Source organism: Triticum urartu, chromosome 2 (assembly GCF_003073215.2).
Source record: "Triticum urartu cultivar G1812 chromosome 2, Tu2.1, whole genome shotgun sequence".
NCBI classification, from domain to species: domain Eukaryota; kingdom Viridiplantae; phylum Streptophyta; class Magnoliopsida; order Poales; family Poaceae; genus Triticum; species Triticum urartu.
The window spans coordinates 20823931-20968109 of NC_053023.1; the positions used below are offsets into that span (position 1 = coordinate 20823931).

General features: G+C 45.9%; 4 protein-coding genes, 1 non-coding gene and 1 pseudogene across 5 annotated transcripts; 3 read left to right on the top strand and 3 right to left on the bottom strand.

The window, feature by feature from the left end:
- Positions 1–12216: 12216 nt before the first annotated feature.
- LOC125540738 lies at positions 12217–13611 on the bottom strand. Its single transcript, XM_048704312.1, has 3 exons — positions 13195–13611; positions 12887–13082; positions 12217–12504 (listed from the first exon to the last, which is right to left on the bottom strand). Exons 1-3 carry the CDS (start codon positions 13563–13565, stop codon positions 12499–12501), a joined length of 573 nt encoding a protein of 190 aa, XP_048560269.1. The 5' UTR covers positions 13566–13611; the 3' UTR covers positions 12217–12498.
- Positions 13612–56411: 42800 nt separating this feature from the next.
- Positions 56412–59474, top strand: LOC125534785. The gene is made up of 3 exons (XM_048697891.1): positions 56412–56457; positions 56656–56991; positions 58928–59474. The coding sequence occupies exons 1-3, from the start codon at positions 56412–56414 to the stop codon at positions 58993–58995; spliced, it is 450 nt and encodes a 149-aa protein (XP_048553848.1). The 3' UTR covers positions 58996–59474.
- A 7963-nt stretch (positions 59475–67437) lies between these two features.
- On the top strand, positions 67438–69381 carry LOC125534786 (annotated as a pseudogene).
- Positions 69382–93297: 23916 nt separating this feature from the next.
- On the bottom strand, positions 93298–95355 carry LOC125535256. The gene has a single exon (XM_048698307.1). It carries the CDS (start codon positions 95196–95198, stop codon positions 93429–93431), a length of 1770 nt encoding a protein of 589 aa, XP_048554264.1. The 5' UTR covers positions 95199–95355; the 3' UTR covers positions 93298–93428.
- A 4985-nt stretch (positions 95356–100340) lies between these two features.
- On the bottom strand, positions 100341–100414 carry TRNAT-AGU. Its single transcript has one exon. It is a non-coding gene; the product is annotated as a tRNA-Thr (tRNA).
- Positions 100415–106403: 5989 nt separating this feature from the next.
- LOC125540739 (cytosolic sulfotransferase 5-like) lies at positions 106404–107656 on the top strand. Its single transcript, XM_048704313.1, has one exon. The coding sequence runs from the start codon at positions 106468–106470 to the stop codon at positions 107503–107505; it is 1038 nt and encodes a 345-aa protein (XP_048560270.1). The 5' UTR covers positions 106404–106467; the 3' UTR covers positions 107506–107656.
- Positions 107657–144179: the final 36523 nt, after the last annotated feature.

A 144179-nucleotide genomic window follows, 5' to 3' on the forward strand; every position in this document is an offset into this window, starting at 1 on the left:
TGCCTCCACATTCCGACTGATTTGAGTGAGTAAACACTTCTGAATCATTCTCATGAACGTGGCTCCGGCGTTCTTGAGGCCGAACGGCATGGTGACATAACAGAAGCATCCGAATGGGGTGATGAAAGCTGTTTTGATTTCGTCGGGTCCATACAGACGGATCTGATGGTACCCGGAATAAGCATCTAGAAAAGACAATCTCTCGCACCCCGCAGTCGAGTCGACTATTTGGTCGATGCGAGGGAGAGGAAAATGGTCTTTCGGGCAGGCCCGATTGATATGTTTGAAATCTATGCACATGCGAAGTGACTTGTCTTTCTTGGGGACCATGACTACATTGGCGAGCCACTCGGAGTGGTAAATCTCTCGGATAAACTCCGCTGCTAAGAGCCGAGCCACCTCCTCGCCAATGGCTTGCTTCTTCTGGACGGCGGACCGTCGAAGGTGTTCCTTCACAGGCTTGAATTTTGAGTCGACCCGCAGACGGTGCTCAGCCAGCCCCCTGGGAACTCCAGGCATGTCAGAGGGTTTCCATGCGAAGATGTCCCAGTTCTCACGGAGGAGCTGGATGAGCGCTTCTTCCTATTTGGATTCAAGCGTCGTTGAGATATGAGTCGGGGCAGCATCGAGGTCGGTCGGGTGAATGTGGACTGTCTTTGTTTCACCAGTCGACTGAAAAGCTGACTCTGAAGCGGGCTTCTTGGCCCGTAGCAATTCACTCGGATCGGCAGTCTTTTGGTACTCTTGCAGTTCGACCACTGCCATCTGAGCATCTGCAATCTTTGAGCCTTTCTGAAAGCATTCTTCTGCCTTCTTCCGATTGCCTGTAACAGTGATTACCCCTTTAGGGCCCGGCATCTTCAGTTTGAGGTAAACGTAACATGGTCGAGCCATGAAACACGCGTAAGCTGGCCTGCCCAAAATGGCATGATAAGCACTTTGGAAGTCCTCGAATGTCAACTTTTCCTTGCGGTAATTCTTTGAATCACCGAAAACCACATCAAGAGCGATCTGGCCGAGTGATTGGGCTTTCTTCCCAGGAATGACTCCGTGGAAACTCATACTACTGGTGCTGAGCCTGGACATCGGAATGCCCTTTCCTTTCAATGTTTCAGCATACAGTATGTTCAGGCCACTGCCGCCATCCATCAGGATTTTAGTCAGTCGAGTGCCTTCAACAATTGGGTCGACCACCAAAGCTTGCCTCCCAGGGGTGGCAATGTGCGTTGGGTGATCAGACTGGTCGAATGTGATGGCAGTCTGAGACCACTTCAGGTAACTGGGGTGTGGCCGGGGCAACCATGTTCACCTCTCGGTTAATGACTTTCAGTCGACTTTTGCTCTCGACATCGGCAAAAATCATCAGGGTGGAATTGACTTGGGGGTATCCATCGTCGCTGTCTTCCTTGTCCTCGACCCTGTCCGACTCTTTTTCCTTATCCTTGGACTGCTTTCCTTGTAACTGCTGGATCAGGAGTCGGCACTGTCGAGTGGTATGCTTTGGGTAAATAAAATTACCCTCTTCATCCTTCTTGGTGTGGATGTGACATGGCAGATCCAAAACATCATTTCCGTCTTGATCCTTGACTTTTTTGGGCTTCCAGGTGCCCTTGGGTTTTCCCTTGAAGTTTCCCTGGGCTACGGCCAGGGCCTCCCCAGGAGCGGCTGGCTCGGCCTTCCGCTTCTGCTTCCGACTGGAATTGCCTCCAGTTTCCTGGGCGATTGCTTTCTGCTTGCCACTCCGGAGTCGATCTTCGTCTTCTCCGTTAGCATACTTGGTGGCAATCTCCATCATCCGATTCAGAGACATCTCTCCAGTTCGACCGAACTTCAGATTCAACTCTCTGTATTTAACACCTTCCTTGAAGGCACAAACTGCTTGATGGTCCGGCACGTTCTCAACCGAGTGATGCAGCGTGATCCACCTCTGGATGTATTCCCTCAGAGTTTCATTCGGCTTCTGCACACAAGACCGTAACTCTGTTAGGCCTGCAGGTCGCTTGCATGTGTCCTTCAAAGGTTGTGATAAACACTCGGGAGAGGTCCTCCCAAGTGTAAATGCTGCTGGGTGCCAACTGATTTTAGCCATGCTCTGGCCGAGCCCTCTAACATGAGAGGCAAATGCTTCATGGCCACCTCGTCATTGCCACCGCCAATCTGTACAGCCACCCGGTAATCTTCGAGCCAGGTGTCAGGCTTAGATTCACCGGTGAACTTGCCGATTCCAGTCGCCAACCTGAAATTGGGAGGTATCACTGCGGCTCTGATGGCTCGACTGAAGCACTCTGGCCCTGAAGCGCGTACTCTGTTGCTGGCAGGCGCATCTCTGTTGTGGCCTTCTCGATGAACTCTGTTCCTGTCAACCAAACCTTGAACGAGGATGGATCTAGCATCAAAGCCTGGGTCCCTGGGGTCGACTGGAATCCTCTGCCCAACACTATGAGGGTGTCTGTCATCTTGCCGTCGAGGCGCATATGACCCACTCCTCGGGGGAGGGGTTGGCACTCGACGTCGATCTTCACGGTCGAACCGGCGATCGTACTGCTCATTCCTCCTGTACTGATCATGCTGGTCGCCACGTACCTCACGCCTCGGGGGCGATCTCGGGCTGTGAGCCGACTCGACTGTATCCGTCGCAACGGATCGACTGTGGATCCTGTTCCGCGACTGAGAGACAGCAGAATTCTGGTTTCCCGCCGCCCGGAGCAGTGCTCTGATCTGCAACAAGCCCCTGCCCGCCTCCGACTGGGAGGGCTGAATTGATTCTGCTATACGGGCCGCAGCGGCCAAATTCTGAACTGGGGTTCGGTATACCTGCGTCGGCGGGAAGAGCTGGCGTCGACTAGACTCGGGAACCCGCTGACGCGCTTGCTCGTCGAGTGCTCGCTGAAAATTCTCCAGTCAAGTGCGCTCGGCCAAGTTGGCCAAACGCGCGTCCTCCAAGGCCCGGGCCTCGGGGGTCTCTCCGACGATAGGAGTGCGGAGCGCGTCCATGTTCCGGCGGCGAAGCTCCTCTCGCTGCAATGACGTGAGAGGTTCGGGGAGATACTCGTCGTGGGGATGCGACGGATCGCCCCCACCCACGCCTCCATCAGTGCGAGGGAAACCAGGGGGACTGCATGTTCCATCGACCGCCAGGACCTCAGCCGCTGGATCGCTGCTGTCGCACTCGGATGCGGTCTCCGCGGAGCCAGTCGACAGGTCGAACAGGCCGTGGAGGGATTCGACGGGCTCGATTTCCGCGACTTGTGGGGCTGCCGATTGGCGGGCCACGGCGTGCCTCACCCACCTCTGAAGTCTTGAACGACTGGAGCGCTTGCGCTGGTGGGAGACAGGGCGGGGAGACGATACGGGGGCCGACCCATATTGGGTCGACGGTTGCCGCAAGAGGACGCCACGAACGCATGCGCGGAAATGCGTCACGCCGCGGACGAGGAGCGCGTCGATGTCGAGTGGTGCCTCCTGAAGCCAGGCGGAGTCGTCGATGATGAAGGTGAGCGCACCGAGACGGATCTCGCGGTCCTCCACCAAAACTCCGCAAGAAAACATGATCAAAGGGATCGGGAAAGATCACAACTTCTCCAACTAAGCGCTAAGATTCCAGCCCCACGATGGGCGCCAACTGTCGTGGTTCTAACTCTGACAGTGATGTAGGGGGGTGAGTATGGAGAGGCTAGATCCTAGCTATTGGGAAGTTGTTACACGCGAGGTTTACGAGTTCAGGCCCTTCTCGGAGGAAGTAACGCCCTACGTCTCGGAGCCCGGAGGCGGTCGACTGGATTATGCGTGTATGGATTACAGGGGTGCCAACCCTCCTTACTGAGGTGGGGGTGGCTTATATAGAGTTCGCCGGCTCCCTCTTGCCCCCAGTAATGCAGGGTTTAAGGTACATTTAAGGTCGGGCGTTACAGGTAACGCCCCTAATAAAGAGCTATAATGACCATAAAGACTACTTAACAGCTGACCGTTTGCCTGCGGAGTGACTATAGATCTCCCGGCGGTCGAGTGGTTGGCTTCATGGTCGAGTGATAGCTTCTTGGTCGAGTGTCTTGAACCTGTCGAGTGGGATGCCTTCAAGTCGATTGAAAGGTGATTTTTCTCAGGGGAGTCCTAGAGTAGGACTCTTCGGTCAGGTCCGTGTCCCTACCCTAGGTACATGTCTTCATCAGCCTTCACATAGATGTTTTTGTGATGCAGGACTATGTGGCTGAGATCTGGTCCTTCAAGTACTCGGTCAACCTATCAGTGGTGGCAGCACCTCTATTGTGTGATTCATTAGTTAACTCGCTCAGAATGGCAATGCTTAACGAGCGTGAACTTATGATCCAGCTTGATTGGCATCTGTTGCACTGTGACATTGATGGCAAATTATTAGGAAATGTGGAGGAAGACGGTGACATGTGGGTTACCTCACATTTTCTCCAGGAAAGCATTGTTTCACTTCCATTCTCTAAGATGCAAGAAGATGTCGTAGATAAGGATCCCATTTTCGTCCTAGTGCCATAGGATGTAGAAGATGATCTATATTTTCTGAATGTGGTTTACTGCTGCTTTGTACTATCTTTGATATACTGGTCAGGGCCTTGTCCGGTCAAGTTTGATATTCCACGCCCGAGGGCCTTCTCGTAGCCCGTACAAAATTTTGTGTAACTTCAGTACTTTGTACTCTTATCCCTCTTTCATGAATCCGGGTGGTTGGTTCACATAAACCTCTCCTTCTAACTCTCCGTTCAAAAATGTGGAATTTACATCCGTGTGAGGTATCCTCCATAATCATTGAGCCGCTAGAGCTATGAGCAATCTTACCGATTCAATCCTCGCAATGGGAATCTTTCTCTTGCACGTACTCTTTGACTACTTGCCTCGCTTTCTGCTTCACACAATTCCCTTCAATATGTTTCTTGATCTTAAATTTCCCACTCAAGCTCTATTGATTTATGGTTGTTGGAAATATTGATGACCTCCCATACATTGTTGTCATTGATCGATCCCAACTTCTCCTCCATAGTGTAACACCAACACTCCATCATATTTGCGTCCTCAAATTCCGTCGGTTCCCTAAGATTTGCCAGAGACCATCGCCTCCTCCTTTTCACCTTTATCGGGTCAAGTGTCCGGAGAGTTTTCTCCGGATATTTGTGTAACACCGGTTGTAGCAGTACGGGTGTAGGTGGTGGTGCCCTTTCCCCCATTGCTATCAGAGGAGACATCTCATTTTCTAGTATGCACATTTCTTTTGGCAAAGCAAAAATTCTAGCATGAGCTCTCGAAGCTGGGCTTGCAAGTGTCCCTGACCCATTACTTGGGCAACATAATGTATTTCCTTGGCAGCTCCCAAAGACCACGTGGGGGAATCACCTAGTGTGCCCGGGAGCAACTAACGGAAGATTACTCCTTCGGGAACCCCCGTAAGGGTCACCTGTGGTGGGCTAGCCATCACCATGTGTCGCGCTCGGGGTGATCCCTATGAATTTTGTTTTTCTCATAAGATTTTTCGGCTTTTTAGATAGTTTTTCCCTGGTTTTTTTGGCTTTTCAGTTTTCCACAGGTCTTTTTTAGCTTTTGGACAAAAAATCCACACAAAAAAAATATTTCCCTAAAAAAACTGTGTTTTTTTGCTTCCGCCCATTATTTCCATTGTCTTTCTAGTTGGTGTGTTTACTCTTTTGCAAGTCCTGATCAAGTATTTGTTCAGTGATATATTTGTGTGACCTTAGGAACCTCACTTCTGAAGTTCATGATTATGCTCAATGATTAGCGTTGTCACCACCCACTGTCCAAGCTGAAATTTCCTGGTTACAACCATTTGAGCCTGACACCCTGTTTTAATTGTGTAATTCCTTCTTATGTACATCGTATTCTCAAAGTCAGTAGGTGCATTCTTATAACTTTTTTTTACTTTCTTCTTTAGCTACTGCTGCTGTTGGTTTTGTCCTGTTTCTAGGTTTGGCAAACCTGTTGCATTTCATGGTAAATCTAGTCATTTTGTTATTTTCAACGAATTTCTTTTGCCAGTTATAGTTTGCAGTTTTCTGTATTGATAATCCCGTGATAGCTGCATATTCATTGTAGAATCTGCCTGGATGAACATCAGTTTCAAATGTCATGTCCAGTGCTGGCATATGGTTCCTCTCATCTTCTTGGCTTAATATCAATGCCTTTTTTATGCTCTCATTCTTTAGGAAAAATTCTATATCCTCCGGAGATAACTTATCTTCATCTCTGCTATCTTTGTTCGTATTGTCAGATTTCTTATGATTGTCTGACACATATTTGCTTTCATCCTCTTGCTTAGAGGCTGCCAATTCGACAGTGCGAGCGACTTCGCAATTGTTTATTTTTGTTTCTCCATGTTGTTGTTGCTCAATTTCAATCTCTGATTCATCACTACCACTTGTGTCTTCAGTTTCTGTAGTTTCTACGTAATCGGGCCCTTGCAATACTTGCTCATTGCTTTGGGAAAGTCCTTTTTCATTACTAAACAGATCATTTTCTTTCTCTCTAACTGCACCAAAATTGTTCCAACTTTGCTCTATTTGGTGCAATTCTGAATCAAAATGATCTATACACAACTAATAACAACTTATTGTATTTTGTTCCTAGTAATCCTCTTCTGCATCAGTTTCATTTGGATCTCTCTCACATTCATAAGTACACTCATCTGCTTCATCTTCATCTTCATAGTAACCTTGCAGTTCTGCTAATTCATGTATTGAATATTGCTCCCACTGCACATTATGCTAAAAAGGTTGCTTGTTCATTGTTCTAGCATGACATTTTGATCCTGCAAGTTATTATCTTTAGTTAGTGGTACTATAATGTTTCACAGTTCTAATAACGAACTGGAATCAAGTTGTGAATATAAGTCTTATTGATTGCACATACCTCTGTATTTATGCCTACTTGTAAGAGTGAAGTGAAACTTGTTATACGAATTGCCATGTTGTCACTTTGAAGATGACTCATGACAATCATTTGTTGCATGAGTTCTGTGTAAAACCGTGTGGCTCTGTGTGGTGCTAGCAGCTCATTAATCAGTTGGACACTTTGCTTTCCAAACCGAACTTCAATTAAGTCCTGCAGAATATTCATCATAACAAGTTATCACTACACCTCTTTTATATGTACCTGCAAAATGTGCATATTTTTTTGTTTGTTTAGATGTAGTATGATCTAGTGTTATATCTGCACATCTTTACTTAATTTTTTTTCCTATGTAGTGTTGACCTTCCTGACCCACATAGCTTCGTGCAAGCACTGCATCCTGGTAATACAAATTTCAATCACAGATTAGACTTTTTGGTTGTTCTGTCATCAAAATAATTTCAATAGAATGTAACTAACCTCGGAGGTTGGATTGACTGCATTTTCCCCCCAATGCATATGTTCATTTCCTTCGTCTGAATTTTTCAGCACCTGCAAAAAATGAATCAATGTTTTATATTTTTATGCTTTGAAAATGTTTTGTTAATACTAAAAGATGGGAAACCTGTACTTACCTTGTTGTCTTCTCGTCATTCTTCATTCTCACATTCTCCTTGCTCTTGAACAATGACTGCAATTTTACTTGCCTGAAGATGCAAATTCAGTTGTAATCATGAATCTTTCTAAATTCTAAATTTAGGGAAGTGTTTTCTTTGTTCTACTTTAACTTATTTGTTCATGCCAATGTATTTATTCATAGTTGATGTTACACATAATTTCTGCAAATGTAAATTCTGCTTCTAGGGAGGTGTTATGGTTATCTCGTAGACAAATCTACATGCTCACAGTGTCGCATTTTAGTTGCTCTTGAACAATAACTGCAAGTTTAGTTGCCTGAAGTTGTAAATTTCGTTCTAATCATGAATTTTGTAATTTGTGCTTTTAGGGAGGTGTACTGCCTTAAGTGTGGTTTATTTTTTTTGTTCATTCCATAATTAATGTTAAACATCATTTTTGTGTCTTGTAAAAATATAAATTCTGCTAAAACGGGAGGTGTTCCAGTTATCTTGTAGTTATATATGCAAGTTCCTAGTCTCGTATTTTTGCTGCTCTTGAACAATTAATGCATGTTTTGTTCTCTGAAGACACAAACTTAGTTCTAGTCATAATTTTTTTACAATTTGCATTTAGGGGGTGTTCTGCTTTACTTCTAGTTTAACTTTCTATGTTCATGTCAATCAGTATGTTTATAATTAATGTAAAACATCATTTGTTTGTCCTGTGTAATTATTAATTCTGCCATCCATGGGAGGTGTTCTAGTTATCTTGTAGATATGTCTGCATGCTTGTATGCTTGTATTTCTCGTTGCTCTTGAACAATGACTGCAAGTTTAGTTCTCTCAAGATGCAAATTTAGTTGTAATCATGATTTATTTTAATTCTGCCTTACTTGTAGTTTAACTTCTTCGTTCATGTCAATCTGTCTATTCAGAATTAATGATAAAGATTATTTTGTATTTTCCTATGAAATTATTAATTCTGCTTTTAGGGAGGTGTTGCGTTTATTTTGTAGTAGATTTACAAACATCCCAATTACTGATCTATATGCCTCCAAAATGTCAAGGCAGAAGATATATTTGGAATTTGCTGCTGTAGATAAACTTGCTTATGATTATGAACTATATCTAACATTCAATTATGCATTTAGGTGTTCTGGTTATCTTCTAGCACAATCCTCTTGCAATTTCTGATTTTAGTTTTATTGTCACACCATTTTAACAAATTTGGAGGGTATGAAATGTGAAGACAGAAGTAATGAAGAGGGGGAACAAATCATGGTTTACCTTCGACTGACCAGAGGGATCTTGTCCTGCAGGTTTCTTCTTACTTTTTTTCCCTATTCCTTTCATTAGATCTCTGTTTTTGGTTGGATCTGAAGCTTCATCCATGGTGACGGTGTGCTTCATATTTGGGCAGTCGGAGGGGGGGATCTATGGAGACCTCATAGGACAGGAGAATCTGACCTTTGTTTGTGCATCCATGGCGGCGGGTATGTTGTTTCTGGTTCATGATCGGGAAAGGAGGAGGAAGCAAGAAGACCTAGTGATCTATGCGTGAGGTGGGTACAGTTTTTTGAGTGGGGTGGGTTTTCTTCTTATCGGGTTCTAGCCGTTTAGCTTTGGGCTTCACTAAAGGCAGAAACAAACGGAAAAAGAAGGCTGAATATCTGTTTTCTGTGATGGGCTGATCGACTGACCCCATTTTTGTGTCAGTCAGTTTTCTTTTGTCTGTTTTCATTTTCTTCTTTTTAGGAATCGACTGACCACATTGTAAGATTTAGTCGATTGACCTATAGCCGCTCCCATATTCACAGCTATATAATAATCACGAGTGACAAGATCCATTAGCTTGGCTGTTTGTCTCCAGGCTGCAACACCAGCATACATAAGCTCAGCCTTGACAGAAGAACACACAGGGCGAACGCTGCTAAGCTGTCGGCAATCTTACTTGTTTTCCTGCAGGTGGCGTCCGCCGTCAGCCAGCACCACACTCATGATCCACAGACGTCCGTCGCCTTCTTCTGGCAAGCTCCAGGGGTGATGACGCTGAACGGGTTCGACAGGGGAGAGCAGCGCGGCGGGCCGTCATCATGCGACGGCATCTTCCACAGTGATAGAAGCTGTACGCAGGCGGGTCCCGGTGCCACATCGTGTTCCGTGTCACAAGCACGCAGACCGGGCGCAGTGCGTTCGTCGAGGTCGTGGACGAGTGCCATGACTGCCGTGACAACGAGGTGGGATCGACGGCAAACGTGTGGGAACTCCTTGGGCTCGACACCAAGGCCGGCGTGGTACCAGTTATATTGGGCTGGTAAGAGCCTGAGAGGTCGACTGGTGTACCCGCTTGCCGATGAGATATATTGTTCCTGTGCAGTCTCTCGATGGCGGAGTAGCGGAATAAGTAATAAATTACTTGCATACACGATACACGCATGGTGTGTGAGCAATATATAAGCAGGAGAACCGCTAAATGAAGCAATCTATATTTATCTCTGAGCGTCAATCGGTGCAAGTCGCTTATGCAATGCACATATCCTTTTCTCTCCCGTGGAAAGAGAGGCGACCCCATTCCAACCGCCCCCGTCGGTGAGGCCATCGTCTCCTTCTCTCTCGTTTGTCGATCCGACGGGGGAGGTGGTGGGAATGATGGATCTCCGGTGTGGTGATTTAGTTAGGTCTCTTACGAATAAGGTTTCGCTCCCTAAAGGCCATGTTGTGGTGGTGATGGCAGCACCATGCAGATTAAGGTTTAAGGACCCCGATCTCCTAGTCCACTTGGTGAGCTCTGCTTCTCGTCCATGATGAAGATGAGGGTGGGGGTGAGGGAAGGGTCAGCTGCTAGAGCAGCAGATCTGGTTTTGTCTTTGTGTGTTGTAGGTGGTCTTCAATGGCGTCGTCCAACGAAGTGGATGAGCGCATTTCGTATCTCATTCTTCTAGTTTCTTCTCCGACCATTGATGTTCGGTCAACTTTTAATTGTTTGGAACGTTAGATCTTCCCGGATCCACATTGGTCGTCAAAGCCCTCGTCGGCGCTGTCTTCTTCAGGGCGGAAGCATCTTTTTGAGACTTTTGTCACTGATGTCTTTTGGCTCCGACCGACGACTTCTTGACCGCTATGTCATTGTTTCCTCGGCTCTGATTGTATTTCAGAGGTCTAAAGGCAGCATTGAGTTTTATTCAAGTCATCAAGTGTATACAACGTCGATTTTCAAGGATATTTGTCTAATTTTCGGTATCTTTAAAGATGTTTATGTAAAGGTTGGTTGACTTTAATATGTAGCCTTTGGCTTTTTTCACCACGGAAATAGTTCTAAGAATGTATTTTACCAGAGAGTTGTTTGATGGCATAATCAGAACTTTGACAGATGTTCGGTATATTCCGAAGATGAAGAGAAATCTTATCTCTGTTAGTGCCCTTGATGCAAAGGGGTACAAGTATTCAGGTGGAGATAGTGTTTTGAAGGTAGTCTTCTGCCCGCCGATTAATCTACCGCCTTCACCTCCAAGTCCTCCTCTTTCAACAAAACCACCAAGTCCTACCGACTCAGCCGCTGCTGTGCCATCAAGCACAGGACCCCTAGCCAGAAAAGTACACAGTACAGTTATTTCAATTTTAGTTGCAGGTTCCATAGCCAGTTTCATTTTAACCGCCTCACACATCCTTTTCACCGTACACCGAAGAAGAACATGACCACGCCATGAGATGGAGGAAGAGGAGGCAGAGTTCAGTAAGCTACAAGGAACACCAACGAGGTTCACGTTTCAACAGTTAGAAGTAGCAATTCAGACCAGAGGGAGAGGGGCGCGCGGCCTGCCCTACTTGATGCATCAGGCAGGACCTACTTGATCAAAACCGGAAAACTACAAGAGCAACCTCTCTTCTAGTCCTTTGGATGCTCTGAAAACACAGGAACGACGTGGTGTTCAATGGTATAACGCCATCAGTACCTCTCCTCAAACAGCGGATCATGGATGAAGGGGTGGCCTGGACCAAGGCATGAACCACTGGGTAGGTATAGGAACGACGTTCTAGACTACAGCTAGTGCAAGCTCCAATACATACACTGCACACACACGGATGAACTGGAGTATCTCTCGTATATTCCAACTAGTAGCTGAACTGCACTACTACTTCTACCTTGTACTGAGGCTGAAAAATGCTTGGTTACAACTGCAGGGCTCGAGTCCTTTTTATAGGAGATTACAAACCGACTTGCAAGCTGCTTGACATAAGCACTTACGTCATGTATTAGTGTTACATCACTGCTGGCCTACACTACATGATTACTAGATTACTACCTACAATAGTAAGGCCGGCCTTTATTCTTGCCGACATGCAGCTACCTAAGGGCAATAAACTATGGTGGCATATGAATACAGGTGCCTCATGAGAAAAAGTAGTTTGGGGCATTTATATTGATTTTCTCTCTCCAATGCAAGTTACCGCTAATGGACCTCATCAAGGATTTGAAAATAAAGAGTTTAGTACACATGCACCTGTACTCCTCACTTCAATTTCTTTAGCTTTTTACACCAAACCACACTTTTTCAATAAAGGAGACGCGTGGGATTGCCTAGAATTTAGCTTTTGTAATCTTCTACGAAATCTATAGAAACTATGTGGCAAGTCATGACTTGTGGTCATCGACAATTAAATTGTATTTTGATGAACTTATTCCACGATAACTCGTATATGCATCGAATATGAAAAGGGTAAGAACATAAAAGGACAAATCCTTAATTCTCTTCCATAGAATATATTAAGAATATAAGATTCCAAATTAAAGTATACATTCCAATATTACAGAGATGGTAAATGCCCGATGGATGTATATATAAGATTTTTCATGATATGCCACAAACACATGCATTATCTGAAAGTAAAGACTTCACCGATATTCATATTACGACTAGCTACTAGTACCAGCCATAAAGGAAGCCACATATTTTATTTATGCAAGATTGCTGGCTTGCATTTCCAGTTGATGTGGCACGTGCGTATTCTTCATGTCTTAAACCTATAAAAACAGATAAATAAATCAGTAGCTGACCACATAGTAAGTAATCAAACAAGATAATATGAATTTTACAAGACCAAGATTAAATAACTTATTCTTCATCATAGAAAGAGCATTAATAGTGACTACAAATATCATAATTAGTTTGACTAGATGAATCTTTTGTTTATTTACATTCCCCATTTAAAAATAAATATTAATAACGTTTTCATGTCAAAGAAATAGAATATATTTTCATGCAGACTTTTTTCTTGACAGCAATAGATATGATTGCGTCATAAATAGATGTATGAACGTAATTGCATGAATATGACTACCATACTTCACATAAATTCATATATAAGACAATTATTCTTTAATTCAAAAGAGTAACTATACTTACAGCCGGTGAGGGTGTGTAGAATGCATGGATATCAATCTTTCTGTAGTTCTCAGTGTTTGGGTTGCTCTCTGGCTGAACTTTTGTGAACTTTATGGTACCACGTGCCATCGACAGTTTTCCTGTTCCACCCACAATAGCCCACTCACCATTTGCGCCACTAATTGTCCCCATCACTTGTAATGTAGACCCGCCAAAGCTGTTAATGGTGCAACTATAATTAGAAAAGGTCAACCTTAAAATAATAAAACTTATATTCATATGTTTAATCTGCAAATGGTACATGCATGGTTAAACCTGCATGGATATACCTGGAGTCCTCAAAGACCATGCTGAAAGGAAGAAACCAAGCTTCGCCATTGGCCTGGCTTTGGGTAGCCTGGATATGCATTCCCTTTGCCCGAGCAATGATACTTGCAGTGGAATCAGTGGTGTTATGCATAGTCCAGTCATTAACTGCCATCACACCAAACGAATTAGCAAAGCCGGGGCTGAGAATTACTTCTTGGTTGTGGGCTGCTCCACTGACAACTTGGTGCAGGTACAAAGATAGATTGAGCTCTTCCTCACAACTACTCTTACACTTCCCTACGTAAGGATCTAAGAGAGGAAGGGTGGCGCCCATGGCTATGGCCAAATTTGAGAAGACAAGGAAAACCACGACATGGCTAGCACGGGCCATCACTAGGATTCTCGAACTTGCAGAGAGGATGATGATATGTCTACTAGTTCGGGTATGAGTTTTGGTACTGAGATATGAGTGGAAGAGACAACATATTTATAGAGTTAGTTTTCGACTCTGCCATAAAAAAAATCACTTTCCTTTAAGACAAACCATGCATCTGTCTAGTAGATCACGGGTATACAAGTGCAGTAATGCGTAGGAGGCGAAACGTGGTGTGAAAAGGGAAGACTTTGGACGTCGGTACAGCTATTGAAATGAATAATGGTCCCTCTACTGATACAGTTATTACCGACTTGCAACTGAAATTATCACGAACAGAATAGCCAGCCAGCCTACAGGTTTGAGACCTGGTCATTTTCCAAGTTGTAAAAAGAGGACTCACAAAGTTTACATTATTTCTAGGAAACTTGGTGTGAAAAGGCAAGAACACCACTAGAGCTGCATTGCTACTACTGTGAGTACCGCTCCGCTCCCGTGTCTTCCCCGCAAATATAGTACAGCCGTTGAAATGAATGATGGTCCCTGTACTGAACACACTTGTTACCAACTTGCCACTTCAATGATTTTGAACATAACATCCAGTGTTGACGCCTCTGGAGAAGCCTGTAGTTTTCTCACCTAGTCATTTCCAGAGGTAGACCACCCCGTGTGAAAAAGAAAGACGCGCCCCGGTCGCTCTCGCGGGCGGGCTGGGCGTAACCCTAGCCGCTAACGTCCGCACCCTTCCCTGCCTTCCACTCCCCTCGCCACCGCCGGAGGGCGCCGAAAACCCGATTGGCATCAGCGGCGGCAGGCCCCTTTTCCCTCCTCCCTTGGTGGTAGTGGCGCGAGACGCGACGAGTAGGCGGGGAGCGTGGCGCCCCCGTAGGGTGACATGATGGCGCCTCGAGTGGCTGGGCTCTCGGGGTGGCGGTGCGACGGCGGCTGCGTGGCGGGTTCGTGGGGTGGGCGCGACGGCGTGGTGGGGTGGCTGGCTGGGCCAGGGCCATCAGATCCGGCGGCAGTAGCCGTGGGCTGGGGCGGCGTGGGCTGGGGGCGCTGGCTAGCTTGGCAAGGCCGGCCTCCAGCAAAGTGGGTGTGGGTGGGCTGGCCTTGGCCTCCCCTGTTTGGACGGTGCTGGGGCAATTTGTCAGCCTTCTCGGGCTGCCTTTGGCTCGGTTCCATCCGGATCTGGGCTGGATCCTGGTGGAGTTCATGTACCTCACTGGGATTAGGCTCCGCAGTCGCGCAGTGGTGGCATTCGTCTATGAGGCGGCTGGCGGCTGTTGTGGCTTGGGCGGTGGTGGTTGGCCGTCGACAGCGAGTGAGGTGTGGGTCTGGGGGGCTCCTCCCTTCTCCTAGGTTCGGGTCGGTGGCGCGGGCAGCTCGCACCGCAGAAATGACCAGGACTTGGGGGTCGTGCCCAGGCGGATCAGTTTGACGCCCAGGGCGGGTCGGAGCTCTAGCTCTGGCTAGACGATGGTGGGCATGGTATAATTTTTACTCCCAGTGTAGTCGGTCTCGTTGGTTAAATGTATGGTTAAACTTAGATCTCGGTAAGTGTGGACGCACTACATTATGGAATGGAAGGAGTATGTTCTATAAAAAAATTTGCAACATAACTTGTGTTGCAGAAATTACTGCAACACGATCTTTGTTGCAATGGTAGAAGGTGACATTTGGCTGCTCACTCTACCCGATCCGACGTCTCGCGAGGCGGCAAATCTTTTGCCCAAAACATCTATAGTATCTCTGGGAAATGAGAGTGAAGGGACATAAATAGCGATATCCAGAGCATGTAGTTTCTCAATCTTTTTAGAAACAACCTCTTCGGTATGCTTCCACCTTCTCTCTAAAATTGGTCGTCAATAGGAAATTTAAAGTAGGGTTTAATACGTTCAACAGAAACAACCCGGATGATATCGGAAGCACGTTCTCCAAGTTGTATTGTCTTGGCTTGGGTCGTAATCACTTGACAGGAACCGTCCCTTCCTCAGTATCTAACATATGTTCCCTTACATCACTTGCCCTGAACCCTAATAGATTTAGTGGGTACGTGCCTCCCACATTGGGGAAGCTAGGAGCTCTGTAATCTCTGAACTTGGATGACAATAAGTTTGAAGCGAATGACAACGAGGGGTGGGCATTCATCATTTCTTTGGCAAACTGGAGTAACTGGAACTCAACATCAATCCTTTTGGAGGAAAACTACCAGGTTCAGTTGTGAACCTCTCAACGACTCTCTGGTACTTAAGAGTTAATGGATAATAGGATCTATGGGAGTATCCCTGAGGACATCAGCAATCTGGTTAGTCCAGAAGTACTTGGGATAGCAAATACTTCCATATCCGGAGTGATTGCAGAGAGCGTTGGTAAGCTAGAGAACTTGGTCGCGCTAGGTTTGTACAACAACAGTTTGTCTGGGATCATACCGGCATCACTAGGAAACCTTTCACAGTTAAATAGGCTTTATGCCTATCATGGCAACTTGGAGGAGCCAATTCCGACAAGCCTGGGAGAGTTCAAAGATTGTTTTGTTCTTTATTTGCCAAAGAATTACCATCTTAATGGTTCACTGCCCACAAAGATTTTAAAATTACTCAGCTTTTCTTGGTATTTGGACTTGTCACACAATTCCCTTACTGGTCCCCTACCTAATGAAGTTGGTTGTTTGGCAGATCTTAACCTACTAACTCTATCAGCAAACTGGCTGTCTGTCAAGATACCTGAAAGTATTCAAAATTTCTTGGTGTTGGAATGGCTATATTAGACAGCTATTTGTTGAGAGAAGCATACCTCAGTCACTAAGAAATATAAAGGGGCTCAGAGTATTGAAATATAAATTGTCATTTATACAAATAAACCACTACGAAAGTGAGCTACTGAAATGACAAAAGGAAGTACGTGTGGTTAGGAGAGAACGGTAAAAAAGGAACAAAGGAGTACCATTAATCAAAAAAGAAGATTAATCGAAGGAACAATGCCACATCAAAACTATTCGCAGATCAATACTCGCTCAATTAACCCTTACAAACTTAGCTTTAGTGGGAAGAAGAAATGCAAAGAAATAAAGACGTGTGGCACTTTTTTTTGAAAATGAGGATTATCCCCGGCCTCTGCATCAGAGTAATGCATGCAGCCCCTTTATTAAGCAAAGTATACAAAAGGCCTGTGGTCTAGTACAAGCTCTAGCTGAGCTTAAAAAGTAATCAAAAGGAAAAAAGATACCACAACCGGTCAAAATAGAAAGAGCTGACTAAACACCTAGCCTATTAGTGGACCGTTATCCACACTGGCTGTAGATATCTTGATCTACGGTCTCTCATCAGGTAGTCCCAGTAACCAAAAGCTCACGTGTGAGCATCCAACTTCTTCTGCTTCTTCTTCTTCTTCTTCTTCTTCCACATGTCAGTTGACCGTTATGACAAGTGGGACCCACAAGTAACCGAAGAGGCTCATTAGTTGTCTGTTATGACAAGTGGGGCCCACATGTCAGCATCCACCTTCTTCTTCCTCCTCCTCCTCCTTTCTCTCTATGTGGCATTTCAACAAACACTTACTATGCATAGGTGAACGGCGGCAGCAAGGGCTCTCGGATCGTCCAGGCCATAGAATAGACCTGTCAGGAGCGCGTCCACGCCGGTGCTCGGTGTGTTGCACATGATGTAGCTAGGCGGCAGCTACACGCGACCTCTAGAGCTGGTGTTGATCTGCGACAGCATGATCCTCCCGGCGTTTGGGTACCGCTGGGCATGGGCGTAGCCCATCTTGCCGCCGAGGAGGCCGCCCAAGGATGTCGCGACGCCGAAGACCGTCATGCAAACCGGATGGGTCCCCGTGGCTGAACCTGATGAGCTTCAGCCACATGGATAGGAGTGACATCGCCAACCACAGGAACGAGTCGCCCACGACTGGCGCCACGAAGATCTGGAACTCCGGGATCTGGATCACTGACTTGGCCTCCCTGAGCAGCTCCTTGGCCTCATCCCATGTAGACCGTTTCTCCGCCGTCGGTGCTACGTCCATCTGGAAGTTGGGGTCGATGGCGAAGAACCACGAGGTGCAACGGGAAGCACCAGCCCTCGATACGGAAAATGGTGGTCGACGACAATAGTAGGGTGGAGAAGCCCCCAAAGATGGTGGTCGGCGTGAGCAGCAAGTCGGAGGTCACCGATGCATAGTAAGTGATTGTTGAAATGCAAAATAGAGAGAGGAGAAGGAAGAAGTTGATGCTGACGTGTGGGCCTTACCGTTCAACTTAACGATCAAAATAAATGGCGTTGACTTTCCTGCCACATCAGCCCCGACGGGTGGATCTCACTTGTCATAAATGTTTTAAAATTGTCTAAAAGGTCCTCAATTTTTTTAAGTTTTTAGTAACAAACTAAAGAAATTTTGGTAGTTTTCGGTCACTTTTGAAAGTATTGTAGTTCTGTGTGACGCATACCCCTAATGTGGTAATTTTTTGACAAACAGTCTCTACATTAGAGGTTTAAATTCTTGGTATGCTACATATTCTGTTCATAATACAGTATTAAAAATACATTTATGTTGGAAATGCAACATTGAAATCTCAATCCCTTGCTTTTATTTGTAAAGCCCACAGTGATCAAACCCCAAAGATCGAACCACCTTAAGACACTTCTTTTGGCATAATCGGTCAAAATGAAATGGCTGACATAATGCAATATGCTTTTGCAAACTTCACGAAAAAAATTCTCAATAGAAAATTCAGATTATAAAAGAAATCCAGCGACAAAGACAGGAGAATACACGGATCTATCCATGTACTCTACATAATCATAAATAAGAATGGTTGTGTGCATCACATTGATGAGAGGCCGGGGATTCTAAACTCCTTGAAAGAAATCTATGTTCCATGTACATAGTTCAGGTTGTACTGATTTTTTTGATAGAAAAACATGTGCGGCTGTGGAGCTCGTGGCACGCGAGGCCCCTCATAAACGGAATTCCGAATGCTTCGACGGTTCCGAAAGATGCTCGTATTTGCATTATCTCAGTCCGATTGCCATATTACATTTCTCGGACCTTCTAGTCTTCCACCTCCTGATGTGTTCTGATAGGCCAGGGACGTTATTAAGCTGTGTTGCAACTGTCCAATCTGCAGTTAAACGTCAGGCATGATCTATATTTTTGTGTCTGAAAAACAGTACTCCAACTTTCTGTCGGAACTTGGGTTGATTCGTGTTGCTAACTCATGTGTAACTTCTGATTACGACAGCAGTTCAAGTCTATGTTTGGCAACGGTTTTCTCATCTCGGCTTGGCCACAAACAGGCCACAAGATTCAGGCGTTCAGGCTGATCACAATTCGTAGTTGTTGATTTTTTTTTTATGTAAAGAGGGAAATAAAACGAGATCTGAATATTCATGTTAAAATGCCTATGAAATTGAGAGCATCATGTTAAAACTTTGAAACATGTGCAAATATGAAAAGCCATATAATAAGTAAGATATCAAATTTCTTAGGTATTAAGAAGTGATCTTTGACCTTACAAATATTCACTTATGCAGCTCTGAATATTGAACCTTATAAAGTCTGAGTTTGTATTAGGAGAGTGTTGTATTATTCTTTAAGACCTTTTGTTTTGAGCTCTTGTTCTATCTTACATTTTTAAGAAGTTGGTCCCAATTCTCTCAACATGCAAAGTGTCCACCTCAACGTCCCCACTAAGGCCACACATTTAAGTCTCTCCCACTAAACCATGCAAAGTCTGCCACATAAGCAAACTTATAAATTACAATTATTTTTTCATTAGTCTATGCATGTAACGCTCCCATATTATACATGCATGTTAGTCATCCTTCAAATTTTTGTTCAAAATGATATTTTTAACAGTATTCACAAGTTTTATTCTATTTTTAGAGACTTTCTTTTATTAATTGTCAAGCTTAATTTTTATCGCGCTCCGAGTGTTCACCAATATTCATGCTGCACCGTCACCGCAGAACATGTACTACCGTGTCATCACCGTCCATTAGGGGGGCCACACCCCGGAGATGTGTGCTGCCTCTTTAGACATGCCACCACACCGTACGACATGTATGAGGACCCGGTGCTACGCTTCGGTGGCATTGCTACCTCCAGGGCCGCGGTCCCGCCTAACCCTAGAGCGGTTGACCACGAGATCTAGCCACTTAACTTTCACCGGACGGGCTTTGACCAGTGGACCTCTCCACCCGGTTGTGTTAGGCCAGCCCATAGGAACACTTGGAAGCAACATCTGGGCCAAACTCACAGCAAGATCCCCTCCATGTAGACCCGACGCAGCCGTTTCCCCCCTCCAGGTGCCAGCAGCAGCGCCGTCCGTGAGGGGGGCCATACCACGGAGACATGTGCCGCCTCTTCAGACATGCCACCACACCATACGGTATGTATGAGGGCCCGGTGCGACGCTCTGGTGGCATTGCTACCCCCTAGAGCCCCCGCCCCGCCTAACCCTGTAGCGTTTGACCACGAGATCTAACCCTTTGACTTTGCACGGACGGGCTTTGACCAGTGGACCTCTCCACCCGGTTGTGTTAGGTCAGCCCATACGAATACTTGGGAGCAACGTCCCGGCCAAACCCATAGCAAGATCCCCTCCGTGTAGACCCGACGCGACTGTTTCCCCCATCCAGGTGCCGGCGGCGGCGCCATCCGTGAGGGGGCCACACCCCGGAGACGCGTGCCGGACGTTTGCAACCGCCACAACACTTTCAAACTTGTGAGAGGCCACCTACGCAAGATTTGGCAGCATGCTAGCCCCCGGAGGTCGCCGGCCAAAGTCGTAGACACGCGGAGAGCAATCCGCGTAGAGGGAAGTGTTGAGATACTTCTCCATCACCAAAAATTATGAAAAATTACCATTAGTCCTATAGCACATGTGCCAACGTCGTGTAAAAAACTCATGATTTTATCACGCTCCACTACTAGAAAAAGGGCTATAGATGGAAATGACACTAATGGCGCACCAGACATATGGTGCGCCATTAGTATATACTAATGGCGCACATGCGCCATTAGTGTGGAAGACACTAATGGCGCACCAGGCACACGGTGCGCCACTAGTAACAAAATGTTTTTTTTTTCATTTTTTCAAACATACTAATGGCGCATCCGGGTAGAGTGCGCCATTAGTAGTTAGAACTACTAATGGCGCACCATCCATAGAGTGCGCTACTGCTGTATTTTTTTTACTTTTTTGCAAAACTACTAATGGTGCACCGTTGCATAGTGCGCCATTACTAGTTTAAACTAGTAATGGCGCACTGTGCCACGGTACGCCATTAGTATAAAAATAATAAAAAAATTCTAATAAAAAAATTAAAAAACATTCTAATGGCGCACCGCTCGGGGGTGCGCCATTAGTAATCTCCCCCTAGCTCCAACTCGCCCGACCCCTTCGTCCTTCCCTCTCGCCAGATCCAGTCCACCCCCCCCCCCCCCCCCCCCCCCCCCCCCCCCCCCCCCCAACCCCCCCCCCCCCCCCCCCCCCCCGCGCGCTGCCCCGACCCACCGCCGCCCCTACGTGCGCCGCCGCCCCCACGCCCCCACCACTACAGCTCCGCCATCGCCGACAGCCTCCCCGCGTCGGCCCCTCGCCGTCTTCCTCTTCGACTACGAGGACCCGGACGAGCTCGAAGGCCCTCGAGCCATCCCTCCGACACCACCGCCGCCGCCGACCCCGACCCCTCCGGCGACCGGCCACGCCCGCCCAGGTACCTCTCCTCCTTCCTCCTTCCTCCCTCTCCACCCTTCCTCCCCATTCCATCCCTCCCTAGCTCCCCTCGACCGTGTTTTGTGTCTCAACACTTCAGGTTTGTGCACTAGGTTTAGACAGACAGTAATGCCTAGGTTCAATTAGGTTCAGCAGTGCCATTTGTTCATAGGTTCAATTAGGTTTGTGCACTAGGTTTAGACAGACAGTAATGCCTAGGTTCAATTAGGTTTAGATAGACAGACAGTAATGACTGTGTTCCTAGGTTTAGACATACAATGTCTTTCATGCCATTTGTTCAACATCAGACAACATTTGTCATTTGCCACATGTTCAGTTCAGTAGAGATGCAATGCTAGTAATTCATTCCTTTTCTTCTAAAATTGACATATGGAAGTAATCTGTTAATCTGAATTTTGTTACTAATGATGAAATGCGATTTGTGCACTGTAGTTTGTTAATCTGGACAACTCAGTAGCTAATGCATTCAGTTAACCAAAGTTTAGTTCTTGTGTATTGTAATTTGTTAATCTGTTACTCCATTTGTTACTGAATTTTTCTCTTGGGGTTTAGTAGTGAGATAGAACATGCATGGTCCATCATTCAGTTGGAGTATTGCCTAGGTTCAATTAGGTTCAGTAGTGCTACTAGGTTTAATATCGTTGCTCCTGTGCTATACTTTGACAACCTTGAGTGCATTAGGGAGTGGTAGCCAATTAGGTTCAGCAGTTAATTGATGGTTTGATACATGATACATTTCATGCACAGGGTGCTAGAGCTGCACTTAACTTGCTAAAATCATCCCCTTGTTCTTACTGGTTATAGAAATTCATTGCTTGTCCTATGTTTTCTGTCAGGGTATTGTTCAGGAAGCTTGCTTGAGTTTGTGTCCTTTAATTTGTAAATCTACAGTTTTAGCCACATTTAGGATAAGTTGTTGTATATACTGTCATAAAGTTCAGCAATAACAGGGCATCAACAGTGCTACTCTAGTATCTAGTTGGGGAGGGACAAATGGACAGGGAATTACTTGTGATGCCTCTGAATTACCTGTGATCACATTGAGAAAGACTTGTAAAGATGATGATCATCTTTTACAAAAAACAATTTCTGTAAACACGTCAGTAACTTTGCTAGTTTGCTGGGTTTTGTCTCCGACCATCGTGTCGTGATGAATTTGCAGGTACCCCGAGAGGCCCTTGAGTTTGCTGGAATGTCTATTAACTTCTGTTCCGGCAAATTCGGGTACCCCATATGTCCTATTTTCAGCAAAGGTCATGCTGAAATTTTTCGTGAATTTTAGCATGACTTTGCTAAAATAGGACATATGGGGTACTTGTGACTAATGCATGGGCCGGGGTATCTTAGTACTTAATTAAGTAGGATCAACTGCCCCTTTATTCTTGCTGCATTAAACCATAGGTTTTAGGGTGCCTCGGTGTCGATAAGAACCTAAATGATGAAAGCTTAAGCTTTTAGGGTGCCTCGGCGTCGACAAACCCTAAATGATAAAAGCTTAGCTTTTAGGATGCCTCGGTGTCGACAAACCCTAAATGATGTAGTTTTGAATTATGAACGTAGGATATGTCGTCATCGGACGACGAAAGTCTCCCGGGGGAGTGCGACTGGTGCCACGACGATCGAGGTCTGTGTGACATGCCTCACCTGGACGATGATCGGCGCTTCCGCATTAAGCTCGAGGAGACCTTCGAAGTTGAAACGGTACACAACGACGACAAGTGTTATTTTCATAATTAAGCATGACTTCAACTATTTCAACGTGTAATTTTCATCTTTTACAATTCGAGTATAGCTTATCCCATGCCATGCAAGACGCTATGTCTTGGAGAGGATGGATTTTGAAGACCATGAAATTTCTGAAACAAAAAAAATTCACCTAAGGACTCATCACGATGTGGACTTTGAAGTAAATCTATATAATTCTGAGAGCGTAACCCATTTTGGTTGCAAAAATTGGGAAGCATTTTGCAAGATGTATGGTTTTGATGAGGGTATGCTTATCACCATGGATCTTGGTAATCTTGACATCAACCAAGACAATATGGACATTTGGGTCCTTGTTGATACGCCTCCAGTTCTACCGCTATGTGAGTTTCTCAAACATAGTTAATTATTAACTAATTTATATTGTTTATTTCAAAATAGTTGACAGCTTATTTTTATTGTTCAAAGAATGTGCGGGAGATGGTAGACAAAACCCACTACACCGATGGCTCCGAATTAACAACTTACAAGGAGAAAAATCATCTGGTCGGATTTTGTACTGACATTGAGAATTACAATATCCACAATCAAACTCCTCAACATTATGGTAAATACGTTCCACTAGTGCATGTGTTCAACTACGGTAACTACCATGGAAATACCCTGGTAAGATTTTTACTATTACGACATCTGTGCATCTTTTGCATACTTCTAAAACTAGTACATCATTGCTAACTATGAAATTATTACTATGTTTTTCAACAGATAATCTCAGAGAATTGTGTGCCTCATTTGATGTATAAGAAAGGTAGTCTTAATGTTTTGAACATACAGCCAAGTCATCCTACGAATCTCAACTGTCCATACGAGATTTCTAAAAGAAGTGGAGACATGAAAATCAAAGGATGGAAAAAATGTATGGACAGTCGTAAGGAGGTTCTTGGAAGCAAAAGGAAGCGAAGCGCAAGAATTGGAGACAGGATGTTCTCCATTCTCCATAATGGAGAGTCAGGGTCTATATTATTTTATGCTATTTTAGCTTAAATAGGGTATTTAGGTCCTGCCTAATACTGAGATGATCATGGGCTAAGAACAATTAAGTAGGGTTGGTTCGATGACTATCAAGATGATGATCGTATGACTTGTTATTAATAACGAGTAGAAGTTGTATGATGATGATTAGTAGGACTTGTTAGGATTAGTATTACTTCCGACAAACTCGATACTCGCGGTCTCGAGACATAATGTTTTATCTTTGTTCGGTCTTTTGAATTCGGAGACTAATATGATGAATTATATTCGGAGACTAATCTTCTATTGTATTCGATGAATCTACTGTTGCTGTGTGCTACTGTCTATATTCTGTCAAATAATATATTTTGTAACATGTGCAAAAATCAGAAAAGTAAAAAAAACCTAATATTCATACTAATGACGCATCACTACAGAGTGCGCCATTAGTATGCCAAAGTACTAATGACGCATCACCAAACAGTGCGCCATTAGTATGCCAAGTATACTAATGGCGCATCCATCCGCAGTGCGCCATTAGTGTGCCAAAGCACATGGTTAAATATGGCCCCTGGGAGGCATACTAATGGCGGATGGTGTTATATACTAATGGCGCACTGGGTGGTGCGCCATTTGTATACCAGATACTAATGGCGCACCAGTGGTGCGCCATTAGTAAAAAAATACTAGTGGCGTGATACTAATGGCGCACCAGTGATGCGCCATTAGTAGGCAAAACTGGTGCGCCATTAGTAGGCCTTTTCCTAGTAGTGCTTCGAGTGTTTACTAATATTCACGCTGCACCGTTACCGCGGAACGTCTACTACCGTGTACGTCATCGCCGTCCGTTAGGGGGCCACACCCCGGAGACGTGTGATGCCTCTTCAGACATGCTACCACACCATACGGCATGTATGAGGGTCTGGTGTGACGCTCCGGTGGCATTGCTACGCCCTAGGCCCCGGTCCCGCCTAACCCTGGAGCGGTTGACCACGAGATCTAGCACTTTGACTTTCGTCGGACAGGCTTTGATCAGTGGACCTCTCTACCCGGTTGTGTTACACTGGTAGAAAAAGGGCCTTTGGTCCTGGTTCGTAAGGGCCTTTAGTCCCGGTTCTGGAACCGGGACTAAAGGGTCGGTACTAATGCCCTGACCCTTTAGTCTCGGTTCAATCCAGAACCGGGACTAAAGGCCCTCCACATGGCCGGTCCACCTTTAGTCCCGGTTGGTAACACCAACCGGTACTAAAGGAAATTTTCTGATTTTTTTTTGAATTTTTTTTTGAATTTTTTTATTTTCAAATTTCTGATTTTTTTTAACCTCTAATCTCCAATCACCCCTCATCACTCCTCAATTTAATCTCTAATCACCCCTCATCATTCCAAATCATCTAACTTCCCGAACGGTCACCCATCCTCTCACTACTCCAGCCTGAGCACGCTTAACTTCCGTGTTCTATTCTCCCTCGTTTCCAAGTCTGCACTTGTTGTTTTCCTGACAATAGTAAGATGTCAATCCTATTAACCCTCAGGAATTTAGCTTGAGCATGAAGTCACATATTTCACTGTTTGAGTTTGAAACTATTGTTCTAAAAAACAATAATTTTTTAGTAACACTAATATTTCTTGAATAAGTAGTTTGACCACTGTTTGACCATAGTTTGACCAGATTTGACCAAAATTCAAAAAAGGTGAAATAATTATTTAATAACACTAATATTCTTGAATAATTATTTAGTAACACTAATACTTCTTGAATAAGTAGTTTGACCATAGTTTGACCAGATTTACTGAAAATTTAAAAAAACTGAAATTTGAGCATAACTTTTTTTCCTTTTGGAATTTGAGGATTCTACAAATTTGCAAACAGGCCGTAGATGATTTTTCCTTTTCGAGTAGATGATTTTTCATATAAAAAACTTTTTAATCCGAGTTCGTATGCGAAAGTTATGCCCATTTTACAAATTCCAGAGAGATTTTGTAAATAAAGTCGAAATTCTTATTTGTAAATTTTCCCAACAATTAGACCACATATCACATGGGAAACTTATTTTATTTTATTTTTATTGACATTTCCATCATTTTCTTTTGTTTTTTATAAAACTGAAAAGGCGGTCCACCGGGGGGGAGTTTGAAAATGGGACCTTTAGTACTGGTTCGTGCCATGAACCGGTACTAATGCCTCAAAGCCCATTAGTCCCGGTTGGTGGCACCAACCGGGACTAAAGGTCTAACATTTAGTACCGGTTAGTGCCACCAACCGGGACCAATGGGCATCGCACCCTTTAGTCCCGGTTCGTGGCACGAACCGGGACTAAAGGGCCCAGGTGAACCGGGACTAATGCCTTAGCTGCACGAACCGGAATGAATGCACCCATTGGTCCCGGTTCTGGACTGAACCGGGACTAATGGGCTTACCCAGCCTGGACCAAAGCCCCCTTTTCTACTAGTGTTAAGTCGGCCCATGGGAACACTTGGGAGCAACATCCGGGCCAACCCACAGCAAGATCCCCTCCGTGTAGACCTGACGCAGTTGTTTCCCCCCTCCAGGTGCCGGCGGCAGCGCCGTCTGTGAGGGGGGCACACCCTGGAGACGTGTGCTGCCTCTTTAGACATGCCACCATACCGTACGACATGTATGAGGGCCCGGTGCGACGCTCCGGTGGCACTGCTATCCCCCAGGGGCCCCGCCCCGCCTAACCCTGTAGCGTTTGACCACGAGATCTAGCCCTTTGACTTTGCACGGACGGGCTTTGACCAGTGGACCTCTCCACCCAGTTGTGTTAGGTCAGCCCATACAAAAACTTGGGAGCAACATCCCGGCCAAACCCACAGCCCTCCGTGTAGACCCGACGCGACCGTTTCCCCCCTCCAGGTGCCGGGGGCGGCGCCGTCCGTGAGGGGGACCACACCCCGGAGACGTGTGCTGCCTCTTTAGACATGCCACCACACCACTCGGTTGTGGTAGGTCATCCCATAGAAACACTTGGGAGCAACGTCCCTTCCATATAGACCCGATGCGGCTGTTTCCCCCCTCCAGGTGCCGGCGGCGGCGCCGTCTGCGAGGGGGGCACACCCCGGACGTGAGGGGGGTCACACTTCGGCAGCTGTATGTATGTTTATACTTACACATGCTACATGTAAGTTAATCAAATAATAATACATAAAAACAAAAATTATATATGAAAACAAAAAAAATAACTATGCCGACAGTGCTACGGCCAGGGCTTAGGCGGGCGGCGGGCCGCCGATCGGTGACGTGGCATATATGCTGATGGCTATAGTCGGCATTTACGCTGGTTGGTGCGCCCCGGATCGGTGACGTGGCATGCGTACCTATGCCAACGGCCGCCCGTCTCCACCGTCGGAATAGTTCGGATGCTGTTAGCCACCCGTCACGAGTGGGGTCGCCGGGCCCACAAGTGTGCCGATGGCCCGTGTATGCCGACGGCTGCTATCGGCGTGCTCTTATCTAGGCCGACGGCCTATATCGGGGTAGCCTGGCGGCCTGGATATGCCGACAGCCTAGACCTGGCTGTCGGCATAGCTCTGAATAGGCCGATGGGGGCCGTCGACATTGTTTCGGCCGTCGGGGTAGCCCCCTGTTTCGGTAGTGATTTGCTGCAGTTCCCCTTGCGTTAGAACCACCGCCGTGAGGTTGTTCGCTGCCTATGCCGGTAGGAGGCTTTGGTTTGGGTTTCCCCTTGCTGCCCTTTGATCCACCGCCTGACGAATGTCCGCTTGGTTGCCATCGCCTTTCTCGCTGGAGTCGCGTATGTCGGGGTCGAGGCGCTCCTCAATGGCAAGAAAACGGCTGGCCACCTCCGCTATTGTCATAGATTTGAGATCAACTATTGTTTCAATTGAGATGGCTACCTGGGCATAGGATTGCAGCACCACCCGTAGGAATTTACTCACCGCCTTGATCTCATCGACGTCGTCGCCGAGCTCCTGAAGGTCGCCGATCAGGCCGGTGAGGCGAAGGGCGAAATCCTCCACCATCTCTCCGTCATTGAAGGAGAGCGCCTCGAAGTCTCGGAGTAGTGCCTGAGCCCTCGATTCACACACATGTTCCACGCCCATGCAGAGCGTTCACCGTGTTCCAAGCCTCCCTAGCCGAGGCCTTGCCTGCCAAGGTACGGAGCATCTCCGGCGGTCCACCGCGGAGAATCACGCCCAACGTTGAACGATCATCAGGATGATCGGCGTCGCGTGACTCGACCACCTCACACGGACGTGCAGCCTGCAGGCCGGTGTACTTTCATCAGGATAGACCACTCGACGTAGTTAGCACGAGTCAACATCGGGATTAGGCCTCCGCCGCCGCCCTCTCTGATTACCAGCTCGTGGATGACCAGCTCCCGCCCACTTCGCCACATGGGGTTTTGTCCCTGACGAGCCACCGGCGAGGGCGTGTTCCTCCGACACGAGCCGGGGTCCTGCGGCGTGTGCAAGCCGCCTTGTTCTGACATTCTCTTACTGTAGCTCTGATGCCAATTCGGGAACTGGTTCCACGCTGCATGGCCTTTGTTTAGCTAAGAAAAAACTAGAGGATAACTGACATCTCAACGGGATTATTTGCTAACAAAGCTTCCTTCCAATGATTTAGGATCAGTAGAGGTCCCTTCTGCATCATTTGGATTTGATTTTATCATCTTGATCTTCCTCTTGGGAGGTTGCAGCTTCTGAGGATCAAATTTAGCCTTTCTACCTAGTCTCTATGACAAACACTTGATCTTTTGCCACGTGATTGATCAACTTCCACGTGGATCACTTTTCTCTTGATCATAGGCAACATGCTTTATCCTTTGAAAGAGGTAAAATATGATGTTGAAATTTCCTGGATTTTTATTTTTGTCCAACGTTGGGGTCTGAAGTGCTTCTAAATACATAATTTGGTGTAAACTTGCAGTAGTGAAAAACATAGGTTCGCCACACACATAGCATTTCATATTTTCATGCCGTACATTTGTTTTTTATGTACAGTGTCGTAATCTGGATTTTTGTTTTGCAGAGCACCTTGAAAATGAACATAAGGATAAAGAGAAGCAAAGCACGACCGTGGATATTTATAGTCTCCATACGGTAGGTGATGTGCCTCACATATTAACATGCTTAAACCAACATAGTAGTGGATGATACTTGTAATCAGGTTGGGTGATCGTGATCTACTGTATGGTTTAGAAGACCACTCACTAGTAGAAAATAGGGCTTTGGTTCAGGCTTGGCCAGCCCATTAGTCTCGGTTCATTCACGAACTGGGACCCATGAGGGCATACGTCCCGGTTCGTGTGCCCAGGGGGCCGGCCGGACCTCGTGGGACATTGGTCCAGGTTCGTCTGGACCCTTTTGTCCCGGTTCCGGACACGAACCGAGACCAATGGGCCTCGCTCCTGGCCCACAGCCATTGGTCTCAGTTCGTGGCTGGAACCGGGACCAAAGTGTGGCCTTTAGTTCCGACGTGTCCGGAACCGGGACCAATGATATGGCTATATATACCCCTCGCCCGCGAGCAGAGCACTCCACTGCTATGTTTTTTCTGGCCGGGAGGGCTTTGTGGTGCTCTAGATCACCTCCTATGCGCATGAGGTGTTCGATGAAATGGCCGAGCCACACTACTTAAGCTTTCTCCTATCCAAACTCGACCTCCAAGCTCCATTTTCCTCAAGATTTGTCTAGGTTTAGCGGTCTATCATGTCCCGTCCCCGTCTTCACCGTCATCGATCGCCCGCGCCGATCTCGTCGCCGGCACCACCGTGGTGAGCCTCTTGTTCTTATTTTCTTTCTAAAAGAAAAAAATTCTTACTTGTATGATTAGATAGATACTTGTCTAATTTTTTACTTTTATTATTGCTTGTTATTATATAGTGCGATGGTTTTGGTATCCGCCCCCGTCGGCCCTCGTTCTGTCTATGATTCGGATGTGGTATATATTATCTTTTATAACTATTTGGTTCATTTATTGTTTATGACAATTATGTCGACCAACATGACATAGATTTTATTTATCTAGGAGGTATGTGAACCGGAAATTCCAACCGACCCTATTGTCAAGAGGTTAAATTTAGTTGAAGAAGAAAACAATTACTTGAAGGAAAAAATAAAAAAATGAGAAGGAGAAGATGATATTGGAGTTGAATGTTGCGGATGTCATCGATGATCACAAGATCAAGATGGATGCAATGTGCTTGAAGATTAGAAAGATTAGAAAATATGCCATTCATACCGAGGTTTGGTATCATTATGTTGTTGGATCAATTGTTACCTTGGTTGTGATTATGATCGCATTTGTTGTTGCATTGAAATATTTTACATAGTTTCAATGTATGGTTTAATTAGATGCTCTGAAGAGCTATATGTTGTTCAATGAGAACTATGTATGTACTTTGGTTTTAATGTGATGATGAACTTTTATTAATTTGATCACTTATCTATTCATGATATTCTGTAATTGTTTTTGACACACTTAATTATATATAATGCACGCAGATGAACTTGCAATGGATGTACCGTGATAGACACACCTTCAAGTACATTAAGGGCGTGCATAATTTTCTCGAAGTGGCTGAGGCAAACAAGAAGAATGGTTTTATGTGTTGTCCATGCCCTATATGTGGGAATACGAAGTCTTACTCTGACCGTAAAATCCTTCACACCCACCTGCTTTATAAGGGTTTCATGTCACACTATAATGTTTGCACCAAGCACGAAGAAATAGGGGTTATGATGGAAGACATCGAAGAAGAAGAGGACGATGACAACTATGTGCCCCCTGAATATGGTGATGCTGCAACGGAGGAAGCTGAAGATCAAGATGAACCACACGATGTGCCTGATGATGATCTCTGTCGGGTCATTGTTAATGCAAGGAGACAGTGTGAAAGTGAAAAGGAGAAGCTGAAGTTCGACCGCATGTTAGAGGATCATAAAAAAGGGTTGTACCCCAGTTACGAAGATGGCAACACAAAGCTCGGTACCGTACTGAAGTTGCTGCAATGGAAGGCAGAGAATGTTGTGTCTGATAAAGAATTTGAGAAGCTACTGGAAATATTGAAGAAAAAGCTTCCAAAGGATAATGAATTGCCTGATATAGTACATACGCAGCAAAAAAAGTCGTATGCCCTCTAGGATTGGAGGTGCAGAAGATACATGCATGCCCTAATGACTGCATCCTCTACCGCGGTGCGTTACGAGGATTTGAACGCATGCCCGGTATGCGGTGCATTATGGTATAAAATTAGACGAGATGACCCTGGTGATGTTGACGGCGAGCCCCCCAGGAAAAGGGTTCCTGCCAAGGTGATGTGGTATGCTCCTATAATACCACGGTTGAAATATCTGTTCAGAAACAAAGAGCATGCCAAATTGATGCGATATCATAGAGAGGACCATAAGAAAGACGGGAAGTTGAGAGCACCCGCTGACGGGACGCAGTGGAGAAAAATCGAGAGAAACTATCGGGCTGAGTTTGCAGGTGACCCAATGAACGTATGGTTTGGTTTAAGCGCAAATGACATTAATCCTTTCTGGGAGCAGAGCAGCAATCACAGCACCTGGCCCGTGACTCTATGTATGTATAACCTTCCTCCTTGGATGTGCATGAAGCGAAAGTTCATTATGGTAACAGTTCTCATCCAAGGCCCTAAGCAACCCGGCAACGACATTGATGTGTATCTAAGGCCATTAGTTGAAGAATTTTTACAGCTGTGGAATGGAAACAGTGTACGTATGTGGCATGAGCACAGACAGGAGGAATTTGACCTACATGTGTTGCTGTTTCTAACCATCAATGATTGGCCTGCTCTCAGTAACCTTTCAGGACAGACAAACAAGGGATACCACGCATGCACGCACTGTTTAGCTGACACTGAAAGTATATATACATGGACAAATGCAGAAAGAATATGTACCTAGGGCATCGTCGATTTCTTCTGACCAATCATCAATGTCGAAAGAAAGGCAAGCATTTCAAAGACGAGGCAGATCACCGGAAGAAGCCCGTCATGTGTACCGGTGATCACGTACTTGCTATGGTCAATGATTTACATGTAATCTTTGGAAAGGGTCCCGACGAACTATCTGTTCCGAATGACGCCGAGGGACGCGCACCCATGTGGAAGAAGAAATCTATATTTTGAGACCTAGCCTACTGGAAAGACCTAAAGATCCGCTCTTCAATCGATGTGATGCATGTGATGAAGAACCTTTGCGTGAACCTATTAGGCTTCTTGGGCATATATGAAAAGACAAAAGATACACTGAAGACACGGAAGGACCTGCAACATTTGCACGAAAAAGATGACATGCTTTCAAAGCAGTATGAAGGTCCTGCAAGCTACGCTCTTACCAAAGAACCGAAAGAAATCTTTTTTGAATGTGTTGGAGCCGACTCTCTCAGCCCTCTTCTCTCTTGGTTGTTTCACACAACACACACGAGAACATAAGGAATTTTGGTGTCGTACTGTGTCACACAGCCGACATTTTCTTCTCTCTATATTTCTTCTTGTACCAAAACAAATATGCTTTTACATCCCTTAAATAGTACTCACGCACGCACACCGGGCACTACACTTGCCCACTAACCAGCCCACGCATGCACTAACCCAGGCCACTAACAGCACACGCACACATGCAACTAACAAGAATGGACCTTATCTAACTACGGACCTTTTCTCAAGGTCGCAACGGACTCACCCATCCATCGGCTTCAACTTGTGCAGACCGTTGGCTTCAGACCATCATGCACCACCGTCTCACACGGCAAGCTAGCCAGCTTCACGCGGCAGCTCGGACTTTCTCCATGCATGCTTCTCCTATCTGAAACTACTGACTCGTACGTATCACACGTACCTCCGCACACACACATTTTTCTACCTGCAACTACTACATGCAAGACTGAAATAAACATGAAGATACATGATCAAGATTAAAAAGCTAACAATCTCCTCCCTAATCTTGATCCTTTACTTGTGACACAGCTTCAGAGAAGAGCTGGCTCATCCTCGACACCGAGCAGTGCCTTCTCCTCATTGTCCTTCTTCTTCTCCGGACACTCCCAAGCAAAATGCCCAAAGTCATCACAGTTATAGCACTGTACTTCACTCTTGTCTCTGCGCCCTCCACCACGGCTATGTCGGCGGCCACGGCCACGTCCACAATGGCCGCGTCCTCGCGATGAGTCATGCCCTCTCGCCATGAGGAGCTGCTCTTCTTCACATGCCGTCTCCCGCCCCTTGACGAGCTTCTCGTGCGCCTTCAGTGAACCAATGGCCTCCTCCATGGCCATCTTGTTGGTGTCGCCAAACAATGCAATCGATGACGCAACGTTGATGAACTTGTTGGAGACGGCTCGGAGCAGCTTCTTCACGACGTACTTCTCCTCCATCGCATCACCAAGCTCATGGATGCGCCCCACGAGCGTCGTGAACCTCGCCGCGAAATCATCCACGGACTCCGCATCACCCATCTTGAGGCCATCAAATTCCGAGCGCAAGGATTGAACCCTCGCCTCTCGGACGCGCTCGACGCCCACATGCATGGAGCGTAGCGCCGCCCACACATCGGCTGCGGTCTCCTTCTCCGCAACTCGCAGCAGCGTCGAGTCGTCGATGGACTGGGAGATGATCGTCATGGCCATCTCCTCCTTGCCCTTGTCGACCTCCGATGAGGCCTCGCGATCAACGGCGCCCCACATGCCATTGGCATGCAAGAGGTACTTCATCCTCATCGCCCACGACACGTAGTTCGTCCTACTGAGCAGCGGGAATGGGAGCTTCCCCGCCGCCGTCGCGGCAGCCGCCATCGCCGCCGAGTCGCTCGGCACCAACGCTCCACTCGCTGAAGAGTCACGCGGCACCATCTTCGTCATCACCTAGCACTGATACCAAATGTTGGAGCCGACTCTCTCAGCCCTCTTCTCTCTTGGTTATTTCACACAACACACACAAGAACACAAGGAATTTTGATGCCGTAGTGTGTCACACAGCCGACGTTTTCCTCTCTCTATATTTCTTCTTGTACCAAAACAAATATGCTTTACAGCCCTTAAGTAGTACTCACGCACGCACACCGGGCACTACACTTGCCCACTAACCAGCCCACGCATGCACTAACCCAGGCCACTAACAGCACACGCACACATGCAGCTAACAAGAATTGACCTTATCTAACTACGGACCTTTTCTCAAGGTCGCAACAGACTCACCCATCCATCGGCTTCAACTTGTGCAGGCCGTTGGCTTCAGACCATCATGCACCACCGTCTCACACGGCAAGCTAGCCAGCTTCACGCGGCAGCTCGGACTTTCTCCATGCATGCTTCTCCTATCTGAAACTACTGACTCGTACATATCACACGTACCTCCGCACACACACACATTTTTCTACCTGCAACTACTACATGCAAGACTGAAATAAACATGAAGATACATGATCAAGATTAAAAAGCTAACAGAATGCAGCTGAACCATTGTTGTTGGAGAGGGAGTAGAGCGCGTCATTACTACTGAACCTTAGAAGAACCTCCTTGGCGACTTGATCTTTCACGGAAAAGCCGAAGTGGTCAAGTTCAACAGAATATATATTATTATATGTGAATTTGCGAACTGAGATGAGATTCTGAACAATATCAGGCAATAGCAGAACATTTTTAAGATAGTGTGCGACTACCGCTGGCGAGCACAAAGAGGCGAGCCTCCTTACCAATGACAATGTGCGAGTTTGATGAGCTAAAAGGGGATGAGACGAGGACAAGGTATCTGGGTCCCTGATAACATGGGAGGACGCCCTTGTATCCATGGTCCAGTCCACATTGGGCGGAAGGGACAGCCAGAGCTAGGCGCCGCCTTGTACATACATGGCTGCATTGTCCTATCCATATGGCAGAGTGGTGTAGGGTGCAGGTGGTGGAGGCACGGGGGAGTACATCATGGGGTAGGCTGCTAGGGTGATTTATTATATTGACATTGTAGTAACTGAAAAATGAGCTATTAAAAAATAAAACTACTTATTGATTGTGCCATGGTATCATTACATGACCACATCAATATGGTGTTAATTTTTTAAAGTATTATCCAAATGTTTTCACATATGTAATTTGCAAGGAGAAGATAGACCTGCTATAATAAAAATGTGGGGGATTGAGAAGTAAAGAGAGGGGGGGGGGGGGGGGGGGGAGGGGGTCAACAGAATGAAGGGTGGATGGAGGAAGAAGAGAGAGTGAGAAGGACTGAAGAAGGGGATGTCAACTATTGAGGCGCAAGTGTTACCAGCATTTTGAGACTTCGAGTGTTACTAGTTTTCACCAGGTAAGACCCACACGCCTGCCAGTGCCCAGTCTGTCGTACGTCAAAGTAGTAGCGCTCCGCAAAATAGTACACACTGCTACTTAGGGTAACACTGGCGACGTTCGTTGGTCCGTCACACTTCTACTTATTTGTGGCGCAACGACTAGTTTCATGTACCAGGCTTGCAGCGTTTTTTTCCTCGGGAACGTCGCTGTTGTCTTCACGTCTGCAGCGTCCCACTTTTTCCCATACTCTGCTGGTAGTTAGTGAAATTAGCAGGTGCGTTCTGTTTGAGCTGAACGCTGCTACTAGTAAAATTCTATAAGGAGTTTTCCTACTAGTGGATTGAGAGAGAGGGAGGGAGAGAGAGGAGGCACTAGTGCAAAAAGCCTAGCTATGATGTGGCAAAAAAGGCCTTGCTGACATGTATATTCCTGGCGTATGGGTATTTGTTGTTGGGGAATGTAGCATAAATTCAAAATTTTCCTACGTGTCACCAAGATCTATCTATGGAGTCATCTAGCAACGAGGGAGGAGTGGATCTACATACCCTTGTAGATCGCGCGCGGAAGCGTTCAAGAGAACGGGGTTGATGGAGTCGTACTCGTCGTGATCCAAATCACCGATGATCCTAGCACCGAACGGACGGCACCTCCGCGTTCAACACACGTAGGGAGCAGCGACGTCTCCTCCTTCTTGATTCAGTAAGGGGGGAGGAGAAGTTGATGGAGATCCAGCAGCACGACGGCGTGGTGGTGAAAGTAGCGGGATTCCAACAGGGCTTTGCCAAGCGCTGCGGGAGGAGGGAGATGTGTCATGGGAGGGAGAGGGAGGCGCCAGGGCTTAGGTCCGGCTGCCCTCCCTTCCCCCCACTATATATAGGGCCAAGGGAGAGGGGGGGCGCAGCCTTGGCCCTTCCTCCAAGGAAGGGTGCGGCCAGGGAGGAGTCCATCCTCCCCAAGGCACCTCGGAGGTGCCTTCCCCCTTTAGGACTCTTTCTTTCCCTTATCTCTTGGCGCATGGGCCTCTTAGGGCTGGTGCCCTTGGCCCATATAGGCCAAGGCGCACACCCCTACAGCCCATGTGGCCCCCCGGGGCAGGTGGACCCCCTTGGTGGACCCCCGGACCCCTTTCGGCACTCCCGGTACAATACCGATAATGCGCGAAACTTTTCCGGCGACCAAAACAAGACTTCCCATATATAAATCTTTACCTCCGGACCATTCCGGAACTCTTCGTGACGTCCGGGATCTCATCCGGGACTCCGAACAACTTTCGGGTTACCGCATACTAATATCTCTATAACCCTGGCGTCACCGAACCTTAAGTGTGTATACCCTACGGGTTCGGGAGACATGCAGACATGACCGAGATGACTCTCCGGTCAATAACCAACAACGGGATCTGGATACCCATGTTGGCTCCCACATGTTCCACGATGATCTCATCGGATGAACCACGATGTCAAGGACTTAATCACTCCCGTATACAATTCCCTTTGTCTAGCGGTACGATACTTGCCCGAGATTCGATCGTCGGTATCCCGATACCTTGTTCAATCTCGTTACCGGCAAGTCTCTTTACTCGTTTCGTAACACATCATCCCGTGATCAACTCCTTGATCACATTGTGCACATTATGATGATGTCCTACCGAATGGGCCCAGAGATACCTCTTCGTTTACACGGAGCGACAAATCCCAGTCTCGATTCGTGCCAACCCAACAGACACTTTCGGAGATACCTGTAGTGTACCTTTATAGCCACCCAGTCACGTTGTGACGTTTGGCACACCCAAAGCACTCCTACGGTATCCGGGAGTTGCACAATCTCATGGTCTAAGGAAATGATACTTGACATTAGAAAAGTTTTAGCATACGAACTACATGATCTTGTGCTAGGCTTAGGATTGGGTCTTTGTCCATCACATCATTCTCCTAATGATGCGATCCCGTTATCAATGACATCCAATGTCCATGGTCAGGAAACCGTAACCATCTATTGATCAACGAGCTAGTCAACTAGAGGCTTACTAGGGACATGGTGTTGTCTATGTATCCACACATGTATCTGAGTTTCCTATCAATACAATTCTAGCATGGATAATAAACGATTATCATGAACAAGGAAATATAATAATAACTAATTTATTATTGCCTCTAGGGCATATTTCCAACAGTCTTCCACTTGCACTAGAGTCAATAATCCAGTTCACATCGATATGTGATTAACACTCAAGGTCACATCCCCATGTGACTAACACCCAAAGAGTTTACTAGAGTCAATAATCTAGTTCACATTACCATGTGATTAACACTCGATGAGTTCTGGGTTTGAACATGTTATGCTTGTGAGAGATGTTATAGTCAACGGGTCTGAATCTTTCAGATCCGTATGTACTTCGCAAATCTCTATGTCATCTTGTAGATGCAGCTACTACGCTATATTTGGAGCCATTTCAAATAACTTTTCTACTTGGAGCTATTCTAAATTGTTGCTCCATTATACGTATCCGGTATCTCTACTCAGAGCTATCCGGATAGGTGTTAAGCTTGCATCGACGTAACTCTTTACGTCGAACTCTTTATCACCTCCATAACCGAGAAATATATCCTTATTCCTCTAAGGATAATTTAGACCGTTATCTGGTGATCTACTCCTAGATTACCTTTGTACCCTCTTGCCAGATATGTGGCAAGGCACACATCAGGTGCGGTACTCAGCATGGCATACCGTATAGAGCCTATGACAAAAGCATAGGGGACGACCTTCGTCCTTCCTCTTTCTTCTGTCGTGGTCGAGCTTTAAGTCTTAACTTCATACCTTACCACTCAGGCAAGAACACCTTCTTTCACTGGTCCATCTTAAACACCTTCAAGATCATGTCAAGGTATGTGCTCATTTGGAAGTACCATTAAGAATTTTGATCTATCCTTATAGATCTTGATGCTCAATGTTCAAGTAGCTTAATCCAGGCTTTTCATTGAAAAATACTTTCCAAATAACCCTATATGCTTTCCAGAAATTCTACGTCATTTCTGATCAACAATATGTCAACATATATTTATCAGAAATTCTATAGTGCTCCCACTCACTTCTTTGGAAATACAAGTTTCTCATAAACTTTGTATACACCCAAAAGCTTTGATCATCTTATCAAAGCATACATTTCAACTCCGAGATGCTTACTCCAGTCCTTAGAAGGATTGCTGGAGCTTTGCATACTTATTAGCATCTTTCAGGATTAACAAAACCTTCCGGTTGTATCACATACAACCTTTCCTCAAAAATCGTCGAGGAAACAATGGTTTTTGGCATCCTATCTGCAAGATTTCACAAATAACACGGTAATTGCTAATATAATTCCAACAGACTCTTAGCATCGCTATGAGTGAGAAAGTCTCATCGTAGTCAACTCCTTGAACTTGTCGGAAAACATCTTAATGACAAGTCGAGCTTTCTTAATGGTGATACTTACCATCATTGTCCGTCTTCCTTTTAAAATCCATATGTACCTAACAGCCTTACGACCATCAAGTAGTTCTTCCAAAGTCTACACTTTGTTTTCATATATGGATCCTCTCTCGGATTATATGGCCTCGAGCCATTTATCGGAATCCAGGCCCACCACCGCTTCTCCATAGCTCGTAGGTTCATTGTTGTCTAGCAACATGACTTCCAAGACAGGATTAGGTACCACTCTGAAGTAGTACGCATCCTTGTCGTCCTACGAGGTTTGGGAGTGACTTGATCTGAAGTTTCATGATCACTATCATAAGCTTCCAATTCAATTGGTGTAGGTGCCACAGGAACAACTTCCTGTGCCCTGCCACACACTAGTTGAAGAGACGGTTTAATAACCTCATCAAGTCTCCACCATCCTCCCACTCAATTCTTTCGAGAGAAACTTTTCCTCGAGAAAGGACCCGATTCCAGAAACAACCCCTTATTGCTTTCGGATCTGAGACAGGAGGTATACCCAACTGTTTTGGGTGTCCTATGAAGATGCATTTATCCGCTTTGGGTTCGAGCTTATCAGCCTGAAACTTTTCCACATAAGCGTCGTAGCCCCAAACTTTTAAGAAATGACAGCTTAGGTTTCTCTAAACCATAGTTCATACGGTGTCATCTCATCGGAATTACGTGGTGCCCTATTTAAAGTGAATGTGGTTGTCTCTAATGCCTAACCCATAAACTATCGTGGTAATTCGATAAGAGACATCATGGTATGCACCATATCCAATAGAGTGCAGTTATGATGTTCGGACACACCATCACACTATGGTGTTCCAGGCTGTATTAGTTGTGAAAAAATTTTCACAATGTCTTAATTCTGTGCCAAACTCGTAATTCAGATATTCATCTATATGATCATATCATAGATATTTTATCCTCTTGTCACGACGATCTTTCAACTTCACCCTGAAATTACTTGAACCTTTCAATAATTCAGACTCGTGATTCATCAAGTAAATATACTCAACATGTACTCAAATCATCTGTGAAGTAAGAACATAACGATATCCACTACATGCCTCAGCACTCATTGGATTGCACACATCAAAATGTATTACTTCCAACAAGTTGCTTTCTAGTTCCATTTTACTGAAAAACGAGGCTTTCAGTCATCTTGCCCATGTGGTATGATTTGCATGTCTCAAGTGATTCAAAATTAAGTGAGTCCAAACGGTCCATTTGCATGGAGTTTCTTCATGCATATACACCAATAGACATGGTTCGCATGTCTCAAACCTTTCAAAACAAGTGAGCCCAAAGATCCATCAACATGGAGCTTCTTCATGCGTTTTATACCGATATGACTTACGTGGCAGTGCCACAAGTAGGTGGTACTATCATTACTATCTTTTGGCATGAACATGTGTATCACTACGATCGAGATTCAATAAACCATTCATTTCAGGTGTAAGACCATTGAAGGTATTATTCAAATAAACAGAGTAACCATTATTCTCTTTAAATGAATAACCGTATTGCGATAGACATAATCCAATCATGTCTATGCTCAACGCAAACACCAATCTCGATGGTAGAGGGAGCGTACGATATTTGATCAACCTTGGAAATACTTCCAACACATATCGTCATCTCACCTTTAGCTAGTCTCCGTTTATTCCGTAGCTTTTATTTTGAGTTACTAACACTTAGCAACCGAACCGGTATCTAATACCCTGGTGCTACTAGGAGTACTAGTAAAGTACACATTAACATAATACATCCAATATACTTCTATCGACCTTGCCAGTCTTCTTATCTACCAAGTATCTAGGGTAATTCTGTTCCAGTGGCTGTTCCCTTTATTACAGAAGCACTTAGTCTCGGGTTTGGGTTCAACCTTGGGTTTCTTCACTAGAGCAGCAGCTGATTTGCCGTTTCATGAAGCATCCCTTTTTTCCCTTGCCCTTCTTGAAACTAGTGGTTTCACCAACCATCAACAATTGATGCTCCTTCTTGATCTCTACTTTTGTGGTGTCAAACATCGCGAATATCTTAAGGATCATCATATATGTCCCTGATATATTATAGTTCATCACGAAGCTCAAGCAGCTTGGTGGTAATGACTTCGGAGAACCATCACTATTTCATCTGGAAGATCAACTCCCACTCGATTCAAGCGATTGTTGTACTCAGACAATCTGAGCACAAGTTCAACAATTGAGATTTTCTCCCTTAGTTTGCAGGCTAAGAAAATCGTCGGAGGTCTTATACCTCTTGACGTGGGCACGAGCCTGAAATCCCAATTTCAGCCCTCGAAACATCTCATATGTTTCGCGACGTTTCAAAACGTCTTCGGTGCCTCAACTCTAAGCCGTTTAACTGAACTATCACGTAGTTATCAAAATGTGTATGTGAGATGTTCGCAACATCCATAGACAACGTTCGAGGTTCAGCACACTGAGCGGTGCATTAAGGACATAAGCCTTCTATGAAGCAATGAGGACAATCCTCAATTTACGGACCTAGTCCGCATAATTGCTGCTATCAACTTTCAACTAAATTTTCTCTAGTAACATATCTAAAACGTAGAACTGAAGCGCGAGCTATGACATAATTTGCGAAGACCTTTTGACTATGTTCAGGATAATTAAGTTCATCTTATGAACTCCCACTCAGATAGACATCCCTCTAGTCATCTAAGTGATTACATGATCCGAGTCAACTAGGCCGTGTCCGATCATCACGTGAGACGGACTAGTCAACATCGGTGAACATCTGTTGATCGTATCTACCATACGACTCATGCTCGACCTTCCGGTCTCTTGTGTTCCGAGGCCATGTCTGTACATGCTAGGCTCGTCAAGTCAACCTAAGTGTTTTGCATGTGTTCTGAGGCCATGTCTGTACATGCTAGGCTCGTCAACACCCGTTGTATTCGAACGTAAGAATCTATCACACCCGATCATCACATGGTGCTTCGAAACGACGAACTTTCGCAACGGTGCACAGTTAGGGGGAACACTTTCTTGAAATTTTAATGAGGGATCATCTTATTTACTACCGTCGTTCTAAGAAAATAAGATGTATAAACATGATAAACATCACATGCAATCAAATAGTGACATGATATGGCCATCATCACTTTGCTCCTTTTGATCTCCATCTTCGGGGCTCCATGATCATCATCGTCACCGGCATGACACCATGATCTCCATCATCATGATCTCCATCATCGTGTCTTCATGAAGTTGTCTCGCCAACTATTACTTCTACTACTACAGCTAACGGTTAGCAATAAAGTAAAGTAATTACATGACGTTTATGTTGACACGCAGGTCATAAATAAATTAAGACAACTCCTATGGCTCCTGCCGGTTGTCATACTCATCGACATGCAAGTCGTGATTCCTATTACAAGAACATGATCATCACATATATCATTCATCACATCCTTTGGCCATATCACATCACGTAGCATACCCCGCAAAAACAAGTCAGACGTCCTCTAATTGTTGTTTGCATGTTTTACGTGGCTGCTATGGGTTTCTAGCAAGAACGTTTCTTACCTACGCAAAGACCACAACGTGATATGCCAATTGCTATTTACCCTTCATAAGGACCCTTTTCATCGAATCCGATCCGACTAAAGTGGGAGAGACAGACACCCGCCAGCCACCTTATGCAACTAGTGCATGTCATTCGGTGGAATCGGTCTCACGTAAGCGTACGTGTAAGGTTGGTCCGGGCCGCTTCATCCCACAATGCCACCGAATCAAGATTGGACTAGTAACGGTAAGCATATTGAACAAAATCAACACCCACAACTACTTTGTGTTCTACTCGTGCATAGTAACTACGCATAGACCTAGCTCATGATGCCACTGTTGGGGAACGTAGCATAAATTCAAAATTTTCCTATGTGTCACCAAGATCTATCTATGGAGTCATCTAGCAACGAGGGAGGAGTGGATCTACATACCCTTGTAGATCGCGCGCGGAAGCGTTCAAGAGAACGGGGTTGATGGAGTCGTACTCGTCGTGATCCAAATCACCGATGATCCTAGCACCGAACGGACGGCACCTCCGCGTTCAACACACGTAGGGAGCGGCGACGTCTCCTCCTTCTTGATCCAGCAAGGGGAGAGGAGAGGTTGATGGAGATCCAGCAGCACGACGGCGTGGTGGTGGAAGTAGCGGGATTCCAACAGGGCTTCGCCAAGCGCTGCGGGAGGAGGGAGATGTGTCATGGGAGGGAGAGGGAGGCGCTAGGGCTTAGGTCCGGCTGCCCTCCCTTCCCCCCACTATATATAGGGCCAAGGGAGAGGGGGGCGCAGCCTTGGCCCTTCCTCCAAGGAAGGGTGCGGCCAGGGAGGAGTCCATCCTCCCCAAGGCACCTCGGAGGTGCCTTCCCCCTTTAGGACTCTTTCTTTCCCTTATCTCTTGGCGCATGGGCCTCTTAGGGCTGGTGCCCTTGGCCCATATAGGCCAAGGCGCACACCCCTACAGCCCATGTGGCCCCCCGGGGCAGGTGGACCCCCTTGGTGGACCCCCGGACCCCTTTCGGCACTCCCGGTACAATACCGATAATGCGCGAAACTTTTCCGGCGACCAAAACAAGACTTCCCATATATAAATCTTTACCTCCGGACCATTCCGGAACTCTTCGTGACGTCCGGGATCTCATCCGGGACTCCGAACAACTTTCGGGTTACCGCATACTAATATCTCTATAACCCTGGCGTCACCGAACCTTAAGTGTGTATACCCTACGGGTTCGGGAGACATGCAGACATGACCGAGATGACTCTCCGGTCAATAACCAACAACGGGATCTGGATACCCATGTTGGCTCCCACATGTTCCACGATGATCTCATCGGATGAACCACGATGTCAAGGACTTAATCAATCCCGTATACAATTCCCTTTGTCTAGCAGTACGATACTTGCCCGAGATTCGATCGTCGGTATCCCGATACCTTGTTCAATCTCATTACCGGCAAGTCTCTTTACTCGTTTCGTAACACATCATCCCGTGATCAACTCCTTGATCACATTGTGCACATTATGATGATGTCCTACCGAATGGGCCCAGAGATACCTCTCCGTTTACACGGAGCGACAAATCCCAGTCTCGATTCGTGCCAACCCAACAGACACTTTCGGAGATACCTGTAGTGTACCTTTATAGCCACCCAGTCACGTTGTGACGTTTGGCACACCCAAAGCACTCCTACGGTATCCGGAAGTTGCACAATCTCATGGTCTAAGGAAATGATACTTGACATTAGAAAAGCTTTAGCATACGAACTACATGATCTTGTGCTAGGCTTAGGATTGGGTCTTTGTCCATCACATCATTCTCCTAATGATGCGATCCCGTTATCAAAGACATCCAATGTCCATGGTCAGGAAACCGTAACCATCTATTGATCAACGAGCTAGTCAACTAGAGGCTTACTAGGGACATGGTGTTGTCTATGTATCCACACATGTATCTGAGGTTCCTATCAATACAATTCTAGTATGGATAATAAATGATTATCATGAATAAGGAAATATAATAATAACTAATTTATTATTGCCTCTAGGGCATATTTCCAACATTTGTTATCCCGGTGTTCTGTGGCGTCAAAAGTGGACCCACAAAGTATACTGATGGCATAAGGGAAACTGTCAACGCCAGCAGTAAGTTCACCTAGTCAGAACATTGGAACCCACATACAAGTGATGTTCTATAAAATGTCAACGCCACTACTAAAGCAATAGCGATGACGTAAGAAATATGCTAACGTTGTGCCCAGTGGCCAGCCATTTGTCTACCACGGGGGGGGGGGGGAGAGATCAAGGGAGGGAGGAAGAGGAAGAGTATAGAGATCTTGCAGGTACACATTGGAGGACAACCATGTTCTGAAATATAATTGAGATTTGGTGGTCAATCATCATTGTGTTTGTTCCTAATATGTCAGATATCATAACTTTCGTGCCGAATATGTTGTAGAAATGTTCTTCGATAAATATGTTTTTAGCTCTTGACATTTTAGTATGGTTGTAAATTTATACGTTCACATATCACTCCTAAAAACATTTTTGATCGGGGAAGAAAGAAAAAAATGAGAGTGTTTTAACAGTATTTTTTTTTGTCAACACAGCCTGTTGCAACACACGAACGTTCTACTAGTTGTCTTCAGTGGCGCGTGTCAGACTTACTGGTGCCACTAACGACAGATGGGTTCCAGCCAAGTATGCTTCTGGGTCCCATGGGTTAGTTGCGTGTATTACTAGTACGTTAGTTACGCTTGTACTTTTGTACCAACGACACCAATGTTTTAGAATAGGTAGGCTTCGACCCAACATGTAATATTCATAGAGGTACTTGGTCATGATCTTATGGTTGTAATTCTTCTCTATCCCCTCCTGTATTCTCTCTCTCGGTTTGAACCGAACAACCTTGTATGCTTATCTACGGGATATACCCTGCCCAATCAATAAAAACCGACACACGGCTTCCCAAGGAAGGTAAGACGCTGCACGTACTTTCCACACAATGAAGAACAATGATCCATGCAGTGTAGTGGGAAACTCTTTTAACTTAATGTGAATCATGCACTGTAGTGGGCAAAGAAACAAGTTTCGTTCGACGTACTTTCACGTGTGGGAATCCATTCCATTTTCGCATTCGGTTGGTTTGCAACCAAATTAAAGACGCTCAATTCCCGAAGAATGTTCTCTCCTCTCCCGCGTTGCACTATAAAAAAACATGCTAGATAGTTCAACCAGGGCATACTCTCTCGCTAATCTTTCGCTCCCACTAAAGCACCAGAAGAAGTTCGCCGGGCAAGAAACCACAACATTGTTCATGTGGTGCCTTCACGCTTATACGATTAACATACTGCCGCTGAACCATGAGCAGGTGGTTCGGGTTATTTTGAAGATGGTTTTTTCGGATGAATGATACTACACCGTCATGCGCCGGAAGGACGGCGCCATATTCGTGCAGTTTTTCCACACAAGCTCTACCTAGAGAGTTCATGGTTACATGTGGGCAGCGGCCTCGAGACCGTGACCTTCTATTCCGTCCCCTACGACGCCAATAACATGCCTCTGGTGTCTAAGGGGTGGGTCCAGATAGCTTAAAGACAAATTTATCAATCGTCGCGCCGGTTGCTATTTATTTTCTTATGTTATTTTCCTTTTTAAGTAGTCTTTCTTGCATGCATGGGGACAACAATTATATGCTCTTTATGTATGTTCTGTCTTTTTATATATTATAGAAGTGTTGCATTTGGCAATCGAATGGCTCTAACTGTATGTATTATAACTAATAACAACGGCTAATTGGACCCGTATAGCCCGTCTCTCTCCACTGATGACCAGCCGTGTCCTCATCCTCCCCGCCCCTCTCTGCCACATGGTGAATCTTCTCCGAAGTGGCCTTGACAACCATAGGTGGTTCTTCCTCAGGGGTCTTGACAACAATACATGGTTCTTTTCCTAAGATCTATAGTTTTGGTTCTAATCTTAGCTTACACTAGAACGCAGGATGGGGAAGGCTATATGCAGGGCGGAGATAGGGAGACCAACAGCGGGCCTGCCCCGCGCCCCCCCTAACTTCATTGATTTAAGGCTAAATAGGCATGTCAATGGTGATTACTTACTTTGTAGAATGTTGAATTTTGATGGGCCGGTCGTCCCCCAACAATACTTACTTGCTATATGTAGTCTAATCCACAAAGGAGGGAAGTGGGGAAGAGAAACATGTGGATTTTCGGCCTGAAACTATGTGCAAGCAGGGGCCGGATGTCCGAGCGGTCGTCGAGGAGCCGAATGTCCGGTGTGGTGCCCGGATGTGCGGATCTGGACTTCTCAAAATCTGGAGGAGTTAAACCATTTTTCTGTTCATTTAGGAAGGGTTTAACCTTAACGCCTTTCAGGGGTTCCATTAGAGTTGCTCTAAGGTAATGTTACGCTGCTTAGCGATAAGGAGAAGCATCCAGTGCACATTTTTTAGATTTACAGGGACCGATTCCCCGGTTGTATTTCATCAAAACGAAACCATGTTCACATACATGCAAAACTAAGCTTCGTGTGAGCGAATAGAAAACAGAAACAAGAAAGCATTACCGCTTTAAATATTAATATTATTTCATGATCATTCATCCAAGTCAGAAACCTAACCCCCTGCAAAAATAGAAGTCAGGAACCTAACATATCAGTAGCCAATGAACACCATATGCATGATCATATAGAAGAAATGCTACTGCAATTATCCAAGAAGTTCAGTACTACCAGCACCAAAACATATACTACAAAAGAAAACAACATGCGAGATATCAGAAGAACATCCTTAGGAGGCTAGGATAAATGGACATGGCTTGAGCACACCACCTTGCTCTTGCATCTGGATGGATGGAACAGGGAAAATGCTCTCTTGGAACAAATGCGAAGTAAGCCACCGTGCGTCTCCTCCCAAACATCCGGTAGAACTCGAAGTAAACCCCAAATAATCGGCGTCTTTGCTTTCCACAGTTCCTAAGAAGTTGCCATCGATGTTGCAATGCAACAGATGTCCACGGATCAGATCGGTCAGGATCTCACGATCTTTGATGATCACAATCTTGGGGCAGTTAGAATTTACTTGTAAACCATCTAGCCGCTGCAGCGGCACCTCCACTGCCGACAAGTTCATCCGGAGCTTGAAGGTTCATACCTCAGACTCATAATCCTGCATCACTGAGAAATCTAGGTGGACGCCATCGACGGTGCTCCACATGGCAAGCGCACCATCCAACTCCAGCAGCCACGCCCGAGGGTCCGATGCCGCTGGAGGACGACGCACCCACTGGAACTTTTCAGTTGTTAGACTGTATATATACGTAGCCTCTGTATATCTGTTGTAAAATTATATTATACTTCTTAGTATTTTTATATAATGAGATAGCCACACCCCGTTTAGGGTGTCGAGCAGTTCCCCCAAACATACGTTTTACATGGTATCAGTTTTGGGTTACGATGTCTTCCGCTGCACCCGCCGCCTCGGTCGCACCGGCCCCCGCCGCCGCCGCCACCGTCGCTGCACCGCCCCCTGCGCCGGCCCCTGCCGTCGCTCCCTCGCCGCCGTTTCTGGCCTCCCAGCCCCTGGCCGCGGCCTCGGCCTGGTGGACCACCCAGCCGCCCGCGGGCTTCCAGATCGGATCGGTAGCCGCCCACGGCGACCTGCCTCCGCCGCCGTCCTCTGGCGGCCCGTCGCCCTCGACCACTACGGGTGCCCTACCGGCGCCGCCGTCCTTCCAGGGTCAGCCGCCGGCGTACGGTACCGCCTCTGCCCCAACCTATGGCGCTGCCTCCGTTTCGCCGTATGCCGCCCTGCACCCGTACGGTGTTTCGGGTCCGGCCTATGGCCCCCCGTGGTATGGCGCCCCTGCATCCACTTCGGGTGCTCCGCCACCACCGCCGTCCGCCTGGCCGCAGTCTCCCTACGGCGCGCTGCCGTCGCAGCCCTATGTGGCGCCAACGCGTCCTCAACCCTACGCGGCGCCGCCCCCTTCGCTGCCCTATGGGGCCGCGCCTCCTCCGTCACCAGGGGACCCGTATGCTGGTGCTATCCCCGGCTATGGCGCACCCTTGGCGATTGCACCGCCTCACGAGACGGATCCATCTATGGGTCTCTATGTGCCACCGACACAGGATCGTGCTCCACCACCATCGCCGTTTTACTTCTCACATATCCTTCCGGTGAAGCTCACGCCGGACAATTACCTGTCGTGGCGGGCTCAGGTGCTTCCTCTCCTCCGTAGCCGCTACCTGGAGGGCTACGTCGACGGCTCCATCCCGTGCCCGCCGCCGTATCATCCGGCTCATCATGTGTGGGTGGCCCGAGATCAGGCAATCCTCTCCGCCATACAGTCGTCGCTGACCCCGAGCTTGTCGTTGCTGGTCATCTTCGCCGCGACGTCTAAGGATGCTTGGTCGGCACTTCACAGCAGCTTCGCCTCTCAGTCTCAGGCGCGTGCTCATTCTATACGCACCGAGTTGGGGGAGACCAAGCTTGATGGCCTCAGCATCACGGACTACTTCAACAAGATGACTGGTCTCGCGGACACGTTAGCCTCGATTGGTCAGCCGCTTGGTGATGAAGACTTCACCACCCATGTACTCAACGGCCTGGATGATGACTATGATAACCTCATTGAGAATGTGCATGGTCGCGAGGCCCCACTGCCACCCCGCGAGCTCTATGCGTGCCTCCTTGGCCGCGAACAGCGCATCAAGGCGCGCCGAGCCTCTCCAGGGTTTGTCTCTGCCAACGCCGCGACTCGCGGCAAGTTGCAGAAGCCGGCGCCGCTTGGTGGGAAAGTGGCGGCCTCGCCTCAGTCCGCTCCGCGGGGTTCGGCGCCCTCCATCACTGGTGGCAGCCGGCCCGTTGCTTGCTGTCCCTGCTGCGGCGCTCAGCAGGCCTGCCAGCTGTGTGGCATTGAGCGTCACATTGCGTCTCGCTGTCATCGTCGCTTCAAGCAAGATTTTCTGGGCCGAGGCAACAATGGCAAAGGAAATGATAAGCAAGCTGCCGCCGCGGTGACGAGCCATGAGCATGGCCGCACTCCATCCTACTCCATTGATCCTACGTGGTATATGGACACCGGAGCTACCAATCACCTCACCAGAGATATGGGCAAGCTCTCTACTCAGGAGCCATACCGTGGTCATGATTAGGTGCACACCGCCAGTGAAGCAGGTATGCGCATCTATGTTGCATATGCCCCTGCGTTGCTCCCTAATCATGCTGCAGGTATTGGACGCGGTGCACGCCTTGAGCTCCTAGAGGAACAAGCGCCGGATGATGCTCGCGATCGGGACGCCTCCCATGTGCATGGGCCATGCATACCGGGTGGCACCCGCCAACCTGCCGCTGCTTCGCCCGGGGAGCAGGCGCCGGCCTCACCCGCCCCGACGCTGGCTTCGCCCGGCTCGCCAGTGGCGACTTCGCTCGCCCCGACGCTGGCCTCGCCTGGCCCGTAGACTCCGGCGTCGCCCGGCCTGGCGGTCACTTCGCCTGGGCCAACTGCCGCCTCATTCGGCCCGGTGGTGGTCTCGCCCGACCTGGCGGCTACTCCAACTGGGCCGGCTGTAGTTTCGCCCGGCCCAGCAACCCCGCCGGACCTCGACGCGTCGTCGCCCGCTTCCCTGACACCAGGGAGCCCTGGTGAGAGCTCGTCGGGTGTCTCGGCCTCATCATCATCACCCGTCGTTGTGGTGTTGCCAGTACAGCCTGCTGTCCCCGTGCGTCCTCGCACACGAAGTCAATCTGGCATTTTTCGTCCGAATGAACACAAAGATGGGACTGTCGCATGGCTTTCTGCTTGCATGGCTCATACTGCTGCTGATCCCAGTGCAGAACCTCGCCATTTTCAGGCTGCACTCAGTATTCCTCATTGGCGTGCGGCAATGGAACAGGAGTTTGATGCTCTACAAAAAAATGATACTTGGCTGTTCCTCCAGTGTCTGGCGTCAACATCATTGATTCCAAGTGGGTTTTTAAAGTCAAGAGACATGCTGATGGTTCTATAGAACGCTACAAGGCACGACTAGTCGCCAAGGGTTTCAAACAAAGGTATGGTCTTGATTATGAAGACACGTTCAGTCTCGTTATCAAGCCTACTACTATACGTTCGCTGCTGTCTCTTGCTGTCACTCGAGGATGGTTTCTTCGTCAGCTCGATGTGCAGAACGCTTTCCTACATGGAATTCTGGAGGAGGAGGAGGTTTATATGCGTCAGCTGCCTGGTTTTGTTGATCCGGCACGTCCCCATCATCTCTGTCGTCTGATTAAGACACTGTATGGACTCAAACAGGCTCCTCGTGCATGGCATGCCCACCTCGGCTCTGTTCTTCGAGCTCTTGGGTTTACTCCCTCCACTGCGGACACGTCGCTGTTTCTCCTTCAGCGCCCTCAGGTTACGATGTATCTCCTGGTTTATGTTGATGATATCATTCTCATCAGTTACTCTGATGCTGCTGCTGGTCGTCTTGTGACTGCGTTGAGTTGTGATTTTGCTGTCAAGGACCTAGGTGCTCTGCATTTTTTCCTTGGTCTGGAGGTCTCACGGTCTTCTACTGGGTTAACTCTCACTCAGAAGAAGTACTCCATGGATTTGCTACGTCGGGCTGGCATGCTGAAGTGCAAACATGCTATCACTCCGATGTCTGCCACTGATCGGTTGTCTGCTCTTGATGGAGAACCTCTTTCACCTGATGATGTTACTGAGTATCGCAGTCTCGTTGGTGGTCTGCAGTATCTGACTATTACCAGGCCTGATATCTCCTATGCAGTTAACCGTGTGTGTCAGTACCTTCATGCACCCAGGACATCTTATTGGTCAGCTATGAAGCGTATTTTGCGGTACATCTGTCTTACTGCCTCCTATGGTTTGCTCCTTCAGCCTGCTCCGTCTGGTGAGCTCTCCGCTTTTTCAGATGCAGATTGGGCTGGTAATCCTGATGACAGGCGATCCACGGGGGGTTATGCGGTATTCCTGGGTTCTAACTTGATCGCCTGGAATGCTCGTAAGCAAGCAACGGTGTCTCGCAGTAGTACTGAGGCTGAGTACAAAGCGGTTGCCGATGCGACTGCTGAGATCATATGGGTACAGTCTCTCTTGAGGGAACTGAGAGTCTCTCCAGCCCGTCCTCCAATTCTGTGGTGTGATAACATCGGTGCTACATATCTCTCGTCTAATCCAGTGTTCCATGCTCGGATGAAGCATATTGAGGTTGACTATCATTTTGTTCGGGAACGGGTTGCACAGAAGCTACTATGTATCAAGTTCATCTTGTCAAAGGATCAATTTGCTAACATCTTCACGAAGCCTCTTCCACAACCACAGTTTGTAGGCTGTAGGCGCAATCTTAACTTACTTTGTACTTCAGGCCATAGTTAAGATTGAGGGAGGGTGTTAGACTGTATATATACGTAGCCTCTGTATATCTGTTGTAACATTGTATTGTACCTCTTGGTACTTCTATATAATGAGATAGTCACACCCCGTTTAGGGTGTCGAGCAGTTCCCCCAAACATACATTTTACATCAGCCACCGTGTCAAACACCATTATGTCGGCGGTAATCTTGGAGCACCGCCCCGTGTCCCAGTGCAGGTTGCCATGATAGAAGACCGGTGGATTATAGGAGGAACCTAGCAACCCTGCCAGTAACGCCTGATCTACAAAACGTGGCATAGCTGGCCAAGATGCATCAGATATCTTTTTTTGGTAGTTATAGACGGATCTTGGGTCGTCAGATCCCACTGCAAGGACGTTGCAATTCACCTGATCCATATCCTCCGATCTCATCCAGTACAGCACCCGGAATTCTTCAGACGGGTGGTGCCGGTAGAAGCCGGCTGTGCGGATGGTGGCAAAGGGACATCTTGGAAGCTGCAGCAGGGGAGCGTACTGGCGATTGGCCGGGTTGCAGACGAAGTAGTCTTTCTGGCGCATGCCAACGGAGACGACAAGGAGACCATCGCAGGCGGCCTCTAACCAGAGGCTGTCAGTGGTACGGCTGGTACGGACGACGGGTCAGAGCTTGCGATCGGAGCCGGCGACGACATGAAAGGCAACGAAACAGTCGTAGTCGTCCCCGTTCTCTTCAGAGTAGTAGCACTCTGGAACATTTGGAAACATATTGATAAGGGGGAGCACAGGCTGGCGGCGGTGGTGTGCGACGACGAATTCAGGAGCGGAGGTGGCGCTACTCCAAGACTTGCGGACGGCACGCCACTGGAGGACATCCTTGGACGGCAACCGCACAAGTATCTCTTCCACGATGATGGACTCTGGCAAGTCGTCGAGGACGGTTGCCACCCTTCTGCCCCTGCCGGGCATCATGACCGACCGCCTCCCGGGTGTAGTACAAACAACTGAGAAAACAACACGCCACCATTAAGCAAGAACACAGTGCAGCAATAGTAGTACATATCCTAAACAAGATCAGATAAATGACTACTCACTTGATCTTTTAGATTCCAGCAGATGCAGCGTGATGACTGTGCGAGGTGGAGGAGCTCGAGCGAGGGAAGAGGAGTACTCCCTCCTTCTATCTATATAGGCTTAATGTGTTTTTTAAGATCGCCTTTAACTATTGACAAGATTAATAGTACATGACATGTACAATGTGAAAATTATATCATTGAAAGCTCCCTTCACACATGAATTTAACGGTGTGCTTTGTGTAAGTTGCATGTCATATATTATTGATCTAATATTTGGTCAAAGTTAGCCTCGAAAAACACATTAGGCCCTATATAGATGAAAGGGGGAGTATGTATATATCGGATGTGTTTTTCTTGGGGAGATGAAACGGATGAGTGGAAACCTAAGAGTTTCGGTGGAGAGTTAAATACAGCTTTAATCTGTATGCTACGTTCAAGGAGCACAGCACATTCGCTTGCGGCGTAGCCGTACCTTTTTGACTGAGAAAGGAGACCAAGGGGCTGTCTGGAGTAAACAAGGAGACTGACGTGCATGTACTGGGGACCAAACCACGTCTCGTCTTCACTGGGGTCTGTGGATACAAACCTACAATTGTTGATGCAGGGGAGGAACAAATGTACGAGTAACTTGGACTTCAGAAATGCCAGAAAATGTATACATGCACAAAGATGTGGGTAGAAGATATATGATAAAGACTAGCAGATACTTCTATGTGGGAACTGAAGTGTCGCTCGGATGGTTAGGTTTCTTGTGGAGGAACCAATCCAACAAGGTCAAGTCCTAGACTTGGCATTGATGGTCGCATTTTTGTAGATTAATTTCAGGTCTTCCAGCGATGTTCCCTCAATGAGAGAAGACTTCTCCGTGTACATGAATGCATTTGTGTCGATTTTGTCGATCTCAAAATGATGTGTCAGCTTAGTCTCACTATTGAGAAAAGGCTTATAGGTGGCCCTTCAATTAGTGACAGACATGAACAGGAACCCGCCATTGCTATTTTGGAGAAGTACCAATTGCTTGTAATCTTATATTTACTAATTGAAAGCATCATACGAGACACCATGCTAATCCTAAAAAATAAGAAATTTCATCCGTCCAATTAACATTTAGTTCATTTGTAGCCATGAGATGAAAAACAAACGTGGCCATCGGATGAAAAGCAAACGTGCTGTCCTTGGTCTTCTTCTAGGTCTTCTTTGGTTCATAGGGTAAAAATATCATAGGAATAGAAAAATCATAGGAAGTGAGGTGGCATGCATCTCCACCTCACTTCCTATAGGGAAAGAGATGTCACTTGATTCATAGGATAGGATTTTTTTCATTGAGTCTAGGCTAATGTTTTTTTCTCTTGGAAATGTGAAGGATTGATTCCTATCCTATATAGGAATAGGAATCCATTACTACAAACCAAAGACCTCCATAGGAATTTTTCCTACAAAAATCCTATCCTTTAGAAATCCTACAAGATTCCTCCGAACCAAAGGAGGCCTAGGCTTGAAAAAAGAATCTACAGGAGACGTGCTCCCCTTGGTCTCTCCCCTCCCTACGCTTTAAAATAAAATCTGCAGGAGACGTGGAGACGTGTTCCCCTTGGTCTCCCTTTCTTCGGTTGAAATTAATGGGTTACTATACACTTAAACTAGGAAACGTACTAATGATGTTACCCATAAGTGCATGACACAACTAGGTAAAGTATGTTGTGCGTACATGCATCTAGGTATGTGAAGTAGTTTTTCTAATCCAAAAAATCACCACGCATATCACAAAGCATATATGCGTGTAGTATACAAATCATGCATGTATTTATATCACACTTGCGTATATACTTCCAAATCTGTATGTGACACGCACAATCTTTTCATAAAATATTAAATAACCCACTTTCAAGAAAGTTGTAAATCTAAACGGCAAATACATGTAATAAAAAATCCTAAAATATTGCTAAACTATACATGTGCATAAAAATTCCTAAAATACATTTTTTTAAAATCAAAAAGTGAGGGCATGTACATTAAGTTTAATCGCACGACAATGGTGAGCGTTAAATTATGTAAAAATAATAATTTATTAGTAGCCAAAGAAAAACATTGCTATTACTTTTCGTGACGTGATGAATCAGCTAGGATCAAGGACCAATTTCCCAAAATGTACAAACAAACTTTCAAAATCACATAGATGGGCATCCAATAATTGATGGGAACTTTTAAAATAGAGAACGACAAGCTTCTAGAAATTTACAAGACAATTAAAAAAATAAGACAAACTTCTAATGTTAATGTTGAAATTTTGAACATTGTGGTCCAAGTGAAAAAATGATTTGACCAAACAAAAGATCATGGTTAAGTGATGAGCGCTTTACTGGTGTGGCACCGATAATTACATAGGTATATATCTGTGTGCATGTGCATGCATGTGTGATACATAGAGAGAGAGAGAGAGGGGGGGAGGGAGAGTTACAAAAGTTAGGAGCCGTATAATGGTGCCACCTCTTTATACACTATGAAAATACTTTTCTTTCTACAAGATTCAAACAAAAAAATACTTATATAAATTTTTTGTATACAAAACATTACTAGCCCATGCAGGAGCACGGATTGATGACTAGTAAAACATAACCGCCACTGGAATTACCATAGCAGTGACGGGTAGAAATAACCACCCGCCACAAGTAGACTTTCAAATTTGCCAGCGTGATGAAAGTCAGGAGAGGCTGGCCTGAGGATATACCCACGATTGGTGCAAGCACCAGTTGTGGGCAGAATATATGCTCGTCACAGATAGCTTGTGGTGATCTGCACAAAAAATAAATTCTACATATTCAGAAGTTAGCAGTGAAGGGCATTGGCCATAGCTTGTGGTGACCATGTATGTTAGGCCAAAAAAATTCCACGGAAATCATATGTACTAAACTTAGAGTATTCTCAAATTTGAAGGGGGTCAACAAATCCTTAGGAAATCACATTTACTAAACCTATAATAGATCGTTTGTCCGCTACTTCAGGGAGAGTGTCTGGTTTCTACATGAAGTGCATTGAGTTTTTGTCGTAACGATCTCAAATTTTTACTACACCCTACAGATGTCCATGAAGAAACCATGCAAAATTTCATCCCTTTCCGAGCTCGTTTGCACGCTTAAAGCTTTTTGCCCTTTTTAGTTGCCCGGAAGTCAATTAATGTCGCAAAAATAGCAAATCAACTCAAAAAGTGTCCATTACTCATGGAAAAAGTTTGAAGCTCAAAAGATATTTAAAAAATAAGTTGTGTGTAAGGCAGGTCGGATCTGTACACGTTGTGCAGCAAGTTTTTGTCGTGACGATCTCAAATTTTATCACACCCTACAGGTGTCCAATGAAGGCATCTTGCAAAATTCCATCCCCTTTCCGAGATCGTTCACACGCTCAAAGCTTTTTACTCTTTTTAGTTGCCAAAAAAAACCAATTAATCCCGTGAAAATAGAAAATCAACTCAAAAAGCGGTAAATTTTGAGCATACAGCTTCCAAAAGTGTCTATTACACATGCAAAAAGTTTGAAGTTCAAAAGATATAAAAAAATAAGTTGTCTTTATAAGGTGGTGGGTTTTGTTCGAAACCGTAACACTTGGTGAAAGAGTGTCCGGTCTGTACACGTTGTGCATCAAGTTTTTGTCGTGACGATCTCAAATTTTACAACACCCTACAGATGTCCAACGAAGACACGATACAAAATGTCATCCCTTTCCAAGCTCGTTTGTTCGCTTTTTGTAAATAAGTGTGAAGGTACCCATATGTGGCGGGTGACTTAGGCCTGCCACCACTTCTAATTTGACGTGGCGTGTATAGATCTGCGCCTGCCTCTTGAATTTAGCTGTGGCGGGCTATAAGGTGTGCCCGTCACTGGCGTTGGCACACATACCTTATCCATTCTAATCCCCACGCTTCCGCAGCCGTCCACATATTATCCAAAAATCTTTCACCCCGTCTCTCTCGCTCCTCGCTGCCATCGCCATCGTCATCGCCGCCTTCAACGTTTCCACTGTCGCGCTCGCCCTCCAGTGCCTACAATGTCGGCGTCGTCCCCCTCGCCCTCGTCGTCCCCATTGCCCTTGCCGTCCATTGCCGCCGCATCCACGTCCTCGGCCTCGCCGTCGGCCACCGCCTCGAACGTTCCTGCCCTCACCGTTGCCCTCGCCTTCTGCTGACTCCAATGTCCTCTGCATCCCCGTCGCCCTCAACGTCTGCTGTCATCGTCCTCAACCTCCCCGTCATCTCCATCCGGCCCGGTAACCACATCTCCCTCTTTTATTGTAAATGTAGAGTGTAGTTGTTCTTATACTAGAGAAAGTAAGTACCGGAAATAGTTTGTACTAGTTATTAGATAGTGTTCATAATGCAGAGTGCATTTTTTGGGCATACCATATTATGTACAATTAAAAGTTTGTAGTAGTTATTCATGATGTAGGTGTTCATAAGGAGTGCCAACATTTTGGGAAACGTTGATTAAGTTCGGTTTTGCCTATTTTCTGGCACTCAGTATGTTGAATTACAAGCAAAGGTCATGCCGATTTTTTTTTCTTAAATTTTTACTTTCTATGTCGAATTACGGTTGCTGTACACAGTTATATCTTGTTATATACTCCCTCCGTCCGGGTTTATTGGGCCCGTGAGCAAGAAAGCGGCGTCCCTTCTTATTAGACCCTCCCGTCCGATTACCAAGGAAAGTTAATTGGAAACGATGCATGCATACGAGATTAGCGTCGTTGGGCAGCATTTTCAGGGAAATAATTATGACACATCTAGATGTGCTTTAGCAAAACTGAATAATTAATGCATAGACGCTGCATGCGTGGAGATTTGGCGCTTGGGTTGCAGCTCCATCCGCTAGTTCCGCGGAAAATTAATTCGTAGACGTTGCATGTGTGGGCTCTAGAGGTAGCGATTGGTGCAAAGCATGCGGGATTGTGGTTACATAATTATCCACAATAAATGACGTCCCATACTAAGCAGTAGCTAATTACTCGAGGGATTAATACCTAAACTAACGTGCACGAATAGATGACTGCCTTGGTCTTGCCGATTCGGTTGGCGGGCCTAATAAACCCGGACGGAGGGAGTAGTTGCTTTCAATGAAATTGTCGTTTATCTAAATGTCATGTTTTTAATGCGAATTAGATGGAGAAGTCAAGAAGCCTCGTTATGACTCCTATAGCCGTAGACTCCATCTTGAGGGTGGCACAGTACACGGTGATCACGCTCTCCCATGCGGAGAGGACTCTAGTAGCCACCAAGAGAGCTCAATCATACGCCGAGAGAGATGCATAATCTTACCATCTTGCTACAGCAGCCGCCCGGAATGATTAAACAGGTCCCGGCCGGTAGCAAGGCTGGCCCTGTTCTAGTCCAACGCTTTTTATACTCTCTTTTTTCCAGGACTTTTTATACCCTTATTATTAAGACCTTAGTGTTATGGTGTTGTGTTGTCTCTAGATCCCTCGATTAGTCCATCTATTATATCAAAAGAACCGTAATGCAAATCAAGCAAATCGCAACACAAATGGCAAATAAAATTTTCCTCTGGAATGAATGGAGTTGTGGTGGAGCAGATCCTGCGGGAGCTCTCCCTGAAGGTTGTGAACTATATTGTGCTCCAACAAAGTCCAAACACACAGGGCCGGTCCTGAGTTTTCAGAGGCCCGGGGCGAAACTAGAATCCGAGGGCCCCCAAATATAAACATCAAACTAATAGAATTTGAACTTTGAAAAACTTTTCTCTACATAAACTTTGGTGCAACTTTTAAGGTTTTCGCTAGTTCATCACATCACAAACAAAATATACATCCCCCTAAAAAAATACAATACGGCCCATTAACGTTTTCTATAAAACAAAATGGTATGGGAAGTACAGTCACTTTGATCCCTAAGCTCACAACATTAGCATGGTTTTTCTCTTATACTTTGTTGCGGTCCTAGTTAATAATACAACAAAATTAACCACACCAACGTCCTAAGATTTAATTATATAGCGTATTTTTTACCTATGTTCTATATTTTGTTTATTACTTTCCTCGAACTGAAAGTAACTTCACTTGGCAAGAACAGGCAAACACTATCTATCATCGACCAATTTAATCCGGCCAAGAGGCAGAAAATTTAAAATCTACGATACTTTTATTGTATAAATAATTTACATGGTAGTATCTGTTTACCTGCATGCGACAGATGTATGGCTCGTCCCCAAATCGAGCCCCAAGCCGTCCACGGATTTCTCCCCATCCTCCAAGGACTAAAGACAACACTCAAGACGACCTTTGGTTCGGCTTGAACAGGCACGGCCTACGAGCTATGATCTCGCTGAAGTCGTACGCCGCCCCTGAAGACCTGCATCTGGCCAAGGTAGTGGATGGGCACGGCGAGGTCGCTGAAGACTTGCAACGCAGTGTACTCTTTCGGCCCGCCGGAGGGGGCCTTGGAGTTGCCGTACCCCGCATATCTCGATGTGTGGCGCCCGATGGGCCGATGATCTCGGGCGCGCTAGATGTGAACAACAAACGCCGATTGATGAAAATCCGGAAGACGGCGATGCGCAATGGAAATCCTGTAATCAAGCGTCGCCATTACAGGCGGAGTTCTCGCTGTGGCTTACGATGTTTGTTGGGCCTCGATGGAGATCGTTGAATCAATGAAAAACTGGTGCCTACACTACTTTGGGCCAGCAAAGTTGGGGGCCCCTCAGTTTCGGGGGCCCGGGGCGGCCGCCCCCCGCCCCCCCCCCCCCCCCCCCCCCCCCCCCCCCCTCCCCCCTTAGGGCCGGGCCTGCAAACACATCTAATTCTGCTCAGCTAGCCGGCGCAAAATTATATCCACTATAGATTATCGTTGCTACCTTGCAGGTGATCTCGCTGCCGTCGCCAAAAATAAATACAGAAAATCAGTAATTACCATTACTATACTCCCTCCATTCCATAATATAGTGCTTCCTCTATCTCCGTGCTTCAACTTTGACCGTAAATTTAATTATCAAGACCAATTGCGGCGAGAGCAAAAATTATATCAGTGAATTCGTATTCAAAAGAAGTTTCCAATTATATAAAAAAAATTCCGCCGCAGTTGGTCTCGTTGGTTAAATTTATGGTCAAAGTTGGACTTCAGAAAACGCGAGCGCACTATATTTTGGAATGAAGGAAGTATGTTATATAGCCGGTTTGATAGTGGAGGACGGCAGTTGACCGCAGACCGTTGAACATTTCCAGCGTGTGAACAATTGCTTAGAGAACTACGTACTCGTACACTGATGCAACAGATCTCTGTTCCTCTTTGTTTCCTCTGAGACAAGTCTTCAGTTCAAGTTCAGCTAGCGATGCAATCAAACCGCCACTAATAGAAAAAGGGTCTTCTGTCCCAGTTGGTAAGGGCCTTTTGTCCTAATTTTTGAACCGGGACTAAAGGGTCGTTACTAATGCCCTGGCCCTTTAATCCCGGTTCAAACAGGAACCGGGACAGATGGGCCTCCACATGGCCGGTGCGCCGAGTCCAGGCAGGAGGGTCTTTGGTCCCGGTTGGTGGCACCAACCGGGACCAATAGGCATCCACGCGTCAACATTTCAGGAGCTGAGGTTTTTGTTTTTTTAAGGGGGGTTGAGGATTTTGGGAGGTTAATTTAGGTGTTTCATATATTATGTTAGCTAGCTAATTAATAAAAAGAAGTGTCATCTCTTATGTCCATGCTTGGTCAACGCTACGTACTATATACGTATAGAGAGGACTAGACACGCTAGCTAGCTAGTAAGCAAACAAAGGAAACAGAAGATCGTCAAGAACATATATGCATACAGAGAGAAGTGATATCGACCACCTCTCCTTCTCCGAGAGATTTGTCGATCAACAAGTTCTCGTATATCTATCCGACACTACCGGCTACATATATACAATAATTATCTCTTACAATATAATCTTCCAATTATATACGAACACAGGATCCACATAGTATTCTTCGTCTTCAGCGGTCACGTGGTCAAGGAAGAATGCCGCCAATTCCTCTTAAATTGCTCGCATACGATCTGGTGCTAGGATTTCATCCCGCATCCGAAAGATCTAATTTGAAGAAGGGGGTCAATACATATATATGAATAAATGAAACTCAACACAAATGATGGTAATAAAATAAAATTGTGAATATTATTGCTTACGCACTTCATATTGTTCGTCAGAGTACCTCCGTTCACAGATCGTGTGGCGGATGGACTCGCAAACGTAGTATCCACAGAAATCATTCCCTTGTTCCTGCCACAACCACTTTATAAGAAATAGAAGTAAATCAAACTGATAAGCAAGCATGCCAAATGGTATTGATGAAACTAGCGCTTGAATCACTAGGAGATGCGCGGAACATGTTACTATAGTACTTACTTTCGGGTGTCTAAATTGCAGCTTCTTCGGCAGTCCCGGAGCTTTTTTGGTGAATTTTCTCCAAACCCTGCCAGACAAAGAAAACAATTACTTGATATCAGGAAATGAACAAAGTTGCTGATATGGTGGATAATGATCGGTTTAACTTACTTCTCGAGCATTTGAGTCATGTCCGCATAGTCCTGGGGATCTTTTCGTCTCGAGTCTAAGACGGTTACTAGTCCCTGCTTAAGCTTAATCTCTAGGAGAATATAGTGGAACCTGTGCACGCATGCATAACTCATCAATTACATTACTATAACCTGGACTAATAAGGGAAGCCGAATATGCACAAGACAGTAACACTCACTTGAAGTTGTAAGGAAAGAGTATTATATCTTTGTTTTCATTTATTACCAACAATCGTAGCAAGTTGGCCTCGGTATCTTCGGCACGATATTTAACCTCTGTTGCATCTATGAGATTTGTGTTAATGAACCCAATATCACCAATTTGTCTTTTCTTCAATTCGGCGATCTTCAATCTGCATAATATAGTGAGGATAATTATAAATACATGCAATGAAAGAGCTGACCTATATAGAGAGACTTAATGACAGAAGTAGTACTACTTACAGACAGTAGCAAGTGACCGTTGCTTTATCGAGGGCCTTTTGATTGAAAAATTGGAAGAACTCCTCAAATGGAACATTCAACAGTTCAATTCCAACGAGGTCATGCTACTCTCTAACTCTCAGCGTCAAAGTATTCCTCCCCCCAGACTCTTTGCAGGTTTTCATGTACCAATCATGGAATCTTCGCATCATCGTTGTTAGAGATCTTTCATCTTTGACGAGAGGCTTCCCGTACTCGTATTTGTGTTCCTCCACCTCTAAGAACTCATAATGTACATCGTCAGGCAGGTAATCTTCAAGATTGCTATAACCGGGCACCATCCTCGGATCATTAGTAGGCACCTTGAGTGGGGGGCACGATTGGTTCGCTTGTTCGCCGAGCTGGGCAATTTTTTTCCCAGCTTGTCGTTCTTTTAACCTTTGATCACTGACAGTACTTCCCGACCGCTCCGCTTCGACAAATGACTTTTTAATAATGCGCTCATAGTTGCCTTTCGGTGGAGACTTTACTGGTTTTTTCAGGGCAGCCAGAGTGCGCTTCGCTTTCACCGGATCTACCTTCTCCTCTGGAGGTGGATGTTTCTTTGCTTTCACCCCTTCAAAGAAGTTCCTCACTTCGGCTCGCGCGATCTTGGCGTTCTCCTCCGGGGTCCTCTCGTATGGTAACTTCTCTGGAGTCTTCAGAGAAGGACTGAATCTGTATTGCCTCCCGCCTCTGGCTGTACTACTAGACGCTGACAGAGCAGACGGAGCGGTTGCGGCTGTCTTCTTTCCTTGCTTACAAGGCGGAGGAGAAGGACTACGACGCACCGGAGCAGTCGGAGCGGCCGCGCAGGGCAGGGGCGGCGCGCGGCGGCCGCGCAGGGCAGGGGCGGTGGCGCGGTGGCAGCACGCGGCGGCGGCGGTGGCCAGTACAGGGGAAGGAGCAGGGGAACGGGGCGGCTCTCACAGCGAGGTGGCGTCAGCGACGAGGAAGGCTTGGGGACGGCGACGGTGAAGGCGCGCTCAGGGGAGAGGGCATGGGCGCGCGGGCTCGGGGACGACATCGGCGACGGCGAGGCACGGGCGACGGCGACGGCGCGGTCGGGGGCAACGGCAGGCGCAGCGGACGGCGTCGGGGCAGCCTAACGGCGTCGATGAGCTCGGCATCGTCGGGGGCAAATGGTCGATTAGAAACTGAAATTTTCACAAGTCCTGATTATATACCAAGAGCATTGGTCCCGGTTCGTGGCACCAACCGGGACTATAGTCCCGGTTGGTGCCACCAACCGGGACCAAAGGCCGCTTTTCAGCAGCCCAAAGGGTAGGAAGCAAAGGCCTTTGGTCCCGGTTAGTTGCACCAACCGGGACTAAAGGTGGGCATTGGTACTGGTTGGTGCCACGAACCGGGACCAAAGGTGGGCATTGGTCCCGGTTCGTGCCACCAACCGGGGCCAGTGACCTTGCACAACGGCGTGGTGGTGGGAGTTTAGTCCCACCTCGCTAGTTGAGAGCGCCCAATACCTGTTTATAAGCTCCGCTGCCTCCTCCCTCTCGAACTCCTCTGAACTGTAGGCCTATGGGCCTAATCTGACACTGCTTTGCTTGTGGGCCTATTGGGCCTTCTGCGGGCCTGAATCCTGGCCCAGGTTGGGTTTCTAGTCGTATTCAGGCCGTGGTGGCCCAATAGGCGGCAGTTTTTTTTTGTTTTTTTTTCAGTTTTTTTGTTTTGTTTTTTGCATTATTTTTTTGTTTTTTGCTTTAATTTTTAATTCTTTTTTGCTTTTAGGTTAGCAAAATTATAAACTTTCTGTTAGTGCCATTAGATTTAGAAAAATTATAAACTTTCTGTTAGTGCCATTAGTTTTCAAATTTGAATATTTAAAATTTGAATTTCTTGATATTTGTGTGAATCACAAGTTTGTGATTAACTTTAGTATAAAAATAGTTTTTTTCCAGTTTTTTTGTTTTGTTTTTTGCATTATTTATTTTCTTTTATTGTTTGCCCATGGAGATGCTTCCTTCTGGCCTAGCGCGGTTACGGACATATTTGTTTAGGACTCCCATGAACCTCTCAAAGGGGGACATATTGTGTAGAAATACGGGCCTCAGAATGACAATTTCATTGACTTGATGAACTAGGACATGCGTCATGATATTGAAGAAGGATGGTGGGAACACCAGCTCGAAACTGACAAGACATTGCGCCACATCACTCCTTAGCCTTGGTACGATTTCTAGATCGATCACCTTCTGAGAGATTGCATTGAGGAATGCACATAGCTTCACAATGGCTAATCGGACTTTTTCCGGTAGAAGCCCCCTCAATGCAACCGGAAGCAATTGCATCATAATCACGTGGCAGTCATGAGACTTTAGGTTCTGGAACTTTTTCTCTGGCATATTTATTATTCCCTTTATATTCGACGAGAAGCCAGTCGTGACCTTCATACTGAGCAGGCATTCAAAGAAGATTTATTTCTCTTCTTTCGTAAGAGCGTAACTGGCATGACCTTTATACTGCTTCGGAGGCATGTCTTCTTTTTCGTGCAAATGTTGTAGGTCCTCCCGTGCCTCAGGTGTATCTTTTGTCTTTCCACACATGCCCAAGAAGCCTAGCAGGTTCACGCAAAGATTCTTCGTCACATGCATCATGTCGATTGAAGAGCGGACCTCTAGGTCTTTCCAGTAGGGTAGGTCCCAAAATATAGATTTCTTCTTCCACATGGGTGTGTGTCCCTCAGCGTCATTCGGAACAGCTAGTCCGCCGGGACCCTTTCCAAATATTACGTGTAAATCATTGACCATAGCAAGTACGTGATCACCGGTACGCATGTCAGGCTTCTTCCGGTGATCTGCCTCGCCTTTGAAATGCTTGCCTTTCTTTCGACATTGATGGTTGGTCGGAAGAAATCGATGATGGCCCAGGTACACATTCTTCCTGCATTTGTCGAGGTATATACTTTTAGTTTCTTCTAAACAGTGCGTGCATGCATGGTATCCCTTGTTTGTCTGTCCTGAAAGGTTACTGAGAGCGGGCCAATCGTTGATGGTTACAAACAGCAACGCGTGCAGGTTAAATTCCTCCTGTTTGTGCTCATCCCATGTACGTACACCGTTTCCATTCCACAGCTGTAAAAGTTCTTCAACTAATGGCCTTAGGAACACATCAATGTCGTTGTCGGGTTGCTTAGGGCCTTGGATGAGAATTGGCATCATAATGAACTTCCGCTTCATGCACATCCAAGGAGGAAGGTTATACATACATAGAGTAACGGGCCAGGTGTTGTGATTGCTGCTCTGCTCCCCGAAAGGATTAATGCCATCTGCGCTTAAACTAAACCATACGTTCCTTGGGTCACTTGCAAACTCAGGCCAGTACTTTCTCTCGATTTTTCTCCAATGCGACCCGTCAACGGGTGCTCTCAACTTCCCGTTTTTCTTACGGTCCTCACTGTGCCATCGCATCAACTAGGCATGCTCTTCGTTTCTGAATGGACGTTTCAACCGTGGTATTATAGGAGCATACCACATCACCTTCGCAGAAACCCTCTTCCTGGGAGGCTCGCCGTCAACATCACCAGGGTCATCTCGTCTGATCTTATACCGCAATGCACCGCATACCGAGCATGCGTTCAGATCCTTGTACGCACCGCAGTAGAGGATGCAGTCATTAGGGCATGCATGTATCTTCTACACCTCCAATCCTAGAGGGCATACGACCTTCTTTGTTGCGTATGTACCGTCGGGCAATTCGTTATCCTTTGGAAGCTTCTTCTTCAATATTTTCAGTAGCTTCTCAAATCCTTTGCCAGGTACAGCATTCTCTGCCTTCCACTGCAGCAATTCCAGTACGGTACCGAGCTTTGTGTTGCCATCTTCGCAATTGGGGTACAACCCTTTTTGTGATCCTCTAACATGCGATCGAACTTCAGCTTCTCCTTTTGACTTTCGCATTGCGTCCTTGCATCGACAATGACCCGGCGGAGATTATCATCATCGGGCACATCGTCTGGATCCTCATGAGCTTCAGCAGCTTCCCCCGTTGCAGCATCATTGGGCACATCGTCTGATTCCTCTTGATCTTCAGCAGCTTCCCCCATTGCAGCATCACCGTATTCAGGAGGCACATAGTTGTCATCGTCCTCTTCTTCTTCACCGTCTTCCATCATAACCCCTATTTCTCTGTGCCTCGTTCAAACATTATAGTGTGGCATGAAACCATTGTAAAGCAGCTGGGTGTGAAGGATTTTCCGGTCAGAGTAAGACTTCGTATTCCCACATTTAGGGCATGGACAACACATAAAACCATTCTGCTTGTTTGCCTCAGCCACTTCGAGAAAATCATGCACGCCCTTAATGTACTCGAAGGTGTGTCTGTCACCGTACATCCATTGCCGGTTCATCTACGTGCATTATATATAATTAAGTGTGTCAAAAACCATTGTATAACATCATGAATAGATAATTAAGTGACCAAATTAATAGAAGTTCATCATCACATTAAAACCAAAGTACATACATAGTTCTCATCTAACAACATATAGCTCTCCATAGCATCTAATTAATTAAATCATACATTGAAACTATGTAAAACATTTCAATGCGAAAACAAATGCGATCATAATCGTAACCAAGGTAACAATTGATCTAACGGCATAATGATACCAAGCCTCGGTATGAATGGCATATTTTCTAATCTTTCTCATCTTCAACCGCATTGCATCCATCTTGATCTTGTGATCATCGACGACATATGCAACATGCAACTCCAATATCATCTTCTCCTCCTCAATTTTTTTTATTTTTTCCTTCAAGTAATTGTTTTCTTCTTCAACTAAATTTAACCTCTCGACAATAGGGTCGGTTGGAATTTCCGGTTCAACTACCTCCTAGATAAATAAAATCTATGTCACGTTGGTCGGCATAATTGTCATAAACAATAAATGAACCAAATAGTTATAAAAAGATAATATATACCACATCCGGATCATAGCCAGGACGAGGGCCGACGGGGGCGGATACCAAAACCATCGCACTATATAATAACAAGCAATAATAAAAGTAAGAAAATTAGACAAGTATCTATCTAGCTAAAGTAAGAATTTTTTCTTTCAGAAAGAAGATAAGAACAAGAGGCTCACCACGGTGGTGCCGGCGGCGAGATCGGTGCGGGCGATCGACGGCGGTGAAGACGGGAGTGGGACGTGACGGGCCGCTAAACCTAGACAAATCTCGAGGAAAATGGAGCTTTGAGGTCGAGCTTCGAGAGGAGAAAGCTTAACTAGTGTGGCTCGGGCATTTCATCGAACACTTCATGTGCATAGGAGGTGAGCTAGAGCACCACAAAGCCCTCCCCTCGCCGGCCAGAGAAAAACAGAGCACTGGGGTGCTCTGCTCGCGGGCGAGGGGTATATATAGGCACCTCATTGGTCCTGGTTCATGGCATGAACCGGGACTAAAGGGAAGCATGTGGTCCCGGTTCAAGCCACCAACCAGGACCAATGGTGGTGGGCCAGGAGCGAGGCCCATTGGTCCCGGTTCGTCCCACCAACCGGAACCAAAGGGGCATGACGAACCGGGACCAATGCCCCACGAGGCCCGGCCACCCCCCTGGCCTCATTAACCGGGGCCAATGGCCCCATGGGTCCCGGTTCTGGACTGAACCGGGACTAATGTGGTGGCCCGGCCTGGACCAAAGCCCTGTTTTCTACTAGTGCGCACAAAACAAATGGCAAGTACAGGCACCTTTGTGACTCTCCTCCACCACCTGCCTCTCCTCCTCCGCATCCTGCTCCTCCTACCAGTCGTCCCCACCGACTCCGTGATATTGAGCATCACCAACCGATGCTCCTACACCGTGTGGCCAGCTGCTTTGCCGGTGGGCGGCGGCATGCGGCTGGACACAGGGAAGACATGGACCCTCAATGTGCCCGCTTTCACCACCGGAGGGCGCGTCTGGGCGCGAACAGGCTGCTCATTCGACGGTACATGCAATGGGTCGTGCGAGACAGGCGACTGTGGTGGCTTGCTCGCTTGCAAGAGCGGTGGTAAGCCGCCGATCACCTATGCCGATTTCACGCTCGACCAGTTTCCTCGCAACAGTTTCTTTGACATCTCCCTCATCTACGGCTTCAACGTGCCCATGGAGTTCCTTCCCGTACCAGTCAAGGGAAGACCTGCGTGCAGCAAGGGACCGCGCTGCGCGGCCAACATCACGTCAGAGTGTCCGGACGAGCTCAAGGCGCCAGGAGGCTGCAACAGCGCATGCGCAGTGTTCCAAGACGAGCAGAATGCTTCATACTGCTGCACCGGGAACACCTGTGTCCCCAACAAATACTCGGCCTTCTTTGTACGGATGTGCCCGGAGGCATTAAGCCACTCCAGTATTGCTCCCTCAGAAACTGCATTCAGGTGTCCCACAGGAGTCAACTACCAGGTAGTCTTCTGCCCGCCGATTAATCTACCGTCTTCACCTCCAAGTCCTCCTCTTTCAACAAAACCACCAAGTCCTGCCGACTCAGCCGATGTTGTGCCATCAAGCACAGGACCCCTAGCCAGAAAAGTACACACTGCAGTTGTTTCATTTTAACTGTCTCACTCATCCTTTTCACCGTACACCGAAGAAGAACACGACGACGCCATGAGATGGAGGAAGAGGAGGCAGAGTTCAGTAAGCTACAAGGAACACCAATGAGGTTCACGTTTCAACAGTTAGAAGTAGCAACTAGGCAATTCAAAGACAAGCTCGGGGAAGGAGGATTTGGGTCTGTTTTCAAGGGACAACTCGGTGAGGAAAGGATTGCAGTAAAACGTTTGGATCGAGCTGGTCAGGGAAAGAGAGAATTCCTGGCAGAGGTTCAGAAAATCGGCAGCATTCATCATATCAATCTAGTGAGGCTGTTTGGTTTCTGTGCAGAGAAATCCCATAGGCTCTTGGTTTATGAGTATATGCCCAAAGGATCCTTGGACAGGTGGATCTATTATCAAGATGACAATATTGCTCCTTCCTTGGAATGGAGGGTACGATGCAAAATTATCACTAACATAGCAAAGGGTCTCTCTTATCTTCATGAGGAGTGCATGAAGAAAATTGCTCATTTGGATGTCAAACCACAAAATATCCTCTTAGATGGCAACTTCAATGCTAAACTTTCTGATTTTGGGCTATGTAAACTCATTGACAGGGATATGAGCCAAGTGGTTACTAGAATGAGAGGCACACCTGGATATTTAGCCCCCGAATGGCTAACATCACAAATCACAGAGAAGGCTGATGTTTATAGCTTCGGCATTGTGGTCATGGAAATCGTTGGTGTAAGAAAGAATCTCGACACTTCCCGGTCTGAAGAGAGCATCCATCTTATTACCCTATTGGAAGAAAAGGTGAAGAACGATCACTTGGTAGATTTGATTGACAAGAACAGCAACGACATGCAAGCACATGAGCAAGATGTGATTCAGATGATGAAGCTCGCGATGTGGTGCTTGCAGATGAACTGCAAAAAAAAGGCCTAAAATGTCTGAGGTAGTCAAAGTCTTGGAAGGTACCATGGATGCAGAGAGCAACATAGATCACTACTTTGTTGCAACAAATGCAAGAAATTTCTGTATAGCTGGAAATGTGAGCTGCTCAGCTCCACCAGTAGCCTCAGGTGTATCAGGTCCAAGGTGAAATTAGAAACTCAGCAAGACGGCAGTAAGATTACGAGACAGTGATAAGATTATGAGACAGCAGTAAGAATATGTGTAGAAAATGATCGAAAGAAAAAGACATGCCTGCTGTATCTTCTATAATTAGTACAATCTGAAGCCCTTTATCTTTAGTTGATTTACCTGCATAATATTTCAGCATTGTAAACCTACTTGTTCTACAGTGCAGACGGACTCGTCTTCTTCCTTTGTTTGTTTAGTTTCTCTATATAATGCAGATCTGTTTCTATTTATTCTAGCTGAAACTAATAGCATGTTCCAAAATGCTCCAAGGCTCCTAGCCTTCGACAGGGGTCGCGACACGCCGGAAGGACTCCTACACCGTGTCAAAAACTAGCATGTTGTTGCAGTTGCCGCCAGTGAAAATGGCCGTGCAGCAGGACATGCGGATGGGTGAGGTCACGTAAGGGCATCTCCACTAGGCTCCCCAACAACCCTCCCAGGACCACTTTTTTGCGCCGGTGGTAAAAATCGCTCCAGCCATGCGCCCAAGACCACATTTTTCGCCGGATTTGAGGAAAGTTACGGCCGGCGCTGGCATGAGAAACCCAACGCGCAGGGGGCGAGCTGGGGCGCCGGCACTACTTTTGGGCATGCACCGGCCCGCAGTCAGCCACCGTTTCCCTCTCTCTCCTCTCCTTCCACCTACCCCACGCCTCCCTGCTCCCCTCTCGATCCTCGCAGCGCCCCACCTTCTCCTCATTTCTCCTCGCCGAGCTCTCCCGCGCCTGCTCCGGGTGGCCGGCCGGCCATCCCGCCTCCGCGCCGGCCTCGGGCCGGCTCGCCTCGGCGCCCCCGCTCCAGCCGGCCAAGGCGGCCGTCGACGTGGCCCCTTTCACCGTGTGCCTTGACGACGACATGTCTCTGCCGAGGGCGCTGCTGCTCAACGGCGCGGGCTTAGTGCCGTCACCCCGCCGCCCCGCCAAACGGAGAGCTCGCGATGCCGCTCCAGCCCCATTCCCGACGCCCTTCAAGGCCCCACTTATCCTCCCCTTCGCCCTCCCGGTCGGCCGGTGTTGCGGCCAGATCAGTGGCGACGGCGACGACAATAACGGGCTGGCGGAGGCCGCAGTCGACGAGGAGGAGGAGGCGCTCTGCCCCATCTGCCTCGACGCCATGGAGCTGGGTCGCGCCGTGCGTGTCCTCCCCAGCTACAACCACGCCTTCCACCAGGAGTGCGTCGATCGATGGCTGGCCATCTCACCTGGGTGGCCGCCCTGCTCCGCTTGGGCCGCACGGTCGAGCTCGTCCGGCCGGACAGCGCCATGCCCGCCTCCTGCAGGACCATGGTGCGTGCGCTCTCGCGCTTGCCTATGCGTGGCCAAGGAGGACGGCGGCGAGTTCGCGTGCAAGTCCATCCCCAAGCGCAAGCTGCTGGCCCGAGTTGGTGCTGCCGCGCGCGCTGCTCTGCTGCTGCCGGTGCTCATCAAGGCGGGCGAGCGACGGGGCACGGCGAGTCGCGTGAGATGGCGAGGACTGCGGCAGGATCATCGTTTCGTCTTCCTCGCCTCGCCGTCGAGCTAGTGGGGGGCACAACGAGTGGGTAATTTTGGCCTCCCAGGCCAAAAATTTCGCCGGCAGCCCCCCAGGAGGCGAAAAATATGCCTCCTGGGGAGGCCAACGGCTGGAGATCCTCTAACGCCCATTGCTCAGGGAGCTCACCGACGCACCTGAGCTCGCCAGATCCCACGGTGTGCACGTAGTACATGGCCTCCACGGCGTCGCTGGGTAATCCCTTCCACTCCCAGCACAGCACCCGGTACGACCCCGATGGGGCGGGTGGTCGGGTTGCTGATATGGAACGCGCCGTAGGCGTAAACTATGACGATCTCCTCGGGCAGCTTTTGTTTTTTAGAAATACCTGTAATTTTTTCTTGAAAAATACTTGTAATTTATTCATGTTCGTAACAATTACAGGTACTTGGATCTAAGATTCAAGAAAATACAAATTAACTCCTATGACTAAGAATTACAATAAAATCTGTTGCAAACATCATCTTCGTTGTATCAATCTCTGCTAGAAGAAATACTCCACAAACCTCGGTAAAGAGACTACAATTGGACTGAAGCAACGATGTTGTCACTCTTTCACCCGCACAAACATTACCAATAATGGTTTTTGAAAGCGCCTTGAGTCGTCCATCCAAAATGGAAACCCTTGATTGATGAACGTACTTGGTCTGGGGATGATCCCCTACAAGTGTAGGACGTCGGATCATAATATCTTTGTTGGAAATACTAGCACTTTTCCAACTAATCTAATACACGAGTAAATGATAAGCATGGCAAATACGGTATGCATTTCATACCGAAACCTAAGCATGAGCTCATACATTACAAAGAACCGAAACATCTATGAACAACATATATACGGCCAGCACATGTACGAGCAAATAGGGGATGAACGAGTCATACCCTTCGGTTGGCCAGGCCAACATGGCGGCAGCAGCGGCAGCCTCGGCATTGACCGAGGCCTTCTTCTTGGCAGCTTCATCGTCAGCCATGGAGTCGATGCAGGGGAAGTAATGGAAGCAGAGGCAAACGGAAACGGGGGCGGATCGGGGGCAGTAGATGCTCTCCAAAATCCTTATTGCCCTTCTCCCGGGCAGGATCTCGAACGACAGGGTTCCGGAGGCACCTGCTCTCCCGACCAACCGTGCATGTGGTCGTCGGGATGGGATCATCGGAAGCAGCACGGTGAGAGGAACAGTAGATGACGGCTAGGGTTGTGTGACAGGGAGTGAGTGAACTGAGTTAGGTTTCACTCCACTGGCCATCACCTTCTTATATAGGTCGTCGGGTAAATGGACCTGGGCTCAGGCCCACGATCGAGTTCGCGGATAGCCCACGGTCCAATGTCTCGGATAGTGGCACTTCCATAGGCGACTCATTAATTAATTTGAGATTAATTAACCATTTTTGGCCGGCAAAAATAAGCTTCGTCTCGGCTCATTCCCGCAACCCGCGGCGCGCGCGTCGTGATGAGGCGGGCGGCGGAGGAGGAGGAGCGCGCGTATACAGGTCCTATTCCCAAGCTCACAATAGCAAGTGGTGGAGCAGCCCTTATAAAGAGGTATCACTCTTCTTCCTGTACCAGTATAGTACTAAACTTCTCACACTTCCCACCACTTGTCGTACACAATAATGGGCCTTAAAGATTAACCAGGGATTATTGTCTTATATGGACCTAAGCCCATCCATAATCCAACAAACTCCACCATCGTATTTCAACTTCACAAAGAATCAAACCAATAAAGAAAGTTTGACACCACACCATAAACTCATCGGATCCGATTTGGATCTGCGAGGACAGAAAACCCTCTGATCTCATGACACTGCCAAAAAAACAAGTAAATTTATTCTCATAAAATACGATGATCACTCGACGATGTAGAAAAATGTAGAACTTTTAAAGATGCAAGGTCCCCCACCTCTCAGCGCCAAGATGGCAGCCGGAGGTGAGGGGACCAAAAATTCCCTTGCGCCTGCAACGGCAGCGGCGGCAGCAAGCTAATGAAACGCTTGTACGTTTCTGATCCTGTGATGCCGCCTGGGTGCCTGGGTCCCGACGCTTAGGGCGGCCTCTGCCATGGTCTATGCAGCTCGGATCTCGCTACGACAATTAGAGAAGGAGCAGCTTTGCGGACCCAGCCAAAATCGTTAGGGTGGGCCCGTACTAAATTGGGCACAACTTTTCTTGGGGGATCATATACAGGACCTTCTATATGTCGCTCGTTGCGGCAAAGTGCCGGCATTTTGCACAGGGGCGGTTAACCTGGGCTGGCCCATCTGCGACTTCATAGTGGTAGCCGCGGTGTGCTAGCCACTGCGACTAACAACTTCTCGTGTTAAAATTTCAGCGCCATGCTTTAATAAATATACAGTATCGGCAAAACTTAAACGACAGTTGACAAAAAAATCAGTGTGAGGGGTCAAACCGAGGACCTCTTGCAAGTGAGCGATGTCAATAGCCACCAAAATTCCTTGGATTTCGTACATAAGATGGCTGTCCGCTTTAAATGAACATAAGCTGAAAGAGAATTAAAACATTTTTGAAATTTTAAAGGTGTTTTTATTTTTGAAAAAATTAATATTTTTTGAAAAGCAAAAATTTTCATATTTCATAGCAAAAATATAAAACTCAAACCATTTTTGGTAATCACAAACATGTTTCAAAAAATGAACAAAATGAAAATGACAACATTTTTCGGAATTACAAAGAATTTCATGAAAATGGAAATAGTTTTACAAAACAGGAACAAGAAATTGAAACCGTGAACATTTTTTGAAGTTACAAAAATAAAATTCAAGATGGAAACAGTTTCTGAATTCCCCAGAAGATTTTTTTGAATTCGGGGTCAAATTTTGAAAAGCATGAACATTTTGATGATGCAAACAAATTTGGAAAGCGGACACATTATTTGAAATTCACGAATTCTTTATGAATTTGTGAAAAAAAATTAAAATATATAAACATTTTTTGAATTCGCGAACCAAATCTGTATACATGAAGAAATCAATTGGAAGCTCGATTTTTTTTTGAAATACCAAATAAATATAAACGTGCGAAGGAATTTGGGAAGCGGAAACATTATCTGAATTTGCGAATAAAACATAAAAATGCGCACTGTTTTGAAATTACAAACAAAATTTCAAATTATGAACTGTTTTTGAATTTGAGAATAAAAATTTGAAAGTAGAACATTTATTATAAGTACCAGAACATTTTCTGAATTTGTGAACAAAACATAAAATACGAACAATACTTGAATTTATGCACAAAATTCAAAGTAGGAGCATTTTATAATATTAAATTCTAAATTTAAATGAATTATCTATTTTTTTATAAAAGAAGCGAACAGCACTTGAAATTCTGAACTTTTTTGAATTTCTGAACAAAATTTCAAATAGGAACATTTCTCTAAATGAATAAAATACAGAAAATGGGAACATTTTAAAAATTGTGAACAATAATTGAAAAAGAAAAAGAAAAAAAGAAGTAAAGAGAAAGCTAAAAAGAGGGTGAAAGAAAAAAAACAGAAAAAAATATAAAAATAAAGACGAAAAGTTAGAAAAATGGTTCAGGAACTGAAAGACCTTCCACACCAAAACCGAAAACCGGGATCTATTGAACGATGGGTGCATTCAACAGAAAAACGGTTCAGTGAACATTTCTTGATTGTTCCCAGAACCGAAAACACCTGCTGAAACTCTCTGATCTCATGACACCACCAGAAAAAGGGTATTATTCTCACAAAAATACGATGATCACTCGATGATATAGAAAAACGTAGAACTTTTAAAGATGCAAGGTCCCCACCTCTCAGCACCAAGATGGCAGCCAGAGACGAGGGGACCAAAAATTCCCTTGCGCCTGCAACGGCGGCGGAGAAAGCAAGCTAATGAAACGCTTGTACATTTCTGATCCTGTGATGCCACATGGGTGCCTGGGTCCCGACGCTTAGGGTGGTCTCTGCCATGGTCTATGCGGCTCGGATCTCCCTACGACAATTAGAGAAGGTGCAACTTTGCGGACCCAGCGAAATTCGTTAGGGTGGGCCCGTAGTAAATTGGGCAGGACTTTTCTCGAGGGATCCTATACAGGACCTTCTATATGTCGCTCGTTGCGGCAAAGTGCCGGCGTTTCGCACAGGGGCGGGCGGTTAACCTGGGCCGGCCCATCTGCAACTTCATAGTGGTAGCCGCGGTGTGCTAACCGCTGCGACTAACAACTTCTCGTGTTAAAATTTCAGCGCCATGCTTTAATAAATATACAGTATCGGCAAAACTTAAAGGACAGTTGACAAAAAAATCAGTGTGAGGGGTCAAGCCGAGGACCTCTTGCAAGTGAGCAATGTGAATAGCCACCAAAATTCCTTGGATTTCGTACATAACATGGCTGTCCGCTTTAAATGAACATAAGCTGAAACAGAATTAAAACATTTATGAAATTTTAAACGTGTTTTCTTTTGAAAAAAAAAATATTTTTTTAAACGCAAAAATTTTCATATTTCATAGCAAAAATATAAAACTCAAGCTATTTTTGGTAATCGCAAACATTTTTCAAAAAATGAACAAAATAAAAATGAATACATTTTTTCGGAATTACAAAGAATTTCATGAAAATGGAAATAGTTTTCCAAAAACAGGAACTAAAACTTGAAAGCGTGAACATTTTTTGAAATTACAAAAATAAAATTCAAGATGGAAACAGTTTCTGAATTCCCCAGAAGATTTTTTTGAATTCGGGGTCAAATTTTGAAAAGCATGAACATTTTGATGATGCAAACAAATTTGGAAAGCGGACACATTATTTGAAATTCACGAATTCTTTATGAATTTGTGAAGAAAAATAAAAGATATAAACATTTTTTCAAATTCCTCAAACATTTTTTGAATTTACGAACCAAATCTGAAAACATGAAGAAATAAATTGGAAGCTGGAATTTTTTTTAAATTCCAAATAAATATAAACATGCGAAGGAATTTGGGAAGCGGAAACATTATCTGAAATTGCGAACAAAATATAAAAACGTGCACATTATCTGAAATTGCGAACAAAACATTATCTCAAATTATGAACTGTTTTTGAATTAGAGAATAAAAATTTGAAAGTAGAACATTTCTTATAAGTGCCAGAACATTTTCTGAATTTGTGAACAAAAAATAAAATACGAACAATACTTGAATTTGTGCACAAAATTCAAAGTAGGACATTTTTGAATATTAAATTATAAATTAAAATGAATTATCTATTTTTTGAAAAAGAAGCGAACAACACTTGAAATTCTGAACTTTTTTAAATTTCTGAACAAAATTTCAAACAGGAACATTTTTCAAATGAATAAAATGCAGAACATGGGAACATTTTAAAAATTGTGAACAATGGTTGAAAAAGAAAAAGGAAAAAAAGAAGTAAAGATAAAACTAAAAAGAGGGCGAAAGATAAAAACAGAAAAAAAATATAAAAAGAAAGACGAAAAATTAGAAATATGGTTCAGGAACTGAAAAACCTTCCACCCCAAAACCGAAAACGGGATCTATTGAACCATGGGTGCGTTCAACAGAAAAACGGTTCGGTGAACATTTCTTGATTGTTCCCAAAACCGAAAACACCTGCTGTAACCTTCCATCCGAAAACCGGGATCTATTGAACGCGCCTATTGCTGCAGATGGGCCGGACTGTGTTGGTTGATCGGTTCGATTGAATAACCGGCACCCAGAAAATTTGACACAAAATGCGTCAAATAGGGTTTTCCATCCAATACAACGCGCCGGTCTCCCACGAGAGAGCTGGTGCGCCAACCCCTCGCCCCCTAGGCGTTCGTATGGGCCGGCCCATTTTCATTTTTTCCTTTTGTTTTATCTTTCTTTTTATTTATTTTTCGTTTTTTATTTTTCCTTTTTATTTTCTATTTTTCTTATTTACTTTTTCACTTTCTTTTGTGAAACTTTCCAATCAAGAATATTTTTCTTGTTCATTGAATTTAAAATATGTTCATTGATTTCGTTTTTTCCTTTATTGGCTTTCAAAAATGTTCATCAAATTTAGAAATTTGTTCACTGAATTAAAATAATTTTCATAAAATTCGATATTTGCTCATCGATTTCAAAAAAAATTTGTAAAATTCTAATTTAGTCTCTGAATTCAAAATTTATTCATCTATTTTTCAAAAAAAATCCCGAATGCATATTTTGTTCATCAAGTTCAAGACATGTTCATTGAATTCAAAAACATTTCATCAAATACGAAAAAAATTCATCATTATTTAAAAATAGCCCATAAAAAGTTTTTTATCAAAATATAAAAATGTTCATTCTTTTGAAATCGTGAAAAAAAATTGAATTCAAGAATTGTTCTTGAATTTGGTGAACATTGTTTTTAGTCTATGATCGCATTTTTATTTATTTATTTAAATCTCAAGAAAAAAGGGGGCACCTCGCGCCCCACATGGGCCGGCCCAGAAGGCACACTGGGGAGGGGAGGGGTGGTGCGCATGCACCTGTTCCCTGGCACGCAGGTCGCCAAATAAGAGCACCCCTTTTTTCTTACTTATTTTTTTTCTTCACGGCTATATGGGCTGGGCCAAAATCTTAGGGTCCCTAGGGGAAAGATGTTTGGACTAGCTTTCTGATGATTCTTAAGTGACACAAGGCTTTGTGAAAAATGTTTTAGAGCATCTCTATCAAGATTACGGTGTGCATCCAATTTGTGTATGACACTAACGATCACATCGTCCATGCAAAAGCACCATCGTGCAGCACACCGAGCTCTGGTCTTTTACGGTGGCGATGTGCGCGGATGCGGCAGCAGTGTCACAATGAGTGGCGAGGAGGCGTCGGTGATGAGTTAGCATGGTGCGAAGGCGCCCGGAGCTCCCTAGATCTAAAGATGGCCGACACGCTGCGTGACCCCGGTTACCTGGTATTCCATGGTCGATGCATGTGGTGGAGGGAGGCAGGGCAACAATGTTGGAGACACGTGGCTGTTGGGGAACGTAGAAATTTTAAAAATATTCCTACGCACACGCAAGATCATGGTGATGCATAGCAACGAGAGGGGAGAGTGTTGTCCACGTACCCTCGTAGACCGTAAGCGGAAGCGTTAGCACAACGCGGATGATGTAGTCGTACGTCTTCACGATCCGACCGATCAAGTACCGAACGTACGGCACCTCCGAGTTCAGCACACGTTCAGCCCGGTGACGTCCCTCGAACTTCGATCCAGCCGAGTGTTGAGGGAGAGTTTCGTCAGCACGACGGCATGGTGACGATGTTGATGTTCTACCGACGCAGGGCTTCGCCTAAGCACCGCTACAGTATTATCGAGTTGGACTATGGTGGAGGGGGGCACCGCACACGGCTAAGAGACGATCAACTTGATCAACTTGTGTGTCTAGAGGTGCCCCCCTGCCCCTGTATATAAAGGAGCAAGGGGAGAGGTGGCCGACCTAGGAGGAGGGCGCGCCATGGGGGGATTCCTACTCCCACCGGAGTAGGACTCCTCCTTCCCTTGTTGGAGTAGGAGAGAAGAAAAGAGGGGGAGAGGAACAAGGAAAAGTGGGCTGCACCCCTTGTCCAATTCGGACCAGAGGGGGCGCGCGCCTCCTTCCTTTTGGCCTCTCTCCTCTATTCCCGTATGGCCCAATAAGGCCCATATACTCCTCGACGAATTCGCGTAACTCTCTGGTACTCCGAAAAATACCTGAATCACTCGGAACCTTTCCGATGTCCGAATATAGTCGTCCAATATATCAATCTTTACGTCTCGACCATTTTGAGACTCCTCGTCATGTCCCCGATCTCATCCAGGAATCCGAACTCCTTCGGTACATCAAAACTCATAAACTCATAATATAACTGTTATCGAAACCTTAAGCGTGCGGACCCTACGGGTTCGAGAACAATGTAGACATGACCGAGACACGTCTCCGGTCAATAACCAATAGCGGAACCTGGATGCTCATATTGGCTTCCACATATTCTACGAAGATCTTTATCGGTCAGACCACATAACAACATACGTTGTTCCCTTTGTCATCGGTATGTTATTTGCCCGAGATTTGATCGTCGGTATCTCAATACCTAGTTCAATCTCCTTACCGGCAAGTCTCTTTACTCGTTCTGTAATACATCATCCCGCAACTAACTCATTAGCTGCGATGCTTGCAAGGCTTAAGTGATGTGCATTACCGAGAGGGCCTAGAGATACCTCTCCGACAGTCGGAGTGACAAATCCTAATCTCGAAATACGCCAACCCAACAAGTACCTTCGGAGACACCTGTAGAGCACCTTTATAATCACCCAGTTACGTTGTGACGTTTGGTAGCACACAAAGTGTTCCTCCGGTAAACGGGAGTTGCATAATCTCATAGTCATAGGAACATGTATAAGTTATGAAGAAAGCAATAGCAACAAACTAAACGATCAAGTGCTATGCTAACGGAATGGGTCAAGTCAATCACATCATTCTCCTAATGATGTGATCCCGTTAATCAAATGACCACTCATGTCTATGGTTAGGAAACATAACCATTTTTTATCAACGAGGTAGTCAAGTAGAGGCATACTAGTGACACTCTGTTTGTCTATGTATTCACACATGTATTATGTTTCTGGTTAATACAATTCTAGCATGAATAATAAACATTTATCATGATATAAGGAAATAAATAATAACTTCATCATTGTCTCTAGGGCATATTTCCTTCAGTCTCCCACTTGCACTAGAGTCAATAATCTAGTTAACATCACCATGTGATTTAATACCAATAGTTCACATCACCATGTGATTAACACCCATAGTTCACATCGACATGTGACCAACACCCAAAGGGTTTACTAGAGTCAATAATCTAGTTCACATCGCTATGTGATTAACACCCAAAGAGTACTAAGGTGTGATCATGTTTTGCTTGTGAGAAAAGTTTAGTCAATGGGTCTGCCATATTCAGATCCGTACGTATTTTGCAAATTTCTATGTCAACAATGCTCTGCACGGAGCTACTCTAGCTAATTGCTCCCACTTTCAACATGTATCCAGATTGAGATTTAGAGTCATCTGGATCAGTGTCAAAATTTGCATCAACGTAACCCTTTACGACGAACCTTTTGTCACTTCCATAATCGAGAAACATATCCTTATTCCACTAAGGATAATTTTGACCAATGTCCAGTGATCTACTCCTAGATCACTATTGTACTCCTTTGCCAAACTCAGGGCAGGGTATACAATAGGTCTGGTACACAGCATGGCATACTTTCTAGAACCTATGGCTGAGGCATAGGGAATGACTTTCATTCTCTCTCTATCTTCTGCCGTGGTCGGGTTTTGAGTCTTACTCAACTTCACACCTTGTAACACAGGCAAGAACTCCTTCTTTGACTGTTCCATTTTGAACTGCTTCAAAATCTTGTCAAGGTATGTACTCATTGAAAAACTTATCAAGCGTCTTGATCTATCTCTATAGATCTTGATGCTCAATATGTAAGCAGCTTCACCAAGGTCTTTCTTTGAAAAAACTCCTTTCAAACATTCCTTTATGCTTTGCAGAATAATTCTACATCATCTCCGATCAACAATATGTCATACATATACTTATCAGAAATGCTGTAGTGCTCCCACTCACTTTCTTGTAAATACAGGCTTCACTGCAAGTCTGTATAAAACTATATGCTTTGATCAACTTATCAAAGCGTATATTCCAACTCCGAGATGCTTGCACCAGTCTATAGATTGATCGCTGGAGCTTGCATATTTTGTTTGTACCTTTAGGATCGACAAAACCTTATGTTTGCATCATATACAACTCTTCTTTAATAAACCCAATTAAGGAATGCAGTTTTGTTTATCCATTTGCCAGATTTCATAAAATGCGGCAATAGCTAACATGATTCGGACAGACTTAAGCATAGATACGAGTGAGAAATTCTCATCGTGGTCAACACCTTGAACTTGTCGAAAACCTTTTTGCGACAATTCTAGCTTTGTAGATAGTAACACTACTATCAGCGTCCGTCTTCCTCTTGAAGATCCATTTAATGTTAATGGCTCGCCGATCTTTGGGCAAATCAATCAAAATCCATACTTTGTTCTTATACATGGATCTCATCTCAGATTTCATGGCCTCAAGCCATTTCGCGGAATCTGGGCTCATCATCGCTTCCTCATAGTTCGTAGGTTCGTCATGGTCAAGTAACATGACCTCCAAAACAGTATTACCGTACCACTCTGGTGCGGATCTCACTCTAGTTTACCTACGAGGTTCGGTAGTAACTTGATCTGAAGTTACATGATCATCATCATTAGCTGCCTCACTAATTGGTGTAGTAGTCACAGGAACAGATTTCTGTGATGAACTACTTTCCAATAAGGGAGCAGGTACAGTTATCTCATCAAGTTCTACTTTCCTCCCACTCACTTCTTTCGAGAGAAACTCCTTCTCTAGAAAGACTCCGAATTTAGCAACAAAAGTCTTGCCTTCGGATCTGTGATAGAAGGTGTACCCAACTGTCTCCTTTGGGTATCCTATGAAGACGCACTTCTCCGACTTGGGTTTGAGCTTATCAAGATGAAAACTTTTTCACATAAGCATCGCAACTCCAAACTTTAAGAAATGAAAACTTTTGTTTCTTGCCAAACCATAGTTCATACTGTGTCGTCTCAACGGATTTAGATGGTACCCTATTTAATGTGAATGCAGCTGTCTCTAATGCATAACCCCAAAACGATAGTGGTAAATTAGTAAGAGACATCATAGATCGCACGATATCTAATAAAGTACGGTTATGACGTTCGGACACACCATTACACTGTGGTGTTCCAGGTGGCGTGAGTAGTGAAACTATTTCACGTTGTTTTAACTGAAGGCCAAACTCGCAACTCAAATATTTTTCTTCTGCGATCATATCGTAGAAACTTTTATTTTTGTTACGATGATTCTCCACTTCACTCTGAAATTCTTTAAACTTTTCAAATGTTTCAGACTTGTGTTTCATTAATTAGATATACTCATATCTGCTCAAGTCATCTGTGAAGGTCAGAAAATAACGATACTTGTCGTGAGCCCTAACACTCATCGGACCGCATACATCAGTATGTATTATTTCCAATAAGTCAGTTGCTCGCTCCATTGTTCCGGAGAACGGAGTCTTAGTCATCTTGCCCATGAGGGATGGTTCGCAACTATCAACTGATTCATAATCAAGTGATTCCAAAAGCCCATCAGCATGGATTTTCTTCATGCGCTTTACACCAATATGACCTAAACGGCAGTGCCACAAATAAGTTGCACTATCATCATTAACTTTGCATCTTTTTGGCTTCAATATTATGAATATGTGTATCACTACGATCGAGATCCAACAAACCATTTTTGTTGGTGTGTATGAACATCGAAGGTTCTATTCATGTAAACAGAACAACAATTTCTCTAACTTAAATGAATAACCATATTGCAATAAACATGATCAAATCATATTTATGCTCAACGTAAACACCAAATAACACTAATCCTGAAAGTATAGGGAGTGTGCGATGATGATCATATCAATCTTGGGACCAATTCCAACACACATCGTCACTTCACCCTTAACTAGTCTCTGTTCATTCTGTAACTCCTGTTTCGAGTTGCTAATTTTAGCAACCGAACAAGTATCAAATACTCAGGGGCTACTATAAACACTAGTAAGGCACACATCAATAACCTATATATCAAATATACCCTTTGTTCACTTTGCCATATTTCTTATCCACCAAATATTCAGGGAATTTCCGCTTCCAGTGATCATTTCCTTTGCAGTAGAAGCACTCAGTTTCAGGCTTTGGTCCAGCTTTGGGCTTCTTCACGGGAGTGACAACTTGCTTGTCATTCTACTTGAAGTTCCCTTTCTTTCCCTTTGCCCTTTTCTTGAAACTAGTGTTCTTGTCAATCATCAACACTTGATACTCTTTCTTGATTTCTACCTTCGTCGATTTCAACATCACGAAGAGCTCGGGAATCGTTTTCGTCATCCCTTGCACACTATAGTTCATCACGAAGTTCTAGTAACTTGGTGATGGTGACTAGAGAACTCTGTCAATCACTATCTTATCTGTAAGATTATGTAACACCCTCGATGCGACTATAGCTCCCACGTGTCGAGGCATGACTTAGAGACATAATCGCATTGAAGGCATATGTCGCAAGTTAGGCAGTCTTCACAACATCCCATGTAATATAAATCATAAAGGGGAGATAACATAGTTGGCTTACACTCGCCACGTCAATCAAGTACATAAATAACATTACATCAACCCAACACTCATGGCCCGACTACGGCGCCAAAATAAAAGAGAACCCAACATGCGACACGGTCCCAATCACCCCCAACTGGGCACCACTACTGATCATCGGGAAAGGAAACATAGTAACGTTGAGAGTCTTTGTCGAACTCCCACTTGAGCTCATACGCGTCTCCTGGAGCGGAATCATCAGGCCCTGCATCTGGTGTAATAGTAATCTGTGAGCCACAGGGACTCAGCAATCTCGCACCCTCGCGATCAAGACTATTTAAGCTTATAGGTATGGCAAGGTAAATATATGGAGCTGCAGCAAGCGACTAGCAAGTATGGTGGCTAACTTATTCGCAAAAGAGAGCGAGAAGAGGAGGCAAAGCACGAGCGAGAAACTAGAGAGCAATCTGCGCAAACATTACTCCAACACCGTGTCCACTTCCCGGACTCCGCCGAGAAGAGGCCATCACGGTAACACACTCAGTTGATTCATTTTAATTAAGTTAAGGTTCAAGTTATCTACAACCGGACATTAACAAATTCCCATCTGCCCATAACCACGGGCACGGCTTTCGAAAGTTCAATCCCTGCAGGGGAGTCCCAACTTAGCCCATGACAAGCTCTCACGGTCAACGAAGGAATGAACCTCCTCCCAAGACGTTCCGATCAGACTCGGTATCTCGGTAATTCAAGACACTTCGACAGGTTAAAACAAGACCAGCAACACCGCCCGAATGTGCCGACAAATCCCGATAGGAGCTGCACATATCTCTTTCTCAGGGCACACTCAGATGAGCGCTCCATACAACTAAAACCAAACCTCGAGTTTCCCCGAGGGGGCGCTGCACAGGACTCTAGTTTGGACCAACACTCAGAGGAGCACTGGCCCGGGGGGGTTTAAAATAAGATGACCCGCGGGCTCCGGAAACCCGAGGGAAAAAGAGGCTAGGTGGCAAATGGTAAGACCAAGGTTGGGCATTGCTGGAAAAGCTTTAATCAAGGCGAACTATCAAGGGGTTCCCATTATAACCCAATCGCGTAAGGAACGCAAAATCCGGGAACATAACACCGATATGACGGAAACTAGGGCGGGAAGAGTGGAACAAAACACTAGGCGAGAGGCCAAGCCTTCCACCCTTTATCAAGTATATAGATGCATTAAGATAACAAGATAATATAATGATATCCCAACAAGTAAATAAATTTTCCAACAAGGAACGGCCTCCAATCTTCACCTGCAACTAGCAACGCTATAAGAGGGGCTGAGCAAAACGGTAACATAGCCAATCAACAGTTTGCTAGGACATGGTGGGTTAGAGGTTTGACATGGCAATTTGGGAGGCTTGAAAGCAAGTGGTAGGCATCGTAGCAATGGCATAGCAAAAGAGCGAGCAAACTAGCATAGCAAAGATAGTAGTGATTTCGAGGGTATGATCATCTTGCCTGCACAGTTGTCAGAGTTGACTGGATCCTCGAAAGCAAACTCAACGGGCTCCTCGTTAGCGAACTCGTCTCCCGGCTCTACCCAAACAAGACAAATAAGCAACAAGGATACAATCAACCACGTGCAAGGATCAAGCAATATGATGCAATGATGATATACTATGCGGGATGCGATGCGGGATGCAAAATGCAAGATATGACAGCGAATGCATGAACCTGGCCTCAACTTGGAAAACCAAGTGTGCCACTGGAAAGATGAGATGAAATCGCTTGAAAACGATATAAAGATCACCGAAAACGGAGTTACGGTTTGGAAATGGCAAGCGATTCAAATATGACACCGGTCTGCGATTTACAGCAAGTAGGCATCTAAATGCAATGAGATGAACATGCTACAGCATTCAAACATGGCATCAAAATACATGGCAGGGAAGCATTCAAGATGCTTAACAAAAGTCTAGCACTGAGCTACGGCCAATTCATCCATTAGGAGGTTCAAACAAGCATGGCAAAAACGCAAATGGTAAAACAGATCTCAGACTTAGTGAAATTAACACTTGTCTGGAATTTCAGATCATATAGCCCTCTTCGGAGCAACAAAACAACATGCTACAGGACCTTAACATGACAAAGAAAGACATGGCATGGAGCTACTCAACAAGCTTAACAAAAGTCCCTTAGTGACCTTGAGCCAAAAGGGATCAAAAAATATACTAACAAGCACACGAACATAGCAAAAACATAATCAGTTTTCAGACTTAGTGAAAACTGGGACATGCTGAAACATAACTCACGAAGGCATATTTACGAGCTCGATGCACTCACCACGGTGCAATTCATGGCAAGACAAGCATACATCCCTTAAGAAGGCACAAAATTCAAGCTAGACATGGCAAGAACAATGGCATAGCATGCACGGATCAACTACAATAACATCGGCAAAATCGCAAACAAGTTGACGATCTGCCCAGATTCGCAACGAAGCAAAAGTAGAGCTCGATTGACTCAAGCTGGGGTGCTCCATATATGCAAACAAAGACATATATGGATAGAGAACTACAATATTAACAAAACTCCTTTACTGATCATCCTCAAAAGAGGCACGGATCACTAGGAAACAACATGAACATATGGCATCATGAACTAAACAATTCCAGGACTTAGTGAAACTACTAAGTCCCTGAAAACAGATTTACCGGGTGCCTTACTTTGCAAGCTTGCACAAGTCACCACACACATCCTAAAAATACATGGGTTGCACCTCTAGAAAGATGACAAAACCCTTAACAAAACACATGTAGAACTCACGGGCATATCATGCACACAATAATCATGGCAAAAATGACAAAAGTCTAAGATGAAGTAGTAGATCTGACAATTAACTCAAGTAGCCCTCTTCTAACAGCATTTCGGGCATCAAGATGAACTCTAAGGAAAATGATGCAATGGAATGAAATGTTGTACTCTCTGAGATGAACAATTTGATATGCTATATGCATTAATCGGAGCTATGGATGCAAAGTTACGGGGCTACGAACATGAGCACATGGATTAGGGTTAGGGCAAAAAGTCAACCGAGACGCAAATATCCCAGATCTGGATTTGGCCGGGCACGTTCTTCGAGGATCGCCAGGGAACACTGTAGCTCGCCGGAGACGGTGGATCCGGCCGACGTGCTTGCCGGAGGAGGAGCTCGGGACCACGGGGAGGCTCGCCGGAGACCGGGGCGGGCGCGGGGCGGCGCTACGCGGCGAGGGCGGCGGCCGGCGAGATGGGGCGGCGTCTTGGCGGCGGCGGCGGTCGAGGCGACGCGGCCGGGCGGCGATGGCCGACAATGGCGCGGCGGAGGCGGTGCGCGCCGGCGCCGAGGACGACGGCGGCGGGGAACTGAGGAGCGGGGCGCTGCGGCTCGGCCCGGCTCGGGCCTCGGGAGGGCCGGCGATGGGCTGCGGCGGGCCCGCGTGGCGATGTGGGCGCACGCCCACGTGGCAGGTGGCGATTGGGCGAGGGGGCGGCGGCGGACGCGTCCGGCCGGGGCGGACGTGTCCGGCCGGCGCGGATCTGAGAATTAGGGTTTCGGGGAGAGGGGATCCGGGATATTTCGAGGGGGACCTATTTATAGGCATATGAGCTAGGAGAGTCCAAAGGAGGTGCGGTTTTCGGCCACGCGATCATGATCGAACGCTCTAGATGATGGAGCATAGTTTGGTGGGTTTTGGGCCAAATTGGAGGGGTGTTGGGCTACAACACACACGAGGCCTTTTCGGTCCCTCGGTTAACCGTTGGAGTATCAAACGAAGTCCAAATGGTACGAAACTTGACAGGCGGTCTACCGGTAGTAAACCAAGGCCGCTTGGCAAGTCTCGGTCCAATCCGAAAATGTTTAGTCCCCACACACGAAAGAAAGCTAGAAATGACCACCGGAGGAGAACGAAGCGCCGGAATGCAAAACGGACAACGGGGAAAATGGCCGAATGCATGAGATGAACACGTATGCAAATGCAATGCACATGATCACATGATATGAGATGCATGACAACGATAACAACACACGGAGACAAAGACCCGAACCCGAGAAAATAAAATAACTTAACGCCGGAAACGGCAAGAGTTGGAGTACAAATAGGGAAAGTTACATCCGGGGTGTTACAGATTAACTCTCACTTGATTCAAGCGATTGTAGTACCCAGACAATCTGAGCATATGCTCACTGCTTGAGCTATTCTCCTCCATCTTTTAGCTATAGAACTTGTTGGAGACTTCATATCTCTCAACCCGGGTATTTGCTTGAAATATCTAACTTCAACTCCTAGAACATCTCATATGGTCCATGACGTTCAAAACGTCTTTGAAGTCCCGATCCTAAGCCGTTAAGCATGGTGCACTAAACTATCAAGTAGTCATCATATTGAGCTAGCCAAACGTTCATAATGTCTGCATCTGCTCCTGCAATAGGTCTGTCACCTAGCGGTGCATCAAGGACATAATTCTTCTGTGCAACAATGAGGTTAATCCTCAGATCACGGATCCAATCCGCATCATTGCTACTAACATTTTTCAACATAGTTTTCTCTAGGAATATATAAAAAATTAAACAGGGAGCAATATCGCGAGCAATTGATCTACAACATAGATATGCTAATACTACCAGGACTAAGTTCATGATAAATTAAAGTTCAATTAATCATATTACTTAAGAACTCCCACTTAGATAGACATCCCTCTATTCCTCTAAGTGATCATGTGATCCAAATCAACTAAACCATGTCCGATCATCACATGAGATGGAGTAGTTTTAATGGTGAACATCACTATGTTGATCATATCTACTATATGATTCACGCTCGACCTTTCGGTCTCCGTGTTCCAAGGCCATATCTGTTATATGCTAGGCTCGTCAAGTTTAACCTGAGTATTCCGCGTGTGCAACTGTTTTGCACCCGTTGTATTTGAACGTAGAGCCTATCACACCTGATCATCACGTGGTGTCTCAGCACGAAGAACTTTCGCAACGGTGCATACTCAGGGAGAACACTTATACTTTGAAAATTCAGTGAGGGATCATCTTATAATGCTACCGTCAATCAAAGCAAGATAAGATGCATAAAAGATAAACATCACATGCAATCAATATAAGTGATATGATATGGTCATCATCATCTTGTGCTTGTGATCTCCATCTCCGAAGCACCTCCATGATCACCATCGTCACCGGCGCGACACCTTGATCTCCATCAACATCGTTGTCGTTTTGCCAATCTTATGCTTCTACGACTATCGCTACCGCTTAGTGATAAAGTAAAGCATTACAGTGCGATTGCATTGCATACAATAAAGCGACAACCATATGGCTCCTGCCAGTTGCCGATAACTCGGTTAAAAAACATGATCATCTCATACAATAAAATTTACCATCATGTCTTGACCATATCACATCACAACATGCCCTGCAAAAACAAGTTAGACGTCATCTACTTTGTTGTTGCAAGTTTTACGTGGCTGCTATGGGCTTAGCAAGAACCGTTCTTACCTACACATCAAAACCACAACGATAGTTTGTCAAGTTGGTGTTGTTTTAACCTTCGCAAGGACCGGGCATAGCCACAATCGGTTCAACTAAAGTTGGAGAAACGGACACCCGCCAGCCACCTGTGTGCAAAGCACGTCGGTAGAACCAGTCTCGCGTAAGCGTACGCGTAATGTCGGTCCGGGCCGCTTCATCCAACAATACCGCCGAACCAAAGTATGACATGCTGGTAAGCAGTATGACTTATATCGCCCACAACTCACTTGTGTTCTACTCGTGCATATAACATCAACGCATAAAACCAGGCTCGGATGCCACTGTTGGGGAACGTAGAAATTTCAAAAAAATTCCTACGCACACGCAAGATCACGGTGATGCATAGCAACGAGAGGGGAGAGTGTTGTACACGTACCCTCGTAGACCGTAAGCGGAAGCGTTAGCACAACGCGGTTGATGTAGTCGTACGTCTTCACGATCCTACCGATCAAGTATCGAACGTACGGCACCTCCGAGTTCAGCACACATTCAGCCCGATGACGTCCCTCGAACTCCGATCCAGCCGAATGTTGAGGGAGAGTTTCGTCAGCACGACGGCGTGGTGACGATGTTGATGTTCTACCGACACAGGGCTTCGCCTAAGCACCGCTAAAATATTATCGAGTTGGACTATGGTGGAGGGGGGCACCGCACACGGCTAAGTGACGATCAACTTGATCAACTTGTGTGTCTAGAGGTGCCCCCCTGCCCCTGTATATAAAGGAGCAAGGGGAGAGGTGGCCGGCCTAGGAGGAGGGCGCGCCAAGGGGGGAGTCCTACTCCTACCGGGAGTAGGACTCCTCCTTCCCTTGTTGGACTAGGAGAGAAGGAAAGAGGGGGAGAGGAATAAGGAAAAGTGGGCTGCACCCCTTGTCCAATTCGGACCAGAGGGGGGGCGCGCGCCTCCTTCCTTTTGGCCTCTCTCCTCTATTCCCGTATGGCCCAATAAGGCCCATATACTCCCCGGCGAATTCCCGTAACTCTCCGTTATTCCGAAAAATACCCGAATCACTCGGAACCTTTCCGATGTCCGAATATAGTCGTCCAATATATCGATCTTTACGTCTCGGCCATTTCGAGACTCCTCGTCATGTCCCCGATCTCATCCGGGACTCCGAACTCCTTCGGCAGATCAAAACTCATAAACTCATAATATAACTGTCATCGAAACCTTAAGCGTGCGGACCCTACGGGTTCGAGAACAATGTAGACATGACCGAGACACGTCTCCGGTCAATAACCAATAGCGGAACCTGGATGCTCATATTGGCTCCCACAAATTCTACGAAGATCTTTATCGGTCAGACCGCATAACAACATACGTTGTTCCCTTTGTCATCGGTATGTTACTTGCCCGAGATTTGATCGTTGGTATCTCAATACCTAGTTCAATCTCCTTACCGGCAAGTCTCTTTACTCGTTCCGTAATACATCATCCCGCAACTAACTCATTAGTTGCAATGCTTGCAAGGCTTAAGTGATGTGCATTACCAAGAGGGCCCAGAGATACCTCTCCGACAATCGGAGTGACAAATCCTAATATCGAAATACGCCAACCCAACAAGTACCTTCGGAGACACCTGTAGAGCACCTTTATAATCACTCAGTTACGTTGTGACATTTGGTAGCACACAAAGTGTTCCTCCGGTAAACGGGAGTTGTATAATCGCATAGTCATAGGAACATGTATAAGTTATGAAGAAAACAATAGCAACAAACTAAACGATCAAGTGCTATGCTAACGGAATGGGTCAAGTCAATCACATCATTCTCCTAATGATGTGATCCCATTAATCAAATGACAACTCATGTCTATGTAACCATTTTTGATCAACGAGCTAGTCAAGTAGAGGCATACTAGTAACACTCTGTTTGTCTATGTATTCACACATGTATAATGTTTCCGGTTAATACAATTCTAGCATGAATAATAAACATTTATCATGATATAAGGAAATAAATAATAACTTTATCATTGCCTCTAGGGCATATTTCCTTCAGTGGCCATCTTCGTCCGGCGACTTGCAGGCATGCTTGCGCTGTCCCAGGGCAACATTGCCATCGAAAATCAGCAGAGTTGAGAGCACCTTCAGCATGGCGTTCTCAAACTCGAGCTGCATGCAATCTGTACGCGGCGGCAGGGAGAGAGCTCGGCCGGTGCAGGAGAAGAAAGCATCTATTGGGTCCTGCTCTGGTGTGACTTGACGTGGCAGTAGAGGTGGTATAGCTTGGCGCTGCAGGACAATTCTAATTATAACGGGGCTTATTTAGGGGAGAGCCTTTCCCTTGACAATTTCAAAAATATATAACTAACATAATTAGCGTTCAATTCTAAAAATACCTGGTAAATTACAGAGAAAGAGAAACGAAGAACAACTCATCCAGTTGTCCGGTGGCGCTGGTGGCCCTTGTCGTAGCCTAACTGGATCCGCCCCTCCATGAATATTCTTCCTTGTTGCCAGTGGGTGCTCGGCACGCGGTCTTGTAGGGTGTGTTTGGTAACATTCTCAATCTAGCATGGTTGTTCTTCTTTGATACATTTTGAGTGTAGACATCTAGAGTACATGCACTTGCTATCTTTGATAGCAGTGTATGTGCTGAGACTTTATTTGGCAGCCTAAATCTGTTTAGACATGCTGAACAATTTGAAATCCGAATAAATTATTTGAATGGTGAATAATTTTTTTAACATTTTCTGAAAATTTTGAACCAATTTTGGAATTTTTAACATTTTTTAAAATATAAACAAATTTCGAATAATCTGAACAGTTTTTGAATATTTTAAATTAAATTTGAAAATCTAATCATTTTTTGAAATTTCTGAATTTTTTAAAACAAATTTCTAAGCAATTTTTGTAAATGTAAACAAAATTTGATATTCTGAACATTTTTTCAAATTTATATAAAATTTTAAAATATTAATATTTTTGAAATTCAGGGGGAAAATGAAATTTTTTAAAAATTCTGAACTTTTTTGAGAAATTGTTTTTTTTTATTTAAAGTATTTTTTGAAAATTCAAACAATTCTTGAATTTGTGAATATTTTTTTAAAACACTTCGGTCATGTATACTGACCAGCGAACGGATGTTGGTATATTCTCTCTTCGTGTATGCTACAAGGGTATTTGGTTGAGCTCATGCATGCTGAGGAGGCCCCGTGCAGGGTACCAAACATCCAAAAATGGGTTGAGTAGAAATTTTTTGCCCTCATGCACCCTACCAAATACATCCGTACAAATGAAGAGGTGCACCTATAGTGAATATGATTGATCATTCTGGCTTATGATTTGACCCGAGAAAGAAATTGAGAAATGGGCCTATAGTCGTTGGTTGATGCGAGTAAGAAAACACACTCCGGGATTAAGGAGTCTTTCATTATTTTTCAGCACAGTTCTTCGTTTCCGACTGTTTCAACGATTTTGCTCACTTCGAGAGCTCGCTGTAGTGCACGTCCGCGGAGGTATCGAGGGTGCATGTACGGTAAAATCGCCCCTAGCTATCACCAACTAGCATGTGCCCTCACGGACCGATGACTTCAACTTGGTCGCAACATCATGAACGATCACCATTCTGCCATATCGGTCAAGAGTCAAGACCACTATAAGCATGTTCGATGATTTCATCGACACCAGAGAGCGGAGACATATATAAGAAGCTAACTTGACAAGTTTGACACTGCATGCATGTCAAGTGTGCTTGAATTGACCGCCGCCCAACGACCAGCCTTAGATGCATCACCGAACAACACCCCCATCCCGCCACCGGCAACTCTCCTGACCAGCCATATCACGACAACCCAGGTGCTCCAGTCTAGAGGCCACATATCCAAAACGGTACTTCCACCGCAGAAAATGACGCTAAGGGGAGCAATGCTACACCTATGAAAGATTAGGTAAGAAGTTTACATAAATGATGACGTGTAATGCTGTGATTGGGGATAGGGGGGAGGATGGCCCCATCATGATGAAATTCCGGGCGAGGCAAGAGGATTTGTTGCAAGGTTACGTAGGTGTCCAGCAAGGATTACACAGGTGTAGTATTATTGCGCCACTACCGTTGATCTCACAAGTCGGAGAGTTATGTTTTGAAGACGGGTTAGAAGAAATATAATAGTAGGCTTATAGTCCGCCTACATGGTATTTTTGCATATGTGCAAGAGAGACATAGAAAAAGATATCAACATTATAGCTAATATTATATTATATAAGTGATGGATGTAAATGACACTGCAGCATCATATAGCTAGCAGTTGGCTATACTATTAACCATGCTCTTAGAGATGCCCTTACCACTCTCTTGGAGGCTGTCCGGAGATGGCCTCCATGTTGATCCTTCAAAGAAAGCCTTGGATTTCCGGCCTAACTAAAGCTAGGGAGGAGGAACAGATCTTTAGTCCCTGATGCCCTCTTTTTCTCTGCCATGCCCTCTTTTGCTGCCGTTGAATCATTGCAACTTGAGATGCTCCGAGGATTACATGCGGAGGAGCATGAAAGGGGAAATAAGACTTTATACTAAATCAGCGACAAATAATATGAAGCGAACCAAATACAGTAACACGCAAATTATTTGGCATGGCCGACATTTTGGCAGGCTGAGCTGAGTGCACAAACGAAACAGACCCATATATATTTTCACCATCATATACGTATACACACACTGATACACTTGTCACCATAGCTCTAGATCCATGGAAACCGTCCATGCACCGACGGCCACTGCCGATCATCATCACTTACGCCGCGACCCGACCCTGGACAGCGCGGTCATCCGCTTGAGCACCCTGGAGATCTTGGACAGGCTCGGCTTGCCGCCCCCGAGGTTCATCTTCCTCGTGGAGAACTTGAGCGCCTGCAGGCAGCACAGCTGCCGCACCGGCCCTTCGTCCTCGCCGTCTTCTTCCTCCTCCTCCTCGTCGACGGATTCTTCTTTCGCCTTGCTGCCGCCGCCGCCTCGGAGCTTGGTGTCGCCGGCGAGGGCGACGGCGACGGCGCTGCTGCCGCCCCCGGTCTCGTAGGCCTCCCAGAGCATGTCCATGTCGTCCGCGCACGCCCCGGCCACGGCGCCGTCGCGGCAGACCTTGAGCTGGATCCGCTCCTCGTACAGCTTGCACGCCAGCGTCCGCTTCCACTCCTTCCCCTTGGACGGCGACCCCTCGCAGGCGCTGCCGGCGAGGTTCTCCGACGAAGTCCGGGTGTGCACCCGCCGCGCAATGGACGTCGACCTCAGGGGACCCTCCCTGCCGTCCGCGTCCTCCTGCTCCTGCTCTTCCTGCACATCTTCTTGGTGGTCTTGTCCTTCAGGCTGCGCATCTTCTTCGGCCTGCACGTCCTCGCTCCTCTGTTCTTGCGGCGGGTCTTCTTCGGGTTCACCAATAATGGAGGCGATTTCTTCAGCTTGCAGGTCTATGATGCATCCTTCCGCCACCTTCGACGGCACCAATTCTTCCTTGACATCTACAAGTTCCTCCTCTGGTAATTGCTTCCGGTCAGATTCTTCTTGAGCAAGCTGGTCTTCTTCACTCTGTTTTTGGTCGCAAGATTCAGTCTCCAATGGCACGGTTTCCACCACGCCCTTGAATGATCCCTTCTCGAAACAGATTTCCACCGGATTATCCTCGATTTCATCAAGAACACTCTTCAGTTTGCCAGATTCCCACTGCCTTATTCGCTGAGAAATCGAAGAATGTGGCTTGGTGACCCACTTCGTCTCCATTGCTGACAGAGGAACAGGGTCACACTCCAGCCTCTTTTCCTCCACCGCATCACTACTGAGCCCCTTTCTCTCTGGCAAGCTTACACTCTGTCCTTTGCTGATGGATTTCTCCTGCTCTTCCATCTCTGGCATGAATGTCTCACCTGGAACTGGGAAGCAATGCTCCGAAGAAGAAGACAAAGATTCCGGAGCCTTCTTCAGATCCTCAGAGACCACATTTTTCTCCTGAATTTCATCCATGAAGCTGAAGGTATCCTCTTCATAAAATTCCCCGTTGCTCAGGAAGCAGATCTCTTCTCCACGGACACTCTGCAACGGCAGCTCAACGGCGAACTCCTCCTGGGCGGCAGACAAGAAGGTCTCCCTCCCCTGTTCCAGAAGAAAGCAAGAATCACCACCAGCGTCACGCACCTCACCGACGAACACGACCTCGCCGACGCCGGCAGGGCCGAGCACGAAGGAGCAGAGCTGGCCGAGCAGCCCGAGCCCGCCGTCGGGCCTTAGCCCGGCGCAGAGCGCGGCGACGGCGACGCCGCAGGTGCTCCCGAGGAACCGCGCCCCGGCCCACCCCGGCGCGGCGTACGGGGCGGCGGTGAGGAGCACGACGAGGAGGAGCGCCGTGGAGAGCAGCAGCGGGCAGAAGAAGGCGGCGAGCGCGAGCAGGCCGCGGTGGAAGAAGAGCGCGTAGGCGGCGTGCAGCGGGTGGGCCGCGAGGAACGCCGCCGCGCCCAGCAGGTCGTGGAGCACGCAGAACGCCAGCGCGCTGCCGCCGTCGATCCGCGCCATTGTCGTCTTCTTCCTCCTCGATCTCCGCCGCCCTCGCCTCGCTCGCGCGCGTGGGTGGGTGGACGCCGCGGTGCGGTGGGCTTTGTCGTCTCCTAGCTGGCTCGCTGGCTCGCTGGCTACCGACGCGACGCCATTGCGCCTCGGATGCTCCGTGGTTTGCAGCTAATAAAGCGGAGGCTCGCTGACGCTGACATGGTTGGTCAGCGAGCTCTGCATGCTGAAGTACGTCCACCTACGCGCTGCAGTACGAGCGCATTTCGTCAAGGGCGTCCTTAAGAGGTCGGTAAACCCATCCCTCTCGCGTGATCACACTGCCAAAGTACACCACTTGAAACACGGCGAAAACAGTTCAATGCAAACCCATGGACAAAAACATATTAATTGTCTTTTAAAAGGATTAATTGTGTTTTTCAAGGAGGATAACCCTATTTCTGCATGCATATATTATTAATTATCTGATAATAAATTGTCAATGCCCAACCAATTGATTTATATGAGGAAAAAAAGAGGTCATTCAAATTGAAGGCGAGATCAAGGAGCTTCATAAGGAGAATGTGCATACTTGTTGTTGAAGCCACCATTGTCGGCAACCTCCCTACCACCTCGCGCCTTCTTGTTATCCGGATCCTGGTGTTGGGTGAGCCCAAGGCCTACCAATCGCACAGGAGAAACGCCGGAAGTGAGTTTAGGACCTCGCCCTCTTTGCACCCAGCCATTTTGGGATTCCCATCATCGGCAGAGGGAGGGAGGGAGGGTGGACCAAGGATCCGCCGTTGCAACCACATCATCCATGCCCAAATGCATACGTCGACCAACGGGCCAAGAGCCCAACTGCCTCTGTTGCTAGTCCCAAAAGAGGGAGGGGAAGGGGAAGGGGAAGGGGAGGAGGATGCCGGTGACTACTAAGGCTGTGAGGGGCGCCGCCACTCCAGGGCCGCCTCTACGAGGTCGAGAGCCGCACCGATCAAGGCCACCACCACGCTATGGGACACAAAGAAGCCCAGCCACAACCATTGACCAAGTACCCTCCTTTGGCGGCGAGGTGAGAGAGGGAAGATGAGGGCGGTGGCGGCGACGATGCCTAGGGCTTCGCAGGTGCCGCCCTTCGAAGGACGACCAAAACTCTAACATTTTTCTCCGTTTTCATATACAAATTATCCTCGACTTTGTGCATCACAATGATGCAAAGACAAGGGTTTAACCTCCTTTTTTTTCTAAAAAAAGGAAACAATACAAATTGTCCTAAATTGTGTCCTAGTTCCGCCAGGACTTTGCGGAACAATTATTCCCTTTTTTCCACTCTGCAACCACCTTCCAGTACAAGCACAAGGAGCGTTACAAGAAGCTAGTAAGCAGGAATTAGCTAGGGCGGCCATGATGAATGATTATGCTCCCCTTTGTCCTCGTCGCCGTTGTCAAAGCCGCCCTGCCCTAAGAGCAGCGCTATCCAAAAGCGGTTAGACAGCCGTGCTAGGGCAGCACGGCGGCGTCTTGTCAAACTTGCTTTTGATCAATTATTATCACCGCAGTGAGTACGTACCGGCAGTGAAAACGATGTGACCGACCTGCGGTAGAGGTAAGGTAAATCTCCAAAATCTCATGATTGAAGGAGTGGTACGTACTCGACGCTGCCGCGGCCTCTGTTCGCTGCCATGCATGCATGTATGCATGCACCTCTCCTTCAATAATGATGGACGTGCATTTAGAGCATCTCCCGCCATTGGTCCCTCAAAAAAGCGCTAAAAATCGTCTTTTAAAGGCGCACCAGCGCAAACCGCGGCAGAGAGACGCGGATACTCGCGATCTTCGCACGCCGCGCCGCCTCGATGGACGGTGGTGGCACCGGGACCCCGCCGGCGCTGATCCTTCATGACCCGGGCACCCGCATGTCCGACGGGACTGGGTACTCTGTCTTGAAGAGGGGCCGAGCTTCATCCTCGTGAAGGTGGCGGCGGTCGAAGCCGTTCACCGCCGCGCCGTCGTCTGGGAAGCGCTCAGCCATGCTTTGAACTAGAGACGGCGAGAGGAGAGGGAGGAAAGGGGGAGAAATGGCGCGTCGGCGATGGAGACTCTGTGCGTGTCACCGGCGCGCTGGGGGTCGGCTTATACAGGCGGAGGCGCCGCGCGTACGAGTGGCCGCCGCGTGTACGCATGGCGGGCGAGGGGAAGCGCGTCATCCGGTCTTCACCGCGCCGTCTGTGAGGCATCAATGAAGGAGGCTGACCGACGCGGCAGCGTGCGGCAGCTTTGGCATTAATTCGCCGCAGGAAACGAGGCGATGAGGACAACGAAGCGGCGAGAAGAGAGACGAGTCGCTGACAAGGAGGGCCCGCAGCTGTTTCGCGCCAAAAACGATTCGCCCGGCGCCCTAGAGCGTCCCCCAGCGCGCCGGGCTCGGGTTGGATCCGCCGGCGCCAATTTTGGCCCGAGCCGACAAAAAAAGGTCCTTAGGAGTGTGACTGGGCCAATTATTCAACGTCAGCAACTGAAAAGTCGCCTGAAGGCTTTGTTGGAGCGCGGCTGGAGATACTAAGGCATCCGCAAAGCGGAACCTCAAACCTCCCGCAATGGTTCGGGCCAAGCTGTCCGGACCTGTTTGCCATCCATGTCGGAACTAAGCAAAGGAATTTTTACGAGACATCAGACAACTACATGACGAATCAAAAGCCGCATACGTCTTGTCTCTGTCCGGATGGCGGAAGGCCGGTGCTAATGAAAAAAGGTGATTAGCGTTTGTCGAAAACTAGTAAATCTAGCAAGCTACTTTGGGGGAAACTTCTAAAGCTAGTCACAACATTTGGTGGACAGGTAGTAATTTTGATTGCATGATGGCGGAAGCTAGCTCACGTTTGGCGGAAGCTAGTGCTTAGTAGTACTATTACCGTGTCCTAATTAGCCTTATATTTATTTGCATTTGGCCGAAAACTATAGCGTTGGGCAAAAAGCTGTTTCTCTAAAACTAATTTGAGGTTTGCGGAAATATATGCGGGCATGATTAGATGCTCGGCTCTTTCATCATTGTCCGTGCACTAATCCCCAATCTGCGGATGGATGTATTGTCCGGTTTGCAGGTTAGCGTTAGAGATGTCCTCAGCTGCTCGCGTCGCGATCCCTAGCCGCTGCCGCAGCCACAACTCCCCTCCTGCTCCTTCTCGTCTTGCCGCCGTCCGAGGACGCCCCCGACGAAGCTCGGGCTGGCCACGAGGAAGGAAACAATCAAGCACTTCCCTGTCGGCGCGGTGCAGCTGCCGTCAGTGGTATGAAGTTTGGACCTCTCCTTTTTGGCATTTTAAGATAATTTATCTACTAGACCAAGGCCAAATATTTCTTTATTATAAGATGTTTTGAATATTTTAATTTGAACTCTATACGAACTGAAATCAGTGAACAAGCATAGTAAAACGTGTCTATATGCATCCGATTCGTAAAAAAGCTAGAACATCTTATATCATAAACCGGAGGGAACTGTATATGCTTATATACTACATAATTTCTTTTTCAGAATTTTGAGGTCAAGAAAACGTATTTATGTCGGAAAAAAATGACAATTACGAGCTCCCTAGAGCTCAGCCATCATATGCACTTGCCGCAAGTAGTATGCGGTACTTGAGCATGAGCTTGGTTCCAAAGCCGTTCCCCTTACAGTGGTATAGAGATTATCTCTCAAATCTAATCATTCACATTATCAGCTTTCTTGAACGACGAACAATCTTAGTACTATCACCCTCACCCACCAACCTACCAGCGCTGGACTTGATGGGCTCATCCACAACGAACTCGCCCAAGTTGGGATCCCTAATTTAACTCCTCGGGGTGAATTGATACGGAGAATAAAACACGGTCATTTCTCGTCTCCTCAGATCAGATCCTAGTGATCAAGAAATAGTTAGGTCGGTAAATTTCAGCGTTTCGGCCGCCGGTCACTCGCGCAGAGCTGTTGAGCTTGGCTTGGAAGAGAAACAGCACCTACCAATCTACCATGCCCCAGCTTGAGCCCAAGCAACCGGCAACGCCCAACCCAACGAACAGTGGGAGCCATGGCTTTGAAGAACAGCCAGACATGGATGGGATCCCGCGCTCGCACAGTTTCATTTTCGCAGCGAACAGTGGCGACTCTGCTGTGTAGTAAGGTGAAAACGATGTGGCGCCATGAACGCAGCGAATCAAAAAGTTTGGGTGCCATGTGCCATGCCATGCAAATGCAAATGAGACTCACGTCACGTTTTGATTTCTTGCGTCCCTCCTCTAGATGCTATAAAGTTTGAGAAGCCATAAAGTTGGAGGCTATAGATACTAGGAACGTGCATGGTGGCACCCCTCACTGTACGTGAGATGAACAGGACGGTGTCAGAAAAAGTTGCCTCAATCATGCATATCTGCGTCTCTCACTGAATCATGCATAGGGATTCATTCATTCATTCATAGGTAGTAGTTCAAGTCTCCAATCCAACCGCGCTGTGATATTGTCGGTCATTTTGCTCCGTATGTAGTCACTTGTTGAAATGACTAGAAAGACAAGTATTTAGGAACGGAGGGAGTAGGTAGTAGTTCAAGTCTCCAATCCAACCGCGCTGTGTCGGTGTGCATGATCAACCAAATCAATTATAAGAGTATATAAGACTAGCAGCGGAAGCTATGGCGCGATAATAATTGAGCATTCCGGAAGCGTTCGTTTCAAGCTAGGCAAAGCAAACGAATTGGCAAGTTCAATCAAACATTCATTCGATCGTCGCGGGTTTTTCTCGTCGGTCTTGGGCCTCTGGTCTTCCGCTTGATTTCCTGTCATCGGAAAATAGTACCGAGGTTGCATCCGAGAAACAGCGCCCAAAGCGCATTTGCAGACCGTGATCACATAATAAAGACCAATGAAAATGCACAACTAGTAGGCTGCATTTCAAGTGCAAATGCGGTAAATTCTCCCGGCATCAAACATACTGCTACTACTTTATTTTGCAGAAAAAGTGTCCTCCTTCAATACAGTGCCAGACCCAAGTGCGCGGCATGACAAGACATACACTGTGGAACTTTGATGAATTCACATTGGTTAATTCCAAAGTCAAAGAACAGAGAGAAACAAAAGAATACAACAGAGACATACACTGCCGAGCTTAAGCCAAAATATATATATATATAAAAAGAAAATGCTTTCATTGAGAGTTGAACTCAAGACCTCCCGCTTACTAAACGGGTGCTCTAACCAACTGAGCTATGAAAGCATGTTCGGTTAGAGAAAATCTTGGCGTCCTACTTGAGCTTGCATTTGATTTATAGAACAGTTCAATCTTCAACCCATTTATAGAACAGTTCATTGTTCAAGCCCATTTCTTTTTGTCCCAAATACTCTCCCATAATTTGATTCCCCATCCTTTAATTCCCTATTATTTTTAGGGGAATTAAACCTTTTCTATCAGCCCTTTCTCAATGGTTTGCCAATTTATCCACACCTTTATGCATATCAAATTTAATGTTCTCAAACTTAACCATTCATATGCATACAGAAATACTATCCAACTGAAATGTGAATCCAAATAAAAACATTATAAAAGCAGAAGAATCAAGTGTCGTTATGAAGTAGCCAATGGTGGTCAACAAGATCTTCTTGGAGTTGGTTGTGAGCTTCTCGGTTCTCGATCCTTCGGTGTGCTTGAAGGAATGCTTGGATCTTGTTTGAGTGACGTTACGACTCCACCATGGCAGCATTGTAGAGGAAACATGTTCTCCAGGTCATCTCTCTTGTTTTTCAATGATCATGGTGTGCAAGATAACAGAAAAAGAGAGTAGTACGTACCTGCTTACATGCGTACACATGCAGATGATTAAGGCAACGTCGCGCTGGGCTTGGCCCATTTTGTAGACGCTTGAGGCGAGGTGTTCTTTGGTCTCGCAATAAGCGAGATCTAGACGTGCCCCTCCAACATGAGGGCCCGAGAGCATACAAGCACGCCCAAGTGGAAAAGCAAGCCCGGTTTGATATAGATGGGCCCAGTGATTCTTGTGTGCACGAATCAAATGGCCCAGTGACCGTAGCTATTCAAAACGACTTTGGGCTGCTAGACCCACGCTATCGTTTTAAGATAACACTTGCCTTCCTTTTTTTGTGAAAATAAACTTACCCTCCTTTTGTGTTTGATCATTATGGGATGTGCTATATATATCGCTGTAAGCGATAGCGTGACTAGTTTCATTACACCGCCCAACGATGGCCCTAGTCCAACAAAGTGAAAGGAGGCATGCACGGGCAACCGACATCACTAAAAAACAATGCGAGCGACTAGCGGAAGTGCCCACACGTATTTCTTTTCCATTTTTTATCTCTCTTTAAGTGTTTTCTAATATTTTTTTGTCTTGATTTTGTGTATTATGACCGGTTTTAATTTAACCTAAACATTATTCACAATTTTTTAAAACGTTAATTAACAAACTTTTAGAATTTAAAATATGGTCGTAGCTTTTATAAATTTTCAATACATATTACTGTGAATTTGAAAAAAATTCAGCAAAAATATATATCATAAAATAAAAAAGTTAGTACATTCTTCAATAATAAACTTTTTTAAAAACAAATCAAGGAAATAGTTCGTGACCTATTTAAAAAAATGAAAAAATAAGCACAAATTTCTAAAAAGTACCCAACATTCAGGACATGGTCGAGCTTTTTAATTTTTTATTGGGATTAAAAAATTTAGAAATATTCAGAATTAGAAAAACATAAATAACGTTTTTTCAAAAATGTTTGCAGAATTCCATAAAAGTTCATGGATCCAAAATAATAATCGAAAAAAATCCACTAAGATTATGAAATTATATATAAAAAGATACGAAAGGTTCCCAAAACCTGTCGAGAAGCTTATGAAATTATATAAAAAAAAGATGCGAAAGCTTCCCAAAACCTGTCGAGAAGCTCCAGGAACCTTAAAAAAATTGCTCCCACATTTGGTAACGGTTAATGGCTCGTGTGAGCGATTCCATCGAAACATATTTGTCAGGGCTATTTCTGGTCTTTTGCGAGACCTATCATAGTGAGAGCAACTAGTTAAGGATCGCTCTTTCGGGAGCCTCGCAACGATCAGTGCTATTTGGCGCGCTCTCAACAATTCGTCATGTGTCATGTTTTGGGCGCTCCCTCCGGATTTTGTTTTTTTTCGCACGCGTTTTCAGCTTTTTAAATGATTTTTTTTATTTTTTTTGACGATTTGTCTTTCCACCGGCCTTCCTTAACTTTATGATCAATTTTTTTTTCAAAATAAAATTGTTTTTGCACAAAAAAACTGAGGTTTTCGCAAGTCATGGCCGTGCCTCTCGAAAACGAAAAAAAACGTATTTTATGTTTTTTTCTTTCGCGAGAGTCACGGTTTTGTTTCCGCGAGAGGCGCGAGTGTGCTTTCACGAGAGTCACGGCCGTGCCTCTCGGAACGAAAAAAATGCATTTTCTGTTTTTTTTTCTTTCACGAGAGTCACAGTTTTGCTTCCGCGAGAGGCACGGTTGTGCTTTAACGAGAGTCACGGCCGTGCCTCCCGGTGTTTTCTGTTTTTTTTCACGAGAGTCATGGTTTTGCTTCCACGAGAGGCACAGTTGTGCTTTAGCGAGAGTCACGGTCATGTCTCTCGGAAACGAAAAAAAATGTGTTTTCTATTTTTTTTTCTTTTCGCGAGAATAACGATTTTGCTTTTGCGAGAGTCACGGCCGTGCCTCCTCGGAAACGAAAAAATGTGTTTTCTCTTCTTTTTTTTCCTTCCGTGAGAGTCACGGTTTTGCTTCCGCGAGAGGCACGATTGTGATTTCATGAGAGGCACGGGCGTGTCTCTTTCAGAAAGGGGAAAAACCTGTGCTCCCGGTTTGGTTTTTTTGTCTGGTTTTTTTTTTGAAAAAAAAGTTCATCAAAACCTATCAACATGGGATCTAGTTTTGAAGATCTCGACGCGAGGAACCCAACAGTGAAAGCGGTTCGAGATTTGGACGTACGGTTTGAGAGATAAAACGTTTTAAATAAACGGATCTACGAGAAAAATGGAAAACTCTCAGGTTGCGACAAATGACACGCTGCATGTGCGCCACTTGTCGCAACCTGGGGAGTTGGAGTGATCTTTGCAACAAGTACTCCTCAACTAGTGATTTCGTATCATAGGCGCACTTGTTATTGGACCAGCCCATCTAACCAGTTTTGGAAAGGTTCTATAGACGGGTTTTAGAATCTTTCAAGTATTTCGTTTCGGTTCAGTTTTTCTGAGTCTTTTTATCAGTTTTCTTCACGTTGGTTTCCATTTCCATTTTTATTTTATGCTCTTATTTTCAAGTACATGTCGACTTTTTACAATGCACGGTGTACATTTTTTTGTATACATGCGTAATTTTTTTACTTACGAATTAAACATTACTCAAATACATGATGAACATTTATTAACATACATATTTTTTTCAAATGGATGTTAAAAATTCTGAAATAATCATGTAATTTTTTTGAATGGTACAAAACATAGTTTTAAATCTACGTGAACATTTTTTACATTGTACAAACATTTCTTAAAAGCTCTACAACATATTGTTGAAATGAGTATTTGTTTTTTGAAAATGTCACATACTACCCTTTTTGAATCGTACGATACTTCTCTTAAATTATGTGAAAAAACTTTTTTGAAATGTTTGAACAGTTTTTAAATCATACATTTATTTTAAATTACGCAAACATTTTTTACGTTGTGTAAATAATTTTTTCAAAAATGTTACAAACATTTTGTTGAAACACATGAACATTTTTCAAAATGTCATGAGCATTTCTTTTTGAATGTTATCAACCTTTTTTAGACGTTGCACGGACATTATTTCTACACAATATGACTTTTTTTTTAAAATATGCGATGAACTCTTTTAAAAATTAAAGTAAAATATTTTGAAATATGCATATTTTTTGGGAATACAAAAAAATTAATTAAATAAGAAAAAAAAACCAAAGAAACAAAACAAACGAAGTAGCTAATTAATGGGCCTACCCAGTACAGCATCGCGCAGAGGCGAGACGGATGTTCCTTTTATTGCGGGAGAGACATATCCACTCCCATATGTACCGCCGACTATTATTAGCATATCCACTTACAACAATGTATATAGGCTCCATTATGCCCTACAAAAGGCTCCATTCAAAAAGTAAATACTAGGTTTATTTCAAGTGCTCCCCGAAAAACATGTTTGTTCTGAGTTCATCAATATATTAACTACAACTAAAGCAAGTGTAACCGACATGGATCAGAGAAAACCATACCAATGTCGCACTGTTGCTAATGACAAAAACTTATGGCCACCTTCATGCTAATTACATGCACACGAGTTGAATACCAGGGAGCACACAAAAATTACACCCAATGTAAGCAAAGCCTAGAAGGTTTATGTATGGACAATACCATCTCAATTCTCAAATGCGAGTAAATAGCGTGAAACTATCACAATTGAGGCTTCCCTCCCCAAAAATGACCACATTACATCGACCTAACCAAATGCTATCACTTTTTTGCAAAACACTACCAATTTGAGTTATTTGCCGCTCAGACCGTTTTAAGCACGTTTATGACAGGGCGGGTCCTCATCTGACAAGACACGTTAGCAGGCTGGCTGACGACGACGAATGGATTCCCATTAGCGCCGCGTCGGTGGCGGGCTCAGTTGGACCATATTGCACCGCCAGTCAAAAAGGAGCACACTCACTCTTCCTTGAGCTTCCCTCTCGCAGCTCACTCTACTAACGTATGTACATTTTCCCAGAATGATGTATAGTCAGCTAACTGCATAGCTAGGCCCAGCCACCTCAACCCATATAGTTCCTACTTGAACAACACCGCTGCCAACCCATACTCCCAGTCATCGACCTAATAAAGCATCATGACCAAGTCTATAACCGCCATCTATTTGTCCTTTGCAATTGTGGTGCCCATCACAAGCTCTTGCGCCAGCCCGTCCTTTGGTATCCTGACCCCGATCCTGACAAACACAACCCCATGATCCACGATGTGTGGGATGGCCTCCTCATTGCCTCCTTCCACGAGCGTAACGACCCTGCATCGTATAGTCCCCATGAGTGTGGTGGACTCTTCGACATCAACAACCTGACTACGTGACAGTGTGCTCCCCTCCCATTGCTTCTTGAATCAAACCATGCATGGCTGATTGTTCAGAACTAGCATAGTAGCTTCTACCAACATCCTCCATCTTAAGAATGCCCGGTACTCTACTCAGTATGGAGAATGGAAGATAATGGTTATACTTCCAATGTTAATTTTTACTCAACAGGCCGATGCCACTAAGGCTCGGCTTACGACTACAGTGAAGTCGTAACAAATTAGCTGCAATGGAAGGTACAGCTAGATCACATTCTTTTTCACGGCGGATAATCGCCAGTGGAACATTCACTAGATGCACTCACCGGCTCTTCTAATATGCACATGTGTCCCACTGTGGCAGGCACCAATGGGGGTTGGTGCACCACTATAATGTTTTCAGCAACACAATAGTATTCAACACCGTTGCTGAGACATTCTCATGGTTGCGCTGTCCAACCCTATGTTATCTTCAGACATCACTAGTGGAGATGGACAATATGCTTGCGACATCTAGCGGTTCTGATGATATCATTTTGTAGATGCTTTTGTCACCACAACAATGAGTGCGAGTTGCCGATCAAGCTTTATGGGCGTGTTCTGCACTACAACATTGATGGCAAGCCTCTAGGACTTTATGGAATGCGACCGAGGCACAGATAACAACAACATGCGAATCACTCCGCATTGTTTTTCTGAGAGAACTTTGTTCGTCCTCCGTTCTTTGAGATGCAATAAGATTGATGAAGATCAGATGTGTCATTCCATTTGCATGGCCGTAGAATGATATAATTCATCCCTTGTAATATATTCTTGAAACCTTTGTCCTGGTTTGTTGCATCCTCCTAGTGTTCAGTCCAATTATGCTATGTAACCAGTAGATGTACTTGGATATACTATATTTCGGTTGGGATACATTAGCTTTATTTTTGATCCAATGATTTCAAGGGACATGTCACTTTGGAGTGCACGATCTGATTAGTGCGAGTCGTTGGACCCGTGCATGCATGCGTCAGAATTAAAGTGATTAGTTTAAAATTGTAATTAGTTTTTGGGCGCCACGAGATCCTGCTCCTGCCATAAAATATAACGGCTCGATCGACGTTGTCATCGCACCAACCGGCTTCTTCACGATCCATTCATAGCCAAGCTAGCTAGCTTCGCCTCCCCTCCCACACCAGCCATGGCCCAACCGGCAGCACCAGCTCCACCTCCACCGATGAGTTCACCAGAGAGCGCCACCGCCACCGAGAGCTCACCGGAAGACGCCATATCCGAAGAGAGCCTCAAGGACTTCATATCCTCGCTCCCGTCAAGGGAGGGGTGGCCGCAGCCGCTCATCCAGTACAAGGGCTACTGGTTCAAGCCGGGGATCCTGGAGGGGGTCCTGCGCGCCAGCCGGGACTTCGCGCCGCGCGCCGGCGATGTCGTCCTCGCCACGCAGCCCAAGTGTGGCACCACCTGGCTCAAGGCCCTCGCCTTCGCCGTCTCCAACCGGTCCCGCCACGGCCTCGGCGCCGCCGACCACCCGCTCCTCACCCGCCACCCGCAGCACCTCGTGCCGTTCATCGAGATCCCTGGCGCTGCTGGCGGCCACGTTGACATCGGCGCGCTCCCGTCCCCGAGGCTCCTCGCCACACACCTGCCCATGTCACTGCTCCGGCCAGAGACGCGGTCGCTCCGCTGCCGGGTGGTGTACCTGTGCCGGGACCCCAAGGACACGCTCGTCTCCAGGCTGCACTTCGAGAACAAGGTGGCGCGGGGTGGGGGCGCCGGCCTGTTGATGGACGACGCCTTCGGCATGTTCTGCGAGGGGTTCTCGCCCTACGGCCCCTTCTGGGACCACTGCCTCGAGTACTGGGAGGAAAGCATGGTGCGGCCGGACACCGTGCTCTTCCTCAAGTATGAGGAGATCAAGTCAGACCCGGCGCGGGTCGTGAGGAGGCTCGCGACGTTCCTCGGTATCCCGCTGACCGAGGAGGAGGAGGGCTCGGGCGTCGCAGAGGAGGTGGCGAGGATGTGCAGCTTCGAGAAGCTCACCGGCCTAGAGGTGAACCAGGTCGGCGGCGTGAGTCACGGGAATAAAGTTCACGTTGATAACTCCGTGTTCTACAGGAAGGGCGAGGTAGGGGACTGGGCGAACCACATGAGCCGCGAGATGGGGGAGAAGCTCGACCGCATGGTCCAGGACAAGCTCCAGGGGTCTGGGCTTGTGTTTTGAGCAAGTGTCATTTGTTATCTGTTGTGCTTTACTTTCCACTCTGCTTCTTCTTGTCGGGGAGAGCCCTATGTTGATTATATTGTGGTTTAATTATGGGAATAAGAATAAAACGGTCCAGCATATATGGCCTCATCACAGGCTGGGATATGAATTCAGCTGTGCTTTTAGTGGTATCTGAAACCAGGGTGAATTGATGAAGTGATAGCAGGTTGACAGTGAGATGAAGTGATGTGCTCCTGGGATATCAAGTTTACAGTGAGATGAAGTGATGTGCCACATATAATCCTATTATTATGTCCGGTTCTTCATAGAGGAGGAGGCACATGACTGCCATCAGGAGGTGGAGGAGTCTAGTGCAACTCTTGCTTACTCCCTCCGTCCACGAATAAGTGTACTTCTACGTTTTGTTCTAAGTCAAAATTTTAAAATTTTGACCAACTTTATAGAAAATAGTAGTAACATATATGACATAGAATTGGTATATTACGAAAGTACATTTCAAAACGAATCTAGTGATACTACTTTAGTGCCATAAATGCTGCTACTTTTCCTGATAAAGTTGGTCAAAGTTTTAAAACTTTGACTTGAGACCAAAGCTAGATGTTCACTTATTCACGGACGGAGGAAGTACACTTCAAAACGAATCTAGTGATATTACTTTAGTGCCATAAATGCTGCTACTTTTCCTGATAAAGTTGGTCAAAGTTTTAAAACTTTGACTTGAGACCAAAGCTAGATGTTCACTTATTCACGGACGGAGGAAGTACACTTCAAAACGAATCTAGTGATATTACTTTAGTGCCATAAATGCTGCTACTTTTCCTGATAAAGTTGGTCAAAGTTTTAAAACTTTGACTTGAGACCAAAGCTAGATGTTCACTTATTCACGGACGGAGGAAGTAATGCGCTTTGATGAGATGTGTCACCAGGAGACCATCATGCACCACCATTTTCCCCTTCTCCGCCATGAGGGTGATGTTTTTTTCGTTTTTTTGAGCCGCATGAGGGTGATGTTGGATACAAAGCAAAGAAGTGATGTATCCATGAAGGAATTGGAGTGATGCTTCTGTTGGGGGCGGTGTCTTGTCATGTGTGATATCATTAAGCACATACTAAACTCTCCACATGGTCATGAGAACGACCATATATACGGGCCGTCTCTGATGGAGGAACAAGGAGAGAAAACAGCAACTCCGGATCATTGTTACATATCGTTTCCACCCGCGGGATTGGCCAATCCAACGCCACAAGAAAACTCAGATAGTCTGAACTTCCTTTACCGATACATCAAACTGGTGCAGCAGGGCTGCACGAGTCAGTCAGACAAACAAGCACCAGAAAGAAGAACTTGAGCAGAGTATAGGACTACCACCTTCTCACTCTAACACAACATGCATGTAGCAAGTGAACATTACTGCGTACATTAAGACATCCGAATATAGGACTAATTATCGAATATAAGCACTTTAGCATAGAGGGTGCGCGTAAGGACTATGTATCTGAAACTAGAGGTCCTCTACTCACCACACACATAAGATTCAGTACTGCTCCACCGGTAACTTAACTAGTATCCAGAAATTGTGTTAACACCATCCGAAGTGCCTCGCAGTTTTCCATCTTTGAATCCTGCATCGTAGAGCCATTGTTTGGTCGCATCAACTACAGGGGCGCATTAAGAAAGCAGCTCACTGGAATCTTGGATTCAGCCAGGAATGGTAAAGTTTTCAATTTTGAAGATTTGACCCCACACTTGTAGTTCCTATAAAGAGTAAGACACGAGGATTTCAGCTATATTAAAGACTGATCAGATAATAATGAGATAAAATCAAGAGAGAGAAGAAAAGAGCAAGGCACTACCAGCAGGTGCGAGCCAGTCCTGAATACAGACAAGACTCTCAACCCGGTTTTTATTACCGGACTCAGACATTACTAGCCTCGCAGTTCTTGTTGCTGCAGCCTTGCAGTCAGTACGGCGTGGCAGTGCCAATATATCGTGTGCCATCCGACCGATTGAAGGATAGGTCAGGCTATGTTCCTTCCACCATTGGAGCACAGAGGAGTCACCTTCTGGAAGCAGTTGTGCCTCTTGCAAGTAATCTTCAAGTTCAGTGAGTGGTCGCTGACGATACGGATATTCAGTACATAGATATAACTCATGCAGAATATCTCTACCTATGAACTTTCCCATCCTAATTTTAGACCAGGAAGTGCAGTCAGGTTCTTGGGCCTGGTTTGAATATTCACCATAGAGGTTAAGCAGTGTGTCATGCACCTCGCAAATAAAATCATCTATGTCGCCGTCCACGGTATAGGCACTTTGCACAGTGAAGGCTTGTATGCGTGACTTGATGTGTTCCAGACGGTATTTAGGATCCATGACCATAGGCATACAAAAATGCAAGAAACAGAGTTTCCAGCATTTCTTGAACTTCTTTTCCATATTCCGCCGCATAACGGAAATTCCCTCCTCCTCCTTGTCACGTAAGAAGACTTCGGCGAGTGTCTTGAACCTATCAATGTCAGTATTGCGAAGCACCTTTTCCTTCACATTCCACACCTTATCAAACACTTTATCTGGGCTAGGCAATTTGTGGACCAAGTCCTTGTATCTATTGAAGTCTTGCAAGTATTTACAAATTTTCTGTGCTTTTTTCCAGTCATCCGCTGATGCATATCTGCGCTTGGGATAATGTGCTAGTGAAGGGGTCGGATGCATCCTGGAACACTTGCTGGTGTTCTCCATGATTGTGTCAAGTTCGTTCAGCCCCACCTGAATAACCTCATCAAGTAAATGAGTTGCGTAACGTGCCACAAACAAGCTCCGGTTTGCAGCAACTCTGTTCCTTTTCTGAAGACCGGTTTTGACATTTGAAGCCACTGAATCATCAGTGAATGCGTCATCCAGTATGATGCTGAAAACCTTGTCATCAAGACCCCATTCTCCAATAGCTCGCAATATGGTATGACTTAGTTCTTCTGCACTGCAAGAGGGGTCCACGGGGCTAAATTTGATGATCTTTCTCTGCTTCTCCCATTCGTCATCGACATAGTGAACAGTCAAGCACAGGAATGCCTGCAGTGGACTGAGGTGCCACACATATGCACTCAGGCAAACGCGACATGGTAAAGCTGTTAACTTCTCCCTCAGCTTGGCCTTTTCTTGATCAAACAAGTTAAAGGTCTCATTCTTCAGGTCGAAGCGGGATGGAATGTTGACCGCAGGATTCAGGTCAGCAACAAGCTTCCAAAAGTCACCTTGTTCCACCATCCTTGTTGCGTGTCCGTGCATGGCAAATGTCCTGACGAGTTCTTCACGAGAAATGTTCTGATCGGTCCCTTCATTCTTCTTATGCTGATCAGTTGAAAGAACTGGCAAAGCTAGATTCTTCTGCTCGGGTGCAACAGGTTCCTCATGAGACCCATTCTGAATATCCTCCAGATTCTTTTGCCTCTTCTGAGTCTGAATCCCAGGGCTGCACTTGGAAGTGAGTCTTTTCTTTGGCTTTGCGCCCAAGAGCAGCGGAATAGGGGTACTGTGAGTGCTCTCATCTTGTTCATTGCTGGCATTGCCAGCTGCATGTTCCACACCTAGGCATAACAAAATATTAGTATTTCTTTTTATAAGAAATATTAGTATCTCAGTATGAAACAAGTTGAGGTAAGTATTACACTAAAAATAACCCTGCCAGGAGAGGTTAAATGAACATGCCTTTTGTTTTCCATATACAGTACAATAAGAGGGTTAACTGAGTTTCAGGTTTCAGCTGAGAGGTAAACTTAAAAGGCACAGTGGCTGGACATGAGGCAACTTGAGCAAGGATCTATCACGAACCAAACATTGTCCAGTCCGCTTGAAGAAAATTGCATGCACGAGATTAACCGCTCAACTTTTTCATACAGGAGGATAATCAAACAGACGTAGTGGACTAATCAACATGTCAGCCGTGCCGTATATGTAAAGCACCATTGTACAACCAAGCAAAGAACGCTATTGAATAACATTTGTGGAGATTAATCAACATTTCAACAATATTTGTGGACTAATCATCAATATTCGTACAAACAAACGTCGTAATATTTGACTGTCAGATTAATGCTAGTAACGAAATGAATCGCCCTTGACTCCTCCTTTTCCCCTTTCCCTGGGCGCAGTAGGTGACCATGTAATTTCCGTGTGTAATCAATGGAAAGGGGAAAAGTTAAAAAAAATCCAGAGAGGAAACACGAGATTACGGATCCGTCGCCTCGAATAGTCTCAAAAGGGACTCACCATTCACCATCCTCTCGTCTTCGGTGGTGCCGCCGCAGCCGGGATTGATTGGGGTTGTGCCCCGCGCGCGCTGGAGAGGGATCGATCGGACGGGATGGCCGAGCGGAGTTGGGGCCCTTGCCTCTGCGGCGGAATAAACGGGACCCCAACAAACAATTGGAGGGAAGAGGAGCCGGGCTTTCCCGCGGTTTTCCCCCCTCCTAGTCCCGCCAAGGCCTGGAGGTTTTCGTCGGGTCATGGGGTGGGTTCTGTTTGCACGTCACGCGCGCGCTGGAGAGGGATCGATCGGACGGGATGGCCGAGCGGAGTTGGGGCCCTTGCCTCTGCGGCGGAATAAACGGGACCCCAACAAACAATTGGAGGGAAGAGGAGCCGGGCTTTCCCGCGGTTTTCCCCCCTCCTAGTCCCGCCAAGGCCTGGAGGTTTTCGTCGGGTCATGGGGTGGGTTCTGTTTGCACGTAGGCCGGCAGCCCAATACTTTGAGGCCACTATGGTCCATTGGCCACCACTACCATTTTTCATCTATCTATCTATATACCCCTATAAAAAAAAGAAAGGAGCAAATCCAAACAATCACATCCATCCATCATTAAAATCTAATGGTTCTTAATCCTCTGATATTTAACGCTGCAAGCCACGCATTAAGCCCACTAACCCATCGATCGCTAACCCTCATCACCGTTAAAAAAAACGTTACAAACACGACTTTCGCCCCAACGGACGCCACAACACGACCGCACGACTCTCCGCCCCAACCCCCCCCCCCCCGCCGCGCCGTTCCTCCTCTCGCCGCTGGAGGGAGCCACCACCCCCCGCTGTTCCTCCCTTCGCCGCGGGAGAGAGCCGCTCCCCCCGCCGTTTCTCCTCGTCGCGGGGAGCCGCCGTCCCCTGCCGCTCCTCCCTTCGCCGCGGGAGCCGACGCGCCCTTCACCGCGGGAGTTGATGCCCTCATCCATCTGCATAGCCCCGGCTTCCTCTCCTCCGCTCCGAGACCGTACGCACCCTTGATTTCGACGGCAGTACCACCGGGGCGCATCACCTTCTTGCGCCTCCCACATCGGCCTCCATGGTCGTTCTCCTCCGTACCCAATCTCTGTCTATAAGCTCCATGTGCATCAGTAGGATTGAGCCGGTGATCTAGATCGAGCAGGTCACAGGAGCTTGGCGGTAACACCTCATCTTTGATCTGGTTTGTAGGCATGCGTGTGTATGATTAGTTTCAGCGGCCGCACGGCACACGGCGTTGCAGTAACACGATGCATCACGCATTGAACGGAACCGTAAGGCGACGAAGCGACGCGCGCGTGCACACACTGGCGTCAGAGACACGGTGTCAAGCAGCGGAGAAGGCATTCGGCAAGGCAACCACCAGGTTCTCCTAATTATCTTGACCATTTAGGGCATGTATAATGGTTGATAAGATAGTTTTATCTTAACTTTTGCATGTATAATGGGTCATCTCTTAGCCTTATCTTCAATAATTAGTTGTTCCTAAAAATATGGTAAGACAAATTGTGCTAAGAGATCATCTCTTGTCTTCTCTTAAATAAGATAAGACAAGCTTTCTCTTATGATTTTTCTCTCCTCCACCTCATCATTTATCCTACATGGCACTCTTAAGATATAACCATTGTACATGCCCTTATTCATCTGCTACTAACGGAAATCAAACAACAGCATCCATGTCACCATCTCCCCGTATACCTTGTACTGAACACCAAACACCACTGCTACTTTGATTCAGAACGGTGATTAGTCTTGCCTAATTCTCTAGATCAAAGCATTGTGCTATACTGCTTCCCAGCGTGGAAACAAAAACTTTTATATATTACAATTCCTTTGCTATTTCTCAGTATCTATTTTCTGAATCCCAGTTTTTGTTTGATTATTAATCGACGAGGCAAAAGCATATGCTTCTGTTTCGAAATCATAGTTTTGTTTCTCAAAATCATATAAAAGCTTGAGAAGTCACTACTAGAAAAAAGGCTATAGATGAAATTGACACTAATAGCGCACCAGACATTAGTGTACCATATCCACGGTGCGTCATTAGTAATTTTTTTTAATTTTTTCAAAACTACTAATGGCGCACCGTGGATGTGGTGCGCCATTAGTAACTTGACCCAAACATTCGCCCGAATGCATCCTTGGACCGCCTTTTCAGTTTAAAAAAAAAAGAAAATGATAGAAATGTCAAAAAAAAAGAAAATAAGATTCTCATGTGATATGTGGTCTAGTTGTTAGCAAAATTTACAAACATGAATTTTTGACTTTTTTATAAAATCTTTCGAGAATTTGTAAAAATGGGCATAACTTTTGCGTACGAACTCGGATGAAAAAGTTTTTTATATGAAAAATCATCTACTCGAAAAGTTACATCCGAATTTAACAGGGAAAACATTTTCAAAATCCTCAAAAACCTAACAGAAAAAAGATACGGGGCCTTTAAGATATGGAGAGGCAAAAAAATTCAAAAAAAAATTCAAACTTACTAATGCGCACCTGTCCATGGTGCGCCATTAGTATCTTCCCGCTTTCAAAATTCAAAATAAGTCAAAATAATAAAAAAAATGTTACTAATGACGCACTTGCCCATGGTGCACCATTAGTATCTTCCCGCCTTCAAAATTCAAAATAAGTCAAAATAATAATAATAAAAAGTTACTAATGGCGCACCTGCCCATGGTGCGCCATTAATATCTTCCTGCCTTCAAAATTCAAAATAAATCAAAAAAATAAAAAAAAAAGTTAGTAATGGCGCACCTTCCCACGGTGCGTCATTACTATGCCGTATATATGGCTGGGCGTGGTCCTCTCCTCCTTACCTCTTCATTCTTCTCCTCCACTCCATCTCCTCCTCTCCTCCACTCCATCTTCCCTTCTCTCCTCCACCATACTACCCTCCTTCTCTCCGGCGACCTCCTCCTCCTCCTCTCCGGCGACCTCCTCCTCCTCCTCTCCGGTGACCTCCTCCTCCTCTCCAGCGACCTCCTCCTCCCTCCTCTCCTCCCCTCCGCTCCCCTCACGGTTTCTCCTCCCTCCTCTCCGGTGAGCTCCTCCTCCCTCCTCTCCTCCCATTCCCTCATGGTTTCTCCTTCCTCCTCTCCGATGCTTCGGTGAACTCCTCTCCGGCGACCTCCTCCTCCTCTCCGGCGATGTAGGCGAGCGCCTCTCCGGTGACCTCCTCCTCCTCCTCTCCGGCGAACTCCTCTCCGGCAAAAGAACACGACAAAAGAACGTACAAGAGCCAAAAAACGAGCAAAAAAGAGCAAAAAATGGGCAAAAAAATCACGATCCAGATCTAAATTCAAAATTCAAAAATAGCAATGGCGCACAGTAAGGGTTAGATGGTGCGCCACTACTATTTTCCCGCCGTCAAAATTCAAAAATACTAATGGCGCATCGTGGCCTATATTAATGGCGCACCAGTGGCCTATACTAATGGCGCACCGTGGCCTATACTAATGGCGCACCAGTGATGCACCATTAGTAAAAAATACTAGTGGCGTGATACTAATGGCGCACCAGTGATGCGCCATTAATAGGCAAAACTGATGCGCCATTAGTAGCCATTTTCCTACTAGTGAGTGTGCAGAGCATCGGAATGCAACAACAAAATTCAGGTAAAATATTCCTCTAATCCTGTTCCAAGATATTGTGTCTTTGTTGGAACCGCTCTCTCACACGGATGGATGGAGATAGAAGAAGGAGGAGCACGCAATACACTGGAGTTTCACCCGGCTTCACAGCCCCGTTACTATTTAGAGCTCCAACTGCCTCATGGCTACAGGCACAAGCACATCACTTAAGTAGTAGATGCACGCGCACAGCTCATCGGCCACACCGGCCACTAATCTATGCACCTACGCAGGACTTGGCCTCACAACCGGCCACTAACCGCACGAGTACTCATCCACTCCTAGAAGAGCTCACCTAGCTAACTAACTCAGCCATGCATGTAGGAGTAGTAAACTTGGCCAGCACACTCGCCAACGGCCTGCTCTACGTGCCAGACTGAGTACACACGCTACACACATACGCCATGTTGCTGCGTCCCGCACGTCCCGTCCGTCCCGCGCGCCATCGACGCGCCCGACGGCACCAGTGTGTCCTGCCCGTCCCGCGCGCATCCGATGCGCCCGACGAGGCCGACCACACACGCCATGGCTTATTCCAACACACACCCCCTAAGCCACGACCTAGAGTAGTCCGTCGTCGTCGACGTTGTAGCCGCCACCGCCCTGATGTCGCTGCCAAGCCTGCCACCGTGCCGCCGTGCCCTTCGCGCGCAGTCCCCACGTCCCCGCGCTCCCGCCGCGCACGTACGCGATCTGTGCAATCAGGTCCAGCGCCTCGACGCGGTCCACTCCCGCGGTCCCGACGTGCCTGACGCGTCCGGTGCGCACCCATAACACGCACCGGTCGCGCCCGGCTCGCCGCCGCGCTTATTGCCCTGCACTGCTGCGCCGTCAACCGCAGCGCAGCGCCTCCACGGTCGTCGCGCCGAGCCGCGCGGCCTCTGCGACACCATGCAGGTCCTCCGCGACCTCCTCGTCTCCACGACCGCCGCAGCTCGTTGCGCGCACGGCATCACGCCACACCGCTGTGGACTCACCGCGCGTTGCCGACGCCACGCGCTCGCCGCGCGCCCGGCATCACGCCACACCGCCGTGGACTCGCCGCGCGATGCCGACGCCACGCGCTCGCCGCACGCCGTTGCCAAGACCTTCATGTCCGCCGCGCACCGCGGGCACCGCGGACGCCGCCGCGCGCCACGGCCGCCCCTCGAATCTGGCTCTGTATACCAATTGTTGGAACTGCTCTCTCACACGGATGGATGGAGGTTGAAGAAGGAGGAGCACGCAGTACACTGGAGTTTCACCCGGCTTCACAGCTCCGTTACTATTCAGAGCTCCAACTGCCTCACGGTTACAGGCACAAGCACAACACTTAAGTAGTAGATGCACGCGCACAACTCATCGGCCACACCGGCCACTAATCTATGCACCTACGCAGGACCCGGCCTCACAACCGGCCACTAACCGCACGTACTCATCCACTTCTAGAAGAGCTCACCTAGCTAACTAACTCAGCCATGCATGTAGGAGTAGCAAACTTGGCCAACACACTCGCCAACGGCCTGCTCTACGTGCCAGACTGAGTACACACGCTACACACATACGCCACGTTGCTGCGTCCCGCACGTCCCGTCCGTCCCGCGCGCCACCGACGCGCCCGACGAACCCGGCGAGCCCGACGGCACCAGTGTGTCCCGCCCATCCCGCGCGCATCCGACGCGCCCGACGAGCCCGACCACACACGCCGTGGCTTATTCCAACACACCCCCCTAAGCCACGACCTAGAGTAGTCCGTCGTCGTCGATGTTGTAGCCGCCACCGCCCTGATTTCGCTGCCAAGCCTGCCACCGTGCCGCCGTGCCCTTCGCGCGCAGTCCCCACGTCCCCGCGCTCCCGCCGCGCACGTACGCGATCTGCGCAACCAGATCCAGCGCCTCGACACGGTCCACTCCCGCAGTCCCGACGCGCCCGACGCGTCCGGTGCGCACCCATAACACGCACTGGTCGCGCCCGGCTCGCCGCCGCGCTTATTGCCCTACACCGCTGCGCCGTCAACCGCAGCGCAGCGCCTCCACGGTCGTCGCGCCGAGCCGCCGCGGCCTCTGCGACACCACGCAGGTCCTCCGCGACCTCCTCGTCTCCGCGACCGCCGCAGCTCGTCGCGCGCACAGCATCACGCCACACCGCCGTGGACTCGCCGCGCGTTGCTGACGCCACGCGCTCGCCGTGCGCCCGGCATCACGCCACACCGCCGTGGACTCGCCGCGCGATGCCGACGCCACGCGCTCGCCGCGCGCCGTTGCCAAGACCTTCATGTCCGCCGCGCACCGCGGGCACCACGGACGCCGCCGCGAGCCACGGCCGCCCCTCGAATCTGGCTCTGTATACCAATTGTTGGAACCGCTCTCTCACACGGATGGATGGAGGTTGAAGAAGGAGGAGCACGCAGTACACTGGAGTTTCACCCGGCTTCACGGCCCCGTTACTATTCAGAGCTCCAACTGCCTCACGGCTACAAGCACAAGCACAACACTTAAGTAGTAGATGCACGCGCACAACTCATCGGCCACACCGGCCACTAATCTATGCACCTACGCAGGACCCGGCCTCACAACCGGCCACTAACCGCACGTACTCATCCACTTCTAGAAGAGCTCACCTAGCTAACTAACTCAGCCATGCATGTAGGAGTAGCAAACTTGGCCAACACACTCGCCAACGGCCTGCTCTACGTGCCAGACTGAGTACACACGCTACACACATACGCCACGTTGCTGCGTTCCGCACGTCCCGTCCGTCCCGCGCGCCACCGACGCGCCCAACGAACCCGGCGAGCCCGACGGCACCAGTGTGTCTCGCCCGTCCCGCGTGCATCCGACGCGCCCGACGAGCCCGACCACACACGCCGTGGCTTATTCCAACAATCTTTGCTAACTTGATGACCGCATGCTAACAGTCAGTTGTTGCTAATAGCCGAGGAGGAAGGCAGGGGCCCGGCAGCCTCAATGGTGGCCCTCCAGAGGCCATGGTATTCTGCGAGAGGCGGTGCACGGCGCCGACGCCAGTCTATGGGGCTGCGGCAACTTAGCTGCGGGAGCTCGGTTGTTTGGATACGTTTGGATCGCCGGCCAAAGGTTGAGCATTTTGGGTAAGTTTGGATCGCCACCAAACCTGGTCTTACAAAATATTGGCATGATTTATCCCGCTGTTAGCTAGATCTGAATTATAACTTACCAAATAATTGATTCTTTGTGTTTTGAGGACACATGCATGTTGATTCGGTGAAGCATCGGATTTTGAACTTGTTGGATCCTTAGAGCATCTCTAGCCGTTCGGCCCCCCAGGACGCATAAAAATCGCCCCCTGGGGGGCCGAACGGTTTCGCGCCCAGTCGTCGCCCCCAGCCGCCGAAATTGGCCCACTTTTCAGCCCCATTTCGGCGAATAAAGGGCACATATGGGCGACAATAGGCCCATATTCGGCATGGTTCGCCGTTGTTCGGCGTTCAGTTATGCACATAAATTTTTTTATCACATATTTCATCACAAAAATATCAAATACTTCAACAAAATAGTACAACAACAAATAGTTCAATACAAATTATATAGTTCAACAAAACAAAACCCATATTTCATCACACGTCGCGCCCGGCGTCGCCCTTCAGCCTCCATAGATGCTCTATCAGATCTTGCTGCAGTTGATGATGCACATGTGGGTCTCGGATCTCCTGACGCATACTGAGATAGGCAGTCCAGGTTGCCGGTAGCTGGTGATCAACTTCGGCTAGAGGACCCTGCCTGTAGTATGGTTCAGTGTCAAACACTGGGTCTTCTTGCTCGCTCTCGATGATCATGTTGTGCAAGATGACACAGCAAGTCATAATCTCCCACATTTGATCTTTCGACCAGGTCTGAGCGGGGTACCGGACAACAGCAAATAGAGATTGGAGCACACCAAATGCCCGCTCGACATCCTTCCCGCAAGCCTCCTGAACCTTCGCAAACTAGGCGTTCTTGCCTCCTGGCACAGAGTTTGAGATCATCTTCACAAATGTCGACCATCTCGGATAGATGCCATCATCTAGATAGTACCCCGTGTTGTAGTGCCGCCCATTGATCTCGAAGTTCACCGGAGGAGAATGACCTTCAACAAGCTTGGCAAAGACAGGAGAGCACTGCAGCACGTTGATGTCATTGTGAGTTCCTGGCATACCAAAGAAGGAGTGCCAAATCCAGAGGTCCTGTGTGGCCACCGCCTCAAGCACCACACTGCAACCACCTTTGCCGCCTTTGTACATCTCCTGCCAAGCAAATGGGCAATTCTTCCATTTCCAATGCATGCAGTCGATGCTTCCAAGCATCCCAGGAAATCCTCTTGCTGCATTCTGTGCTAGGATCCGAGCAGTGTCTTCTGCATTGGGTGTTCTCAAGTATTGTGGTCCAAACACTGCCACCACTGCCCGACAGAACTTGTAGAAACACTCTATGCTGGTGGACTCGGCCATGCACCCATAGTCGTCGAGTGAATCACCGGGAGCTCCATATGCAAGCATCCTCATCGTTGTCGTGCACTTCTGGATGGAGGTGAATCCAAGAGCGTCGGTGCAATCCATCTTGCATTTGAAGTAGTTGTCGAACTCTCGGATGGAATTCACAATCCTGAGGAAGAGCTTTCGGCTCATCCGATAACGGCGCCGAAATGTTTTCTCGCCGTGAAGTGGAGCATCGGTGAAGTAGTCAGAGTAGAGCATGCAGTAGCCTTCGAGATGATACCGGTTCTTTGCTTTCACCCGCCCAGGCGCCGAGCCACCTCACCGTGGCTTTTCATTGCTCGCGAGCAGCTGGGCGAGGGCGGCGAGCACCATGAGATGCTCTTCTTCCTGGACGTCGGCCTCGGCTTCCTCCTCCAGCAGCGCGGCGAGCGCTTCCTCGTCATCCGAGTCCATCGCCGAGGCAGGCAAATCACCGAGCACCTTGCGCTCGGTGGGCGTGTACCCGCCGCTAAACCGCGCCTCCGCGGCCGGAAACGGCGGCCGGAAACGCCCAGCTGCTGTTGGAGGGGTTGCCGCGGCGAAGCGCTGCTATTTTTCCGGCGGGGAATGGCTATCTAGCGGTGTAGGGCGGCGGGCGGCGCCGGGATATAGCTACTGGTGGCCGAGGGCGCGGGGGTGGGAGGCGAGTCGGGGAAGAAAACCTTGACTTTTCCCCTGACGGTGTGGGCCAGCCACGCTTTTCCCTTGCGCCGGAGCCCCCAACTGCTCCCCAGTGTGCCGGGTTCAGCATGTGACCGCCGGGCGGAAAAAGGGCTGAACCGGCGATTTTCGGCGTCGTGGGGGCGTGATTGGGGCGTTTTTTCCGCGCCGGCGCCGAAAAAGTGGCCTGGGGAGTCCTGTTGGGGGCGCGGCTGGAGATGCTCTTAGTTCCTAAACTTTGAACACAATTGATCATCTGTCATTTTTGTTGATTAGAGCTTGAAATTGCATCCATCCATCTTGTTGACAGTACATGTATTAGACTGACGAGGCAACAAATGCATGCTGTATATTAAGTCTGATGTTATTACCTTGAATAATATATGTAAAAACTATGTCGACTGAAAATTCAGTTAGTCTGGCTTGCAACGATACTATTATAAGTTCCATTGCATGTTATACTCCAGTAACATATATCGAATTAGCACATGGAGCTTATAGACAGAGATTGGGTTTAATACTTGCATGCATGTAGTCATAATGATACTGTGCTACTTCCTTTCCATTCCTTCCTTGTATGTATGCAGATGTATTAATGAATCCGGTTAATGAAAAGAAAAATTGGCTTTCAAAGCAGTCATTAAATTTTACCTTAGTACCTGTAATCTGAATTTGTTTCCTTGTATAAGGGAATGAAGGGAGTATCTTTTGTTGACTGATCACCTAAACTCTGAATTTCAGTACCAAACCACACACATACCAAATATATGTTGCCAAATGTTCTGAAGTCTTTTGGCTTCAACCAAAATGGAAACTTATGTTTTTGCCAGAAAAAGGTAGGTGACATGGCTACAAACCAAACAACGGAGACTTTCCAATATCTGGGTCATGCCCTTGGTTTGGCCATGCCAAATTTTGGCAATGCTGCATGGGGCTCAAACCAAACATACCCACTATTATTCCATGTCTAGATGTAAACTGCGTTTTTGATGTCTTGTTCTTTGGGTTTTGATTGTTCTCTTAACAAATAGGACGAGAATCATGCAGGCCAATGAATTTGAAAGAATCTTACCATCGCTTATCAATGTCTTTGAAAGTTGATGTTTCCTGTCCAGTGTTGATTCACAGCTGCTTATGGCATCCTCTCAGCATAATGGGATACGGACACCATTTCAGAACCTAACGAACACTGGAAATTCAGGTAATTATATATCACCAATTCTTGCCTATGCCATTCCCGTATCCTCATGGACACCGGCCATTAGTGAATAATTACTTCAGCAATAGATAAAAGGTACCCCCTCCATTTCAGTTTGCAAGTCATGCGCGTATGCGTAGGTTGCCAATTTTATCACCCTACTATAAACTATATAACACAAAAATTATACCGTTTGAAATTAGAACATCTGGAGTTTATAATGGTATGTTTTTTGTAATATATGACTTCTATTAGGTTGGTCAAATTGACGACCTAAGGGTACGCGCACGCCTTGTAAACTGAGAGAGAGGGAGTAGGTCTCTTTGCTAGACTGGGCAATATCCAATTACTTCAGCATTAAAGTAACACTAAGAGTGTCTTCTACATAATGAAGATGTCATTTTAGTTCTCTTTAGTTTGGCTTCACTGGAATATCTAACCTTTTGTCTTCAAGTGGCATTTGTGTTTCAGTAAAGTATGCGTAAGTTCTTGCTAAGATAGTGGTGATCCTGCAGTGTGGTGTCTCTGTTCATCAAGCTCTGGTATTGAAGTAACTATTGTCAACTGTTGATTTTACATTTTGCATGTATTCTTGTGCAAACAGAGTTACCAATGTTGCAGGTGCAAACAGAGTTATTCTTGTGCAAACCTGATTATCTACTCATGTATATCATCATTATTGCTACAACTAATTGGAGCAACTACAAGCAATGCATCAGCTAATTGGAACATCAAGCAAGCAATGATGATATACATCACATTGCTACATGCTATAGATTCAGCAAAGTTCAGGTTCTGTTGCTTCAAGCTTCAGGCTCAGGCGCCGATGACAAAGTGAACAAAACCTATATCTATAGCATGTCGGGTGTGTCTCAACTGCCACAAGATGCCGACCGTCATCAACATCACCAACACCAAACATCAACGGCGACCTGGGAGGCTGCAGACGGCAGTAGAAGCAATGCAGGCAGTGGCCTAGGGTAGTGCAAGGGGCAATTGGGATGAGCACGGGAGGAGCTATCGGGAGCAGCAGGTCTGGAAGAAGTAGAGGAGCTGGCAGCCAGGAACATCGGAGGCGGCAGCGGCCGGTAGCGGTGTGGGCGGCAAAAAAGAAAAGGAGTGTTGAATTCATGAATTGGCCCAAGGGGCAATGTCCATGTAAAAAATATGAAGGGAAATATGTACATGTCCTTCAACTGCTTATTCAGCTGCACCTTTCTGCTGCAAATTTCTTTAACATGACGTGATAGGTATCTAGCTAACTTCCATGTTACATAGGTAATTTGATTCTTATATATGACGGACCAAATTATTCTATTTCATTGTAAAATTACATTGTGCGAACTCGATCAGTCTTCTCCAGATATCATCCATGTCATAAGGATAGGGCGATGCAGCCAACCCATGGCACTGGCAATGACATAACAATATACTTTCCTTTTTATTTTTGTGTAAACCAACTAATTAAATAAATTACAGCTATAGTAACATCAAAATAAACATATTTGAAAAATTATACTCATTGGTGGACCCACCACTGGTTGAAATAGAGGTCTTTACAATTGCGTTTAATGATCAATAAAAAAACATTTGTTGAATTGTATCCATTATTTTGATGAAAACTCCACTATTTTTAGTATTATTACATATTAAAAAATAATAATTTTTATCCTAATGGAGACGTGCATTGCACATACACATTTACTAGTTCACTTGAAAAAAAAAACACTAGTATCATTTTCATCCTCACACGCTCTCTTCCGCTACCCTGTGGGTGAAGGAGCCCCACCACCCGGTTTTGCGAAGATACATGTGGATGCTAGTGTTGCCAGATCAGAGTTGGGAGGTGCGGCGGCAGCAGTATGCCGTGATATGCAGGCGGTCGCTACCTAGTGAGCTCATCGATGGTGGTGCCGGGAGTCACAAACGCCGCAGCATTGGAAGCAATAGAATGTCGAGAGCCTTTTCATTGGCAGAGGACTTGCTACTCCAGGAGTTCATAGTTGCATCATATTCCAAACAAGTGACAGCAGGCATTAATAGAGACACGAACAACTCCTATGGATGCATCATTACGGAGATCAAGCATCGGGCAGTTTCTTTCAATTCCCTCTCCATGCTTTTTTTTTGCGGAAAAATTCTCTCCCCATGCTAGTAAACGGAGTATATGCGAAAGCTAGAATGAAAAGAAGGAAAACTGTAAGACTAACCGCAAAGTAAGGTTTTTGTAGATTTTTTTATTGTGCCATCTAAAACTCCAGTTGCACCGATGAGTAAAATAAATAATCGTGTAATAGCAATAAGTTGCTTGCCGCTGAAACCAGGACAATGGTGGATGAAGGGCACGGAACTGCATCATGCAGACATTATAAGTAATCTCACGAGGAAATGAAAGAACAAATTAAGATTATTTAGATTGCACATAACAGAGCACTAACTCTCATAATGAATCTAACATTCTTAAGAAGTTGCTCTCCACTTCTACCTATTCTCTCAGCATGCACACTATCCACATCATCACCATGCCACATCATCAATACTAAATAGGAACAACCCACTAACTCATCCTATCCTATATACACATAAGAAGTTTATCCCCACTATCTATTTATCTTAACATGCAAGCTATCCACGTCACCACATATGCCCCACATGCCACCTCAGTTGTGTGATTAAATATTTCTTCTGTACTACAGAACCCATCCCTGGACATCGAAGCCGGTCGCTTTCTCTTCCGCTCCATCAAAAACTGATGAAGTCTAAACGCTCCATATGCCATGGTTACTCCTGAACCGAAAAGACCCTCTGTTTCTTGCGTGAGACCACGTTTAAGCAATCCCCCCATCGTTATCTCTGCACGTCCTGCTCTCTCTCTCACCGCCGACTGCCTCGCAGCGAACCGCGCCTCCGGCCTCACATCCTTCTGCCGCCCCAAGCGCCTTGCCGACGGGTTAGTGCTTGCGGACGATCTACCCCTTCGGCGGAGTTGCCGTGTGGCCGGCTGCCGTGCGGACTGTGGATCCTGAAGCGCGCTGTCGTGTGGACTACGGATCCTGAGCACGCGGGCGCAACTCTGCACGAAGAACTCGCCATCTCTCGTGTGGACGGTGGGAGGAGCCTGGATCCTGAAGCACGATTAGAGTTTTTTGTTTTTATTCCTTCGTGGGATCAATATTACGCAAGTGAAGCTTGCATCTTATTTCTGTCTGTTGACTCGGTGATTGGTGTATATGCTGGATTCATTTGGTAATAATCATCCAACAACAAATTATTCCTCATTTGGTATGTGAGGCTGCTTCGTGTTTTTATCAGGATGGATGCTCCGCCCAAGATCCGCGTGGATGCTGGTGACCATGAGTGTTTCCCCACTTCTCTGTTTCTGCTACAGGCCACGGGATACTGATCTAAGACATGCATCCTCAGACCAAATCAATGTTCCATGCTCAAGGCCATCTGCAGTTAGAGACTGTTTTCATACATGACCACGTCAAACCGAGGAGGCACAGATGGTCATTTTTCTTGGTTTTCTTCAAGTTGTACACCTGTTATGTTTATTTTATCTCGTGATGTATCTTTGCTTTGTGCAATCTGATAATTTATCATAGCTGACCATGTATTGTCATTATTGTGCATCCCAGGGCCTGATCAGATTAAGTAATGAGATGTATGATATGCTAGCTGATATGCTTCTGTAGAATTGGAAAGAATAATAGCTGATAATGTTCAATTGTATGGAAAGATTGTTTCTAGATGACGATAGAAGGTTTAATATAAATCCTTACGATGGACTTTACTTGATATTATCTAGAATTTGACCTTTGTTATGTTGTGCCTAGATATTCAGAGTGGTTTTTCAGATGTTGAAGCAAAGGCACAAAGTACCCAAAAATGTACGAGGATGTCATAAATCCTTTTGGCGCCTTTTCGAGGAAGGTAGATATATCTTAACATAAATCAGCAAAAAAATCAGTAGCATGTACGTGTTATTTCTGGTATGTATTTGGTGTAAGTTCCAACCCCTTCTTATATTTTTTTTTTGCAATTGCCACTCATCTCCGTTCACTAAGCATAGCTGGATGGTAGATCTATCTATCTTCCTCTGCTTCGGTATCTTCGTACTAAATCTAAATGAAGTAATCCCTACTATTTTTTTTTGCACAGGTGTTCTGCAGTTTACATATGTTGAACTGACAAAGTGGTTATCTTCTAGGTGTAAGCTATTTGCATTCATTGATTTTAAGTTGATAAGACTATATTATGTATACTTCTTAATTAGCTGGCTATGCTCTTCTCCACCTTTTTTGTGGGTCATAAATAAATGTGTGTACATCTTTTCTATATAGACCTTCATGCTTCTGCGACAGTATCCGTGAAGTTTATTCAAGAGAGTAGAAAATATGTTCATGTAGTTCTTGATGCTGGATGTGACGCCTTCTATGGTAGCCTCCATCTAATCGGACCTCTGTACTGACGACAGATTATTTCCATTATTTATATGAAGAACATGTGGCACCAGACTTGAATGTTGGGACTTGGGAGGTTCACTACTTGCTTCATTGTAGATACTATCTCCAGCTACATTTAATGTGCTTTCTAACCACACGATCTTATTTTATGTAAATACTTTTGTTGCCACAAATGGATAGACAATGCTCATTTGCGGAACAGTTACCCACTGTATTGTAGGGATTAACTTCTTCTGATCTACCATTGACGGATCGTAAGGACAATGATACATGATAGATGGGAAGTTAAAAGCTAGAGTTGAAATCAGCTGAAATCCTGTAATTTTTGTATGGTACTACTTCTGTAAAGTAATATAAGACGTTCTAGATTACTACTTTACAGATGGACTACTGATTTCCCAACTCCATGCTATTTCTGTTCAGTTTTCATTCCCTGAAATGAAAGGCAATTAGAATAATCCTACTGTCCGAGGTCTGAAAACGAGAATTCATCATGTTTAAGATCATAAACCACAAAAACTGTAATTTTTTTCATTTGTTTAGTGTAGTTCATAAATTTCCATGCATAATTTCTTTTTGTTGCAAACAAATTCTGGGAGCAAGGCAATAAATTTGGATCTCAGTACTTATATATTTTATAAATTCATGCTCTTTATATTCATGCACTTTGCGACAAAGTAATCTGTACTTGCTTTGGCCAGAAAAAGAGAGAAATGGATACAGTACTCTTTTGCTCCGCTGATCATGATTAATTTTGTTCTTATTAATAAAGACTGGAGCTCCATTACTCTATCAAGTATAGGAAGATACTACACTGGCCAATATTTGTGTTTAGTTTTCATTCTTTTTTCAAATCCTTAGTATGCGATTATGGATATTGATTTACAACAAGAGTCACACATACTACACAATAACTAATACATAACTTTTCATAATATTTCCATTTCAGAATCCGTGTTTCTATACATTAAAAGTCATATGAGATTTCATATGCCATATCACACAATATTTAGTAACAAACTTATAAAGTAGTCACATTTGGCAATGTTTATAATTATACTGCAAGTATTGTGCCCATTGACTGTTTTTCATCTTAAGATCACCTATTTGCAATGCAAACAAAGTTATTTGATTTATCCTATTATCATGTGGATCAGACTAACAGTTCCCGCGGCAAAACGCGGGGTATTATCTAGTTTACTTAATTCAGGGATTTCACCATTGTCCATGTGTATCTCCCTTATTTGAAACCCATACAATAATTCTTTTCTCTGAGACCTCATTGGTCAAACAACACACATATTGGTAACTTCCAACAACCTTGCTCTGCACATATGATGGCTGCCCAGTGCCACCAATACAACTATAGAAATATAAGTAATGCAAAGCATTTTCATAAGCTATTCTAGCAACAGGATATCTAATACCATGGTATCAAGTTATAATACTGAAATAATAAACATCCCTGAATCTATTATAATACCGAAATAAGCACAATAGCCATCAACTTGCTGTCAAATATATCCAACTTCACGCACTAATCAACCGGTGTCCAGTGGCATCAAATCTGCAGGAGTACATTTGCAGAAACTGTCACTAATTTATGCGGAGGACACTGACTGCACAATGCCAAAAAATTAGAGAGGAGGAGGCCGGCTACCTTGCAGAGAAGCAACAACGATGTAGGTGGCGGCCACATCGCGGCCCAAACGGACAAGGGGGCTGGTTGTGGAAAGGAGTGGTCATATGGCTGAACTGAATGAGGGATGAAGAGGGGGCGGGGAAGGAGCAAACAGTAGTGGCGACGACCATATAGGGCTAGGCCATGCGAGGAATCTTGTCAGCACTTCTGTGGTGGGATGGGATGGCGGTGGAGCTTGTGGATGGCGCTAACTGCTAAGACGTCATGAAGGTCCTTTGAGAGAGGGTCGTACTTGAAGGGGACAACCTTCTTGTGAAGTGTGTCATCGGTGAAGGAGAAGGAGTAGTATGTGGCGGATGGCTACACCGCCGTGGATGGGAGCGGGCGGAGGAGGCAGGAGAGGTTTGGCGGCGGACGGCGCCAGCACCGGAGTGGTATATAGGAGCCGTGATTGGAAGGATTGGGTGGGAGGGCTGGAGATAGAAACTGAGGGACTTTGTGTAAATGTGGGGTGCAGTGCGGGCATCATTTTGCAAATTTTCCAAAACTTGGCTCACACGCATTCGATGCAGATCGGAAGGCTGAAAACGACAGATGGCGGACACACTATCATCACCAACCGTGCTTTTTATAAGAATAGAGATACATCACACTTTAGTAAATATGAAAAGTAAAAAAATTGGTAAAAGGTAAGTGTTTAGGCATATACATTGCTAGGATTTTCACTGGGTTTTAAAATATAACAAATGATTTAAAATTTATTGTATTATTTTTACTAATCATTATAATATGACTGATGTAAAATTCATTATGGATCTAGAGTAAATGGAGGGACAAATGAGACCCAAGAGCCTCAAAAGTGTGTGATAGGGACAAATATTAGGGAGAAGCGGGATGTTCGACCTAGATCAATATGTGAAGGATCGTTCGGTCATAAGACTTTTGTCAGGAAAAAAGATGATCGATAAGGATATCAAAATCGCATCGGAGTCATCGGCTAGCTCTTCACGAAACCAGGATGCGACATGGTTAGTTGTTGCAGTCGAAGACAACAATGACAAATGCTTAACAATGTCAGGAGAAATCATGCGGCATGGAGCCAGGGGCAGGCCCACCTCAATTCAAGGGTATTCACTTGAATGCCCATTATTTTTGTCAAAAAACTAGGTATATATAGTATAAATACTCGGTTTTATAAGGAAAAAACGATACTAATAGCCGAGAACGTGATAGTTAAGGATTTTAGCCCAAAACCAGACGCACCCCATCGTATTTCCCTCTCACCACACTACGACATGGCCCAAATCGTTGTAGCACGCACCAGAAAAAATAACCCATCGATCGATCATCACCTTAAGAAAAAAACCATCGATCTATCAAAGGACACGAACCGGCAGCGCCGCCCTTCCCCTGTTCTCCAGTTCTCTGCGCACCACATGCGACCCGTGCAGCCAACCGACTGATCGGCACGACGGCACCGCACGGCGGCCAGGGCCCAGAGCTGCCGTCGCCTGATCGGCGATGGACCGCAGGTGCGCGTGGCGGCACAGACGCGCATGAAGAATCCAACCCAGATCTCTTGCCTCCTTTTTATTCTAAAGTTTCTGATCTCTGCAAACTACAGTAGGTAGTGGGATAGCAGGCGTGAAGGAATCAGGGGCAATAATTGATTCAATTCAAAGCCACAACCTGAATTCAGCTTTTGAAGGTAATAATCGCTAACTACACATACTAATCCTTTAACCCCGAATTCAACTATGCAAAGTGTTCTAACTGAATTTTTCTATCACTATCGAACTGCATTCAGACAACAGGGCCTCAATTTTGTTCCCGTCTTGTTCAACAGGCTGCAGTATAGAAATATAAGACCAAGTAAATTAGTTTGACCACTGACCAGTTGCACTTCTACTTAATTATAATGAAACTAGAGACTAGTTTGCAGTCAATTATGAATTGTTTAGACATGAGAATTTGCAATTTGCCATTTGAATACGTAATGTTAAAATGTTTATAAATTGTTGAACAATTTTTTTACTTCTTAATGTTGAATAGTACCAAGTTATGATCATTTTTTATCAATATAATATATTATGTGATATCTTTTATATAGTTTATTAGAACTAGTATAATATGTTATACGCGTCAAAAGAAAGGTTATAGGCTTTCAAAAAAAGATTTCAAATTTTAAATACACAGTCCTCAATTCCTGGGCCCGCCCCTGCATGGAGCAATCATAATTAATCGGATTTTAAGGTTTTTTTTTTTGCAAAAACAGTTTAGAATGATTATTTGGTTAAGGTGCTCCGACCTCATATATACAAAATACCTTTTGTATATTATATATCAGGAGTTCATGCACCTCGATCGATACCCCTAAATAACTTGCCTCTTATTGTCCTTTGTGGCTATTCTTGTTGTGTGAAATGCTGCCATCACTTTAGCGCGGTCGGTATATGTTATTGTACACGAGGAGAATACACATGGGTGTGCATTATTAAGTTTTGGGCTTTTATGCACAAACTACACATTTCGCTCTGAGCGATCGGCTCAACCAAATATTTGGCTCTACATTAATCATAATAAATATAATCATTTATACTAATTTTTAGTACTTAATACATATATTTTTATCAAATAAAAAACATTGTAATATAGTATGGTAAATTTACACTTTGTTTTATAATAAATAATTCATTTTTAACACATTACACCTTAAAACATATTTAAAGTGAACACATTACACCTTCTTAGATTAATTTCTAACTATTGCATGAATGTCGTGTATATCACTTTGTGTGTGTTTTTAAATATCTTATTAGAGATCTTGAAAGTATATGATAGATGAAATATTTTGATAGCTGTCTTTGATTAGACACACGCAAATAAACAAATCTAGAATACACAAGATGTTCGCAAGGAACTTGTCACTTAATCATTTGCACATCACTTTATGATTTTCTGGTCAAATATGTCTTACATATTACAGTGGATTTGATAATCCGCTGATTTTTTAGTGTTTACTATGAATTTTGTACTGAAATAGCATTGCTCTAACTAAGATAACACTTAGTACAAATTACAAAGCATTCAACTTAAAAATATTAGTAGCCTAACTAGAAGAGAGTGGCACTTTAGTGGCCGAGCTACCTGCAGGCCGCTACCTCGGGCCGTGCAGTATAGCGCCGCGATGTGTGCTCGCTTTTTTTCTCATGCATATATGTTAGTAGCTGTTAAGTTGAAATACATGTGTGCAATGCACTCGTGTGCTAGCTTTGTACGTGGACCGCGGGTGCGTAGGGGATACACAAGCATGTCATGAGAGCATCTCCAACAGCCGCGCAACGCGCCGCACGCTAAAAACTCATTTGCCACATGCCCTTCGCCTGGTTTGGTGCGGCCGGCAGCGCTGGCTCCAACAACCGCACTAAAACTGAGCGCGCGTGCGTAGTTCCAGCGGCCGCGCTAAAATGCAGCGTGCGCTAAACATTGCGTACATTCTTTTAATAAAATGATAAATAAAATTCATAGATGAAAACGATACATAGATATTTTACATAGTTTCATAGCATAGATAGATAAAAAAACTATGGTGCAACGATTTAAAAAGTTACTAGATAGTGCAACTACATCCTACTACCAGTCGTTGTTATCATCATCATCATCATTGCTATCCTCGCTGGTCTGGCTCGAGGTATCGAGCCACATGTCTTCCTAACGGTCATCATTAGACGAAAAGATTGACTGCCCACTATTTTCAACGATTTCGCACTGCGATAACGCCAGGGCCTTTCGCTGATGCCTGTCCAACCGCTCCGCGCGGCGCCTTGCCGTCTCCTCACGGCGCCTTGCCCAGAAGGCTTCCTCGTTGGCGACATCCTTCGGGTGGTGCCGGCGCCACTCCGCCATGGCCCGCTCGTCCTCCTCGGCGACGAGGAGGCGGCGCTACCGCCGAGCGTGCTCCGCACAGTCCTGTTCCGTGATAAGACGAGGCGGAGGGGCGACGTCCTGCGCCTGCTGGCGCGTTTGGACTTCCTGGAAGTTCATCTGCTGACGCGGCATGTCCAGGCGCCATGCCGTCACGTCGTAGGCGCGTGCGGCCTCGTGCGAGGTCCGGAACGTACCGAGGCCGAGTCGGACGTCGCCGGACCGAATCTCGGCGAAGTACCAGCCGTTGGGGCGCTGGCGGACGCCGCGGTAGCCCGATGCTCCTCGGCGGCGCGGCGGCATGGTGGCTCGTCGGTGGCGGGCGCTGGAGCGGCAAGGAGAGGAAGCGGTGGATGCGCTGGAGCGGCGAAGAAGCTATAAGACGCGTGTGACAGTGTGGATAGGCGCGTGGCGAGCGCCGCAATTTATAGGCGCGCCGGAAGCGGCGCGTCAAAAGTAGCGCGTGGGCTGCCGCCCTTTCTCGCGCGTGCTGAAGCGCGCGAAACCGTCCAGCGCACGCTAAAAACTAAGTTTACTGTGAGCCTGATGGGCTGATTTAAAATTAGCACATGTGGGGTGGTGCGATGTTAATTCTGGGCCCGTCTGGCGCTGCAGGCTAGCCTAACCTCTGAAGCGGTGCTTTTTCTTCCCTTGGTCAGATGATTTCATCCCCTTCCCTCGTCGTAGCTGTGTGGGGCGACCATTCACCATGGATGGACTCGAGTTGTTCTTTGAAGAAGCAGATTCAGGGTGAACCAGTTTGCCCCGCATAATTTCTCTTGCTCTTACTTTTTCCAAACTGAAATCTGTTTTGACTTGGATATCCTACTCCTTGATTTCGCAACGATTTGTCGTTGAGTCCTTCGTCTCCAGTTGTTGGTTTGGATCTGGCTGATTGAGAATCGTGTGTGTGCTCCAGGTTGGTTCCTAGGCTAGATGCGGGTGATATTTTGGGTGGCGGAATGTTGTGTGAGTATGTGGTTGCTTCCATCCATGAAGCTGGCCGGCGCTCCGCTGAGGTGATTTCTTCTGAACCATGGACAGCAGCAACGCCGAAGACCAGTTCCGATCGGTGGAAGCCAATGTTGCCTCGCACAGCAATGGTGACAGGAAGGTCGTTGGTGACTCAAACGATATGGCTCCTCAAATACGACCGCTGCAGCTGTAGGAGAGGATGGAGATGCAGAGGGTGTGGTCGTCAACAACTCAAAAGGCTCTTGCTGGACTCTGACGGTAAGGAACAGTCACCCTGGCATGGCACATGTTGACGGAGACAACTCCCGTGCCGCGTACATGAAACTGGAGTGATGCATGGTTGACGGCGACGTGGAGCTGTGCTGCCCTCCGGTGTTTGCTGGTGTACTGAGCCCGTGCAGAATATCAAAAGAGATAATATCATATGCAGTCATATAACTTACGTTCAATGTTTAGTTTGGTGTTAAAATTTTAAAAATACAAATTTATGGTCATCTAACTTGCATCCTTACGCAAATACAGTTACTTTGCTTGTATTCAGACGTATCCTGCGCTGATGTGGCATGTCAGCATGGCTATGCCCATTATCAATGATTGGGAACAGCTTGAACGAGGCGCGCATATTTTTATTTTACAGAAACACCCCCTGTTTTGTATTTAATTAAGCAGTAGCTCTTCAATAACACATGTGGGTACAACTTAATCGCAAAGAAGATTTGAGGAGATTTGAACTCTAGACATCGTATACACACATGCACTAGCTACATACTCGTGACTATAAAGAGATGTGCCTTCTTTAATATGGACGCAGATTCTTTTTATATTCCATTTTTCCCCACGTTCAGCCCAGAAAACCGGTTCCAAAAAATCTCACCTTTTTGTCCAAAAAATTCAAATGAAATTCAAATTTGAAAAATCGCAAGTTCAATTCATTATTGTTCTGATACTGTATGCATATGAGAGATATATATTTGACATGGTTTCTGTCATTTAAATTAAAAAATTCAGGCAATAACATAGTTTTCCGGGGACCACAAAAATTTCTGGTAACCGATCTGTTATCAGAAATTCGGTCCGGGAGAAAAAACCTGAATACGAGTAGTTCCATTGCCAAATATAAAATTTATTGTTTATCTTTTAGACAATTATAGGTATTTGGTGTAGTGGTTAGCTCATGCGGTTTCACACTTGAGGTCGACGAATGGAATCCATCGGGCCCCTTTTTTCCCTGCGGAATTATCCATGCGCCCAAGTTACAAATTTTTGGTTGACCCACTGACTGGCGGGCCCTGTATAGATTAGTCTAGTTACCTGGTTAGCCTAACCTATTGTTAGTATCACACCGACTAGTGGCCCCACCCCTAAATTACCAGTTAGACATGTGCGTCTGTTTATCTGATTAATCTGGACAAACTTGACATGTTTTTTTTTGAGAATAACTTGACGTGCTTTTTTGTGTAATCAAATAGATTTTAGTTGTGCATGTACAACATCGAGCAGCACTGGTGGGATGGATGTAATTGTTTAATGAACAGGTTGTTGGTTCGATGCCGTAAAAAAACAGGTTGTTGGTTCGAACCCAATCTACCCCATCATTTTTCATTATATTTGACGTCTTTTGTCGTCATTAAATAAATTACGTAGGGATTTTTCTGAAAAGAAAAACGCTGTGCTAGAGGCACCCAACCCCTTGTGCACTCCTAGCCACTGACAGGTAGGCCTCCGTCAGGCTGGCGCGTCACATGGGCAGGTTATACAGCTAGATATGAGCGAAGTGATCGTATTTGCACAATAACGCAAGTTGGATAACCATAAATCCGTATTTTTCTTCTACGAATACAGTTAATATACAGGAATGTCATGCACGGTTGGCACCGATCGTGACGAGCACTGACGGGGCTGATTCTGGCCTGCAGGTAGCTCGGCCACGAAAGGCCATTTTGGCAATGAAAATTGCTTTATGGTTTAGTACTATAAATTGTGTTTTTTATCTTGTCAAACAGCATCGTCATCTTTGATACGTCATCCCCGACAGCTAAATTCGCACACGCCTACGGAAGCAGTGTCCCTGCGGGCTCCATTGTCATGGCCGAATTGGTACTTGGGAGAATATTTGATACTCCCACCCTTAGGGTGCTCCCACTGCTCCAAACTCGGTAGCACATTTTTAAATGTTCAAAAAATTCTAAAAACAATCTAGCACATTGACACAACATCAACTTATGTTGTAAAAAAATTCAAATTAAAATTCAAAACATTGCTCGAGATAGAAAAATAACAATATTGGCATAAATGTGATAATGGGTCAAATCTAAAGCCCAACTTATGTTGTGTTCTATCTACTGTCGAATTTGTCATTTATGTTTCTCAAGCTATGTTTCATATTTTGATTTCAAATTTTGTGACAACATACAATGATGTCGTGTCTGTGTGCTGGATTTTTTTCAGAATTTTTCGAACATTTAAAAATGTCCTATCGAGTTTGGAGCCCCGGGAGCACCCTAAGAGTTGGGAGTACCGGATATTCTCCTGTGGTACTTCGTGATGGATGTGCACCCATGGGCAGCGATCCTCGTTTTCGTCTACCCTCGACCTTGTTTTTTTGTGCATAATGAAACTTTCATTATTTAACCAGAGTCATTACAATCCTGTTGACATAAGATGTCAACCTCATTAGGGGCACAATGAAGCCAAACAGCAGTTTTGGGCAGTAAAAGGCCCATTTGTGCGAGAGCGTGGCTAGCTTTATTCTGCTCTCGTTTAATCACCGCTATTTCATGTGGCCGGACAGCTAGGATCTGCTTGATGTCGCCAACCATGGCCGCCACTGGAGCCCTGTTGGTTTCGGTGTCCCTGACCATATGAGCCGCTGTCGAGCAGTCCGTCTCCACTATCAACCTGTCCGGGCTCCGCTCCATAGCCAGAGTCACTCCCTCCATGAGCGCTGCCATCTCTGCCTCGAGGGCGTTCGTACAGCGTGGGATGAACCGGCAAGAAGCGAAAATGACGGCACTTGTATGATCACGAAGTATCATCCCAGCACCTCCTGTTCCCTCCTATTCCTTCCATGCACCATCCACGTTCGGCCACCATAAGTAATCACTCCCTTCCCCTTGGCAACATCATCGGATGGATTTTGCTGAATGTACAACAGCGTATTGATGTAGCCGGACAGGAATCTGGTAGAAGCCTCAAGTGGTGGTGAAGGTTTGTGGTGGTATACTTCATTACGTACATACCAGCTCCGGCGCCAAAGTGTCATCACCATAGGGAGTCTCTCCTCGTTCTTGCATTGGTCCAGCAGGTGGATGATCCACTCCGGCCCAGTGTTGACGACGGTCTCCAGCTTGGGCATACTCCATGTACGCGCCATCGCCGTCCATAGTTGTCGGGCCAACGGGCGACGGCATAGGGCGTGGTATGTGTCCTCGCATTCCAAACCACATAAAGCACATATATTAGACACCTCCAGTGTTCGTTTATGTTTATTTTCAAGCGTTGCCAGAGATTTCGCCGCGACTCTTCATGCGAAAACTCGTATCTTAGGAGGAGCAGGGCACCCCACACTTGCCTTCCAGACGGCACTACCCTCGACCTTTATCCTCCATTCCACACAAGTGTTTTAAAAAAAACGCTTTAGCTATACATCACCCGACTGAAAAGACAATTAGGGTCAGTCAAATTCTTTTTCCTAAACTATGCACACACACCTACACTACCACGTGCATGCATGCAACTTGCAGCTAGTGCGTGCAGGACAGGTGAGGCGGCCGCCGAGATCATTAATGGGGCTTGCTAGTGCAGAGTAATTGAGATCACGCGAGCAAAGCTCATCTTCGTATAAATTAAAAAAAATTAATTTTGCGAATTTTCTCCATCATGTGAATGAACGAGTCCGAGCGTGTTTCGTTGTCTCTTCTCTCTGCCTTCTTTATTATGTCGTGTAAATGCCTCTAATTCATTCTTTCTAAGAAAACTTTACTATTTTGATTTTATTTTATTTTTTGTTTCATTTTGTTTCTACCAATGTCACTAATTCATTCTATCTTAGAAAACTTCATTATTTTGATTTTGTTTCATTTTATTTCTTTTTTAAAGGTAATACCATTGTCACTAATTCATTCTTCCTTAGAAAAATTTCATTAATCTTTTTTGTTTAGTTTTTGTTTCATTTTGTTTCTTCTTTAAAGGCAATACAAATGTCACTAATTTATTCCTTTTTAGGAAACTTTTGTTCTATTAAACCACTTTTATATGCTTATTATTGCATATTCTAAAAAATGCATTTTTTTTGTAAATTGTGTGCAATTTATTATTATTATTATTGTTATTATTATTATTATTATTATTATTATTATTATTTTCTTTTTTCTTTAAGGGTAATACCAATGATACTAATTTGTTTCATTTTAGAAAACATGTTTTTGCGAAAACTCCACTTTTGCATGTCTAATCTTGCATATTATAATAAATGCAATTACTGTGTAAATTGTGTGCAAATTTTACCATTATTTCTTTTTGTTTTTATCCTCTTTCCTCTCAAAGGGTAATACCAATGTCACTAATTCACTATTTCTTAGAATAATTCATTATTTTGATTATGTTTGAGTTTTATTTTATTTTCTTCCTTCACTAGTAGAAAAGGGGGCAAAGGTCCAGGCCGGATCAGCCCATTAGTCCCGGTTCAGTCCAGAACTGGGACCAATGGGGGCATTGGACCCGGTTCGTGATCCCAGGGGGCCGGCCGGGCCACACGTGGGCCATTGGTCCCGGTTCGTCTGGACCTTTTGGTCCCGATTGGTGGGACGAACCGGGACCAATGGGCCTCGCTCCTGGCCCACCACCATTGGTCCCGGTTGGTGGCTTGAACCGGGACCAAAGGCTCCCTTTTAGTCCCGGTTCATGCCACCAACCGGGACCAATGAGGTGCCTATATATACCCCCTCGCGTAAGAGCAGAGCACACTGCTCTGTTTTTTCTGGCCGAGAGGGAGAGGGCTTGGTGGTGCTCTAGCTCACCTCCTATGCACACAAGGTGTTCGATGGAATGCCCGAGCCACACTACTTAAGCTTTCTCCTCACCAAGCTCGACCTCCAAGCTCCATTTTCCTCAATATTTGTCTAGGTTTAGCGGTCCGTCACGCCCCGTCCCCATCTTCACCGCCGTCGATCACCCGCGCCGAGCTCATCGCTGGCACCACCGTGGTGAGCCTCTTGTTCTTATCTTCTTTCTGAAAGGAAAAAATATTATTACTTGTATGTTTACATAGATACTTGTATTATTTTCTTACTTTTATTATTTCATCTTATATAGTGCGATGGTTTTGGTATCCGCCCCCGTCGGCCCTTGTCATGTCTATGATTCGGATGTGGTATATATATTATCTTTATAACTATTGGTTCATTTATTGTTTATGAAAATTATGCTGACCAACATGACATAGATTTTATTTATCTAGGATGTATGTGAACTGGAAATTCCAACCGACCCTATTGTCGAGAGGTTAAATTTAGTTGAAGAAGAAAACAATTTCTTGAAGGAAAAAATAAAAAAAATTGAGGAGGAGAAGATGATATTGGAGTTGCATGTTGCGGATGTCGTCGATGATCACAAGATCAAGATGGATGCAATGCGCTTGAAGATGAGAAAGATTAGAAAATATGCCATTCATACTGAGGCTTGGTATCATTATGCCGTTGGATCAATTGTTACCTTGGTTGCGATTATGATCGCATTTGTTTTCGCATTGAAATGTTTTACATAGTTTCAATGTATGGTTTAATTAATTAGATGCTCTGGAGAGCTATATGTTGTTAGATGAGAACTATGTATGTACTTTGGTTTTAATGTGATGATGAACTCCTATTAATTTGGACACTTAATTATATATAATGCACGTAGATGAACCGGCAATGGATGTACGGTGACAGACACACCTCCAAGTACATTAAGGGCGTGCATGAGTTTCTCGATGCGGCTGAGGCAAACAAGCATAATGGTTTTATGTGTTGTCCATGCACTGAATGTGGGAATACGATGTCTTACTCTAACCGGAAAATCCTTCACTCCCACCTGCTTTACAAGGGTTTCATGCCACACTATAATGTTTGGACGAGGCATGGAGAAATAGGGGTTATGATGGAAGACGGCGAAGAAGAAGAGTATGATGACAACTATGTGCCCCCTGAATACGGTGATGCTGCAACGGGGGGAGCTGGTGAAGATCAAGAGGAACCAGACGATGTGCCCAATGATGCTGCAACGGGTGAAGCTGCTGAAGATCAAGAGGAACCAGACGATGTGCCCAATGATGATGATCTTCGCCGGGTCATTGTCGATGCAAGGACGCAATGCGAAAGTCAAAAGGAGAAGCTGAAGTTCGATCGCATGTTAGAGGATCACAAAAAAGGGTTGTACCCCAATTGCGAAGATGGCAACACAAAGCTCGGTACCGTACTGGAATTGCTGCAGTGGAAGGCAGAGAATGCTGTGCCTGACAAAGGATTTGAGAAGCTACTGAAAATATTGAAGAAGAAGCTTCCAAAGGATAACGAATTGCCCGACAGTACATACGCAGCAAAGAAGGTCGTATGCCCTCTAGGATTGGAGGTGGAGAAGATACATGCATGCCCTAATGACTGCATCCTCTACCACGGTGCATACAAGGATCTGAACGCATGCCCGGTATGCGGTGCATTGTGGTATAAGATCAGACGAGATGGCCCTGGTGATGTTGACGGCGAGCCCCCCAGGAAGAGGGTTCCTGCGAAGGTGATGTGGTATGCTCCTATAATACCACGGTTTAAACGTCTATTCAGAAACGGAGAGCATGCCAAGTTGATGCGATGCCACAGTGAGGACCGTAAGAAAGACGGGAAGTTGAGAGCACCCGCTGACGGGTCGCAGTGGAGAAAAATCAAGAGAAAGTACTGGGATGAGTTTGCAAAGGACCCAAGGAACATAGGGTTTGCTTTAAGCGCGGATGGCATTAATCCTTTCGAGGAGCAGTGCAGCAATCACAGCACCTGGCCCGTGACTCTATGTATGTATAACCTTCCTCCTTGGATGTGCATGAAGCGGAAGTTCATTATGATGCCAGTTCTCATCCAAGGCCCTAAGCAACCCGGCAACGACATTGATGTGTACCTAAGGCCATTAGTTGAAGAACTTTTACAGCTGTGGAATAGAAACAGTGTACGTACGTGAGATGAGCATAGACAGGAGGAATTTAACCTAAAGGCGTTGCTGTTCGTGACCATCAACGATTGGCCCGCTCTCAGTAACCTTTCAGGATAGACAAACAAAGGATACCACGCATGCACGCACTGTTTAGATGACACTGAAAGTATATACCTGGACAAATGCAGGAAGAATGTGTACTTGGGCCATCGTCGATTTCTTCCGACCAACCATCAATGTCAAAAGAAAGGCAAGCATTTCAAAGGCGAGGCAGATCACCGGAAGAAGCCTGCCATGCGTACCGGTGATCACGTACTTGCTATGCTCAATGATTTACACGTAATCTTTGGAAGGGTCCCGGCGCACTAGCTGTTCCGAATGACGCTGAGGGACACGCACCCATGTGGAAGACGAAATCTATATTTTGGGACCTACCCTACTGGAAAGACCTAGAGGTCCGCTCTTCAATCGACATGATGCACGTGACAAAGAACCTTTGCGTGAACCTGCTAGGCTTCTTGGGCGTGTATGGAAAGACAAAAGATACACCTGAGGCACGGGAGGACCTGCAACATTTGCACGAAAAAGACGGCATGCCTCCGAAGCTGTATGAAGGTCCTGCCAGCTATGGTCTTACGAAAGAAGAGAAAGAAATCTTCTTTGAATGCCTGCTCAGTATGAAGGTCCCGACTGGCTTCTCGTCGAATATAAAGGGAATAATAAATATGCCAGAGAAAAAGTTCAAGAACCTAAAGTCTCATGACTGCCACGTGATTATGACGCAACTGCTTCCGTTGCATTGAGGGGGCTTCTACCGAAAAACGTCCGATTAGCCATTGTGAAGCTATGTGCATTCCTCAATGCAATCTCTCAAAAGGTGATCGATCCAGAAATCGTACCAAGGCTAAGGAGTGATGTGGCGCAATGTCTTGCCAATTTCGAGCTGGTGTTCCCACCATCCTTCTTCAATATCATGACGCACGTCCTAGTTCATCTAGTCGACGAGATTGACATTCTGGGGCCCGTATTTCTACACAATATGTTCCCCTTTGAGAGGTTCATGGGAGTCCTAAAGAAATATGTCCGTAACCGCGCTAGGCCAGAAGGAAGCATCTCCATGGGCCATCAAACAGAGGATGTCATCGGGTTTTGTGTTGACTTCATTCCTGGCCTTAAGAAGATAGGTCTCCCTAAATCGAGGTATGAGGGGAGACTGACTGGAAAAGGCACTCTTGGAAGTGACTCAATAATATGCAGGGACGGATATTCTTGGTCTCAAGCACACTACATAGTTCTACAGAACTCTACCTTGGTGACCCCGTATGTCGATGAACACAAGAACAGTCTGCGCTCCAAACACCCGGAGCAGTGCGACGAATGGATTACATGTGAACACATCAGGATTTTCAGCAGTTGGTTGGAAGCACGTCTCAGAGGTGACAACATTGTTTGTGATGAGTTGTACTTGTTGTCCAGGGGACCATCTTTGACTGTATTGATTTACAAAGGATACGAGATAAATGGGAATACATTTTACACGATTGACCAAGATCAAAAGAGCACCAACCAAAACAGCGGTGTCCGCTTTGATGCAACAACCGAGAGGGGAAAGGACACATATTATGGTTACATAGTGGACATATGGGAACTTGACTACGGACATGATTTTAAGGTCCCTTTGTTTAAGTGCAAATGGGTCAATCTGTCAGGAGGCGGGGTACAGGTAGACCCACAGTACGGAATGACAACAGTGGATCTGAAAAATCTTGGGTACACTGACGAACCATTCGTCCTAGCCAATGATGTGGCACAGGTTATCTATGTGAAGGATCATGTCTACCGGACCAAGAAAAAGAAAAGATAAGGAAGCGAATACATCATACGATGAGCCAAAGCGCCACGTAGTTCTTTCATGAAAAAGGGACATCCTGGGAGTGGAGGGCAAGACAGACATGTCTGAAGATTATGAAAAGTTTCATGAAATTCCTCCCTTCAAAGTCAAGGCTGACCCAAGCATCCTGATAATCGATGAAGATTATCCATGGTTATGGCGCAATAAGCAAAAATGACACAAGCGAAGAAAAAGTGAAGACTTTCTCCCGCAACTATTATGATGATACCATGCCAAATTTGTAACAGACGAGTATGATACCATTGTCCGTTTTGTACATGCACATGCTATGCCAACTTTTTCAGAGTTCATTTGAAAACTATGAATTTACGTCGAATTTTCTCCATAGGTGCATCTATGTTCATGTTTATAGTAAAGTTAATCACAAACTTGTGATTCACACAAATTTCAAAGAATTCAAACTTTAACTATTCAAATTTGAAAACTAATGGCACTAACAAAAAGTTTATAATTTTTCTAAAACTAATGGCACTAACAGAAAGTTTATAATTTTGCTGACCTAAAAGCAAAAAGAATTAAAAAATAAAGTAAAAACAAAAGAAAATAAATAATACAGAAAACAAAACAAAAAACTGGAAAAAAATAAAAATAGCAACAATAAGTATTTTGTTGTAAGTAGAAACAAAATAAAATAAATAAAGCAACAAAGAAAACAAAAAAAACAAAAAAAAGAGTTTTCAAATATGAAAACTAATGGCACTAACAGAAATTTATATTTTTTCTAAAACTAAAAGCAAAAAGAATTAAAAAATAAAGCAAAAAACAAAAGAAAATAAATAATGCAGAAAACAAAACAAAAAACTGGAAAAAATAGGGCTCGCCCCTGGCCCATGACCATTAGTCCCAGTTTGTGCCACAAACCGGGACTATAGGGTTGGTCCTCGTTGCGCTCAGAGTTTAGTCCCACCTCGCCAACCGAAGGGCGCTCACACCGGTTTATAAGCCCGTCCCTCTCTGCCTTGTTGAGCTCCTCTCAAAGTGAAAATAGATGCCCCTATATAGGGAATTTAACCTAAATCCATAATGAATTTCTCTGAAATTCATAGAAATTGATTATGAATTTAGGTCAAATTTTCTCTATAGGTGCATCTATGTTCATTTTTTAGTAAAGTTAATCACAAACTTGTGATTCACACACATTTCAAAGAATTCAAATTTTAACTATTCAAATTTGAAAACTAATGGCACTAACAGAAAGTTTATAATTTTGCTAACCTAAAAGCAAAAAGAATTAAAAAAATAAAGTAAAATACAAAAGAAAATAAATAATGCAGAAAACAAAACAAAAAACTGGAAAAAAACAAAAATAGCAACAATAAGTATTTTGTTGTAAGTAGAAACAAAATAAAATAAATAAAGCAACAAAGAAAACAAAAAACTAAAAAAAGTGTTTTCAAATTTGAAAACTAATGGCACTAACAGAAAGTTTATAATTTTTCTAAAACTAAAAGGAACAAGGATTAAAAAATAAAGCAAAAAACAAAAGAAAATAAATAATGCAGAAAAAAACAGGAAAAAATAGCAACAATAAGTATTTTGTTGTAAGTAGAAACAAAATAAAATAAATAAAGCAACAAAGAAAAGAAAACTGCCACCTATTGGGCCACCACGACCTGAATACGACTAGAAAGCCAACCTGGGCCAGGATTCAGGCCCGCGGAAGGCCCAATAGGCCCACAAGCAGAGAGGTGTCACATTAGGCCCATAGGCCTGCAGTTCAGAGGAGTTCGAGAGGGAAGAGGCAGCGAAGCTTATAAACATGTGTTGGCCGCTCTCAACTGGCGAGGTGGGACTAAACTCCCACCACCGCGCCAGCGCAAGGCCATTGGTCCCGGTTGGTGGCACCAACCGGGACTAAAGGGGAGCATTGGTCCCGGTTCGTGGCACAAACCGGGACCAATGCTCCGTCTATATATACAACACTTGTGAAATTTTTTGTTCAGTTCTTCGATCCCGCCCCGACGACGCCGCTAGGCTGCCCCTCTGCGCCTCGCCATCGCCGTCGTCGCCCCTGCCTCCGACGCCATCCCGCGCCGCCCCGACGCCGTCGCCGCCCCGCGTCGCGCCCCGACGCCGTCGCCGCCCCGCCTCTGTCTCGCCGTCGCCTTTGCCTCGCCGCACCCCAGCTGCCCCACGCCGCCGTCGCCTCTTCCTCGCTTTGGTCAGGGCCGACACCGCCCCCCTCTTCCCCCTGTTTTTTTCAAATATATATATATATATATATGTTTTTTTCCTGATTATATGTATATGTATGAGTATATGTATGTGTGTATATCTGTTTATATGTCCTTTTTTAGATTTTTTGTTTTTTGCATTTTTATAAAAATGTATATATGTAT

What these genes read in the sequence shown, in the direction of transcription:
- LOC125534785 (XM_048697891.1), top strand. Translation starts at nt 56,412, where the DNA reads ATGTCCAACGAAGACACGATACAAAATGTCATCCCTTTCCAAGCTC. An exon ending in TGTCATCCCTTTCCAAGCTC is followed by an intron (nt 56,458 to 56,655) that starts GTTTGTTCGCTT and finishes ACGCTTCCGCAG; the next exon opens with CCGTCCACATATTATCCAAA. An exon ending in CGTCATCTCCATCCGGCCCG is followed by an intron (nt 56,992 to 58,927) that starts GTAACCACATCT and finishes TGCATGCGACAG; the next exon opens with ATGTATGGCTCGTCCCCAAA.
- LOC125540738 (XM_048704312.1), bottom strand. Translation starts at nt 13,565, where the DNA reads ATGGCCCGTGCTAGCCATGTCGTGGTTTTCCTTGTCTTCTCAAATTTG. An exon ending in ATGGTCTTTGAGGACTCCAG is followed by an intron (nt 13,083 to 13,194) that starts GTATATCCATGC and finishes CACCATTAACAG; the next exon opens with CTTTGGCGGGTCTACATTAC.
- LOC125540739 (XM_048704313.1), top strand. Translation starts at nt 106,468, where the DNA reads ATGGCCCAACCGGCAGCACCAGCTCCACCTCCACCGATGAGTTCACCA.
- LOC125535256 (XM_048698307.1), bottom strand. Translation starts at nt 95,198, where the DNA reads ATGGCGCGGATCGACGGCGGCAGCGCGCTGGCGTTCTGCGTGCTCCAC.